The sequence below is a fragment of the Ranitomeya imitator genome, chromosome 5 (assembly GCF_032444005.1).
Source record: "Ranitomeya imitator isolate aRanImi1 chromosome 5, aRanImi1.pri, whole genome shotgun sequence".
Lineage (NCBI taxonomy): Eukaryota > Metazoa > Chordata > Amphibia > Anura > Dendrobatidae > Ranitomeya > Ranitomeya imitator.
The window spans coordinates 76,384,731-76,528,909 of NC_091286.1; the positions used below are offsets into that span (position 1 = coordinate 76,384,731).

The 144,179-nt window shown below is 45.0% G+C and overlaps 1 protein-coding gene and 1 long non-coding RNA gene across 2 annotated transcripts in view; both read left to right on the forward strand.

Annotated features, from left to right (window-relative positions):
- LOC138681365 (uncharacterized) overlaps window positions 1-3,886 on the forward strand; it is a 7,254-nt gene extending 3,368 nt beyond the window's left edge. The window contains exon 2 of the long non-coding RNA XR_011321912.1: window positions 2,718-3,886. This is a non-coding gene — a long non-coding RNA (uncharacterized lncRNA). The remainder of the gene's footprint in view (window positions 1-2,717) is intronic.
- An 8,406-nt stretch (window positions 3,887-12,292) lies between these two features.
- Window positions 12,293-102,370, forward strand: TMX4 (thioredoxin related transmembrane protein 4). The gene is made up of 8 exons (XM_069768816.1): window positions 12,293-12,632; window positions 32,712-32,827; window positions 38,947-38,992; window positions 44,214-44,342; window positions 48,440-48,485; window positions 87,013-87,114; window positions 96,426-96,489; window positions 100,960-102,370. The coding sequence occupies exons 1-8, from the start codon at window positions 12,445-12,447 to the stop codon at window positions 101,289-101,291; spliced, it is 1,023 nt and encodes a 340-aa protein (XP_069624917.1). The 5' UTR covers window positions 12,293-12,444; the 3' UTR covers window positions 101,292-102,370.
- The last annotated feature ends 41,809 nt before the right edge of the window (window positions 102,371-144,179 follow it).

Sequence of the window (144,179 nt, forward strand, 5' to 3'; positions counted from 1 at the left end):
GGGCTTTGTGGGGGGGGGCACCGCTGCTGCTGTGGGGGACCCCTGTGGTGGGGGGGGCACCGCTGCTGCTGTGGGGGACCCCTGTGGTGGGCTTTGTGGGGGGGGGGGGACCGCTGCTGCTGTGGGGGACCCCCGTGGTGGGCTTTGTGGGGGGGGGGGGGACCGCTGCTGCTGTGGGGGACCCCTGTGGTGGGGGGGGCACCGCTGCTGCTGTGGGGGACCCCCGTGGTGGGCTTTGTGGGGGGGCACCGCTACTGCTGTGGGGGACCCCCGTGGTGGGCTTTGTGGGGGGGGGCACCGCTGCTGCTGTGGGGGACCCCTGTGGTGGGGGGGGCACCGCTGCTGCTGTGGGGGACCCCTGTGGTGGGGGGGCACCGCTGCTGCTGTGGGGGACCCCTGTGGTGGGGGGGCACCGCTGCTGCTGTGGGGGACCCCTGTGGTGGGGGGGCACCGCTGCTGCTGTGGGGGACCCCTGTGGTGGGGGGGCACCGCTGCTGCTGTGGGGGACCCCTGTGGTGGGGGGGCACCGCTGCTGCTGTGGGGGACCCCCGTGGTGGGCTTTGTGGGGGGGGGCACCGCTGCTGCTGTGGGGGACCCCCGTGGTGGGCTTTGTGGGGGGGGCACCGCTGCTGCTGTGGGGGACCCCTGTGGTGGGGGGGGCACCGCTGCTGCTGTGGGGGACCCCCGTGGTGGGCTTTGTGGGGGGGCACCGCTGCTGCTGTGGGGGACCCCTGTGGTGGGGGGGCACCGCTGCTGCTGTGGGGGACCCCCGTGGTGGGCTTTGTGGGGGGGGGGGGCCCCGCTGTTGCTGTGGGGGACCCCCGTGGTGGGCTTTGTGGGGGGCACCGCTGCTGCTGTGGGGGACCCCCGTGGTGGGCTTTGTGGGGGGGCACCGCTGCTGCTGTGGGGGACCCCTGTGGTGGGCTTTGTGGGGGGGGGGGCACCGCTGCTGCTGTGGGGGACCCCTGTGGTGGGGGGGGCACCGCTGCTGCTGTGGGGGACCCATGTGGTGGGCTTTGTGGGGGGGCACCGCTGCTGCTGTGGGGGACCCCTGTGTTGGGCTTTGTGGGGGGGGGCACCGCTGCTGCTGTGGGGGACCCCTGTGGTGGGCTTTGTGGGGGGCACCGCTGCTGCTGTGGGGGACCCCTGTGGTGAGATTTTGGGGGGGACCTGCTGCTGGCTATTGTGGGGGACCCCTGTGGTGAGATTTGGGGGGGGGGGGGGCACCTACTGCTGCTGGCTGTTGTGGGGGACCCCCTGTGGTGGGCTGTTGTGGGGGGCACCTGCTGCTGCTGGCTATTGTGGTGGGACCCCTGTGGTGGGATTTTGGGGGGCTGCTGCTGACTATTGTGGGGGGACCCCTGTGGTTGAATTTTGGGGGGTGGCTGTTGGGGGGGACCCCTGTGGTGGGGTTTGGAGGTGACCTGCTTACGGGGTGGACCCCTTTTAGTGGGGGAGACCTGTGGTGGGGTTTGAGGGTGACATGCTTGTGGTTCGGTTTGGGGGGGTGTGACCTGTCTATTGGGGGGGGGACCCCTGTTGTGGGATTTGAGGGCTATCTGCTTGTGGGATGTGGGGGGAGACCTGCTGCAGGCTATTGGGGGACCCCTGTGGTGGGATGTGGTGGTGACCTGCTCGTGGTGGGACGTGGGGAGGCGACCTGCCTGTGGTGGGACGTGGGGAGGCGACCTGCCTGTGGTGGGACGTGGGGCGGCGACCTGCCTGTGGTGGGACGTGGGGCGGCGACCTGCCTGTGGTGGGACGTGGGGCGGCGACCTGCCTGTGGTGGGACGTGGGGCGGCGACCTGCCTGTGGTGGGACGTGGGGAGGCGACCTGCCTGTGGTGGGACGTGGGGAGGCGACCTGCCTGTGGTGGGACGTGGGGAGGCGACCTGCCTGTGGTGGGACGTGGGGAGGCGACCTGCCTGTGGTGGGACGTGGGGAGGCGACCTGCCGCTTACGGAGGGATCCCCTTTATTGGGGGGCGACCTGCTTATGGGTTGGGTTTGGGGGCTGATGAGGGCTTAGGCTGGGTGGAGTGGACGTCCGATAAGAGTTTAGGCTGGGTCGGGGGTGGACGTCCGATGGGGGGTTTGTGCTGGGTGGGGTGTCCGCGTCTGATGGGGGTGTGTGCTGGATGGGGGGGTCCACGTCCTGTGGGGGTTTGGCCGTCCGGTGGGGGTTTATTATTGGGTGGGCGTGGTGTACGATGGGAGTAATGCTTGGAGGAGGGGTGGACGTCCGATGGGGGTTTATGCTGGGGGGTTAAGCTGGGGTGGCATCCGACTGGGGGGGTGTCTGATGGGATTTATGGTTGGAGGCAGGGGGCGTCATATGGGGATTTACGCTTGTGGGAGGGAATGTCTGGTGGGCTTTGGGTTTATCCTGTGGGGTCCGCTGGTTAATGTGAGGTGGAGGTTTCTGACTGGGGGAGCGAGGTTATGCTGTGTGGCCTTCTGGTTGATGTGGGGGAGCTAATGCTTCATTGGGGTACACAAAAAAAAAATGGGTGCATGCTGCTTATACTATGCAAAAAAAAAATTTAGGTATTTCCTGTAGAGGAGGGTACACCACCAACTAGCACGAAGCTAATCTGTTTTAGCTTAATGTCAGTAGGAGGAAGACATGGGTCTGGACCGCCCTGCCCAGTTTAGGCCTTAGGTTTTGGGAGGTTTTTTTTATTAACGATTTTTCTTTAATTTTTTTTTTCTTCCCAGATATGGCTTTTGAGGGCGACAGTGGAATTGTCACTCTAATCTCCCACCTAGAATTGTCACTACCATATCATCTGTGGTCTACGAGGCAAGGCCCAAACACATCAAGAGTGTTTGGGGTTCCCCGGAGGACCGTTCATGCCACGAATCGCCCTACCCTCTCGCCTCTCTGCGTCCAGGTTATTCCATGCCCATCTTCATCATCGCTCTGCGAAAAAGGATGTGATCTTAAGGACTGGTATATCCTACGAGGCAGTAAGGGGGCTACTTTAAAAAAAAAAAAAACACAGGACAAATATGTCCTAGTTTTCCCCTGAGCAATGTGGACGTCTCCTAGGGAAACCTTCCTATTCATGCAGCCTCACGTTTTCCAGAGGCTCCTGTGACCTTGCTCTTAAAATATCCAGGCTTTGGTCTAGGCCTTCTCTGGTGGCCGGTCCACACCGCCAGCGCCCTGAACAATCATGCATGCCAACTTTCTAGTGCGTCCTACTCTGCGCCTATCAGTTTAAGAGTACTTCGCTTCTGCAACAGAGGACTAAAGTCTGCCTCCCAAGAGATCTGTTCAAATTTGGTTGTTTTGGAAATGTTCTGTCCAAAAAAAAAAACGACGGGACAACTCTCTGACCTGCCAGGAAAAGACGAGACCTTCCCTTAGGCCAGCTCCCTCCTGGCATCCATGAACCCACCAGCACTGGTCTGCTTGGCCTGGATCTAGCAGACTCTCTTCGACATGATGGGGCATGCCCACCTTGGATGTTTCTCAGGATCGGCTGCCGTGTCCTTCACAATTCAAGGCCGGTATTATGATCTCTGGTCCGGGACACCGAAACCTCAGACACCGGAGGCAGGCCTGAGGGGGGGGGGGGGGCTTCAGAGCTGCATACCCTACCGACAGTCCTGCCCGCATGCACCAACAGCATATTACATTTTTACAATACTTTAGAAATGCATAAAATGAAACAAGCAAAGGCACAAAATGAAACAAAGAAAGGCATAAAGTTTTTCTATGCAAAAAAAGGCAGTTTTATAAAATTAGAAATATTTCTATATCTAATGTTAAAATGATATTTATCCAGTATTTCTATATGTAAAAGTCTGAGATTTCTGTGAGAAATGGTAATTGTTTACCTCTTAAACCAGTTCTGAATGTAAATAAAACATCGCTCTGATTAAGTCTCCACATTGTATTTCTTTCATTTCATGCGTAGGGCAGGACAAGCCCAGGATGTATCTGTGTAAAGCTAGGTTCACATTGCGTTAATGGGTTAACGCTAACGGACTGCGTTGCACGGCGAAAATGTTGAAATTAACGCCGTGCAACGGGTCCGTTAGCGCACCCATTGACAGCAATGTTACTTTTAGCTGAAGCGCATCACTAGCGCATGCCATTTTCGGCACGCGCTAGCGATGTGCCGTTCTTTTGTGACGGACCTCGGACGCTGCTTGCAGCGTCCGAGGCCCGTTCCTCGCTACCGCAGATCGGGGATCTGCGCTAGCGGGGAGGGTGAACGCCGACCCTCTAGAAACATTGCGTTAGCGCAATCCGCTAGTGCTATGCGCTTAACGGATTGCACTAACGCAATGTGAACCTAGCGTAAGACGTAAGGTGCTATAATAACAGCCTTGGGCTGGTTTCACACCAGCATTCGGCAGGACTGCGGATGGCAGCCTTCTTCCTCCGTTAAGCCCCGCCCAATGCCGCACCTCTTCCTTCAGTTCCGCCTACGTCTGCATGCGTCCTGCATCTGCATGCGTCCTGCATACCCTATCTTTAACGTTGGGTACGCAGGCCAAGCGGATGCCTCTGCATGCGTTGTTTTGACGCTGCGCCGACCGCAACAAAATGCAACATGTTGCGTTCGACGCAGTTCAGCGCATCGTCAAAACGACACGTGCCTGTGTACCCAATATTAAAGATAGGGGATGCATGCAGACGTAGGCGGAGCTGAAAGAAGAGGTGTAGCAGTGGGTGGGGCTTAACGGAGGAAGAGGGCTGCCGAACGCTGGTGTGAAACCAGTCTTTAGACAGGTAAACCACTTTTGAAACAATGTTCGCTTGTACAAGCATTTAACCCCTTAGTGATGGGGCCAATTTTTTAAAATCTGACCAGTGTCACTTTATGTAGTAATAACTCTGGAATGCTTCAACATATTCCGTTGATTTTGAGGTTGTTTTTTTTCCTAACATATTAGACTTTATGATAATGGTAAACTTGGGCTAATGATAAACTTGGGTTAATATGTTTTGCTTTATTTTGTAAAAATATCAGAAATTTTAAAAAATAGAAATTTTCAAATTTTTAATGATTTTCCCTTTAAGGCCGGTGTCACACTAGAGAGGAATACGGACGAGTGCTATGCGAGAAAAAAAAATTGCATAGCACTCGGACCAATGTTAATCTGTTGGGCAGCTCACATCAAGTTTTTTTTTTTTCACGGCCGTATTATATGTGCGAGTGAAATTGCACTATGCTGCGATTTGCACCGTATATCAGCCGAGAATCCCCAATGAAAGTCTGTTTATGCAAGAAAAACTCATACCACACGGGCCATCAGTGTGACTTGCGAGAAATACGCAATGGTGTCCTTTGAAAGGCTTGCAATTCAGGTGCGGTGTACAGTAAAAAAGTAAGCTCTGTCAAGCTTACAATATTTACAAATAGTTAATTTGTCGGCTTCTGTCAAATCATTGCAGGATAGGAGACATGGTTTACATACAGTAAACCATTGCAGAACGGTTAATTTATATAGGTCAGTGACTAATACGGTTAGTAGTGTGTGTGTGTGTGTGTGTGTGTGTGTGTGTGTGTGTAAAATTTGGGACCTGTATGTATTTAATAAAAATGTTTTCACTGAAAAAACTGGCGTGGGCTCCCACACAATTTTCTGTGCCACAGAGGGAAAGTCAGTGACTGAGGACAGATATTATAGCCTAGATAGGGACCATGGTTATTGCCACCCCAGAAAAGGTGCATCTGTAAGATGCGCCAATTCTGGCACTCAGCCTCTGTTCTCACTGCCCTGTAGCGGTGGCATATGGGGTAATAAGGGGTTAATGTCACCTTTGTATTGTAAGGTGACAGTAGGCCAGCTTACTAATGGAGAGGTGTCTGATAGATGCCTCTCCATTACTAACCTGTGGGCTTGATGTTACTTGACAATAAAATGGTGACATCAACCCCACAAATCTGAGCCCCACTGCTACAGGGCAAGTGGGAAGAGCAAGGCTAAGTACCAGAATTGGCAGATCTATAAGATGCGCCATTTCTGGGATGGCTGAGAGCTGATGGTTTTTAGCCTCTGGGGCTGCCAATATCCATGGCCTCTTCACAGACTATTAATATCAGCCTACAGTTTTTATAGGGGGACCCCATGTCAATATTTTGTGTCCCACCGTAAAATAGCCAGTAAAGGCTAAGCAAACAGCTGTGAGCTGATAATAATAGCCTGGGAACCTTTATGGTTATTGGCTCCTTTCCAGAATATTAACATCAGCTGTCAGCTTGCCCTTTGCTGGTTATGAAAATTATGCCGTGCTAGATATAGACACTGACATTCACAGCAGCGCGTCCGCCCCGATGCTCTTTTCTGACTCCTTTCTCAGGCCCCCAAAAAAGTGTTAACTAAGTACCCTTTATTTTCTTGCACTGTAGCCGTTCACTTACTACAGGGTATTCAATCATTGTTTCTGTCCCCCCCCCCCACATAAAGCACGACCACTATCTATATGCCTTTATATACAGCATTCTAGAATGCTGTGTATATATAGTAGGCCCACTGCCTGTATACCCTTATATACAGCATTTTATAAAGCACAACCACTATCTGTATGCCCTTAAGACTTGCCTGGCCCCATACAATGGGCTTTGCTAGTCTTAATCCGGGGCCTTCTCCTCTTCTATCACCGTCCTTCTTTCTTTGAGTCGATGACGCGTCCTATGTCATCCACACGGTGTCTTCCATCGTGCTCCTGTGCATCGCACTTCTTTCTGCCCGTTGCAGTACTTTGCTTTGTGCTCGGCAGAGAAGTGTTCCTGCACAGAAGCGTGATGAGAGAGGTTGTGTGGATGATGTAGAACACATCATCCACGGGAAGGACTGTGCCGGATGAAGACCAGCGCCAAACAACACCGGACCGCCCCGTAGGTGAGTATAAGAAGTTATTTACATTATGCACATTGGCTTAGGGACATACCGTATATACTCGAGTAGAAGCTGACCCCCCCCCCCCCCCCCCTAATTTTGCCACAAAAAACTGGGAAAACTTAATGACTCGAGTATAAGCCTTAGGGTGGAAAATGCAGCAGCTACTGGTAAATGTCAAAAATAAAAATAGATACCAATAAAAGTAAAATGAATTGAGACATCAGTAGGTTAAGTGTTTTTGAATATCCATATTGAATGAGGAGCCCCATATAATGCTCCATAAAGCTTATGATGGCCCCATAAGATGCTCCATATTAAAATATGCCCCATATAATGCTGCACAAATGTTAATAATGGCCCCATAAGATGCTTCATAGAAACTTTTGCCCCATACAATGCTGCATAAAGGTTGATGGCCCCATAAGATACTCCATAGATTATGCCCCATGAGATGCTCCACACATTATGCCCCATGAGATGCTCCACACATTATGCCCCATTTGCTGTTGCTGCGAATAAAATTAAAAAAAACATACTCGCCTCTCTTCGCTCAGGCCCCCGGCACTTTCCACTGCTGCGTGCTGCTCTGTCTTCCATCCTCTGCACTGACTGTTCAGGCAGAGGGCGGCGCGCACACTAACTACGTCATCGTGCCCTCTGACCTAAACAGTCACAGCAAGAGGACAGAGCGGCCCGCAGCGGTGGAAAGGGGAGAGGTGAATATCGCGCAATGCTCACCTCCCCCGTTATACTCACCTGCTCCCGACGCGGTCCCTGGCAGCTTCTCACTGTCAGATGGTCTCCGGAAGTCGGCAGCGTCTTCCTATGTTCAGCTGTCACGAACAGCTCATTAAAGTAATGAATATGCATCCATATTCATTAATGAGCGGGTCCACGTGACCGTTGAACAAAGGAAGAGCTGCCCGGAGACCATCGGACATGCAGGGACCGCGCCGGGAGCAGGTGAATATGTGACAGCCGCCGCTCCCCCTCCCCCGCCGACAATGACTTGAGTATAAGCCGAGAGGGTCACTTTCAGCCCAAAAAAGTGGGCTGAAAATCTCGGCTTATACTCGAGTATATACGGTATGTACGGTACAGCACTGTAGAAGGGTGTGTATAAGGGCATATAGGTTCTGGTGGTACTATATATGGGGAAAACCTGGTGACAGGTTCCCTTTAAGAAACCTATGGAACTAGGTAAAAATAGCATTTTTTGGATGGTGAAAAGCTTGTAATTTAAATATTGATGAAGGCTGAGCTGCAGGTGGTCTGTGTCTCTTCATAAGTTTAAGGCCGGGGTCACACTAGCGTAGAATACGGACGAGCGCTATGTGAGAAAACATCTCATGGCACTCGGACCAGTGTTAATCTATGGGGCAGATCACATCTGTGATTATTTTTTCATGCCGAATCGGCATACGAGAACAATCGCAGCATATATACCTGACAGGGGCCCATACATTCTGATATCAATAATATATACCTGACAGGGGCCCATACATTCTGATATCATCAGTAATATATACCTGACAGGGGCCCATACATTCTGATATCATCACTAATATATACCTGACAGGAGCCCATACATTCTGATACCATCACTAATATATACCTGACAGGAGCCCATACATTCTGATATCATCACTAATATATACCTGACAGGAGCCCATACATTCTGATATCAATAATAATATATACCTGACAGGGGCCCATACATTCTGATATCAATAATAATATATACCTGACAGGAGCCCATACATTCTGATACCATCACTAATATATACCTGACAGGAGCCCATACATTCTGATATCAATAATAATATATACCTGACAGGAGCCCATACATTCTGATATCAATAATAATATATACCTGACAGGAGCCCATACATTCTGATATCAATAATAATATATACCTGACAGGGGCCCATACATTCTGATATCAATAATAATATATACCTGACAGGAGCCCATACATTCTGATATCAATAATATATACCTGACAGGAGCCCATACATTCTGATACCATCACTGATATATACCTGACAGGAGCCCGTACAGTCTGTATCTACAATAATATATACCTGACAGGGGCCCATACATTCTGATATCATCACTAATATATACCTGACAGGGGCCCATACATTCTGATATCATCACTAATATATACCTGACAGGAGCCCATACATTCTGATATCATCACTAATATATACCTGACAGGAGCCCATACATTCTGATATCATCACTAATATATATCTGACAGGGGCCCATACATTCTGATATCATCACTAATATATACCTGACAGGGGCCCATACATTCTGATATCATCACTAATATATACCTGACAGGGGCCCATACATTCTGATATCATCACTAATATATACCTGACAGGGGCCCATACATTCTGATATCATCACTAATATACACCTGACAGGAGCCCGTACAGTCTATATCTACAATAATATATACCTGACAGGAACCCATACAATCTGTATCTACAATACTATATACCTGACAGGAACCCATACAATCTGTATCTACAATACTATATACCTGACAGGAGCCCATACAGTCTGTATCTACAATACTATAGACCTGACAGGAGCCCGTACAGTCTATATCTACAATAATATATACCTGACAGGAGCCCGTACAGTCTATATCTACAATAATATATACCTGACAGGAGCCCATACAGTCTATATCTACAATAATATATACCTGACAGGAGCCCGTACAGTCTATATCTACAATAATATATACCTGACAGGAGCCTGTACAGTCTATATCTACCATACTATATACCTAACAGGAGCCCGTACAGTCTGTATCTACCATACTATATACCTGACAGGAGCCCGTACAGTCTGTATCTACCATAATATATACCTGACAGGAGCCCGTACAGTCTGTATCTACAATAATATATACCTGACAGGAGCCCGTACAGTCTATATCTACAATAATATATACCTGACAGGAGCCCATACAGTCTGTATCTACAATAATATATACCTGACAGGAGCCCGTACAGTCTGTATCTACAATAATATATACCTGACAGGAGCCCGTACAGTCTATATCTACCATACTATATACCTGACAGGAGTCCGTACAGTCTGTATCTACAATACTATATACCTGACAGGAGCCCGTACAGTCTATATCTATAATAATATATACCTGACAGGAGCCCGTACAGTCTGTATCTACAATAATATATACCTGACAGGAGCCCGTACAGTCTGTATCTACAATACTATATACCTGACAGGAGCCCGTACAGTCTGTATCTACCATACTATATACCTGACAGGAGCCCGTACAGTCTGTATCTACAATACTATATACCTGACAGGAGCCCGTACAGTCTGTATCTACAATAATATATACCTGACAGGAGCCCGTACAGTCTGTATCTACAATACTATATACCTGACAGGAGCCCGTACAGTCTGTATCTACAATACTATATACCTGACAGGAGCCCGTACAGTCTGTATCTACAATAATATATACCTGACAGGAGCCCGTACAGTCTGTATCTACAATATATACCTGACAGGAGCCCGTAGAGTCTGTATCTACAATACTATATACCTGACAGGAGCCCGTACAGTCTATATCTATAATAATATATACCTGACAGGAGCCCGTACAGTCTGTATCTACAATACTATATACCTGACAGGAGCCCGTACAGTCTGTATCTACAATACTATATACCTGACAGGAGCCCGTACAGTCTGTATCTACAATAATATATACCTGACAGGAGCCCGTACAGTCTGTATCTACCATACTATACAACTGACAGGAGCCCGTACAGTCTATATCTACAATAATATACACCTGACAGGAGCCCGTACAGTCTGTATCTACAATACTATATACCTGACAGGAGCCCGTACAGTCTGTATCTACAATAATATATACCTGACAGGAGCCCGTACAGTCTGTATCTACCATACTATACAACTGACAGGAGCCCGTACAGTCTATATCTACAATAATATACACCTGACAGGAGCCCGTACAGTCTGTATCTACAATAATATACACCTGACAGGAGCCCGTACAGTCTGTATCTACAATAATATATACCTGACAGGAGCCCGTACAGTCTGTATCTACCATACTATATACCTGACAGGAGCCCGTACAGTCTGTATCTACCATACTATATACCTGACAGGAGCCCGTACAGTCTGTATCTACCATACTATATACCTGACAGGAGCCCGTACAGTCTGTATCTACCATACTATATACCTGACAGGGGCCCGTACAGTCTATATCTACCATACTATATACCTGACAGGAGCCCGTACAGTCTGTATCTACCATACTATATACCTGACAGGAGCCCGTACAGTCTATATCTACCATACTATATACCTGACAGGAGCCCGTACAGTCTGTATCTACCATACTATATACCTGACAGGAGCCCGTACAGTCTATATCTACCATACTATATACCTGACAGGAGCCCGTACAGTCTGTATCTACCATACTATATACCTGACAGGAGCCCGTACAGTCTATATCTACCATACTATATACCTGACAGGAGCCCGTACAGTCTATATCTACCATACTATATACCTGACAGGAGCCCGTACAGTCTGTATCTACCATACTATATACCTGACAGGAGCCCGTACAGTCTGTATCTACCATACTATATACCTGACAGGAGCCCGTACAGTCTATATCTACCATACTATATACCTGACAGGAGCCCGTACAGTCTGTATCTACCATACTATATACCTGACAGGAGCCCGTACAGTCTATATCTACCATACTATATACCTGACAGGGGCCCGTACAGTCTGTATCTACCATACTATATACCTGACAGGAGCCCGTACAGTCTGTATCTACCATACTATATACCTGACAGGAGCCCGTACAGTCTAGTGTCTTCACCAGTGAGCTGACTAGACTGTATGGGCTGCAGTCAGGACCTGGCAGGAGCCCATATATTCTGCTGGTTTTAATAATTTATACCTTGAAGGAGCACATACATTCTAGTGTCATGTATTTACTGCAGTCAGGGCCAGGCAGCCGCCCATAAAGTCTGATATCTTCAAGAATATATACCTGACTGCAGCCCATACACTCTAGCATGTTCAGTAGTGAGCCGGCTACATTGTATGGGCTGCAGTCAGGACCTGGAAAGAGCCCATACACTCTAGCATCTTCAGTACTGAGCCGGCTAGAGTGTATGGGCTGCAGTCAGGAAACCAGGAAGGAGCCCATACACTCTAGCATCTTCACCAGTGAGCCGGCTAGAGTGTATCCGGCTAGAGTGTATGGGCTGCAGTCAGGACCTGGAAGGAGCCCATACACTCTAGGCTCAACCGAAGAGGCGCCGCCCCTTCTGATCACATGGGCATGACGTCAGCGGACGTCCTTAGCTGACTTGGGTTTAGCCTCTACCATATTGCAGCCTGTCTCAGGAGCAGAGCGCGCTCCTAACTGCCCCGCCTCCGATGCCCTGATGAACCAATCAGCGCTGCAGCTCACACACATTGACACTCCCACAACACACTTCCTGGTCGCTCACTGTGTATGATAATGGCGGGCTCCGGGACTTGGCCGCGCACAGGACGTGCAGGGGCGGCGGCATTGCTGGCCGTGGTGTCGGCGCTGTGCTGGGCGTCCGGGCGGTGTGAGGTGACGCAGGAGGAGGACGCAGTGAGGACGGTCACCTCCAGCAACTGGACGGCGGTGCTAGAGGGGCAGTGGATGGTGACGTTGTGAGTATCCTGCCGCCACTGACAGTCGGAGGGCGCGCACTGCTGTCACTCTGCTCGGTGCTGTTATATATAACGTCCCCATCCTGTCATGTGCTGCACCCATCCTGCGCCTCCATCCTGCTACGTGCTGCACCCATTCTGCGCCCCCATCCTGTCATGTGCTGCACCCATCCTGCGCCCCCATCCTGTCATGTGCTGCACCCATCCTGCGTCCCCATCCTGCTATGTGCTGCACCCATCCTGCGTCCCCATCCTGTCATGTGCTGTACCCATCCTGCGCCTCCATCCTGCTACGTGCTGCACCCATCCTGCGTCCCCATCCTGTCATGTGCTGCTCCATCCTGCGTCCCCATCCTGCGCCCCCATCCTGCTATGTGCTGCACCCATCCTGCGTCCCCATCCTGTCGTGTGCTGCCCCCATCCTGCGTCCCCATCCTGCGCCCCCATCCTGCTATGTGCTGCACCCATCCTGCGTCCCCATCCTGTCGTGTGCTGCCCCCATCCTGCGTCCCCATCCTGCGTCCCCATCCTGTCGTGTGCTGCCCCCATCCTGCGTCCCCATCCTGTCGTGTGCTGCCCCCATCCTGCGTCCCCATCCTGTCGTGTGCTGCCCCCATCCTGCGTCCCCATCCTGTCGTGTGCTGCACCCATCCTGCGTCCCCATCCTGTCGTGTGCTGCACCCATCCTGCGTCCCCATCCTGCCGTGTGCTGCACCCATCCTGCGTCCCCATCCTGCCGTGTGCTGCACCCATCCTGCGTCCCCATCCTGCCGTGTGCTGCACCCATCCTGCGTCCCCATCCTGCCGTGTGCTGCACCCATCCTGCGTCCCCATCCTGCCGTGTGCTGCACCCATCCTGCGTCCCCATCCTGCCGTGTGCTGCACCCATCCTGCGTCCCCATCCTGCCGTGTGCTGCACCCATCCTGCGTCCCCATCCTGCCGTGTGCTGCACCCATCCTGCGTCCCCATCCTGCCGTGTGCTGCACCCATCCTGCGTCCCCATCCTGCCGTGTGCTGCACCCATCCTGCGTCCCCATCCTGCCGTGTGCTGCACCCATCCTGCGTCCCCATCCTGCCGTGTGCTGCACCCATCCTGCGTCCCCATCCTGCCGTGTGCTGCACCCATCCTGCGTCCCCATCCTGCCGTGTGCTGCACCCATCCGGGGCCCTGAGCAGGCGGGGACACCGGCACGCTGTGGGGGTCAGGTGCAGGTATCGCCGCCAGCTCAGGCCCCCCAGCACTTACTATACTCACCTGTCTGTCCCGTTCCACCGCTGAGCGCCGCCATCTTCCCGGTCTCCTGGCTGTGACTGTTCAGTCAGAGGGCGGCGCCGGCGCGCATTAAGCGCGTCATCGTGCCCTCTGAACTGAAGGTCACAGGCCGAAGACCGGGAAGATGGCAGCGCTCAGCGGTGGAACGCAGGACAGGTGAATATGGCCGATACTCACCCTCCTGGCGGCCCCTGCTTCTCTGTTGGAGATCGCGGTGTGCGTTCAGTGTGAACGCATACCGCGATCTCCTTGCAGATTTTGGCACCTAGCCCTACATAACGGGCACAAGGGCCAGTCAGATGTCTGCATGAGGACAGGCCCCGCCCCTCGGACGTGTTAAAAAAGAAACCTGGAGGTGCTTCGATAATCACATGACTGTGTTGTAGGCTCTGATTGGCTGAGGGTTGTGTGTGGGGATATAGGAGGCCTTCTGGGGCTGTGTACCAGGTAGAGCTGGAGTTGTGCTCCCTGTGGGTAGAGGGTCCCCATAGTAATGTGCAGCATGTCCATGGGGTGTAGGAAGCGTCACATGTGCAGCGGTCTTACTGATCTGGGGCTGCATTGGGTTTGGCAGTGGCCTCTTTCTGGAGGGAAAGGTTTCAGTAATTTATTCCTAGAAATCCTTGGTGTTTGTATGTATGAGTCCAGTGGGCCGTGCTATTGAGTGACTGACAGCAGCGGTGAGCACACGAGCTCGGATACTATGTTCGAGTCCCCGCGGCTGCATGTCTCCGGGCTGTTTGACACATGGAGGGATTGCCTGTTTGTTAGATGAATAGCCGTGAGCCATGCAGCTGCGTCTTCCTGTATGACTGTGCACGCAGATCGCTGTCAGTCACTATTAGGACCGCCCCCTGGACTCCTGTACATCCGCACACCAGGGGTGTCAATGAATAAATTACAAGTGATACTGAATGTTTTCCACCGGACCCATATATCACTCTGCTCAGCTTCTCCCCTTACCCCGTGCCACCCGCAGATAAGACCTCACTACCACGGACACGGACTACTGCTCGTTGTCAGTGGCCGCCGGTGCCAAACCTTCCCAGCGCTTACAAGCTGTTTCTCATGGATCTTGTAAGCGCTGCTGTGAAGATCACTGTGAGGTGCTGGTCGCTCCTGATCCCGGCCGGCCGTAGTGCAGCTGCGTCCTCTGAGGCCTCAGATGCCAGGCCGCATTATTGGGAGCACATAGTTTGGGCCAGACTGTGAATGAAGCAGGAGCGCAGCAGGTGCAGGCGGAGGAGCGACGCGCTCCTGAATACAATAAGGTCGGACAATTCTTTCTCTTTATTCAACGTGTTTGTCCTGAGCTGTGGTGACTTGGTGAATGAGTGACCTGTAGGAAGATGGATCTTGTGCAGCCTGGAGAGGTCCACCAGGGTCTTCTCCACCGTTATCTTGATGGTATGAAGCCATCAGGTGCTGGTCTTCCTCTTCGCCTTGTTCCTTCTATTCATCCGACCACGATCTCCAGTGATTTCTCCCTTCCTGTGATGTGTCTGCAGTAGGCCAGTCGTAGCTTAGTGATCCTGGCTTGGAGTGACATGTCTGGTCTGATTTGTTCCAGAATCGATTTGTTTGTTGTTCTTGCCATCCATGATATTGATGGCCTCCTTCTCCAGCTCCACATTTCCATAGTGTCGCTTCTTCTGTCTTGTTCCTTTATCGTCCAGGTTTCGCATCCGTATGTTACCACTGAGAAGACCAAACTATGTGTGAGCCATGTCTTCGTCTCCAGTGAAATGTTCCTCGATCTGAAGACCTTGTCCGGTGACTTCATTGTTGATTTGCCCGTAGCTATTGTCCTATCGACTCCAGGTGTCATCGCTGCATCTTGAGTGATAATTAATCCGGGCAGATTTTCGCCTTCCAGTTCTTCGCCATCCATCTCAGATGTGTCCTGGTCATACCTGGCAATAGTGAATATCTTTGTGTTCAGTATCAGTCCCATGTTCGAGTTTTCCATCTTGTTGCTGTCAGTATTGTATCTGTGTGTTCCTAGGTGTGATTGCTGTAACCTGTGTAATACGAGGTAGACTGTGTATAACACCATTCATTGATGATTTAGCTTAGGACAATGAGGTGACACATTTCATCCCTGCCACTTACATATCTCCCTTGAGCCTTGTCTTCATGACGCCTGTAGTGCGATGATGCCTATGAAGTAGTGCGGCCCATCTTGGCTTTATCTTGTCTTACAAGCCAAGGCGTAGCGCCCTGTAGCCGCGACTGTACTCGCTGTGACAGGCGTTCAGCCTGATAAAGAGCGGTGGCCTTCCTGATAATCAGAATACAAAGCATGATCCAAGAAACATAGCAAAACCCTCAGATGTGTCTAAAAGCCCCGACCCCAACCTCCCTGCCGGCGCTGTACTACAGGGGCAATGATATATTTGCATTACAAGCCGAAATAATCTGTGAAAAAGGAAATAACATCAGGTTTTACTACGGAACAATAGCATGACATGACTAAGGCTACGTTCACATTGGCGTTCCGCCAATGTGCGTCGCTGTTGCGCCGGCGGCGCAGCGGCGACGCGCCCCTATGTTTAACATAGGGGACGCGTGCGTCGTTTTGGTGGCGTTTTTCGCCACGTGCGTCGTTTCCGACGCTAGCGTCGGACGCAAGAAAACGCTACATGTAGCATTTTCTGTGCGTCCGATTTTCGTCGGAAAACGACGCACGCGTTTGCGCGCGTTTGCGCGCGTTTTAGCGTGCGTCGCGCGTTGCGTCGCCGACGCACGGCGGCGCAACGCTAATGTGAACGTAGCCTAAGACCTGATGGTCGAAACGCGTCGGCGTTGACCACCTGGGACCCCCATCTCTTTTTTGCAAATGTTTGCATTTTAAAGTGTTTTCAATAAATTGACTTTTTAGAAGATCCATGCTGGAGATTATTTTTTCTTTTTTTTTTTTTTTTTTTACTTTGTATCATTAGAATATTTTAAGAGTGTGGCAAAGGTTAGTTGCTCTTTTTTTTTTTTTTTTTAAAGGGGGGTGTCATCTCGTGCAATCGTTGTGTATCTTGACAATAGACCATACATGTATAGTAGATGCCAGTTCATCAATGGCAGCTGCATCTTTCTTGCAGATGGGACATATGTTGTTTTCAGTGGAGAGATAGTGCTTGTTTTTTTTTTTTTTTTAACCTTATAGTCCAGGGAGCAAAAGACAGAAAATGATTGAGATAAAATGTGCAAATTTGTGCAATGAAAACAAGTTATTACCCAAATATCAAGTTTATCCCTTGTCTACAGGCTAGTAAATCATTTGTGTATTGCTGAAGGTCTGACTACTTGGAGCCCCTTGGAGATCTTAAAAGGAATCTGTCAGCAGGGTTTTGCTATATAATTTGGGAGCAACATGATGTAGGGCAGGGTCCCCAACCCGTAGCTCGCAAGCCACATGTGGCTCGCCGATGATCACAGTAAAAAAGTCCCTAGGGAGCCGCCCCGCTGCCTGTAATACCCACCCAGGGCGGGCGTTAACACCCGGGCAAGTTGCGGGGCCCTGAGTAGGCACGGGGCCCACTCGCCATTGGGGACACTGGTGCGCTATTGTGCCGGCCCCCGTGAGTGGACCCCCGCCTGCTCCGGGCCCCAGCACTTGCGATACTTACCTCTCTCGTTCCAGCGCTGCAGTGTCTTCCATCCTCTGACGTTCAGGTCAGAGGGCGCGATGATGTCACCAGTGTGCGCCCTCTGACCTGAGCAGTCACAGCGCAGAGCAGGAAGACGCTGAGGAGTCCAGAGCAGCGACAAGCAACAAAAGGTGAGTATTTCATTCTTTTTATATTTGGAGCAATATATGGGGACCATCAGTCGGTGCCCAAATATGGAGCGTCCTATGGGGCCAGTAATATAGGGAGCATCTTATGGGGCCAGTAATATAGGGAGCATCTTATGGGGCCAGTAATATAGGGAGCATCTTATGGGGCCAGTAATATAGGGAGCATCTTATGGGGCCAGTAATATAGGGAGCATCTTATGGGGCCAGTAATATAGGGAGCATCTTATGGGGCCAGTCATATAGGGAGCATCTTATGGGGCCAGTAATATAGGGAGCATCTTATGGGGCCAGTAATATAGGGAGCATCTTATGGGGCCAGTAATATAGGGAGCATCTTATGGGGCCAGTCATATAGGGAGCATCTTATGGGGCCAGTAATATAGGGAGCATCTTATGGGGCCAGTACTATAGGGAGCATCTTATGGGGCCAGTACTATAGGGAGCATCTTATGGGGCCAGTACTATAGGGAGCATCTTATGGGGCCAGTAATATAGGGAGCATCTTATGGGGGCATCCTATGGGGCCAGTAATATAGGGAGCATCTTATGGGGCCAGTACTATAGGGAGCATCTTATGGGGCCAGTAATATAGGGAGCATCTTATGGGGCCAGTAATATAGGGAGCATCTTATGGGGCCAGTACTATAGGGAGCATCTTATGGGGCCAGTACTATAGGGAGCATCTTATGGGGCCGGTAATATAGGGAGCATCTTATGGGGCCGGTAATATAGGGAGCATCTTATGGGGCCGGTAATATAGGGAGCATCTTATGGGGCCGGTAATATAGGGAGCATCTTATGGGGCCGGTAATATAGGGAGCATCTTATGGGGCCGGTAATATAGGGAGCATCTTATGGGGCCAATTATAAATGGAGCAGTACAGGTCCTTCTCAAAAAATTAGCATATAGTGTTAAATTTCATTATTTACCATAATGTAATGATTACAATTAAACTTTCATATATTATAGATTCATTATCCACCAACTGAAATTTGTCAGGTCTTTTATTGTTTTAATACTGATGATTTTGGCATACAACTCCTGATAACCCAAAAAACCTGTCTCAATAAATTAGCATATCAAGAAAAGGTTCTCTAAACGACCTATTACCCTAATCTTCTGAATCAACTAATTAACTCTAAACACATGCAAAAGATACCTGAGGCTTTTATAAACTCCCTGCCTGGTTCATTACTCAAAACCCCCATCATGGGTAAGACTAGCGACCTGACAGATGTCAAGAAGGCCATCATTGACACCCTCAAGCAAGAGGGTAAGACCCAGAAAGAAATTTCTCAACAAATAGGCTGTTCCCAGAGTGCTGTATCAAGGCACCTCAATGGTAAGTCTGTTGGAAGGAAACAATGTGGCAGAAAACGCTGTACAACGAGAAGAGGAGACCGGACCCTGAGGAAGATTGTGGAGAAGGACCGATTCCAGACCTTGGGGAACCTGAGGAAGCAGTGGACTGAGTCTGGTGTGGAAACATCCAGAGCCACCGTGCACAGGCGTGTGCAGGAAATGGGCTACAGGTGCCGCATTCCCCAGGTAAAGCCACTTTTGAACCATAAACAGCGGCAGAGGCGCCTGACCTGGGCTACACAGAAGCAGCACTGGACTGTTGCTAAGTGGTCCCAAGTACTTTTTTCTGATGAAAGCAAATTTTGCATGTCATTCGGAAATCAAGGTGCCAGAGTCTGGAGGAAGACTGGGGAGAAGGAAATGCCAAAATGCCTGAAGTCCAGTGTCAAGTACCCACAGTCAGTGATGGTGTGGGGTGCCATGTCAGCTGCTGGTGTTGGTCCACTGTGTTTCATCAAGGGCAGGGTCAATGCAGCTAGCTATCAGGAGATTTTGGAGCACTTCATGCTTCCATCGGCTGAAATGCTTTATGGAGATGAAGATTTCATTTTTCAGCACGACCTGGCACCTGCTCACAGTGCCAAAACCACTGGTAAATGGTTTACTGACCATGGTATTACTGTGCTCAATTGGCCTGCCAACTCTCCTGACCTGAACCCCATAGAGAATCTGTGGGATATTGTGAAGAGAAAGTTGAGAGACGCAAGACCCAACACTCTGGATGAGCTTAAGGCCGCTATTGAAGCATCCTGGGCCTCCATAACATCTCAGCAGTGTCACAGGCTGATTGCCTCCATGCCACGCCGCATTGAAGCAGTCATTTCTGCCAAAGGATTCCCGACCAAGTATTGAGTGCATAACTGAACATTATTATTTGTTGGTTTTTTGTTTGTTATTAAAAAACACTTTTATTTGATTGGATGGGTGAAATATGCTAATTTATTGAGACAGGTTTTTTGGGTTATCAGGAGTTGTATGCCAAAATCATCAGTATTAAAACAATAAAAGACCTGACAAATTTCAGTTGGTGGATAATGAATCTATAATATATGAAAGTTTAATTGTAATCATTACATTATGGTAAATAATGAAATTTAACACTATATGCTAATTTTTTGAGAAGGACCTGTATATGGGGCCAATTATAAATGGAGCAGTATATGGGGCCAATTATAAATGGAGCAGTATATGGGGCAAATTACATATGGAGCAGTATATGGGGCAAATTACATATGGAGCATCTTATGGGACTGTTAAAGGATATTGACTTTTAAGATTGCTACTTCCAATAGGTGGCACTAGAGTTAAATTTGCATAAAATACATAAGTATAGAGTGAAAGTGAAAATCTGCATGTTATTATTTGTGCCTTCTCTAGGTTTTTCTATGACTATCTGCATTGTGGCTCTCGACCAACTTTCATAGCGGAATGTGGCTCTCAAAGTAAGAAAGGTTGGGGACCCCTGATGTAGGGGCTGAGGCCCTGATTCCAGCAATGTATCACTTACTGGACTGTTTTTTTTGTAGTTTCAATAAAATCACAGTTTTATCAGTGGAAGATTATTAATAGAGGACTAGTCGCATGCGACGTAGTCCTCCTGCTCTGTGAATTCATTTTATTAAACTCCACCATCAGACCAGTAAGTGACACATTGCTGCAATCAGCGTCTCTGTCTCTACGCTATGCTGTTCTTGAGTTAAATGGCAAAAAACTGTTGAAAGATTACCTTTGAGGCCGGGGTCACACTAGCTATGAATACGGACGAGTGCTGTGTGAGAAAACATTCCACAGTTCTCGGACCTGGATATTCCTCTATGGGGCCGCTCGCATCACCGTTTTCTTTTTCCTTGGCCGTATTGTATGCTGCGATTGTCACCGACACTTGACCGAGTCTCGGCTCACTCGCACCCATATAAGCCTATAGGTGTGAGTGAGACAATGCACATCACTCGGATATCATCATATACGCTGACCCCGGCAATGGAGAAGATGGAGAGAGGCTCGGAGCACAGACGCATAACACTCAGCTCGCAGCAGAGCAGGAGCCGAGGGTCATTAGCATATTGCATCCGATGCCATGCGCTCATCTGACCCCGGCCTAGGAATGTGGCTCTGCAGCTCGACCTCCATTCATTGTCTGTGGAACTGCCGGAGATAATTGAGTACAGCACTCCTTTTTATTTTGACAGTCCCATAGAGCATGAATGGAATGGAGGCAAAATTTATCTTCCAATATAGGCAATGGCCCTTTATAGCTCAGAAAGGAAAGAAGGATTTCAGTAAAGGTTGGGGATTACCCTCTGGGAGGGATGTGCTGGACAAGGGAGCATGTGCCATCGGAGTCGGCCCTAAACAGTAGATATTTAGGACCAGAATTGGATTATAATATGGCATACACTGCATACCACCTAAAAGCGGCCTGAGGCCACCGTAACCAGGCTGGGAGCGATTAATGTATGCTGTAAATATTTGCATGTGTCCATGTGTGGGGAGTGTATGGGCGTGCGTCCGTATGTGTGGCAAGTGAAAGGGCGTGCGTCCGTATATTCAGGGAGTGTATGGGCGTGCGTCTACATGTGCGGGGAGTGTATGGGCATGCATCCGTATGTGAGGGGAGTGTATGAGTGTGCGTCCGTACGTGTGGCGAGTGTATGGGCGTGCGTCCGTATGTGCGGGGAGTGTATGGGCGTGCGTCCGTATGTGCGGGGAGTGTATGGGCGTGCGTCCGTATGTGCGGGGAGTGTATGGGCGTGCGTCCGTATGTGCGGGGAGTGTATGGGCGTGCGTCCGTATGGGCGGGGAGTGTATGGGCGTGCGTCCGTATGGGCGTGCGTCCGTACGGGCGGGGAGTGTATGGGCGTGCGTCCGTGTGTGCGGGGAGTGTATGGGCGTGCGTCCGTGTGTGTGGAGACTCGAACATATTATTGGAGCACGCTGAAGTCCCTCTGTTAGCACCGAGCATGGTCGGACCGCGCGTTATCTGAGCACCTTCGCTCCTCACTAGTGGCCGGCTCTCCTGCCTCCTGTATTCCCAGCACCTTCTGTAAACATCTTGCTCATTCTGTCTGGGGTATAAAGCAGAATGATCCGTCCTGTCATTTCAGAACATTTGTTCAGCAGTCGTTTATTTGTGTGCTGTTTGTGAAGCAATAAAACCGCCGCTCGGACCATCTCCGTCCCCTCTCCACCTCATTACAGCTATGGCAGCTGTTTCCTGCAGCAGAAATCCGTTATTGTTGTTGGTTTTGGTTCATTTGATGAAGATTTTGCAGCGTTGGACTAACTTTAAAGGGAAACAGACCTCAATTGCCCTTATACATCATTTCTATATTGTATTTTTATTTTTACTGTATTGTTATAGTAGTAAGAATGTAAGTAATTCTAACTAATACCCTCCAGCACTGCTCGGATTTACAGGCTGGACATGTCGCTGTGTGACGGTCAGTGCAGTGTGCTGCTTACAATTAAGGGGTGCGTCATTTTCACCTATCACCTAATCACATATGCATGAGAGTCGTATGGAGAAGTGGCCAAGCATTTGTGGTCGGACCCTCCTCAATCTAACATTGATCACCTATACTGTGGCTATAGGATCGATATTGCCCCCTAACAACTGGCATATAGGGTTTGTTGTGGCCACTGATATGGGGTGCTCACCTTCTGTGTTCAGGAGCGCACTGCTCCTCTGCCTCACGGCCTCCTTCTTGCCGGGGGAGCAATGTGCTCCTGGAGATTGTCAATTCAGATGAGTTGCAACGTTGCACCACTGGTTTGAACTTTGGGCTCTCCCATGCTGCAAGCCGAGGAGACTGTCGGGGGTGGGGTGGGGGTGCGAGGACACTGGGACTGGTCAGATCCAATGACCCAGAAGGTTTCAGATCAGACCTTGAAAATGTTAAAGCGAAGAGCATGCAAGCGTTGCGCTTCTTGCCAGAGACTCCTTCCACCACTGATAGGCTGCAGAGGTGACCGGTAACCTAGGCAACAAGCTATTCACAATAAAATTAACAATTACGTTTTTGATAATGAAGATGGTTTTTAATAGATAGACGGCCGGAGGTGGCTGGTAATCTAGGCAACAAGCGGTGACAAGAATTGAAAATCCATCTGTCCTTGCGGACTTTTAATAACAGGGAAATTGCCTTTTAGAATTGTATCAATTTTAATTGAGATTAACCCTTTACTGTCCATTCTAGTCAACATATGGTGGCTTTATAATTTCAGCATTTGCTTGTTTTCCCTCAACAGCGGTTTTTTTTTCCCTGGCAAAATGGCCACAGCTGCTGGATGTTCAACCTTCGTCTCAAGCTGGTTTGACCCAATAAGATTTTGGCCAAAACAGGAGTCGATTGACAACCTAAGGATATGTGTCCACGTTCAGGATTGCATCAGGATTTGGTCAGGATATTATGCAGGTAATATCCTGACCAAATCTGCACCTGAGGTCACTGGCAGGTCACCTGCGTTGTCCTTGTGTTGTTTCAGCAATGTGAGGACATGCTGCGTTCTTAAAAGACGCGCCGCATGTCCGTTTCCACGGGTCTGCCGCATGCGTCTTTTAATGCATAGTGGAGACAGGATTTCATGAAATCCCCTCCACTATGCTGTAACATCTGGACGCTGCGTTTTTGACGCTGCGGCTCAACGCAGCGTTTCCTGAACGTGGAAACATACCCTAACAACTGGTTTGGCGCCCGTTAAGTCCTTTTCCACGAGCTGGTGATATTAATACGATCTTTCAGTCCCCCACCGTTTACAGTGTCTGCAGCACATGCCTGGTGTACACAGGTAGATTTGCTTCTGACTGATAATCTTAGGCCACATTCAGGATAGCCATTGACCAGGCGTTTTGCTTGTTTATCCTCTGATCTCTGCCCTTTTTTTTACATAGAACAACAAATGGGGACAAGCCTTCTTTAGAACACCCAGTTGGCTGAGTATAACCCTGGATAATGGCGCCTACAAACGTCAGTCGTAGTTTTTCCATCCCCCATTGTCGCAGTATTCATGAAACTTTCCTTTCCAGTAGTCAATATAAGCCCTACTGTCCTCTTCACTTCCCCTTCCCAGTACCCTGCACAAGGCCACTACTTCCTCAGGTGACACAGCAGTTCCTTTGCCACTTCCCCAATAATCAGATCAGACTTTCCTATCTCCCTAGTAGTCAAAGCAGGGTCTATGCTGCCTCTCCCAGTAATCACAGCTGCCCCTGCCTTATGTCTCCAGTAGTCCTAGGAGGACCCGCTTTCCAGTAATCACAGAAGCTCTTTCTACTTTTCCCATTCTTCAGAGTATCTCCATACTAGACCTGGTAGTTCCCCTCCCCCCCCCCCCCCCCCAAATTATAAGTCACAGCAGCACCCCTTAGTAATCGCAATTATCGATGCCTCATGCATCAGCGTATTCTGGGAGAGATGACGCTTGATGCTTTCAGTGACACCTTTGTAACTCTATGTATTTGGCTCCATGTATGTGACCCTGGACTTCCAAAATCTTGTCATGTGAGATGTGAAGACCAAACATTGTGAAATTAATTTCATCCTGGATTTTGCAAGGATTAATATTTAACAATTGACTTAGTCCCGTAATCCAAGCGCTACAGCTGTAAAGTAATCTTGCAACAAAATTTGTAATGAAAAGAACAAAAAAGGTCAAACGACTACATAAACCTGAAATCCCCCAAATCTGTACATAAGTGCTTTAGGTTTTGTACGTTGGATGTAATTCCTTTGTGGAAACTAAACTTACAGTAAAGACTTCATAGGTGTCCACATTATATTTTGAGATCTATGTTGATCCTTATAACAATTGGGCAATACAGTACATAATTTACAATCTAGCAATGACAGTCCTTTAGGTAATCCAGCATGTGACCTTGGGTCTCTTTTATTGGCGTTTTGGTATCCTGGGCTCAACATGACAGTGCGATTGCCTCTGGCAGAATACAGGATGCAGCATGTGCCAGCTGTGCGCTCCTACAGGTGTCTACAGAGGAGCAGAAGGGAATTACATGAAGGAGTGGACCAGTTGTTCTGGCCACAAAGCAAATTGCTCTAAGAGTGATATGTTTTCCTATATGAAGATCTCTAGCCTCTGAACTAATTTAAGTTCATCACCTAAGATCGCATCAATTTTCTGTAGTCTTCAATTATCATCACAGGCAGGATTACTGAAAAGTAACACCTCTGTATGAATAGCACACCATCTACCGTTCTCAATAGGTGATGGTGACAACTCTCCTCCTCCCTCCCTGCGCAGTCACCTCCGCCCAGGTCTCGGACCATGCCCACAGCTTTCTTCCATGCAAGTGAAAAAGTCATCTGATTGAGAATTGCTAAGTCTATAAGGCTTCTGTAGAGCAAATCTCTGAATTATTGTACACAATCAGAGCAGCAGCTCAGGGAAGATGGCTGTCTCAATGAAAAATCAACACAGATTAACCCTGCTGTTGTCTTCGGTCAAAAACGACCGACCTTGAACTTCAATATTCTTTAAAATATTCAAGATGCGGCTCTGAAACCTGTGGCCGACCGACCCATCCTCATTTAAGTCAATCAACCACAAGTTTCAGAACCGCATCTTGAACACCCCAAAAAATACCAAAGTTCAAATTCGGTCTCCCCAGACCGAAGACAACAGCAGGGTTCCATAAAGGGCCATGTACAACCAGCTGAAAGGGAATCTGTCACCAGGTTTACACTGCAAAAGAGGGGAGAAGCCAGCGCAGCCTAATGTTAAGACGCCATACATAAAGTGCAAATGCACATATTAATTTCTAACTGTATTTTCAAAATGAGACATTTAGCAAACAATTGATCAATTCTTTGAGCCACCCCGCCTCTTCACGGCAATCTCATATTGGGGCAGTCCTACACTACGTTTTTTATATTCGCTGTGCCATAAAGGCCTCCTAAATGAACTAAAAGCAAGACCACATTAAAAGCATGCTGTACCTGGAGCATTACTGAGTCACCCCCATGGCGCCAGAGTAGGCAAGCGAGGATAAAGGTTGACCAGGTCCAGACAGACATTTCAGATCCAACCTCCACACTGCCCATCCAGAACCACAGATGAAGAGTGAGACAGGCTGAGGCACAGGTGCATAATACCGTGAAGGGGCGGGGTAGCTCAAAGAATTGATCAATTGTTTGCTAAATGTCTCATATTTGAAATACAGTTAGAATTTATGTGCAATTGCACTTCAGTTATTGCGTTCTGACCATAAGCAGTGCTGGCTTCTTCCCTTTTTTTTTTGCTTTGCACCAGGTTTACACTACCTAGGGGCCGATACTCCGATTCCAGCGATGTATCACTTCCTGGGCTGCTTGCTGCAGTTTTGATAACATTCCTGCTTTTTTGGCTGCAGATCTACCAGTTCTCTGAATACTGAGCCCTGTATAACCCCGCCAACACCACTGACTGGCGGTGCTCTGTGTACACTGTGCATAGGCAGAAAGCCATATCAGTGGTGGGGCAGGGTTATACAGAGCTCAAGGATATGGAGGACTACATGGCAGCAGGTTTACTAGTCTCCTGGTGATAAAATCACTGTTTTATCAGCAGGAGATTATCAAAACCATAGCAAGCAGCCCAGTAAGTGACACATCACTGGAACCAGGGTCTCTGCCCCTACATCATGCAGATCTTGGATTAAGTGGTAAATACCTGGAGACCAGTACCTTTAAAATGTTATCCTTCAGAATAGAACAAAGTCTTCACAGAATTTCTCAGTAGTTATCAATTTCCTACACCAATGTCCTTCTGGCATTAGGTGGTGATGTGCCCAGGACTACACTAATGCCACTAAGGTCAGGCGCCAACCGCTCCCTCGCTTGTCTCCTGATGCAGAACCACTGCCACCAGTCTCCCCACCATTGATCTCATCCATTTCCCATGAGAGAAGTCACAAACTGCTGGGGGCGTGAGAGTGCATGGACCATGTAATTGCACAAGTTGCCATGTTTTGGTTTGAGGCCATCTTAACCTCAGGCCATGTGAATCCCATATAAATGGTAATGTGACAAATATATTAGTTGGGATCGCAAATTAAAATTATTCTATCTGTGCACGAATGAAAGAGTAAAAATAGTTCTCTAATTTTGGAAAGTCATTCCTTCTCTTGAATTGATCCCGAGTTATAGAAGGTGTTAAGGGTGGTCCGAAACCAACTAAATCTCTATTTAATGGAATAATCTAGTCTTTTTTTCTAATATCCTTACATTAAAAACTCCCTATCTGCTTTATTTTTTTTTTTTTTTATCTCCTTACTGTTTGGGTTTGAGATACCCCAGTGCATGCTGGGATACTCAAATGAGAAGGGGCAGAGGCTGCGGTCACTGCTGAAGCCTCTGCCTCCACCCTGAAACAAAGCGTCATCGGTGACATCCATTTCAGAGGCTTTGCTTGTCCCTTCTCTACTGAGCGTGCGTCGGTTGTCAATTCCAACATACGCTCGTTGCGATCTTGTTATTGTGCAATATTCTTCTTAATGCACAGTGACAGTGCGCTCCCTTCGCCGGCTCTGATGAGCTCTGCTCTACAACATACTGCATGCAGAAAAAGAACTGCCCACTTGACTCCTGAGCAGAGAATGAGAAGTACCATAAATGAGATGCAAGCAATAATCCTTGTTACCTAGAATATTGCATTTCCTCCAGCTCTATAAGATACTGCTTTAATTTCAGAGCCCATGTTCAGTGTGATTGGAGGTTATGGTTACTCTGCAAAAAAAGGAATCGGCTGCCTCTAAACAGCAAATTGAGTCTCACTACATTCTATACGCAGGCTCCCTTATAGAGCCGTTACAACATTTAGCCCAGTTGCTGTTTGTAGCCGCTCCTTCCTGCTGTTCCATCATACACAGGAATCCGTCTTCCATTGCTCCATATATACATCCAGCATGATGTAAGGCAGCAGTTAGGCCGGGGTCATACAGCCGCGTATTCTCTCATTCCAGAGAACTGGGACGATTATGTCGCTGTCACTCCGAGTGTCACCTTAGAGTGATCTGATTCTCTCTTATGAGCGAGATTCGCTAAATCATCTGGGTACTTTTGCAATGCATCACTGGGAACGGAAGCTGCCGGCCGCATCGCGAAGAGCAGGACAGCTTCGGTGGACGCTGGAAGGTGAGAATAGAACTATTTTTTTTTTTTTTTTTTTTTTTTTTTTTTTAACATTATATCTTTTTACTATTGATGCTGCATAGCCAGCATCAATAGTAAAAAGTTGGTACGGGATGGGGAGACACACTGGCACTGACTGGAGGGGAGTAGGGAAGGGCGAATTCGGGGCCGGCCTGTGCCCGTCGCTGATTGGTCGCGGCCGGCCGCGACCAGTCAGCGTCGTGGGATTTCCGTGACAGACAAACAGATGGAATTACCCCTTAGACAATTATATAGATAGATTGTTCTTGTAATAAATGTCTTGCTCGGAGCTACTTATGGGAGTATGATTAAGATTCAGCCGTGGAAATTGAAGTACATTGTTTTCTTTTCTGCCTTTTCTCCTCTCCCCTAAAGTCGCACAAATTGTTTTATCTCGGAGATGTACGTTCATAATCCAAAGGACAGATTGCAGAGATGTTAGAGCCTTGGGAGACATTTAATTATGTTGTGCTCATCGGCCCTTACAGCATCACAGAAAAAGAAATCTCACTTCCAAAGCTTGTTGATTATATTTTGCAAACAGATTTGATTTGTGTCACTTAACAATTTATAGTGGTAGCGGAAATCTGCAGGTTACTGCCATCAGTCACTGCTGACCCGTTACTAGTCGGAGAAGGGCTGAAGACCGGGCAGCATTCTGCTACTTCTGGTTGTTGGAAGTTGTAAATTTACAGCATCTTCATGAGTTTGGTAACACAAATGTGATAGAAGTGTTATGTGCGGTCTTTACAGTTTGTCCGCTACACAGTTATGAAATACTAGATGGTGGCCCGATTCTAACGCATCGGGTATTCTAGAATATGTATGTATATAGCAGCCACATAGTATATAGCACAGGCCACGTAGTATATAGGAGCCATGTAGTATATAGCAGACAAATGCTACGTGGCCTGTGCTATATACTGTAGTATGTGGCTGCTATATACATACATATTGTAGAATACCTGATACGTTAATACAGGCCACACAGTATACAACACAGGCCACACAGTACATAACACAGCCCACGCAGCATATAACACACAGCCCACATAGTATCTAACACTGGCCACGTAATATATAGCACAGCCCGCATTGCGAAATTACCCAGATGACTTAGCGGTCTCGCGAGACTGCTAAGTCTTCTGGGTAATTTAGCAATGCATCTCTGGGAACGGAAGCTGGCGGCAGGCGCAAGCGCATCGTCGGACGACGGAAGGTGAGAATAGCAGGTTTTTTGTTTTTTTATTATTTTTAACATGAGATCTTTTTACTAATGATGCTGCATAGGCAGCATCAATAGTAAAAAGTTGTATCACACAGGGTTAATAGCGGTGTTAACGGAGTGCGTTATCCGCGGCATAACGCGGTCTGTTAACGCTGGCATTAACCCTGTGTGACCGGTGACTGGACGGGAGTATGGAGCGGGCACTGACGGCAGGAGAGTATGGAGCGGGCGCCGGGCACTGACTGGACTGAAGTAGGGAGGGACTCATTCTCGGCCTGACTGTGCCTGTCGCTGATTGGTCGCGGCAGCCAGGACGGGCAGCTGGCGAGACCAATCAGCGACGCGGGATTTCCGAGACAGACAGACGGAAGTACCCCATAGACAATTATACGAGTATATAGATTAATGCTGGATACGCTGTAAATATCTTCTACTCCAACTACACTTTCCTAAACCATGAGTGGCATTAGCCCAACAGACCTAGACAAGAGCTGTGTTGCCTACAGTTGTATTTAAATTGGCTACTAAGATCATCCTGGGACTATTTGCTGTGGGAGGGGAGGAGAGGGCTGCCTGACTCACAGTCCAGTCACAAGGGTCTCATAAAGACCACACGTGTTAAAACACTAGGAAGCATTGAAGGAAGGACTGCTGAATCTCTGCTTTGGGCTGAGATTACCGTAAAGGGGTGGTCCAGTCAAAACCAATAAGTCTGCAGTTTCGCTGTGTGACTGTAGACTTTCATGAATCATCCCAGCGCACGCCAGTTTCAGACCGGGGGAACTCGTACATATTCTCGGCAATTGGGTACGGTCTCGCTCCCCATACAGTTGTTGGGAGCAAGGTTTCGCCCACTCGTCGACCACGCCCTCTGTCCGTCCGCGTCAGTGGTCGGGGAACGGCTTCGGCTTTATGCAGTCGTAACCATGGATATCTACGCTACTCCAAGTCCCTGCTCAAGGAGTATGCAAAATAGCGAATCAGTAGAACTATACTACATTTCTAATTGGAGGTATTTGCTAATATTGTTATTATTAGTACTCCCACTACATATTTTGATAGGATCTTTTTGATGGGAATACCTCTTTAACTCTTCTCCTGGAATGTAACACTCAGCCAATCAGGAGAGTCCGGGCTCCATGTAAATGCGCTGTACACTATAAAAGATCAGATCTCTCATTGCTGGACAATGCCAGCAGATAGAAAAAGCAAGTCAATTACAAACTTGCTTATTTCCATGCTGCCAAACTAAAACCATTTACGAACTTGAGACTACTCCTTTTATTTTGGGTGCAGTGGACATGTTTCTTCGTGTTACATAAAGAACATTAATTTAGGCATGGCTTGGCACAATGTCCTGCAGATGGCATGCCTTGGGTTACTGCTGTTCATTTACTTTTAAAGAACTAAAATAAACATTAAAAGGCCAGTAGCAAAAAATAAAAGTAGAAAATGAATGGTTTCTGTTGGCATGGCTTGTCTCATTGTGATTGCATTAGTTTTCCAGATGAATAACCACTATAGGTTTCTGGCAGTAAAGCTGTTAGGCTAGTTCCAGAAGTGCTCAGTCTTTACTATAAAATCTACTACTACCCCAAATCTGTCCAGACGGGATTTAGAATGCGGCACTGGGGACAGATCGGTGTTTATTTTGGTGACGTTGACCAGGAAAGTCACATTTTACACTTATCAGCTTTTATGTCTCTGAACATTAATGATAATACAGATGACTTATATACTCATGTCAGTCATCTGTGTTATATGGTAGTCCTGTTTAATGGAAAAGAACAATAGTTAAAAAAAAAAAAGATACTAATAAAATAGGTGATTGTGATGGTGTGATATGCTATGTGTGTATCATTTTTGCGTATATTTCTATTTTACTTATTTTCATGGTGTTCTCTTGTAGAAGTATTTATTTGCTAATTGATGAATGGCTGTTGCTGCCATCTGATATCTGCCCCCACAGCACTGTATTGTTTGCTAATATGCTAATGACATGTTGACCTAGCTTGTTGAAACAATGAGCCCCTGAGACCTTCTCCCTCCTGACCTGTGAATGAGGAGGGAGACTTAAAATATCAGGGAGGTGAGACACAGATCAGTCCTGTTTGGAATGATGATGTGTACACAGCTGAGATGCTGAGAGAAAGAGGCGTATATGGACTATGCTATCTCCTGTCTGCTGGATTGTTGGACTTTTATCCTGTTACTGAACTGCATTTGTGCTCTGGACTATTTTTTTATCCTTTGTGTGGTTTGTAGTATATGGACCTTTCGTATTTTTGCCTAAATAAAGGTCTTGGAGTTGCTCACTATTCTCTTGCTCTGTTGATTGTGTGATACCGGAGTAGGACCCCCGTGACAGTGATAAAATATATATTTACATATTAATGGGAAATTGTCGCTTGAAAATGTGCTGTTAACCTGCAGATATGGGGTTATTTTGCAGGCTAATAGGGTTATTAAAATGCCTGGTGATGGCACTTAGACCCCTGATGCATCTCGGTAGTGTTCAGGTTTCGGTCCTGGGGGCGGCCTCAACACGTGCTCAGTCATCGCTCTGTATAGAGAGCGGCGGCTGTAACTGTGTCCCCAGCTCTGACTGAAAGCTCATTCTGCATTAGGGCCGGCTGTCAGTCAGTGCCGAGGGCGCAGTTACAGGAGGAGTCAGATGCGAATGACTCATGTGCTGGAGACTGGAGGAAGATTTCTGGCTTGAGGAATGCCACGAGTCCACCCATTTTGAAAACGTTAAAAGGCACAAAATTTTTTGACTTTTCAAAGCAATTTTCACCGGAAATTGCGTTGCTGAATTGGCGATGTGTAAATCAATGTGATAAATGTATGATCAAAGAGTCTAAACCACTGTGATCCTAGCTGACTTTTAGAAGGAGTGTCTTGTGTATCAGTAGTGCGCATGCTTAACCACCACTGCCTTCCCTGTGTACGGAAGCGGTGGTCACGCATGCGCACCACCCCTCCATTGCTGGGGCCGGTAGTTGTCTCATCAGTCCGACCCTCACAGTCTATACAATTATCGCCTATTCTGTGTGTAGGAAACCCCTACATTGAGTTTGTGCGTTTCCCTTTGCTTGTGTAGGTTTTCTCATCACTCAGGATTCTTTTATACTGATAGGTTATTTGGTTTTTCATGCTGTTAACCCAAGAGGGAAATTAGGCTGCATGTGAATGTGCTGCAGAATGCGGTGGCACTTTATAGACTAACAAAACAATGTATTATTGCATTAACAATGCTTTGTGTCTCATTTCAGCTTTGCTCCGTGGTGCCCGGCATGTCAGCAGATGAAACCGGAGTGGGAAGATTTTGCAAGGAGAAGTCCTGTCCTTGATATAAATGTGGCAAAGGTGGATGTGACTGAAGAGCCAGGTGCATGCGCTCGTACAGTAATGCGTGTTTTACAGTGCCAGCAACGTCTATGAGATTTCAGGAATCTCATGCACACGGCTTTTTTTTTTGTCATCAGGGTTTTGTGCTTTGCATGTTTTTTGCACAATGGAGAATGTCACTTTTTTCAGCGTATATCAGCATTTTTGACCCATTGAAATGAATGGGTAGTGACAAAAACGCACTAAAAATGCCCCAAGAACTCAGTTATCAAGTTTTGCTGCTTTTTTTGGTCCCAAAACCTGATTCTATAGAAAATGACTTTTTTTTCCAACACTACACTTTATCAGCATGTACAAGAGACAAATCTAGCATGCCAAAACCGCCGCAAAAATGCAAGAGAAACCAAGGGAAACATGCTTCTTTCTTGCCAAGAGATCAGGTTTTTCTGCAGAAAAAAAATGCTAAAGAAAAGCCTAGTGTGAACGTACCATTATAGTTGCTTGCAAAGCTACGATGCCAAGGATATTACATCTGCCCCATGTAATGCCTAGCGCTGGCTACTTTATTCTTGTAATGTGCCATGGTGGCCCAACAGCCCCCTCTCTGGATTAATGCAGATCTGTTAGCAGATTTCTCACTACAAACTACATATATTATTTAAATAGATTTTCTTTTACACCTGATGAGGCTGGTGTACTTACTTTGAAAATCCATGTTAGACTGGCTGTATAATCCATTGTGAAATGTTAATCTTAGTCTCCGCCCACTCAGCCTGATTGACAGCTCCTTACTGTCCCTCCTCCCTGCAGCTGCGGAGATTTCACAATGCTCAGTACAAGCTGCAACTATCAGTGAGGCTGGATGGACAGAGACTGAATACACTTGGACTCACAAGCTCTCTCACTCAGTACCTGGACTATATGGATTATACAGCTATTCTGACTTTGTATTTTCAAAGTAAGCACACCAGCCTCTTCAGGTGTAAGAGGTCGATTTCATAATTTTTGTATTGCGAATTCTGGTGACAGATCAGCTTTAAGCTGTTCTTAGGATAGACTATTATCAGCACATTAGTAGTTTCAACACTGAAGTTAGCAGAACGATGGAGGCACATACAGCACTCCTCATTGTGTATCAAGCACATCACCGTATGTCTTGTAGTTAGAGATTGGCAGATACCTGGATGTTTGGGTCCTGCGAGTTCGGCCGAACAGTTTCCAAAAGTTCGGGTACCAAAACAGCACCCGAACCCGGACCCCATTAACTTGAATGAGTGCTCGAACATCCAATGTTTGCCACGCTGTAATGTGCATGACAGCGCGGCAAACACTGCTTCTGATTGGCGGTAAAATCATCCCCGCCGGTCAGACAGCCGCGGTTCCCATGCTGTCAAAAGACAGCGTGAACGCGCAGCTGTGATCGGAGGTATAAAGTTTACCTTCGGTCACTGGTGTCGGCTGATGGGACTACTGCTCCCATCAGCCGACAACTGCTGCCGCTAATAACAGTGAGAGCATGAGTGGCTGATGAGTATTCATCAGTCGGCTCCTGTTCTGTAAATATATACTGTATTTTCTGGCGTATAAGACTACTTTTTAACCCCTGAAAATCTTCTCAAAAGTCGGGTATCGTCTTATACGCCAGGTGTCGTCTTATAGGGCAGGTGCGGAGTAATCTGCAGTCGCCGCGTATTGTGGGGGGAGCGACCCCAATGACGAGGTGAGGGGGCACCTCACCGGGAAGGTGCAAGTGAAGCAGAGGCAGAGAAGGAGATAATAGGATACAAGGGTGAGCCAGATTAGTGAAAGAGGAGTGTTTTTCTAGGCTCAGCATCGCTCTCGCTCTCTTTTTTGCATACCCCTGGCATCCCAGACGCTGACAGTTTGCTTCACTTACACCTTCCTGGTGAGGCGCTCCCTCACCTCGTCATCAGGACCACTCCCCCCCCACTATATACGTCGACCGCAGATTGCTCCGCACCCACCCTATAAGACGACACCTGGCATATAAGACAACCCCCCGACTTTTGAGAAGATTTTATATTTTAACTGGAAAAGTTGGGGGTCGTCTTATACGCCCAGTCGTCTTATACGCCGGAAAATACGGTAATTTGAAAAAAAAAAGGCGTGGGTTTTTCTGTGTTTTTGCTAACCAGCCTGGCAAAACACACAGCTGGGGGCTGCAACCCTCAGCTGTTTTCTTCAGCAAGGCTGGAAATGAAGAGGGGTCCTCATACCACATTTTTTAATTATTTAAGTAAATAATTCAAAAAACGTCATTGGGGTCCCTCCCATTTTTGACAACCAACCAAGCTAAAGCAGACCGCTTTTGGGCTGGTATTCTCAGAATGGTAAGTGGCCATGAATATTGCCCCCCAGCAGCCCACAGTCGCCCAGAAAAGGCGCATCTATGTATTGTCTGGTGACATTAATCTATAAGACATCTATTCATTACTAATCCTTAGGTTGTATTATAAATAAAGACACAGCCAGAATAAAGTCTTTTATTTGAAATAAAACAAAACACACTTTTAGTTTTTTATTTAAAAATAACAGTTATACTCACCTATCGCCTAATTCCACTGAATCCCTTGTCTGCTGTAATAATCCCCCCCCCCCCCCCCCCAAAAAAAAACCCCTATATCTCACCTCTGTTGTTCTATCCCACGCCGTAATCCATGTCTGGAGGATAAACCGTTTTCAACCTGGATGGTGCCAAGATGCGGCCGTCAAGGCTTAGAACCACTGGTGAATGAGCTGCTGCTAGCACAGCATCATTGACCAGCGGTGACATCATCGTGGTTACTTCTGGTCACTGAGGCACTGTTCCCAGAAGGGCCGAACTGTGGTGACCTCGGTGAGATCCCCACTAGCACAGCGAGAAAGTCTCACGGTGCAGAGGCGAGTTCGCCATAGTTCACCGGGAGAATTTCATTTAGGTGAATATGAACTGTAGTGAACTCGCCTCTGCACCGTGAGACTTTCTCATAGTGCTAGCGTGAATCTCACCGAGGTCACCGCAGTTCATTTGCCAGCTGGGGACGCAGCCTCAGTGACCGGCAGTAACCTTGATGATGTCACCGCCAGTCACTGACGCAGCGCTCGCAGCAGCTCATTCATCAGTGGTTCTCAGTCTGGACAGTCGCATCTTGGCACCGTCCAGGATGAAAACTGTTTTCCCCAGATATGGATTACGGTGTCGGACAAAACGACGGACAGGTGAGAAATATTGTTGTTTTTTAATTTTTGTTTTATTACAGGAGACGAGAGATTCAGTGGAATTAGGCTTTAGGTGACTGTGCACAATCCTGCTGACAGGTTCCCTTTAAAACCCCACGCAGCAATGACTCCATATTAGCTATTATTTTTTGTACAGCGCTTCCATTGCTATGTTGTTCTTGCAAGAATTTCTCTTTCACAGTCCTGTGACCTATAAACTGTACAATCAATGGTCATGTTCTATACATCTGGACACTTCTTGTCCCTCCCCCGGCGGTCAGCCGTCTTTCCACAGGGTAGCTGCATTCAGCTATTTATCTCTGGCAAAGACCGGTGCGTGGATGGACATATTTATGAGGCTGGTGTGCTAACTTTGAAATTCTTTCTTAGGGCTCATACTTACCTGCGAGAAACTCGGATGAGTCTCTCACATCAATACCTGGCACAGCACCTGACACTCAGGAGCGGAGCATGAGGCTGCATGCATTGCTATGCGGCCGCACACTCCGCTCCTGAGTATCGGGTGCAGTGCTGTGCATTGTCGTGTAAGACTCATCCGAATTTCTCGCAGGTGAGTATGAGCCCTTAGACTGGCTGTAAAATCCTGATAGTTAAAAATGTTTATTTAAGTCCATTTTAATAACGGATTATTCAGCCATTCTGATATGGATTTTCAAGTAAGTACAATGGCCTCATCAGGTCTGAGATCAAATTAGTAAAGTATATACTTTGTATTTTGAAATCTGGAGATAAATCCGCTTTAAATCACTAAATATACTTTTGGCAGTGTGGTGTGGACCAGTGCAAGGTCCTGCTGGAGAATCAAATTTCCATCTCCATAAAGCTTGTCGGCAGAGGGAAGCATGAAGTGCTCTAAAACTTCCTGGTAGACGGCTGCACTGACTTTGGTATTGATAAAACACAGTAGATATACACCAGCAGATGACATGGCTCCCAAACCATCACTGATTGTGGAAACTTCACACTGGACCTCAAGCAGCTTGTACTGTGTGTCTCTCCACTTCTCCACCAGACTCTGAGACCTTTATTTTCAAGGTCTAGTGTGACGTTTCCACAATCCGTGATGGTTTGGGGAGCCATGTCATCTGCTGGTGTTGTTGAGGGAGGATCTGAACTGACCCCTCACGGTTGACTCAGTGATTTTCAAATTGATCCACAGAGCGTTGCCGGCAACTGAAAATGACCAGACGGAGACGTGTGTCTCTGGGGGGGATCGAGCAGATCTCTAAGCCCGGTTTATTGTGTCGCACTTTTCATAATCTTAACAAGTTACACTTCAACCAATCAACATAAGAACATTCTCACAGTTCTTAACCTATAAGAATGCAGGAACAGCCTGTATTTCAAGGTCTTCGTAGAACAATACACCTTCAGTCTCATGCTCTTGAACATCACTAGAACAATCAAGGTCTCATTACAACTATGAACTTTTACCTAATAACAAAATTTATCTCAAAACAGCAACATGGAGTCGAATGCACAAAATGAAGCCTGCTTTAATTTTTCTTGGTTTAACCCTTCACCGTGTAGGTCCACTGTGTTTTATCAAGACCAAATTCAGTGCAGCCGTCTACCAGGAAATTTTAGAGCACTTCATGCTTCCCTCTGCCGACAAGATTTTTGGAGTTGGAAATTTCATTCTCCAGCAGGACTTGGCACCTGTCCACACTGCCAAAAGTACCAATACCTGGTTTACAAACAACAATATCACTGTGCTTGATTGGCCAGCAAACTCGCCTGAGCTTAACCCCATAGAGAATCTATGGGGTATTGTCAAGAGGAAGATGAGACACCAGACCCAACAATGCAGACGAGCTGAAGGCTGCCATCAAAGCAACCTGGGCTTCCATAACAGCTCAGCAGTGACACAGGCTGATCGCCTCCATGCCACACCACATTGATGCAGTAATTGATGCAAAAGAAGCCCCGACCAAGTACTGAGTGCATTTACTGAACATACATTTCTGTAGGCCAACATTTCGGATTTTTTCAAGCTGGTGTTCTAAAGTATTCTAATTTACTGAGATAATGACTTTTGGGCTTTCATTGGCTGTAAGCCATAATCATCAACATTAAGAGAAATAAACACTTGTAATAGATCACTCTGTTTGTAATGACTCAATATAATGAGTTTCACTTTTTGTATTAAAGAACTGAAATAAATTAACTTTTGATGATATTCTAATTTTGTGAGACACACATGTATCTGTCTTGTTTTATCCTAATGGACTCAACATACTGTGAAATTTTTTGGTAATATTATTGTTCCACAGCAGCTCCTAACCTGCCCTAATAGTAATTTTGCATCAGCGGGAGAGCCAAAGGCTGCTGGTCCCTGAATTATGGTCTTCAGAGAGATTTGTGAAAAATAATGTACATTGTGAAGCCACTCCATAAAATGTCCTCCACACCATGGTTCAACTATTTTGAATAATGCGGAACAGTGGAAGAGCAATAGACTGTGAATGCATGTTCTAGTAATTAGTAGGGTTCCCCACTATCAAACATCTTTTATCTTCTTCAGAGATATTTGTGAACAATAATGTATTTTGTGACATCACTCCATAAAATGGTCTACTTGCCGTGGTTCTACTGGATGGAGGAGCGAGGGGCTGTGGAGGAGCGAGGGGCTGTGGAGGAGCGAGGGGCTGTGGAGGAGCGAGGGGCTGTGGAGGAGCGAGGGGCTGTGGAGGAGCGAGGGGCTGTGGAGGAGCAGGGGGTGGTGGAGGAGAAATCAATAGATTTCTGGAGGAGCGAGGGACCCGTTCTATTAATCAGTAGGGCTCCCCACTATAATACATCTATCGATTGTCCCTTGGAAAGGTGATACATGTCTTTTCTGAGTGACATCCCGGTTAAAGATTGATGTTGGTCAGATTGTAACCGATTATAATACGTGATGTTTCTGCTTTTTCGTAGGACTGAGTGGGCGTTTTTTTGTCACGACTCTTCCAACAATATACCAGTAAGTATTGCCTTACTTTATAGATTGACGATTAATTGGAGTCAGGAAGGCATTTTTTTTCCTAATATCAGAAATTGTGACTGGGATCTTTTTCACTTCTGGATCATTGCAGAGGGAAGCTACATTCGCTGTTTTTCTCTGCAGCGCTATGTTGAATGCCACCTACATCACTATTAAATGACGCATCCACTGTAGCGTAGGTCGCATGCCCCGTAACGCTGCGCAAACTGGCATTACATAAGATAATACCTCAAGGCAATCAGGCTGCCACCTTGTGACAGACTTTAGAACTCAATTCTAGTTCTGATGAAGGTCCAACATTAGGACTGAAACGTTAAACTATTGGGATTGCCACTAAAAAGAATGTCTCGTTCACTGCAATTTGAGTGCCGAGTTCCTTACTTGCTAACCGGTTGGAACCTTACCAGCGCTCCTAATCTCCTAATGGGGGGGGGGGGGGGTGCCGTATATCTCCACAAATATACTTGTACTAAACGTATACATGTTATAATGATTCTCCCTAAAATCAAGGCACACTGGGCATCCTCTGCCACATAAAATGGCAGAAGTAACATTAACGTCCTGTGTTCTTTTACTTTACATTAGGATCCAAAGATTTAAGAAAGTTCCCAGGTATATTACTGGTTTAAGGAAATTCCCGAGCATATTGCTGATTTTGGGATGCGTCATCAATATCAGATCGGTGGGAATCTGACCTCCGTCTGCACCCCTACCGATCAGCTGTTACTAGCTCCGGCAGTAGCAGATGGTGTAATGTGTAGTGACCGTTGCAGAGTACTGCGGATCAGTTGCTATAAAAGCGGATAGGAGCTGATCTGCAGTAACCATCAGCGGCCTCTACACATTGTAAAGAACTACGCAGAGCCGCTCCATTCACTGTTTATACCCGGCTGCCCCCAGAGCTGATAACAGCTGATCGGTGTGGGTACCGGACAGCCACAGATCCGATATTGATTACCTATACCTGGTTCTATGCCATGATGACCTCTGTAATGTTACTGTACCGGACCAACCTATTTGGCACAATTTTTTTCTGGTTGGATTTTTTTTATTTTTTTTGCACTCAAATTTCAGCGCATCTATTCCTCAATTTCTGACATCGGACGTACTATCCCGTCCATGTGGGGTGGGCCCCCATGACCATAGACGGGATAGTACGTCCAGCGCGATCGGCGGCGCTCACGGGGGGAGCGCCGCCGATCGCGGCCGGGTGTCAGCTGCCTATCGCAGCTGACATCCGGCACTATGTGCCAGGAGCGGTCACGGACCGCCCCCGGCACATTAACCCCTGGCACACCGCGATCAAAGATGATCGCGATGTGCCGGCGGTGCAGGGAAGCACCGCGCAGGGAGGGGGCTCCCTGCGGGCTTCCCTGAGCCCCCCGCAGCAACGCGATGTGATCGCGTTGCTGCGGGGGTCTTGCCGCCCTCCCTCCCTGCTCCAGGTCCCGGATCCAAGATGGCCGCGGATCCGGGTCCTGCAGGGAGGGAGGTGGCTTCACAGAGCCTGCTCAGAGCAGGCACTGTGAAGTCTGAGCTGCTGCATGTCAGATCAGTGATCTGACAGAGTGCTGTGCAAACTGTCAGATCACTGATCTGTGATGTCCCCCCCTGGGACAAAGTAAAAAAGTTAAAAAAATTTTTTCCAAATGTGTAAAAAAAAAAAAAAAAAAAAAAAAAAAAAAATATTCCTAAATAATGAAAAAAAAAAAAAAATATTATTCCCATAAATACATTTCTTTATCTAAATAAATAAAAAATAACAATAAAAGTACACATATTTAGTATCGCCGCGTCCGTAACGACCCGACCTATGAAACTGGCCCACTAGTTAACCTCTTCAGTAAACACCGTAAGAAAAAAAAAAAGAGGCAAAAAACGACGCTTTATTATCATACCGCCGAACAAAAAGTGGAATAACACACGATCAAAAGGACAGATATAAATAACCATGGTACCGCTGAAAGCGTTATCTTGTCCCGCAAAAAACGAGCCACCATTCAGCATCATCAGCAAAAAAAAAAAAGTTATAGTCCTGAGAATAAAGCGATGCCAAAATAATTATTTTTTCTATAAAATAGTTTTTATCGTATAAAAGCGCCAAAACATAAAAAAATGATATAAATGAGGTGTCGTTGTAATCGTACTGACCCGAAGAATAAAACTGCTTTATCAATTTTACCAAACGTGGAACGGTATAAACGCCTCCCCCAAAAGAAATTCATGAATAGCTGGTTTTTGGTAATTCTGTCTCACAAAAATCGGAATAAAAAGTGATCAAAAAATGTCACGTGCCCGAAAACGTTACCAATAAAAACGTCAACTCGTCCCGCAAAAAACAAGACCTCACATGACTCTGTGGACCAAAATATGGAAAAATTATAGCTCTCAAAATGTGGTAACGCAAAAAATATTTTTTGCAATAAAAAGCGTCTTTCAGTGTGTGACGGCTGCCAATCATAAAAATCCGCTAAAAAACCCGCTATAAAAGTAAATCAAACCCCCCTTCATCACCCCCTTAGTTAGGGAAAAATTAAAAAAATGTATTTATTTCCATTTTCCCATTAGGGTTAGGGCTAGGGTTAGGGCTAGGGTTAGGGCTACAGTTTGGGTTGGGGCTAAAGTTACAGTTAGGGTTTAATTACATTTACAGTTGGGAATAGGGTTGGGATTAGGGTTAGGGGTGTGTCAGGGTTAGAGGTGTGGTTAGGGTTACCGTTGGAATTAGGGTTAGGGGAGTGTTTGGATTAGGGTTTCAGTTATAATTGGGGGGGTTTCCACTGTTTAGGTACATCAGGGGCTCTCCAAAAGCGACATGGCGTCCGATCTCAATTCCAGCCAATTCTGCGTTGAAAAAGTAAAACAGTGCTTCTTCCCTTCCGAGCTCACCCGTGCGCCTAAACAGGAGTTTACCCCAACATATGGGGTATCAGCGTACTCAGGACAAATAGGACAACAACTGTTGGGGTCCAATTTCTCCTGTTACCCTTGGGAAAATACAAAACTGGGGGCTAAAAAATAATTTTTGTGGGAAAAAAAATATTTTTTATTTTTACGGCTCTGCGTTATAAACTATAGTGAAACACTTGGGGGTTCAAAGTTCTCACAACACATCTAGATAAGTTCCCTGGGGGGTCTAGTTTCCAATATGGTGTCACTTGTGGGGGGTTTCTACTGTTTAGGTACATTAGGGGTTCTGCAAACGCAATGTGACGCCTGCAGACCATTCCATCTAAGTCTGCATTCCAAATGGCGCTCCTTCCCTTCCGAGCCCTCCCATGCGCCCAAACGGTCGTTCCCCCCAACATATGGGGTATCAGCGTACTCAGGACAAATTGGACAACAACTTTTGGGGTCGAATTTCTCCTCTTACCCTCGGGAAAATACAAAACTGGGGGCTAAAAAATAATTTTGGGGGGAAAAAAGTTTTGTTTTATTTTTACGGCTCTCCATTATAAACTTCTGTGAAGCCCTTGGTGGGTCAAAGTGCTCACCACACCTCTAGATAAGTTCCTTAGGGGGTCTACTTTCCAAAATAGTGTCACTTGTGGGGGGTTTCAATGTTTAGGCACATCAGTGGCTCTCCAAACGCAACATGGCATCCCATCTCAATTCCTGTCAATTTTGCATTGAAAAGTCAAACGGCGCTCCTTCCCTTCCGAGCTCTCCCATCCGCCCAAACAGTGGTTTACCCTCACATATGGGGTATCAGCTTACTCAGGACAAATTGTACAACAACTTTTGGGGTCCAATTTCTTCTTACCCTTGGAAAAATAAAAAATTGGGGGCGAAAAGATAATTTTTGTGAAAAAATATGATTTTTTATTTTTACGGTTCTACATTATAAACTTCTGTGAAGCACTTGGTGGGTCAAAGAGCTCACCACACCTCTAGATAAGTTCCTTAGGGGGTCTACTTTCCAAAATGGTGTCACTTGTGGGGGGTTTTAATGTTTAGGCACATCAGCGGCTCTCCAAACGCAACATCTCAATTCCAGTCAATTTTGCATTGAAAAGTCAAATGGCGCTCCTTCGCTTCCAAGCTGTGCCATGCGCCCAAACAGTGGTTTACCCCCACATGTGGGGTATTGGCGTACTCAGGACAAATTGTACAACAATGTTTGCGGTATATTTTCTCCTGTTACACTTTGGTAAAATAAAACAAATTGGAGCTGAATTAAATTTTTTGTGAAAAAAAAGTTAAATGTTCATTTTTATTTAAACATTCAAAAAATTCCTGTGAAGCACCAGAAGGGTTAATAAACTTCTTGAATGTGGTTTTGAGCACCTTGAGGGGTGCAGTTTTTAGAATGGTGTCACACTTGGGTATTTTCTATCATATAGACCCCTCAAAATGACTTCAAATGAGATGTGGTCCCTAAAAAAAAAAAATGGTGTTGTAGAAATGAGAAATTGCTGGTCAACTTTTCACTTTTATAACTCCCTAACAAAAAAAAATGTTGGTTCCAAAATTGTGCTGATGTAAATTAGACATGTGGGAAATGTTACTTATTAAGTATTTTGTGTGACATATCTCTGTGATTTAATTGCATAAAAATTCAAAGTTGGAAAATTGCGAAATTTTCATAATTTTCTCCAAATTTCCGTTTTTTTCACAAATAAACGCAGGTACTATCAAATAATTTTTACCATTGTCATGAAGTACAATATGTCACGAGAAAACAATGTCAGATTCACTGGGATCCATTGAAGCGTTCCAGAGTTATAACCTCATAAAGGGACAGTGGTCAGAATTGTAAAAATTGACCCGGTCATTAACGTGCAAACCACCTTTGGGGGTAAAGGGGTTAAAGTAACTTGAAAATCCTCCACAAAACACCTCTTGTTTGTGATTGAAAATCCATTTTGACTTTCTCACAGTGACTGGTTTTTACGCCACTGACATGGAAACTACCTCAAGTAGCGACGTGGGGCTAATTCTCGTGAGGACCATCTGTGCAAAGTGCTCATCCGCAGCAGAAATCAGAGGCTCAGCCTCATATTTCTGCTTCAGATTTCACTGCACATAGCGGATATTTCAGACCTCTGTCCTTAAAGATGATAACATAAGATGTAGTTGTTACTTTTCAGTTCAGTGTTCAGAAATTGTTTTCTTTGATAGAATAAATATAAAAGATGGAGATGAACTTGATCCGTGAGCATTCTGCAGCTGTGGCTTATATGTAACCTTTGCCTCCTAGTGTGATGGATGGAGCGTTCCGACGTTATCATGGCTCAAGGATGGCCGAAGACCTTCACACATTCATTGCAGAGCAGAAATGGAAAGTGATAGAGCCGGTGGCAGGATGGCAATCGCCTTCATCTGTCTTGTAAGACAAAAATAAATTAAAAGCCTCCCATAAAGTAACAGTTCGCATTAACACCATATCTTTGTAGGTCCAAAATTTTGCTCTGATTTCTTGTTGTACATTTTTCTGATACAGACCTCCAGATTCAGTGCATAAGTAAGATGACCGAGCTCATAGATACACGGTGGTCTGTACTCTGACCCCAAAAATGGATGTGTGAATCCAGGTTTAATAATTACTAGCATTCCCTAGGAAGATTGATGCATTTTGCCATTCCTCTGTTATTAATAATCATGGAAATGTATGAATAAATTAATAGCGAAGCAATACATTTCCCTTGGGTAGGGGTTTTTCCTGCTTTATATGTTGGAAAGTAATAAAAGTAGTAATAATACTCGCCAAACTGATCCCCTTTCCTCCTGCTTCACTGCTTTCTGGTTCACTTGCTGGACATTTACTGGCCACAGTAGTGAATAACACATCACCGTTACATCCAGTGATTGGCTGCAGTGGTCTCGTGTCCTTTCAGACGCTGTGGGGAAAATGACTTGCTGGCCCAGACTTTTCCCTACAAAGTCATCTGTCACATTTAGAAAGGACTTGTCTTCTGGCCTGTACTTAGGCAGAGAGAAGAAAGCGTGAGGATAAACCATAGTCTCCATACACATTTATGTGGCTATTATCTAAGGCTTGGTTCCCATTGCGTTAATGGGAACGCGCTAACGGACAGCGTTGCACGGCGAAATTAACGCCGTGCAACGCGTCCGTTAGCGCGCCCATTCATGGCAATGGGAACGCGCAGCACTAGCGTGTGCCATGTTCGGCACGCAGTAGCGACGCGCCGGTGTTTCCTGGCGCGCCGCGGACGCTGCTTGCAGCGTCCGAGGCGCGCCCGCGGTCCGTTCCCCGCTCTCGCAGATCGGGGATCTGCGAGAGCGGGGACGTTACCGCGACCCCAGGACGCGGCCACATTAAAAACATTGCGTTAGTGCAACCCGTTTAGCGCTAGCAGGTTGCGCTAACGCAATGTGACCCTAGCCTAAGACAGGTCATGTAATAATATCTTACACTAATAACAGCCTGTAGTAACTTCATGCGTCTCGCTCATAGTTGGCCCGGACCGCTCTCAGGCATTTCCTACAATTATGATCAGCAGGACTTTATTTTATTTTAAAAACTGATTGTAATCTTCAGACAAAAGACAAACGGCAGAAAGAATGGGATCCCGAGTTATATTTAGGAAGCGGACAAAGTTGGGATGAATACAAGATTTTTGTGATGCAAGTGAACTGCACCTCCAATAATCCTCTACTAATCTAATCTAACCAAGGAGGAAAAATGCTCAAAAATCCACTGGTGGGCAATATAAAGGGCTTGTCCGGGTCTTGGGTCATCAATGTTAAATTGGAACCTGCAGACAGGTGGTCACCGGGTTGTCGGACCCCAATGGATCTGATATTGACAATTTTTTTCTGTATCTGAGTCCTGGACAAAATAATGTTAGATGTCACAATGAGGGATCACTCCCACTAGCGCAGAACAGCGGAGTGCAATGTGATGTTTTATCGGATAGCACTAAGCCCACAGTCCCATACAAGTCTATGGGTGCGTGTTAAACATCGGACTGCACTCAGATGTCATCCCACTGCATTCTGATTAACACGGACACAGAAAGTGGAAATCTTAGGTTCTCCTTCTACTCTTCTCCTGTGCTGCGATTTGATCATGGGAGAAAATCAGATCACTCTAAGGTGACACTCAGATCAAATTCTGGCAGCATAGTTATCCCGATCCTCTCACGCGAGAAAACATACACTAGTGTGAGCGAGCCCTAAAAGTGAGGAAACAACAATGTGAAGAATTAAAAAATATATATATAAATCAAGCTTCATAAGTGTGTAAGGATTCATATTGTAAAGAAGTAAGAAAGAACTCCATGTGTGATGCAGCGGTGGGGCTGATGGTGAACATCACACAGCTCAGAGTCCCCGGCTGAAGTCATTCTGGCACTTGAAGACCCTCCTGGCGCTCATTTTGTCAGTCACTTGCAGCAAGCAGTTTATGAGAGATCTAAACCTATATAGTTTGATTATAGAGTATTCAGTGCATTGTAAAACATGGTCCAGGCCAAGTGGCAGATACACAACTAATTTATCAAAGATTTCCAAAACTGTTATGACTGGTAAAGTGACAAAACGATGCCACATCTGTCATATATGGTGCGGTAACATCAGCTCATCACTTATAAGGGAAAGGACTCCATCGATGATTAGAAACCCCTGTGACACGGTCTAGATATTTTTGTCATTCAGTATTGGATACGGCACGGAGCCATATTCAGAACAATTACATTTTGCTCAGAACCTCGTGCCAGAATTACAGAAGAGGAAGTTATGTTGTCGGGGTCCGTGGTCAGGCGTGATGTGTTACCAGATGATCATTTTGCCTGGATGTTCTCCTTAAAGGACATCTATCATCGGGAGATTACTTATTTAAATTAGGGTTTTATGTTTTTTTTTCTTATAAAAAAAAAAAAAAGAAAAATCTTGCAATATTTCCACTGACACTAGGTCTAATATTAGAGTCCTACTTGTTTTTTTTTTTTAATGTGGGCATTAGAAGCAATAGGGTGACTGAGACCCTGTTAGTTTGTTTAGAGCATGCTCAGATAATGCAGTTAATCTAGGCAGAGGTCATGATACAAGCAGGGGGTGTAGGTGATCTGTCACATCCCCTACTGTGAATAGTGGATCCTGTTTTATCCGCCTTATATAGAGATGTTACCTTTCATTGTAATCCTGTCTGTGATGATATTAAGACTCCTGAAAAGTCTTCTTTACAGAACAGGAAGTATGAGTCTAGTATTAGGCCTAGTGCCTACTGATGTGCCGGACCTGGTTCATTAGCCACGTCACTAATCTGGACTGGACCCCGAGAGCCTCCGTCTAGCTGACCACATCTGCGGCTGTTTTTTTGGTAGCCTGCCTGGCGCTCTGTGCGACATAAGTGGTTTGCAGTGTTCACATCCAGTGGCCTCTGGTAACTGTGGTGGCCGATGAGACATGTCCAGCAAATCGATTCGCATGAAGTCTACTGGTGACAGATGTTAAAAATTGAAAAGAGACATTTTTAAAGAGTTTTCCATTACATTTTGTCTACATGTCATTGAGCGAAGGGGTGTAATGAAATAATAAGACCTGTACTCCTCTCCCTGAAGATCGCTGTTCTTCTGCTCTGTCGCAAGCATGTCCCCTGTTGATCTGCTGGCATCAACATCCAATACAGGTCAGTACGAGGCGGCTGCAGACAATCAGCGCCTGCTGCCTTATGATTCTATCTGAGCCAAGATTGACAGAATGAAAAGGCTGCAACCACTCAAGTGACCGCTGATTGTCTGCAGCCATCATGTGACCCTAACCTTTAAGAGCGAAGCAGCGGTGATGATCAGGGAGGTCAGTGCAGGCCTTTTTCTTTGAAAACGTCCTTTTGGGCCAAGCAAGCTTTAGATAAAATGTTAAGGAAAATCTTTGTAACCAGGTACGGGCTGGGGCTGAATTTCAGTCCTGGCATTTGAAATCACACAGGCCCATGCTGTCCCTTTCCCCGAGCACCAGATGGGATATATTACCCTGGATGGAGGAAAGCAAGCTTTCCTACAAGACCAGTATTTCTAATGATATCCATGGCCTGCTGGGGTAAGTGACTGAGTCAGCGACTTTGTGCTCCGTCACAACTCTTAACAGTATGGGTATCTTGAGAACACCGATTCTGCTAACAACGTAGCAGACAATGCGGCCCACAACCAGACCGGCCCTTCTGGCATTTGCCAGTATTGCCAGATGGCCAGTCCAGCCCTGCTTGTAACATACCGGTAAATGCCAGAGATTAAACATTAGGTTATTTCTTGATGGAACTTCCCTTTATGTCTAGTCCTGTGAATTAACAAAGATGCCGGTACTGTGTGTTTCCAAGACGGCAGCTGTGGGAGTTGTTGTTATCCATGTCTGCCGAGCCCAGGACGTCACATTAGCCCCTGTCTCTGGCCACATCCAGACTAGCTGTAAATTGTGACTATTGATTGTGTGTCACGTCTGTAATGTGGACTCTGTCCTTTGCAGGATGTCTGGGATGGCCGGCCTGTTTCACTTATCAGGATGGATCCGGGTAAGATTTCTGTTACAAAGTTGGATATACTTTACATTAATGAGTGACATCCAGGATTCTACAATCGCTCTTCTTGCCCATTACATCTGTGTGTCTCTCCTGACCACCCATGGTCTTTATTATGGAGTCCTGAGAAGGATGTCATCACCTCTGTTCTCTGAGGATCATTGCTGAATGGATGCCACAATTCTCTCTAAATTTCATCGTCTGCATCGGAGCACTAGGTTCCTTCAGTAGAAATAGAGTTCTGACCCAAACCATTAAAGGGGCTGTCTTGAGAGTACAGGAAATGGGAAAAAATGATAAAGTGCATGAACCGTAACTAATCTGTTCACTTCCCAAGATCCAGCGCTGAAGTTCTGGTGGTTCTCATTCTCTATATTTTTCCTACAGAAATATCAGATGCTTCCACGTGACGTCACAGCCGATCACTGGTCCTAGTGCCTCATAGCGTCCATGTGAGGACCACCGCTGATATCAGATTTTTGGCTGCAGAAGTCACGTGGATGCGTGGCACGTCTCTGCTGCAGTAAATAAGAATACCGGTGGGAACCACTAGAGCGTCGGTGCTAGATTTGAGAAGCGAGTAATAGTTGATATGTTACTTTGTCACTTCCTGCAGGTACGTTAATTAATTTATTGGACAAGTCCTTTAAAGTTTGTTATTCACAGAATAAGACTCTGTATCTGTTCCTAAAGTTATCAGTTAATGCGAGCGTCCACCTGAAGAGACCATGCGTTAGTCATGCACCCTACCTGGTACCTGTCGTTTTCTTCTGCTGTCTTCTCTGCTGACACCATTTCCAGGTCTCAAACATCTCCACAACCCAGAAAAGACTGGGTACATGGTTCAGACTTAGATCTGTGCAGCCCATGTCACCATAGTGGCCATTTTGGTGCCGGAGAAATGAAACACTCATCTTGTGGAGGAGGCAATCGGAGCGCATCGGACAGCATGACTGTATGTGCCAAATATATAGTTACTCTTCAGCATTCGGAATAATTGTCCATAGTACGAGAGGGCTTAACCCTTCACTCCAGATTTCAGTGATGTGTATGATGACAATAGGCTTGTTTGCTGAAATCAATGGCAGGGAATGTAAGATTTTTTTTTTTTTTTTAAATTATCTAAAGCCAGTAGCTGAATGATTTTTTTTTTTTTTTTTATAAACCTTTTTATTTTCTTAGCGATCTGTTTCTTTATCATACACTCAGTGGGGCAGATTTCTTATAACTGACTTTTACATTATAGAAACTCGGACTAGACATTGCTAAAATGCACCTGATTTATTAGGGTAGCTCATGTTTTTGATGCATGGTCTAGTTTTAGTTCACACCACCTATTGGCTTACTTTGGTCAACTAAGCTTCACCAAATTGTATCCCTCGTTGGCTCAAATAGTTGTGCACGGGATTGTAGTTTTAGGCTGCGCCCTTTCTTCAGCCAATGACTAAATGGACAACACCCCTTTGTTGGGCATTATAATAAGAAAAAAGTGTCTTAAACACATAGTAAATGTGGTGCAAGGTATGAGAAACCCTTTTTTTTTTTCTTTTTCTTTTTTACATAAGTTAATGGATTTGTCCAGGATTAATAAAGATCATCAATATGTGATTGGTTGGAATCCAATAACTGGCATCCCCACCAATCAGCTTTTTTATTCATTTGTTTTTCTGGACAGTTCCTTTAAGGCCATGGTCACAGGTTCAGTATTTGGTCAGTATTTTACCTCAGTATTTGCCAAAATCAGTAGAGGAACAATCAGAGGAAAAGTATAATAGCAGCGTGTCAGCACTGCTGTATTTTTCACCCACTCCTGGTTTTTGCTTACAAATCCTGAGGTAAAAAAACTCACCAAATACTGAACGTGGCCTTAGGCCTCATTCAGATGGCCGTGATTTTTCACGTACACAAAAGAAACATTCCGAGTATTATTAGTGTTTTGGATCTGATCTTCAGCACTGCTTTGGCCAGTTTTTACCATCCGTACATAGCTTCTCCTGTACATTACAGTGTTAATCATGGACAGCACACGGATCGTACACTGATGGCATCCGAGCTCAGGGATTTTCACCGACCCATAGACTTGTATTAGTGATTTTCATCCATGACGTCGCTAAAAAATGGACACGTCTCCAGGGTTTTTTGTGCGCAGTCTGCAGAAATACCCAGACATGTGAACAGCCCCATAGATTATGGTACGTGTGCTGTCTGTGACAACTACGGAGGGAACACGTATGAGACACAGACGGGTGAATGAGGCCTCAGCCAGATTTCTGTTAAATCAGCCCCAATATCTGTTGAAGTGAAGTTTCCAGGAGCCTCCTGAGACTGAGGTGTTCACAGCACTAGGATGAGGCTGTGTCATTGTCCCAGACTGTACCTGCTGCTGCCGCACTATGGCCACTATGGACGCTATTGATCTATGATGATACTAGTCTTATGTAATGGGTTTGGATTTATGTTTTGCCAAAAAAATTAGTATTCAATAATGCATCACATAAAATGAAGCCAAATGCATGTTTTCCTAAACAACCTAACCTGCACATCCCTTCTGCTCACCCCAGCTAATTATTGTGGAGTGCGGCCCCTTCACTCCTCTCCTGGCTGCGGCCCCTCTTAAGGCTGCAGTGTCCCCAGCCCCCCACTGTCCACTGCTCCCAGACATAAATCTAACCTTCTGCACTGCTGATTGGCGCCATCTACTGTTCGTATCTGAAAATGACACGGCTGTAGAAAAGAAATAAGCAGGGTTTTTTCATTTTTTTTTTTTTTTAAATGTCTCTTAACCCTTTATTGACCTCTGCAGTTTTGGTCTCCTAACCCTGGATGTTATATCGTAATTCCCTGTGAATGTCCTTTGGCCGCAGGCAGTTGTTGTAACATACCTGACAACACTGACAATACTGAGATACAGCCCCAGGGCCTTTCTGTGTAAGGTTATAACGACTTCTTTACAAATAGTGGTTGTCAGTGCGCTGTACGTGAAAACATTACCAATAATAGGTGCTGTTCTTTTAAAACTCATCATTTTTCATTGCATAGTATTTTAATATAAAAAACAAACTAATGACTGCGAGCGGAGGGGGTTCATGTAATGTTATGACTTCAAGGCCATTTTCCCACAAAATGCAGAATAGCTATTTGCCCTGTGTCTTGTTTGTTGCTTTTTTTGTGCAGTTTCCCCTTTTATGATCCTTTTTTGGTTTGATTTGACGCAGCGTTATATTTCAATGCATTTCTTTTAGTACAGAAAATGCTGCAATTCTGCACTTAAAAGCACAGTTATTTAGCATGTGTTTTCAGGCTCCCTATGGAATTCTATAGAGGCAAATAAACCCCCACAGTTCCACAGCGTCTTGATCCTTCATGAAATCTCATCTACTAAGGGTACCGTCACACTATACGATTTACCTACGATCACGACCAGCGATATGACCTGGCCGTGATCGTAGGTAAATCGTAGTGTGGGAGCTGTCACACAGACAGCTCTCCAGCGACCAACGATGCCGAGGTCCCTGGGTAACCAGGGTAAACATCGGGTAACTAAGCGCAGGACCGCGCTTAGTAACCCGATGTTTACCCTGGTTACCAGCGTAAAAAAAAACAAACAGCAAATACTTACATTCCGGTGTCCGTCAGGTCCCTTGCCGTCTGCTTCCCGCACTCAGTGACTGCCGGCCGTAAAGTGAAAGCACGTCACCGCTGTGCTCTGCTTTCACTTTACGGCCGGCAGTCACAGTGCGGGAAGCAGACTGCAAGGGACCTGACGGACACCAGAATGTAAGTATGTGCTGTTTGTTTTATTTTAGTTTTACGCTTGTAACCAGGGTAAACATCGGGTTACTAAGCGCGGCCCTGCGCTTAGTTACCCGATGTTTACCCTGGTTACAAGCGAACGCATCGCTGGATCGCATCGCTAGATCGCTAGATCGGTGTCACACACACCGATCCAGCGATGACAGCGGGAGATCCAGCGATGAAAGAAAGTTCCATACGATCTGCTACGACGTATGATTCTCAGCAGGATCCCTGATCGCTGCTGCGTGTCAGACACAGCGATATCGTAACGATATCGCTGGAACGTCACGAATCGTACCGTCGTAGCGATCTAAATGGTATAGTGTGACGGTACCCTTACTTGAACTGTTAAGCCAAGTTCACACTAGCAGAAATCCTGCATTTTTTTCTGTATGTTTTCCACAGGTGTCTGCACTGAAACACACAGTCTGCTCAGTTTAGTGCATTTTTTTGCCATTTTTTTGCCAGAGATTTAGGTTTCGTTCCCACAATGAGCTTTTGGCGAGTTTTTGCTGCTGTGTATTTTTGCTGCTTGCTGTGCTTCTTTTTAGCACTGTGTAAACTGACCTGCGGTGCGTGTTTCACGTACACAACATGTCAGTTTCTTTTCCTGTACGCTGGGTTTTCTGTGCAGATTTTCATTGTAGACTTGCATTAGATGCAGAAAATCAGAAGTTCTGAAATTCGCATGCGTTTAAAGTGCGTTTCCACTGCGGAAACACATAAAACCCCATATAATCCGCACATACGTATACTAATAAAGTGTTGTCATAGCCAAATACCAGGAAGTATCAAAGCAAAGCAGCTTTATTTAAAACACAACATATCACCTAGAGACAAAAAACGCAGCGTCAAACACTCGATAAAAAAACACAAGTATCGAAACATCAAAAGTTCATTAGGAACATAGCCTAAGAGTTTTCATGAAATCTCAGACACTTTGCTTAACCCCTTAAGCCCCGAGGGTGGTTTGCACGTTAATGACCGGGCCAATTTTTACAATTCTGACCACTGTCCCTTTATGAGGTTATAACTCTGGAACGCTTCAACGGATCTTGGCGATTCTGACATTGTTTTCTCGTGACATATTGTACTTCATTTTAGTAGTAACATTTATTCGATATAACTTGCGTTTATTTGTGAAAAAAACGGAAATTTGGCGAAAATTTTGAAAATTTTGCAATTTTCCAACTTTAAATTTTTATGCCCTTAAATCACAGAGCTATGTCACGCAAAATACTTAATAAGTAACATTTCCCACATGTCTCCTTTACATCAGCACAATTTTGGAACCAAAATTTTTTTTTGTTAGGGAGTTATAAGGGTTCAAAGTTGACCAGCAATTTCTCATTTTTACAACACCATTTTTTTTTTTAGGGACCACATCTCATTTGATGTCATTTTGAGGGGTCTATATGATAGAAAATACCCAAGTGTGACACCATTCTAAAAACTGCACCCCTCAAGGTGCTCAAAACCACATTCAAGAAGTTTATTAACCCTTCAGGGGTTTCACAGGAATTTTTGGAATGTTTAAATAAAAATGAATATTTAACTTTTTTTCACACAAAATTTATTTCAGCTCCAATTTGTTTTATTTTACCAAGGGTAACAGGATAAAATGGATGCCAAACATTGTTGTACAATCTGCACTGAGTACGCTGATACCCCATATGTGGGGGTAAACCACTGTTTGGGCGCATGGCAGAGCTCGGAAGGGAAGGAGCGCCATTTGACTTTTAAATGCAAAATTGACAGGAATTGAGATGGGACACCATGTTGCGTTTGGAGAGCCACTGATGTGCCTAAACATTGAAACCCCCCACAAGTGACACCATTTTGGAAAGTAGACACCCTAAGGAACTTATCTAGATGTGTGGTGACCACTTTGACCCACCAATTGCTTCACAGAAGTTTATAATGCAGAGCCGTAAAAATAAAAAATCATATTTTTTCACAAAAATGATCTTTTCGCCCCCAATTTTTTATTTTCCCAAGAGTAAGAGAAGAAATTGAACGTCAAAAATTGTTGGCCAATTTGTCCTGAGTACGCTGATACCCCGTATATGGGTGTAAACCATTGTTTGGGCGTATGGCAGAGCTCGGAAGGGAAGGAGCGCCATTTTACTTTTCAATGCAAAATTGACTGGAATTGAGATGGGATGCCATGTTGCGTTTGGAGAGCCCCTGATGTGCCTAAACATTGAAATCCCCACAAGTGACACCATTTTGGAAAGTAGACCCCTTAAGGAACTTATCTAGAGGTGTGGTGAGCACTTTGACCCAACAAGTGCTTCACAGAAGTTTATAATGCAGAGCCGTAAAAATAAAAAATCATATTTTTTCACAAAAATAATCTTTTCGCCACCAATTTTTTATTTTCCCAAGGGTAAGAGAAGAAATTAGACCACAAAAGTTGTTGTGCAATTTGTCCTGAGTGCGACGATACCCCATATGTGGGGGTAAACCACTGTTTGGGCGCATGGCAGAGCTCGGAAGGAAAGGAGCGCCATTTGACTTTTCAATGCAAAATTGACTGGAATTGAGATGGGACGCCATGTTGCATTTGGAGAGCCCCTGATGTGCCTAAACATTGGAACCCCTCACAAGTGACACCATTTTGAAAAGTAGACCCCTTAAGGAACTTATCTAGATGTGTGGTGAGCACTTTGACCCAACAAGTGCTTCACAGAAGTTTATAATGCAGAGCCGTAAAAATAAAAAATCTTATTTTTTCACAAAAATGATCTTTTCGCCCCCAATTTTTTATTTTCCCAAGGGTAAGAGAAGAAATTAGACCACAAAAGTTGTTGTGCAATTTGTCCTGAGTGCGACGATACCCCATATGTGGGGGTAAACCACTTTTTGGGTGCATAGCAGAGCTCGGAAGGGAAGGAGCGCCATTTGACTTTTCAATGCAAAATTGACTGGAATTAAGATGGGACGCCATGTTGGTTTGGAGAGCCCCTGATGTGCCTAAACATTAAAAACCCCCACAAGTGACACCATTTTGGAAACTAGACCCTCTAAGGAACTTATCTAGATGTGTTTTGAGAGCTTTGAACCCCCAAGTGTTTCACTACAGTTTATAACGCAGAGCCGTTAAAATAAATTTATTTTTTTTTCGCAAAATTTTTTTAGCCCCCAGTTTTGTATTTTTACAAGGGTAACAGAATAAATTGGACCCCAAAAGTTGTTGTTCAATTTGTCCTGAGTACGCTGATACCCCATATGTGGGGGGGAACCACTGTTTGGGCTCATGGCAGAGCTCGGAAGGGAAGGAGCGCCATTTGGAATGCAGACTTAGATGGATTGGTCTGCAGGCGTCACGTTGCATTTGCAGAGCCCCTGATGTACCCAAACAGTAGAAACCACCCACAAGTGACCCCATATTGGAAACTAGACCTCCCATGGAACTTATCTAGATGTGTTGTGAAAACTTTGAACCCCCAAGTGTTTCACTACAGTTTACAACGCAGAGCCGTGAAAATAAAAATCCTTTTTTTTCCCACAAAAATGATTTTTAGCCCCCCAAATTTTTATTTTCCCAAGGATAACAAGAGAACTTGGACCCAAAAAGTTGTTGTCCAATTTGTCTCGAGTACGCTGATACCCCATATGTTGGGGTAAACCCCTGTTTGGGCGCACGGGAGAGCTCGGAAGTGAAGGAGCACTGTTTTACTTTTTCAATGCAGAATTGGCTGGAATTGAGATCGGACGCCATGTCGCGTTTGGAGAGCCCCTGATGTGTCTAAACAGTGGAAACCCCCCAATTATAAATGAAACCCTAATCCAAACGCACCACTAACCCTAATCCCAACTGTAACCCTAACCACACACCTAACCCAGACACACCCCTAATTCTAATCCCAACCCTAATCCCAACCGTAAATGTAATCCAAACCCTAACCCTAGCCCCAACCCTAGCCCTAACCCTAACCCTAACCGGAAAATGGAAATAAATACATTTTTTTTAATTTTATTATTTTTCCCTAAGGCTAGGTTCACATTGCGTTAGGGAAATCCGTTTAGCACTAGCGGATTGCGCTAACACAATGTCTTTTTAGGTGTCGTGTTTAGTGGTCGCGTTAACGTCCCCGCTCTGGAAGATCGGGGATCGGACCTCGGGCGCGCCGCGGACGCTGCAAGCAGCGTCTGAGGCGCGCCACAAAAGAATGGCACCTTGCTAGCGCGAGCCGAAAATGGCACGCTCTAGCGATGCGCTACACCTGAAAATCACATTGCTGTCAATGGTTGTGCTAACGGACCCGTTGCACGGCGTTAATTGTGACATTTTCGCCGTGCAACGCTGTCCGTTAGCGTTAACCCATTAACGCAATGTGAACCTAGCCTAACTAAGGGGGGTTTGATTTACTTTTATAGCGAGTTTTTTTAGCGGATTTTTATGATTGGCAGCCGTCACACACTAAAAGACGCTTTTTATAGCAAAAAAGTTTTTGCGTCTCCACATTTTGAGACCTATAATTTTTCCATATTTTGGTCCACAGAGTCATGTGAGGTCTTGTTTTTTGCGGGACGAGTTGACGTTTTTATCGGTTACATTTTCGGACACGTGACAGTTTTTGATCGCTTTTTATTCCGATTTTTTTTGTGAGGCAGAATGACCAAAAACCAGCTATTCATGAATTTCTTTTGGGGGAGGCGTTTATACCGTTCCGCGTTTGGTAAAATTGATGAAGCAGTTTTATTCTTCGGGTCAGTACGATTACAGCGACACCTCATTTATATCATTTTTTTTATGTTTTGGCGCTTTTATGCGATAAAAGCTATTTTATAGAAAAAATAATTATTTTGGCATCGCTTTATTCAGAGGACTATAACTTTTTTATTTTTTTGGTTATGATGCTATATGGCGGCTCGTTTTTTGCGGGACAAGATGACGTTTTCAGAGGTACCATGGTTATTTATATCCGTCTTTTTGATCGCGTGTTATTCCACTCTTTGTTCAGCGTTATGATAATAAAGCGTTGTTTTTTGGCTCGTTTTTTTTTTTTTTTTCTTACGGTGTTCACTGAAGGGGTTAACTAGTGGGCCAGTTTTATAGGTCGGGTCGTTACGGACGCGGCGATACTAAATATGTGTACTTTTATTGTTTTTTTGTTTTTTTTTTATGTAAAGAAATGTATTTATGGGAATAATATTTTTTTTTTTTCTGCTTTATTTAGGAATTTTTTTTTTATTTTTTTTTTTTTTACAAGTGTGGAAAATTTTTTTTTTACTTTTTCACTTTGTCCCAGGGGGGGACATCACAGATCACCGATCTGACAGTGTGCACAGCACTCTGTTAGATCGGTGATCTGACATACAGCCGGGCAGGATTAGAGCTGCAGCTGCAGCCTGATCCTGACCCAGAAGTGCTCCCTGCAGGACCCGGATGCAGCCCGGCGGCCATTTTGGATCCGGGGACTGCAGGGAGAAGACGCTCGGTACACGGTGAGCACATCACCGTGTACCGATCGTCTCAGGGAAGCACGCAGGGAGCCCCCTCCCTGCGCGATGCTTCCCTGCACCGCCGGCACACCGCGATCATCTTTGATCGCGGTGTGCCGGGGGTTAATGTGCCGGGAGCGGTCCGTGACCGCTCCTGGCACATAGTGCCGGATGTCAGCTGCGATAGGCAGCTGACACCCGGCCGCGATCGGCCGCGCTCCCCCCGTGAGCGCGGCCGATCGCATATGACGTACTATCCCGTCCATGGGAATTAAGTCCCAGGTCACCTGGACGGGATAGTACGTCATATGGGATTAAGGGGTTAAGCTCTGGGTTTTCCACCCAAAAACTACATTGTTGTAGAGAAGGCAGCGTTTATGCCACATAGACCATAGCCTAAAAGTTATTTTTGCAAGACCGTGGGTTTTTAGACCCATTCACGCTCTGCACAAATTTTACCTCGGAGATCTAACCTGTGGTTTGGATTTTGGAGAGCACAGCATGCATTGTAAATTTGTTGTGACTGGTCCCCATTGAGGTCAATAGGAAAGTCAAAGTCCGCAACGAAACCCGACCTCTGGTTGGTTCAGCAAAAGCTCCTCCAATATTGCAGGTGCCGACTAATGTAAATTTTGCCTTTTTAAAAAGACCTTCCGCTGCTTGGGTGGTGTCTCCAGTCTCTTTATCCTGGCCTGCAGTGGTGACACATCATGGGCCGCCGTAGTCATGGCTGTCACACGGTGGTGACAAGTGCAGCCGGCCTGGCATGCTACAGGGGCAGCACTGGGCAGTTTACCCCTGAGATTAAAGCCCCGGGGACCATGTGCTGCTCCCTGCAGTGTTCTCTCAGTAAAATTAAAATTGTTTTCCAATTGGGAACCGTGTGCCAGGCTAATGGAGCAGCACGCCATGACCGTCAAGATGGTTTTTTTTTTTCACATCTGCGAAATAAATAACTACGCATTACTTACCCTGTGAATCTTTTCTCACTCTAGTGGTCCCCTCTGCTACAGGAAGTGTTATGTCCCATCATCAGTCACTTGGCAGCTGCCGCCCATCACTGACCCCAACGATCATTTGATCATAGACAACAACAAAAAATTGGAGTTCCATACAAAATTATTATGATACCAATATATTTTATTACACAAAATTATTTTACAATAACTTAACAATCAATACAAAATGTAAAGAAGCAAGGAGACCCTAGTAAAAAAAATCCTAATCCCAGGCACGGGAATGTATAATCATAATCTCACCATGGGTAAGGTAATTTGCACCTTGTATGCACTTTAACTGTTTCAGTCTCCTTCCCGTGTGGGTGACACTTGTTCATATGGAAACTATTCATCCTATATGTTAATGCAAGCCAGTTATATATGGGCGCACACCATACCTTTTTGTACTAGTATTGGTGCTTTTTATTAATACCATGGTGAGATTATGATTATACATTCCCGTGCCTGGGATTAGGATGTTTTTTTACTAGGGTCTCCTTGCTTCTTTACATTTTGTATTGATTGTTAAGTTATTGTAAAATAATTTTGTGTAATAAAATATATTGGTATCATAATAATTTTGTATGGAACTCCAATTTTTTGTTGTTGTCTAGATTATCGGGAGTGTACTTTACTGTCCTAATACCTACATGGGTAGAACTAGATATTCATTTGAATCTACATACGCTGCGGTTGCATTACTGATACCTTCCTTATATTAGGAGATTGATATTTTCGCCATCTATGAACGTTCCGTAAAGCGCCCCCAGTGCGGAGCTCCACACTATAATGAAGCGGCTCTTTCGCTTTGGGTTGACGGCATGATTTGCCATGTCACGCCGTAATGTGGTTCCAGTATTATTGAGCTGTTTATCACTTTCCTCCAACACGTGGTGACCCGGAGGGAAAACCGAATGAGTGATTATCTACCCGCGTCTACGTCAGGCTGGAGATAGGCGCAGACTAGCAAGCAGGAACACCAGTGATTGTCTTACCGCTGTCTCTAACATCATGTCCTCCCTCTATCTGAAACTAAACCTGTCAAAAACTGAACTCCTCGTGCTCTCTCCCTCTACTAACCTACCTTTGCCTGACATTGCTATCTCCGTGTGCGGTTCCACCATTACTCCAAAGCAACATGCCCGCTGCCTTGGGGTCATCCTTGATTCTGACCTTTCATTCACCCCCCACATCCGATCACTGGCTCGCTCTTCTTATCTACATCTCAAAAACATTTCTAGAATTCGCCCTTTTCTTACTTTCGACTCTGCAAAAACTCTTACTGTCTCACTTATTCATTCTCGTCTGGACTATTGTAACTCTCTACTAATCGGCCTCCCTCTTACCAAACTTTTCCCACTCCAATCTGTCCTGAATGCTGCTGCCAGGATTATATTCCTCACCAACCGTTACACCGATGCCTCTACCTTGTGCCAGTCATTACACTGGCTACCCATCCACTCCAGAATCCAGTACAAAACTACTACCCTCATCCACAAAGCACTCCATGGCTTAGCACCACCCTACATCTCCTCTCTGGTCTCAGTCTACCACCCTACCCGTGCCCTCCGCTCCACTAATGACCTCAGGTTAGCATCCTCAATAATCAGAACCTCCCACTCCCGTCTCCAAGACTTTACATGTGCTGCGCCGATTCTTTGGAATGCACTACCTAGGTTAATACGATTAATCCCCAATCCCCTAAGGTTTTCAGCATTGTCTAGATGAGATTTCTTAGCCGGTACTATCTTAGGGTTTGTGCACATGGCCGTATTTTATGTCAGAGTGCGATCCGCTGAAACTTCGGATCACACTCAGACCAGAATTATTTTATGGGGCCATGCACATGTCCGACTTATTCCTCAGACCAGTTCGGTCCAAGGAAAAAATTGCAGCTTGTCCACGTTGAATCCGATTAGGGATCGCATTCAGCCATACAAGTCAATGAGGTTGTAGAAAACCTTGGACTGTTCTCGATGACATCTAAGTGCAGTCCGATTTCAACGCACTGACAGAGAAGATGGAGACATTTTTTTTCCCTCCATTTTCTCAAACTATGATCACACTCAGATGAGAGGATATATGCTCGTGTTACCCTAGCCTTATGCTGTAGGTTTTCTGTACCCAGATCCTCACCAAGTAAGCAGCGTTTACAATGTGTTGGCAAGCCCTGAACTAACAATTACCTGATATGAATAATTAACTGCACTCTGAATTCTGCCAGGAATCCCCCGCGCTCTGCATAATGGCAGCTCTGTGTCTGGCAGCCGGTATCATGTCTGTTATCGGGCCAGGTCTGCTGCGGTTGCATTACTGATACCTTCCTTATATTAGGAGATTGATATTTTCGCCATCTATGAACGTTCCGTAAAGCGCCCCCAGTGCGGAGCTCCACACTATAATAAAGTGGCTCTTTCGCTTTGGGTTGACGGCATGATTTGCCATGTCACGCCGTAATGTGGTTCCAGTATTATTGAGCTGTTTATCACTTTCCTCCAACACATGGTGACCCGGAGGGAAAACCGAATGAGTGATTATCTACCCTCGTCTACATCAGGCTGGAGATAGGCGCAGACTAGCAAGCAGGAATAGTGGACATCAGCGCCCTCCACTCCAGAGTATCCCCCAGAAATAAAGCGCCTGGTTTTCAAGTGTGACATCTATTTTTTTTTTCTGGTGATAACCATGCAGACAACCTGAATATAATAATAAAGAGGATGTCCATAGTCTTACACATTGGACGGTACCAGGGGCTACAGACGGGGCTGCCTTAGGTCATTCGCCAGGTATCTGCAGATATGGTGCACACGTGCTATTCCGAAAAAGAAGACAGTTGCATGACACCTGCCAGCGATGCACGATACCTGATACTGGAGGCCTCGTCTACAGCACCTCTGACAACCCGATGTGGACATGACAGGCCCTGGATGACCTCTTGAAAAATGTCCTCCAATGTGCAGGCATCGTCTTATAGGGCAGGGGGAGCGGAGCAGATTGCTACATAGTTTTGTGAGGCAAGACTCAGTAACCTCTGTTTTACTCATTTAAACTTCTGTTTTGTGAATTTTTGGTCCAGTGAGCGGTTCCACCCTGCTGGAACTGTAAGAATCAGCGTTTTGATAGGAAGGAAGCTGCCATGCTCTGTGTGTCCTGACTTGTTTCTACCATGGTTGCCATGCTCTGTGTGTTCCAACTATTTTCTACCAAAGCTGCCATGCTTTTTGTTTTCTGACCCCTTTCTACCATAGCTGGTAAGCTCTGTGTGTTCTAGCCCCTTTCTATCATGGCTGCCATGCTCTGTATGTTCTGACTCCTTCCTACTATAGCTGCAATGCTCTGTGTGCTCTGTCTTCTGACGTTTTTCTACCATATCTCCCATGCTCTGTGTGTTCTGACTCATTCCTACTGTGACGCCCAGGAGACCGGGATACCCAGCACCGGACCAATGGGGTCTGTCTCTTGAGGGGGATGTCACGGGTGGCTTGACCCGGTGCTGTGGCCTCAGGCAATGCACAGTGTAAGGGGTATCGTGAGGGGACAGGCACTTACTTGATCAGCAGCAGGTTCTCTCAGCGGTGACGATCCCGATCCTGGATAGATGGCTATTATCCAAATGAAAGTCTGAGGCACTGAAACGTTTAACCAGTTTACTTCAACATAGAGGGATTTACAACCAGTCCTGTCACCGGAGTCTGTATGGGAACTCTGGGTTACTTTGACCCTGCCGGGCTCTTCGCCTCTTATTGTACGCAGTTTCTGTGTGGCCCTGCTGCTGTATGTGAACTGGCTGCCGGCCCAATCTGTCCCCTCCGGGTCCTGGTTCGACGGGCAACCCGAGTCCTTTTATCGGCTTACCCCCTCCGGGAGTACCGCTGAACTCTGTGTCTGTTGCTGCGTCCGGCCCTAGTGAAGCTGATATCACCTCACGTTTTTCCGGTTGCTGTATTATATATAATGAATACAGCCACGGATCCGGTATCCGTCTTTGCGCCTGTTCTGGGTAGTGATTAATGCTACCCGGTTCTCACAATGTCCCTTTTCTCTGTCCCTCTTCTCCTCAGGCCGGTGATTTGGGCCTGGAAACCGTCATAGGGCTGTTAGAGATTCAGCTGTATGACCTCTCACTTTCAGCTCCTTAGCCCAACTGCCAGTTTTTCTCTCAGACCAGAATGGATTAAGGGAAGTCTCTGGAGCTCCTCCTTCTGGCCGGAGGTGGTAGTGCAGTTTTGCCATCTTAATATTTGTATTTAATGTCAGTAACTATTTTTGTGGCAAATACCCCTAGGGGTGCCACATTACCATGGTTGCCATGCTATGTGTGTTCCAACTCAACTCTACCATAGCTGCCATGCTCTGTTTATTCTAACCCCTTTCTATCATGGCTACCATGCTCTGTGTGTTCTGACCCATTTCTACTATAGCTGACTTAATCTGTGTGTTCTGACTTTTTTTCTTCAATAGCTGCCATGCTCTGCATGTTCTGATTCCTTCCTAGCATAGCTGCCATGCTCTGTGTATTCTAAGGCCGGTTTCACATTTGCGTTTGTGTCCGCAGCGTTTCCTCCGCAAATATCTGCATGCGTTGTGTATTCCGATCTTTAACATTAGGGACGCATGCGTTTGCGATCGTTCGCGTTTTGCCGCGTTTGACGACGCATGCGTCGTTTCGTCGTCTGCGGCTTGTTGCGGAAATGCAACATGTAGTAATTTTTAGAGGCGTCAATTTGCCGCCTGGAAACGTATGCGGTAGATTGCGCAAGGAATGCGCCAAAAAACGCATTGCTGTCTATAGGAACGCATGCGTTCACAAGCACATGCGTTTGCTTGCGTTCGTGAACACATGTGTATGCGTTCCACAAGAGAAAAACATGTCTAGACACTGATAAGCCACCCCCCACATACAAGGAGATAAAGGGAGGGAGTGGACAGTTGCAGGTCACTCCACAGCAGACACAGAAGCAGACGAGACGCAGGCTACATCCTTGGAGGAAAACAGGACACTGAACAATGTGAGTATATCCTATGCAATGCCTTTATTTTCTATTTTCTGTCTCTACATGTCCTAATTTCTTGCATTTCTTTCTTTCTACATGCATCAGAATGTTTTCTTCTTCTGATGAGGAGCAACGTCCTGGGCCTTCTGAAGTCGAGCATGTGAGTGAGGTGAGTACTTGCCTCCTCAGATTGGTAAGTATTCACTGTCACATCTACACATATGACAATTTTTGTTTTTCATTTTTTTAGAGCTCTTCTACTGCGGCAGAGACTGGGCTGGAGCAGCGGAGTCAAGGTCGGGTGGCAAGCCGGCAGCGTGTACGTATACAAGGCTGACTGTTTACTGTATCCTCAGTGTAGTATTCTTGAATCTTCCTTTCTTTACATTCCTATATCTTTGCATTTTTCTTCTGGAATCCTTTTGTATCTTGACTTTCCTTATTCATGCCATTTCTCAGCCTCTGTTTTCTTTCTTTTCTTTATGTTATTTGACCAAACATTAATGTCTTTATTTAATTTTTAGGTTCCAGAATGGGATGAGGACCTCATTGACAACGATATCCTCATCTCCCTGGTCCAGGAGCGAGTCCGTTGTGGGACACCCGAGATCCACTGCACTCAAACAACATCACGATCCGGCGCCTATGGAGTGAGGTGGCCAAAGTGATGTGGGATGGCTGGGACAACACCCCGACTCTGGTCCGAAGTGCATTTGGTAAGTATTGCACTGCAGTGTGAAGCAGCAGAGACCTTGGCCGTGCTCACTCAACTGTGTGTGATGAAGGAAACTCTCAGGAGTTCACCTCATCACACACAGTTGTGTGAGCACAGCCAAAAGTCCATTTTATGACCATAATGTTTTTTTTTTTTTTTTAAACAGTGGCCAAAGTCAAAACAAGTTGGCATTCAATAAAGGACTGCTTCAACAAGGACCTGCGTCAAGAGAGCAGTGTTCCCAGTGGTTCAGGAGCAAGGATCAGAAAATACAAATACCATCGCGTTCTGGCATTTTTAAGACCGGTCCTTGGCCAGAGAACGTAAGTATTTATCCCTTGCATTGGGTTGGATTGTATTGCCATAATCTGTATATTTCTATTCCACAGGATTTTGCGTCTGGTTAATTTTTGGTATTAATTTTCTTTTTACTTTTTTCACAGCACATGGAGCACTACTGTCGGCCCAGGTTCTGGAGCGGTCCTTCCTCCGACAACCGCGGACCCGTCCTAGCCATCCAGCAGCACTGCAGCAAGTGGGCCTGCCACACTAATTGGAGACCAGGAAGCTGGTCCATCAGGTGTTCCCCTTTCCCAGTCCTCTGCCACTGCCCCTCTTTTTTTTTTTTTTGGGGCTCCTCCCGGCAGCGGCAGAGGGTATCGGACAGGCCCCTCATGCTCGAGTTTTTGCACTTGAGCTCGGTTTTTCACGAAGGACTCAAGGCTTTGGGTGACCGAATGGATATTTCACTTAGCCTCACGAATACACGTATCCAGGAGGTCACCAAAAGCCTTGACCAACTAAAAGCCGACCTCCAGAGGCCAGCACATCATTTTTTCAACCAAATTGAGCAGGGCATGTCGGAACACCTTACTCCTGATCTCCAGCTGAGTGTCCATGCAGGCCTGCAATGCTGCTTACGTGCAGGCTATGTAGCAGAGTCGGTATTTTCAGCAGACAGTGGCGGCATATCCAACTGTGCCTTCACTGTCACGATTAACCTCAATGCTGACCTCTGCTGCATACCACTGCACGGCCACCTCTATTCCTAGCACTGCCGGACACCAGTACAGCACCACCACCATGCCGAGTGCAGTTGGACAGCCCACCGCCACCACCATGACAACCGCTGCTCCTGCTTGGACCTCCTCCACTGACACCACGATGCAGCAGGACCCTGGCATGGCCTTCCGTACCGCCACCACCACAATGCAGCAGGACCCTGGCATGGCCTTCCGTACCGCCACGATGCAGCAGGACCCTGGCATGGCCTTCCGCTCTACGAGCACTATGGACTCTGGCATGGCTGCACGTTCTACGAGCACTATGGACTCTGGCATGGCTGTACACTCTACGAGCACTATGGAGTCTAACACAGTGCGGCCGGACCCTGACAGGTCACCCACCACAACCATGCAAAGACATATGAGCCCACCAAGGCTTCCCAGAACCCGGCAATCACAAGAAAAAAAAAAAAAACGGCGGACTCTTAGCATTCCTCCCCCTTCACCTCCCAGTGTGTCTGTAATGTCAGGTTTGTCTCACCCTTCCAGTGCGTCTCAGGCCTCTCATGTGTCAAGCCCCATCCCCGAACTACCAGACCCCACTAGTTTCATTGCCCCTTCTCCTGCCACCTCTGCATCGTCCATGGTTAGCCAGGCCTCAGTGCTTCACACCCCTGTTTACATCACTCTACCCCAAGCCGGTGCAGTTAAATAAATATTTTTGTTGTTAAAAATAAATACAATTTTATTTGCCCCAATTATGTTTGGTTTATTGCGTCTTTCACTGCCGGCAACACACACCGTGTGCCAAATAAGAAACTTCGCCACACACTTTATTTTTGGCCACATCATAGCTCCAGTAGTTAGCAAATAAAAGACGGCAGCTTTGTGTGTCTTTAGTATAAAGATATGAGGTGGGCCAAAAGATTAATTCATGTATTATCTCCATAATCTCTTCCATCTGCTTAGTCTGTGACTAGTGTTGCAGTCTGAATTTAAAATGGCGGAAATACAATGCAGAACTATACTCAACAGGTCAGGTGTCCAAAAACTCATTAGTTAGGACACCTGACCTGGTGCATAGAGAACTGCCTTGTATAACCTCCATTTTCTCTTCTGTGTACATAATCCATTACACACAAATAGAAGGGACGACGGTGGTCACACACGACATATCTATGCTCACCTGCACAGGTGTCAGAAATAGTGAATTCATGAGGCTGTTATTATGTGCATCATGAATTCATTATTTCTGACACCTGACTTGATGAGTATAGATCTCTTTAGTGTGACAGTCATTGTCTCTTCAGTCTGTGTCCAATGGATACTGCTGAACAGAATCAGGACGCAATGACGTCACCAAGCTTACCACTAAAGCAACATGGCTGCCATAACACTAGCAGTATGTGGTCAGTGTTTTATATCAGTATTTGTAAGCCAAAACAAGGATTGGAACAATTAGAGGTAAATTATGATATTAACATAATAACTAGCACCTCTGCCTTTATCACCCACTCCTGGTTTTGCATTACAAATACTGATATTAAATACAGACCAAATACTGCTAGTTTTAGGACAGCCTTGGTTTGTAGAGGAAATACATAGGAGACGCGGTCAACACAACCATAACTAAAGTTTATTAATGAGAAATATTATCATTTTAAGAAAATTTCTTGTACAGCTAAAATTACAACAGGACATTTACACAACATTGTCCTGCCATGACACACGTCCAGTATCAGAATAAAAAAAGCAGCAAATTAGTCCCGCATGTGACCAACTGCTGCAGTTGACCGCAGTGGGTGATGCTGGAAATCGGGCAGTGGGTGTGCAACTGGTTCATCCAGTTCAATGTTGGGTTGCTCCTTTGCCATTATATAATTGTGGAGAACCACACAGGCTTTGACCACCTCGTCGACTGTCTCCACTTTTAGATTAATGGCTGATGCAAGAATGCGCCATTTAGAGACTAGAATGCCAAAGGTACACTCTACTGTTCTTCGGGCCCTGGTCAGTCTGTAGTTAAAGATCCTTCTAGTGTGGTTCAAGTCCCGACTGGAATATGGCTTCAGTAGGTTTTCACACATCTGAAAGGCCTCATCCCCAACAATAACAAATGGCATCGGTGGACCTTGAGTGTTGGGGAACGGTTGTGGCCGTGGAAAATTAAAATTTTTGCCATACACACACCGGACCATATCCGAGTTTTTGAAAGTCTGGGAATCGTTGCCATGGCCAAAAGCTCTAATGTCCACGGCGATGAAGCGACAGTTCGCATCGGCTATTGCCATGAGCACAACAGAAAAATATTTTTTGTAATTGAAGTACTCCGATCCTGTTCTGGCAGGTTTGATAATGTGAATGTGCTTTCCATCAACCGCTCCCAAACAGTTTGGGAAATCACACACACTCCAGAATTTTTCCGCAATTTCAAGCCACATGTCCGCGGTGGGTAGGGGTATAAACTCATCCCGGAGTACATTCCACAAAGCCCGGCAGGTGTCCGCAACTATTCCGGACAGGGTGGATATTCCAAGCCGGTATTGGAAGCTGAGGGATGATAAACTCTCTCCGGTTGCCAGAAATCTGTAAGAAAAACAACCCCCAATAAATTACAATCTATTCTATTTATGGTGTGTATACGCTAAAGAAAGATACATGTCAGAAAACACAAAATTTGGACTGTCATTGGGTTTAGATTTGTAACGTACCTTAATGTAACCAGCAGACGTTCCTCCGGTGGAATCGCTCTACGGAGCTGGGTGTCCTGTCTCCGTATGGCTCCTTGGACACGAGCAAGCAAATCCCGGAACGAGTCTTGCGACATCCTTGTATATTCCTGGAATTTCTCCGGATTGGCATTAAGCTTGCCATACAGCGTGTGATAGGCTCCACGGCTCTCACGATAATGGGGTGTCTCCAAAAACGCCTACGATGTCTCCTCCATCTTTCACGATTTCTGTCTTGCTCGCAAGCAAACGCAAAGGCAAGAAACAGCTTGATGCTTAAATCCAGGTTGAAATAAAAGCTCTCCATGCGAAGATCCATTCTGACACGGCATACAGGAGCAAAATCTGAAGATTTCAGCTGTTCAAGGGTCTATATATAGAGATCCCATAATACACGCCCTCTGTAGTCCCATTGGCGGTTTCTGGTTTTCTAGATTTTTCTCCTGTAAAATTTGTCACCATGCGTACCAAAACAGCAAACGCAGGAAAAAAACGCATAGAAAAGCATGTTTATATACGTTTTTTCCTGCACTTGCGGATGCGGATTAAACGCTGCGGATTCGAATGCGAATGTCAAACTAGCCTAACCCCTTCCTACCAAAGCTGCCATGCTCTGTGTATGCTAACTTTTTTCTACCATAGCTGCCTTACTCTGTGTTCTGACTGCTTCCTACCATAGCTGCCATAAAACTCACTAAAAGCTCATCGTGGGCACCACTTTCTGTGTAAACAGGTGCTGTGCTGGCCTTGATACGATTGCTCTGTTCTCATAGAATATAATGTTCATAATTGTTCGGCGCTCGTAGAATACCGTCGTCCATTCTAAACGTGCCACGCAATGATGTGTCCATCCTCTATTAATTATCGCACAGTTGATAACTTTTCGCCTTTCCACTTCCCCACGTCTCTTCTACAGCTCTCTGCCCCATGTGAACTAAGAACATCAGTATTATCCGTGCTGGGTGACATGTTGAGATAGTTCTGCAAAAGAACAAAAAAAGTTAAAGGGAACCTGTCACCCCCAAAATCGAAGGTGAGCTAAGCCCACCGTCATCAGGGGCTTATCTACATCATTCTGTAATGCTGTAGATAAGCTCCCGATGTTACCTAAAAGAGGAGAAAAAGAGGTTAGATTATACTCACCCAGGGGCGGTCCCGCTGCGATCTGGTCCGATGGGCGTCGCGGTCCGGTCCGCTGAGCGTCACAGTCCGGTCCGGGGCTTCCCATCTTCTTACAATGACGTCCTCTTCTTGTCTTCATGCTGCGGCTCCGGCGCAGGCGTACTTTGTCTGCCCTGTTGAGGGCAGAGCAAAGTACTGCAGTCCGCAGGTGCCGAGCCTCTCTGACCTTTCCCGCAACGTGAAAACAAGAAGAGGACGTCGTCTGAGGAAGATAAGAGGCCCCGGACCGCGACGCCCATCGGATTGGACTGCTCGCCCAGGTGAGTATAATCTAACCTCTTTTTCTCATGTTTCAGGATACATCGGGGGCTTGTCTACAGCATTCCAGAATGGGGGTGACAGGTTCCCTTTAAAGAATATTAAAGAAAATCTTAGTTGAGAAATGCTGCAATTTTTGGGGCAGTGAAAAGGCCAGAGTATGTCAGTGGGAGCAGGAAAATAAATTAAACTGCGGAAAATGACAATAAAACATTAGAGAGAGTCCGCAGGTAGAATAGCAAAAGGGCGGTGTACGCTGTCACATCGGTCAAGAGCCACCAGATTTCTGAAGGCAGAAATATTGATTTCCTAATTGTATGCGCTGGGCCCAGGAGCTGTGCCGTTTTCTTCCCCCGGTAGTCTCGGTGTCACAAACCAAGAAAAAGATAACAAAACAAAAAATAAATAAAATTGCCATCACAACCTTTTGTCCTCAGGGTATCCGAAGAATCAATAGTTGATCTGAGCGTGAGTGACCTTCCTAGACATTGCAATCCTCTGTACTATACAACGATACCGCCAACGGAGAGCTTGAAAATCGCTCGGCTTTCCTCAATGTTTTCAAAATTGTCTTTTCACACAGAGTTTCTTGAGTGCACGCTGATATTCTTCACGCTAGGTTTTCCCGGTGTCTTTTATTGGTTCTGATTGAGACAGCGAAGATGTGAAATCTTGTCCACTGCAGAAACAATTACCACAAAGCCTGAGCTCAGGGAAATAATGATCAGGAGGTTCTAGTACTACTATTCTCATCATAGTGACTGGTATTAGTGTCAAAGTCATTTCTAGTTTGTTTCATTCGAAGGTCTAAATTGATTTTGGGATTCAGTGTGTGATCACAGTTTACATAGTTATGAGGCGATTGATGCTCCTCAAAATTTGGGCTAGGTTCACACATTACTTCTAATTCCACCGTTACAATATTTTTTTTCTTTTCTGGTGCACAGTATGCGTATAAAATAAATAAAATATATATATATGTGTGTGTATGTATATGTGTGTATGTATATGTGTGTATGTATATCTACCGTATAATTGGCTAAGGGTCACTTCCGTCTGTCGGTCTGTCCTTCTTTCTGTCACGGATATTCAGTCGCTGATTGGTCTCGCCAGCTGCCTGTCATGGCTGCCGCGACCAATCAGCGACGGCCACAGTCCGATTAGTCCCTCCCTACTCCCCTGCACTCACTGCCCGGCGCCCGCTCCATACTCCCCGCAGTCACCGCTCACACAGGGTTAATGCCAGCGCTATTAACCCTGTGTGACCAAGTTTTTACTATTGATGCTGCCTGTGCAGCGTCAATAGTAAAAACATCTAATGTTAAAAATAATTTAAAAAATTAAAAATCATTATATACTCACCTTTCGCAACGCTGCGGTGGATGCTCCATGCAAGCGGCAGGTTCCGCTGCCAAGGATGGTATGGGAGAAGGACCTGCCATGACGTCACGGTCATGTGACCGCGACGTCATCACAGGCCCTGCGCGAGAACGACTTGCCATGACGTCACGGTCATGTGACCGAACTACAAGGGGCCCTCGGAAGGCGAGTATAGGTTTATTTTTTAACCTGTGACATACGTAGCTGGGCAATATACTACGTGACTGGCCAATATACTACGTGGCTGGGCAATAAACTACGCATCACTGTGCTGTATACTACATCGCTGGGCAATATACTACGTAACTGGGCAATATACTACGTGGCTAGGAAATATACTACCTGACTGGGCAATATACTACGTGGCTGGGCAATATACTACGTGGCTGGGCAATATACTACGTGGGCATGCATATTGTAGAATATCCGATGCGTTAGAATCGGGCCACCATCTAGTATGTGTATTTTATATATATATATATATATATATATATATATGTGTGTGTGTGTGTGTGTGTGTGTGTGTGTGTGTGTGTGTGTGTGTGTGTGTGTGTGTGTGTGTACGTATGTGTATATGTATGTGTGTGTGTGTACGTATGTGTATATGTATGTGTGTGTGTGTACGTATGTGTATATGTATGTGTGTGTATGTATATATATATCTCTATCTATCTCTATATATCTCTATCTATTATATAAAGCTGAATGTGTGTATGTCCGGGATTGGCATCTGAACCGTCGCATCTACAGCCACAAAATTTTGCACAGTCACACGTCTGGACCCCGAGAGCGTCATAGGCTATGTTGTGAGGTGAAATTTTAACCCCGCGCTTTCCAATTCACCAAACAATTTTTGCCCCTATCTACATAATGGGGAAAAAGTGAAAGGAAAAGTGTTGGAGGCAAATTGACAGCTGCCAGATGTGAACAAGGGGGACTTAAAGAATGAGAGCGATGGCGCCAAAGAGTATATACCGTACAGTTGCTAAGGTGGGGCCCCGACATGGGATACTCACCACACACGGGGATATGAACACACACAAAAAATGCGCCACACACTACCACGTGCTTGAACACATATACCACCCTCAGCACACATTTCCCCACACATACACCAACCTCGCCACATAAAAGTCAAAACACAAAAGTCGCCGCTCAAAACTCGCCACATGCAAAACTAGGCTCACGCAAAACTCGCCACACGTGCAAAACTCACCTCATGGGAAAACTCGCCAAACGCAAAACTTGCACCCGCGGAAAAATTGCCACATGCACAAAAGTTGCAACACATGCAAAAGTTGCATCACACAAAACTTGCACATACTCAAAAGGCACCACACACAAAACTCGCCACGCGCAAAACTTGCGATGCGCACAACTTACTACACTAACCTGTCACATGCAACTCAACACACAGAAAGTTGCTACACGCATGTCGCCACACGCAACTCAACACACACAACTTGACACACGAAACTCGCCCTAGAGCACACACAAGTCTGGTATTATCCTTCAAAAATAAAAATCTGATTAATGAGCAGACAAACTACAAGAGCAACAAATGTACCATATAGGAAATACGGCAGCTGTCAGTCACATGACCTGTCTATTATGTGTATATGTGAGCTAATATATACTGCCAAGGGGAGGGCTTCCTGTTGGCTGGGGATTTATCAGGCTGCCAATTTAGCTTACAAATACTGAGGTAAAAATACTGACCAAATAACGTGTGAACGAGGTCTAATACAGGAGGAGATGACATACAGATATATACTATGTACAGGGGAGAGAACACACAGGTATATACTATATAGAGGAGGAGATGACATACAGGTACATACTATATACAGGAGGAGATGACATACAAGTATATACTATATACAGGAGGAGATGATACACAGGTATATACTATATACAGGAGCAGATGACCTACAGGTATATACTATATACAGGAGGAGATGACTTTCAGGTATATATTATATACAGGGGAGATGACACACAGGTATATACTATATACAGGATGAGATGACATACAGGTATATACTATATATAGGAGGAGATGACATACAGGTGTATACTATATATAAGGGAGATGACAAACCTGTAAATACTGAAGTGAAAATGAGAGGTGTGAGGTGAAAATGAAAAGGTGTGAGTGCAAAATGAGAGGAGTGAGGGAAAATAGTGGAGTGATCGGAAAATGACAGATGTGAGGTCGAAATGACAAGTGTTAGGGGGGAATGAGAGGAGTGAGGGGGAAAATGAGAGGTGTGAGGGAGAAAATGAGAGATCTGAGGGAGAAAATGAGAGATGTGAGAGGGAAAATGAAAGATGTGATGGGGAAAATGAGAGGCGTGATGGGAAAATAAGAGAAGTGAGGTGCTATAACTAACCACAGATATTTACTATGCCCAGGCAGTGCCGGGCTCTTCAGCTAGTGTGTATATATATTATATAAATTCGTGTTAGACAATTACACATACAGCGATGGCAAATTTTTTTTTTGCTTTTTGTGTTCTGACCCTTTTTTTTACCATAGCTGTCTATGTTCTGAATCCCTTCTACCATGGTTGCCATGCTATGTCTTTTCTGACTCTCTTCTACCATAGCTTCCATGCTCTCTGTGTTCCAACTCCTTTCTACTAGGGCTGCCATGCTCTGTGTGTTCTTACTCCTTCCTACACTCCCTGACAGAAGTTTTGTCACTTATCCATGTTATGTAACTAAAAGCTTATTACCTGATGTTAAATTCATCCATTGGTTGTATAAATTATTCTTTTGAAAGCTGAAACCCTCCAAAATGTGGTTTAGGTTAAGAAAATAAATTGGCATCAATGCAGAAATATTGATCAATTAATGGACACAGAATGGTCAGATTTTGGCAAGACAAAAGTTTTGTCGCCCACATAAGGTAATGTGATACTCAAACAAATAATTAACTTAAAATACAAATATATGTTGCTTAACATTGGTGAATGAAGTTGTAGTGCTATTAGAGTCATATTTAATATTTTGTGTGACTTCCATGAGCTTGAAGGACTGCATCCATGCGGTTCAACAATGCTTCATACAATTTATTAATGAAGTCATCAGGAATAGCAAATATTGCAGTCTTACATGCCTCCCAGAGTTCATCTAGATTCTTTGCTTTTGTCGTCCAAGCTTCCTCTTTCATCCTACCCCAAACATGCTCAATGATGTTCATGTCTGGTGACTTGGCTTGCCAGTCCTTGAGCACCTTGATCTTTTTTGCCTGGAGGAACTTTGTTGTAGAGATGGATGGATGAGATGGAGCACCATCCTGCTGCAGAATTTGACCCCTTTTATGATTTGGAATATAAGAGGTAGCTAATACTTTTTGATTATTTTAGGCTATTGATATTGCCTTTCACCTTGAATTTAACGTCAGGTTATAAGCTTTTATTTACATAACATGGATAAGCGACACAATTTCTGTCAGGGAGTGTATCATAGCTGCCATCCTCTGTATTCTGACTCCTTCCTATCATAGCTGCCATCCTCTGTGTGTTCTGACTCCATTGTATCATAGCCAGAATTACTTTTTAAGCAATTTTAGCAAAAGTAGCTTATCTGTGGATTTGCTAGCTATGGCGCATCAACCAGGTGCCCTTGACATGTCACTGGTTCACCAGCTGTCATTGGTAGAGATGGGCGAACCCAAACAATAAAGTTCGGGGTCCATACCGTACACCTACTGTCCGGGCACGGACTTCTCCAGGAAGTCCATGTTACTGTTCAGGTTCGGCATCCCGAACATCAGTTATTTCCCACCCTGTCATCTGCATGACAGCGGGAGAAACATCGGCATCTCTGATCGGCAGTAAGATTATTACTACTGTTCAGTGTGCTGCTGCTCTCGCGCTGTCAGATGACTCGTTGAGCCAGCAGCTGTGGCCAGTGGTAATAAGTTACTGCCAGTCACAGGCATCTGCTGATGGGAGAGTACTACTCCCACCAGCCTACACCTGCTGTCGCTGATAACAGCGAGAGCAGGCGCCAGCTGATGATAGTATTCATCAGCTGGTGCCTGCACTTTGAATGAATAAATAAATACTGCATTGGTTCCCCTCTATTTTTGATAACCAGCATGGCAAAACTGACCGCTGTGGGCTGCAACCCTCGGTTGTCGGATTTATCATGGCTGGTTATCAAGAAGCGAGAAATTTCTTACAGCAGATGAGTAGTAGTCCCATCAGCCAAAGCCTGTGACCGGAGGTAACATTTTTATCTCTGGTCACAACTGCTACCTCATGCTGTCATCTGACAGCATGGAAGCTGCAGTGCTCTGACCATCAGTAATGAGCTTACTGCCGATCAGAGCTAGTGTTTGCCTCACTGTCATGCAGATGACAGCGTGGCAAACAATGGATGTTCGGGTACTGTTCTGGTATCTGAACCAAACTTTTTTTTTTTAACTGTTCAGCCAGACCCGAACATCCACAGGTTCGTCCATCACTAGTCATTGGACCACTTTTGATCGGTACTAACCACTGAGAATACGTTACAAAACCCGCTGTTTTAGAAAACCTTTGCCTAGTCATCACAATTTGGCCACTGCCAAAGCTGCTTCCAACCTTACTGTTGCCCATTTTCTTGCATGCTGCAAATTATCAGCTAAATGACCACTTTCTGCCCTCCCAGCCCTTAACAGGTGCCATTTTAACAAAATAATATTTACTTTACCTTTGAGTATTTTTTGAGTACGGCATAGATAGTGCGGTAGGGGTGAAGCTCTGCCCAGCCACTTCAGGCCAACGACTAAATGATTGTGAAACAATGTGGTCTCAAAGTGCTTCCTAAATATTATGGGTGGTCAATGGAACAAAAACATGGTGCAATGGTTGTAGCAATACATGAAGAGCATCGGAGATGGCCTAAGGCTGCTTTCCGGTGTGCCGTGTGGCAAGAAGTGTGTTTTGGGCTTTAATATACACTAGAGGCTAAAATGCTCCCTCTGTATGAAGGCACCTAACTTTGCATTGGAAACCCTCATATTTGACCTGCTGTACTGTGGCGGCAGCAGTGGCATTAGTTTAATCCTTAATACAAGTCTCCTGAATGACCAGCGCAGTATCTGTGATCGCTGGGTACATACCGTCAGTATAAGCTTTCCCTGGGCATGTGCGTCGTCTGCGCTTCCTGGCAGTAGCGGTAACTAGAGACTTTTGATCACAAGTGTCACATGGCCGCTGTGTGCTTTGCTTAATAGTGACCTTGTCAGACTGATGACTTTGCAGCGTGTAACATGTGGCTTCTCAGTGCTGGAAAACTAGAATGTCAGATTGTCACCCTAATGACTGTGAACATGAGCTGACCTCCCTGCAGCCATTAGGCGGCATTGCTGGAGGACAAGGATTGTTATTTCTTTGCTTGTCACTTGTCAGTGGATTGCACTTATATACTGACTCGAATGCTCAGTATACTGGTCTGGCTGGTTGCATTGACTCTGCAGGCGCTTATTAGAGGAACTTACAATTTCACTTTTTTATTTCTTGACTTTCTTTCAGCTGTCATCCTTGTCTATAAACAAGCCAGACTCTGACATTTCCATCTTCATTATAGAGATTGAAATTGGATTTTTGTTTTCTGCATTGTGGGGAGTACAGAAATTAGTTATGTTCTTACCCGCTGTATGGTGCCGGATGAACGATCACTGGTTGGCTTCCCCTCTCTGCAATCTTGTAGGATTAGTCTGCAGAAAATTAAAGGGAGGGTTCACATTGCCTAATGTTTTGCACTAAATAATCAGTCAGGCTTCTATTTGAACAGTTGAAAAACAGCAGTCAGACATGCATTTGTAGTGTTCAAATAGAAGCTGCAAATATACTGCTCAGCGGAAAGCAGAAGGTGATGTGAGCCCTCCCGAGCCTAAGTGCACAGCAAGTCGGTAGTGGCCATCATAGCAATTATATTAGGAACCAGATGGTGGCCCGATTCTAACACATCTGGTATTCTAGTACATGTAGTATATGTATGTAGTTTATTTATGAAGTTTTCAGAATAATGCAATTTATACACAGGATTCGTCCGGCCGGGCGTGACCAATTAGCGAAGCGTGGTTCAAATTCCGCGCCAATTCGCGGCCGGACTGCGCCTGTCGCTGATTGGTCACACCCGGCCGGCCGCGAACAAATCAGTGAAGCCAGGGCCGGCTCCAGGTTTTTGAGGGCCCCGGGCGAACGAGTCTCTGTGGGCCCCCTTCTTTGACACATACCATGATTCATGATGCACAGATACAGCAGAGAAATATAGCGCAGCCCACGCAGTGTATAGCGCAGCCCTCGCAGTGTATAGCACAGCCCACGCAGTGTATAGCAATGTGGGCACCATATCCCTGTTAAAATAAATTAAAAAATAGTTATATACTCACCTTCCGGCGGCTCCCGGATCCAGGCGAGGCGTTTATCGATGCTCCTCGCGATGCTCCGGTCCCAAGAATGCTTTGCGGTCTCGCGAGATGATGACGTAGCGGTCTTGCTAGAACGCTACGTCATCATCTCGCGAGACCGCAATGCATGGCCTGGAGCGTAGGCAGCATCAATAGTAAAAAAGTTGGTCACACAGGGTTAATAGGAGCGTTAACGGACTGCGTTACACCGCGGCATAACACGGTGCAATGCAGCCATTAACCCTGTGTGAGCGCTGACTGGAGGGGAGTATGGAGGGGGCACTGACGGAGCGTAGGAAGGGGCGAATTTGCGTTTCGGGATTTCCGAGACAGACAGACGGACGGAAGTACCTCTTAGGCTACTTTCACACTGGTGTTTTTTTAAATCCGTCACAATGCGTCGTTTTGCAGAAAAAACGCATCCTGCAAAAGTGCTTGCAGGATGCGTTTTTTCCCCATAGACTTCTATTGGCGACGCATTTGCGATGGATTTGCACACTTCGCATCCGTCTTGTGACGAATGCGTCGTGCTTTGGCGGACCGTCGGGAGAAAAAAACCCTACATGTAACGTTTTTTTCTCCCGACGGACCGCTTTTTCCGACCGCGCATGCGCGGCCGGAACTCCGCCCCCACCTTCCCGCACCTTACAATGGAGCAGCGGATGCGCCGGAAAAATGCATCCGCTGCATCCATTGTACAATGCAGCAAACGCTAGCGTCGGAATCTCTCCCCGACGCATTGCGACGGGGAGATTCCGACGCTAGTGTGAAAGAAGCCTTAGACGATTATATAGATAGATACGCCCAAAGTCTGAAGCATATTCTCATTAGCAATACTGTCTCATTCCTTCATACACATGCACTCTCGACTCAACTGAGCATGCAAGTGCTTAACCAAGGAGAAGCGACCAAACACTTCTGGCACTGGGTTATTTTGTTTGGGATGCTCTACATGCCCGATCCTAACCTACTGGAGGACAGTCTTGTTGAGGCCTATACGGAACTTAACGAAACAAACAGAAAAAACAGGCGCAACAGCTTATATGGAATAAAAGAAATCCATGAATAAATGCTACACAAATTAGTGACATGTGTGACCTAAAGGAGTGAATGGCAGATCATTCAGGGTGGGAGGAACCAAAGAAACCTCTAAGTATGGACCAAAAAGAGTAGTAACGGGACAAAAAAAAACACCTTTATTAAGCAATAGGTGGCAAAAGTTGGCACAATGTGCAAGAGAGTGCCCACAAAAATACACTAAGCAAATTAAAAAGCTACAAAAAGACAAGATACATGAAATTAAATTGATTGAAAAGAGGGAGAAGGGGAACCACAGGGAAAATAATAAGGTAGATAATTAATTGGAGTGCATTATAAAGTGCAAAGTGATAGTTATCATCCCTTTAAGGATAAGCCTATAAGTAAAAAAATAAGCCAATACCACATTCATTAATCCAATAAATACTTCACAGTATATTAGATCATCCCAAAATACATATAAGGTGAGCCAAGAATATATATAAAATAAGGGGTGCACCCCCGTATCAATAATGAAACAGGGTGCAAAACCTGATCTGTGAAATGAGCTAAACAAAATGCAAAAGAAAAAAGACTAGACCAATGATGGTATGCACACCCATAGATAGTACAAAAGAATCAAAAAATCTTTAATTACACCTCAAAAAAGCAAACAGAATAAAACCATTTAAAAAGGGCCTAAATATAGGACCAAATAACCATCACCCCTATATAAATAATGCATAATATAGCATAACCAGAGTATACATTACAAATCCCAATCAATGTACATAATGTGCTTGGTAATGCAAATACAAATACATAATGTCTCTTGTACATGGATCTAATACATCATATAGCCAAAAAAGATGATCAAGCCAACATAATAATACAGATGATCCATCAAAAAAGTAGCGCACAGTAGACTATGAATAAATGAACATAGTGATGTCCCCATGTGTTGAGCATGCTAAGTTGCGGTATTATATGGGCATGCTCAACATCTAGATAAAGATAATGCCGACATATCACAACATAAGTTGAGGCTATGTATATAGAGACTGGTCAAACTGAATAGTAATGGCGCCCACAGTAATAAAGTCTAACAAAGAGCAAAATACACTTGTCAATTCAAAATAGAAAAAGGTGAGCTCACAAGTTTGAACAGGATGGAACAAAAGTGCCGAAGGAAAAGAATATATACAGCACCAGTGCTAAAGGGTACCGCAGGTGAAGGTACCCTGAAGGATCAAGAGACAGAGTAAGGGGTGAGGCAAAAGCCCCACGCGTATCGCTGCGGCTGCAGCTTCGTTGGGGGGGAAGTCTTCCTCTGACGAAGCTGCAGCCACAGCGATACGCGTGGGGCTTTTGCCTCACCCCTTACTCTGTCTCTTGATCCTTCAGGGTACCTTCACCTGCGGTACCCTTTAGCACTGGTGCTGTATATATTCTTTTCCTTCGGCACTTTTGTTCCATCCTGTTCAAACTTGTGAGCTCACCTTTTTCTATTTTGAATTGACAAGTGTATTTTTCTCTGTTAGACTTTATTACTGTGGGCGCCATTACTATTCAGTTTGACCAGGCTCTATATACATAGCCTCAACTTATTTTGTGATATGTCGGCATTATCATCTAGATGTTGAGCATGCCCATATAATACTGCAACTTAGCATGCTCAACACATGGGGACATCACTATGTTCATTTATGATCATAGTCTACTGTGCGCTACTTTTTTGATGGATCATCTGTATTATGCTGTTTTGATCATCTTTTTTGGCTATATGATGTATTAGATCCATGTACAAGAGACATTATGTATTTGTATTACCAAGCACATTATGTACATTGATTGAGATTTGTAATGTATACTCTGGTTATGCTATATCATGCATTATTTATATAGGGGTGATGGTTATTTGGTCCTATATTTAGGCCCTTTTTAAATGGTTTTATTCTGTTTGTCTTTTTTGAGGTGTAATTAAAGATTTTTTGATTCTTTTGTACTATCTATGGGTGTGCATACCATCATTGGTCTAGTCTTTTTTCTTTTGCATTTTGTTTTTTTCAATCATATAGGAGCCATCATAAGGAATGTATGTGAAGCATATAAGCTGCACAGTATATGAAAGGGTAAAGGGGACGTGGAACTCGGCAATAGGCATTACCTAGTGGTAGTGAAATGGTGGTCCCTGGTCCAAGTGTGGTGCACACCCCGACGCGCGTTTCGGAGCTTTGTCCTTCGTCAGATAAAAAGGAAAGGAATGTCTCTGTCTAGTGGCTGAAAAAACGGTAATTAATCTTACCGATAATTGTATTTCCAGGAATCCATCCTGACAGCACCATGGAGGACGTCCTTCTTATACACAGTGGGACAGGAAACACGAGAGTTTAAAAGGACCCTCCCCCTTCCACCCTTCAGTGGTTTTCCAAAGTAACACATCTGGATGGATGCAAACAGAAAATTTTATTTTGAACATAACAAGATCAACATCAATGTTACTTCACATAAGTATGATACATGTTTACATTAGGGAGGGAACTAACCGTGCTGTCAGGATGGATTCCTGGAAATACAATTATCGGTAAGATTACCGTTTTCCAGGTCACCACCTGACAGCACCATGGAGAAGTACCAAAGGAAACTTCCTAGACCTAGGGTGGGACTACTGCCTGAAGCACCTTCCTGCCAAAGGCCAACTGAGAAGAAACTACATCTAATTTGTAGTGCTTTGAAAAAGTGCTAATGTTAGACCAAGATGCTGCATTACAAATCTGATCTACTGAGGCCCCCCCTTTTTCGGCCCAAGATGTGGCCATAGCTCTAGACGAATGGGCTTTAAGGCTATCTGGAGGATCTTTACCCTGTATCTGATAGGCCGTAGAAATAGTGGATCTAATCCACCTGGCAATAGTGGATTTCGATGCCTTTTTTCCCCTATTAGGACCCCCATGCAGGACAAAGAGGTTACTATCCTGTCTCCAGGCCCTAGTCATGTCCAAGTATTTCAGTATCGTCTCCCTGACATCTAAATTATGGAAGAAGGCTTCCTTCTGGTTTCTAGGAGATTGGCAAAAGGACGGAAGAACGACCTCTTGGTTAATGTTTGATACAGAGGCTACCTTAGGAAGAAACCCTGGGTCAAGTCTCAACACCAATCTATCCTCAAAAATCTGTAAATAAGGGTTTTTGATAGAAAGGGCCTGTAGTTCCCCCAATCTTTTGGCTGATGTAATGGCCACTAAAAACACAGCTTTTAGGGAAAGATTAGCGATCTTTATATCTTTGTTTATATCAAAGGGCTCTTTGCATAAAACATTAAGGACTAAGTTTAGGTCCCATGGGGGCACAGACTCCCTGATTGGAGGCTTCAGCCTCGAGACTGCTCTTGAGAACCGAGCAATCCAAGGGTGGGCGGCAAGGGAAAAGTCATAAAATACACTGAGGGCTGCAATTTGAACCCTCAAGGTACTTGGTTTGAGCCCGATCCTAAACCCCTGATGTAGGAAATCTAGAATCTTGGGTATGTTAGGATGATCAACATCGATTGTTGTGTCTCCACAAAAACTGCAGAACTTTCTCCATGTTCTGAGATATATTGCTGAAGTCACCGGTTTCCTACTTGCTTGCAGAATCGATATTACTCCTTCTGAAAGGCCTTTCGCCTTTAGGATCTGCCGCTCAGGATCCAAGCTGTTAACCGCAACTTCTCTGGGTTCTGATGGAGGATCGGACCCTGGGAAAGCAAGTCCCCCCTGACTGGAAGATGGTAAGGACTGTCCACTGCCAACTTCTTCAGAAGAGGAAACCAGCTCCTTCCGGCCCAGAAGGGGACCACCAGGATCGCAAATCTTCGCAAATCTTTCTGAGTACTCTTGGTACTAAAGCGAGAGGTGGAAAGGCATACAGCAGACCCGAGTTCCACGACTGAGACAGGGCATCCACTGCTGCTGGATTTTCCTGGGGATTTAGGGAGAAGAAGGTTTTTACTTTCGAATTTCTTCTGGTCGCAAAGAGATCCACGGACGGGGTTCCCCAGCGCTGACACAGGGTCTCGAATACTCCGCTGTTCAATTCCCACTCTATGGGAGATAGTTTTTCTCTGCTTAAAAAATCCGCAACCTGGTTCTTTGAACCTTCTAGGTGGACTGCTGATATCGAAAGCACCGAACCTTCTGCCCATTTGAAGATCTGATCCGCCAGATGTTGTAACTTCGGATGTCTCGGGCCCCCTTGATGGCGAAGAAAGGCTACCGCCGTCGTGTTGTCCGATAAAATCTTCAGATGTTTGTTTCTTAACAGGGACCGGGCTGCACACAGAACCTTCCAAACCGCCTGTAGCTCTCTGTGGTTTGAGGAATTGTTGCTTTCTTCCGAATTCCATTGTCCCTGGTAAAATCTTCCGAGTACCTGGCTGCCCCAACCTTGTTGACTTGCGTCCGTGGTTACTGTGACTGCTGGGGTCTGGATCCACGGGACCCCCACTCTTAGGTTCTCTGACACCATCCACCATCTCAGGGATTCCCTGACCCGATAGGATAGGACAAACTGTCTGTCCAACGACGACTGTCTTCTGTCCCATGCTGTTAGAACCGCTCTCTGCAATTGGCGAGAATGGAATTGGCTCCAGCTGACACATGGGATGCAGGCTGTCATCAGGCCTAGGATTTTCATTGCCTCTCGAATTGTCACCCGAATTCTTGCAAATTGTTGAATCTTCTTCACCAAATCTGACCGCCTTCCGTCCGGAAGAAAAGACTTCCTGATGTTTGAGTCTAGAATTATCCCCAGAAATTGACGTCTTGATCTTGGGGTTAAGTGTGATTTCTCCCAGTTTATCACCCAACCTAGTTTCTGCAGTGTGGAGATCACTAACTGAGAATCGATGTTGAGTTGGGGTACTGAGTCTGCTACCAACAGGAAATCGTCTAGATAAGGTATTATTATGATATCCTGTTTCCTTAGAAAAGATACAATCTCTATTATGAGCTTTGTAAAAACTCTTGGAGCTGACGCAAGACCAAACGGAAGGCAACGGAACTGATAGTGCAAGATTGAACCGTCTTTCTCTATTGCAAACCTTAGGAATTTTTGATGTTGCAAAGAGATTGGAACGTGATAGTACGCACTTTTTAAATCCAAAGTGCACATTACCACGTCCTTCCCTAATAGGGGAATTGTGGAGCGAATGGACTCCATCTTGAATCTTTTGTACGATATCCATTTGTTTAGTGGTCTGAGGTTTATGATAGTTCGGGATTCTCCTGATGGTTTTTTTTATAGAGAAAAGACCCGAGTAGTGACCCGTTCCCCTTTGGAGAGGTGGCACGGGAGTTATTGCCTCCATCCGGAGGAGATCCTGAATGTCTGACCACATTGGCGAGACCGAAGAGAGACGGGCGTTGGAGATGAAAAACCTGTCTGGGGGACGAGATACGAACTCTATCCTGTAGCCCCGAGATATAACCTGAAGGACCCACGGATTTGAGGTAATTTTCCCCCATTCCCCCAGGTAATTCAACAACCGACCCCCTATTCTGGTGGCGTCACTTCCTCCGGAACTCTGCTCTAGGATTTGAGGGACCTGAATCTCTATTTCGGTTCCTATTATCCCCTCCTTTCTGGTAACTCCATCTCCCTTGTTTGCCTTTACCCCTATAGTCTGACCTCTGACCGTAATAGGGTCTACGAAAGGGCTGGAATTTTTTCTTTTTCTCTTCTGGAAACCCCTTCTTTTCATCAGAAGCCTTTTCCAGAATGTCATCCAATACCGGGCCAAAAACACGGCCCCCTGAAAAGGGAATGGAACATAGCTTGTTTTTAGAGGGAACATCCCCCGACCAGCTCTTTAACCAAATGGCCCTACGGGCTGCATTTGACAGGGATTGTCCTCTGGCAGAGAACCTTACAGATTCTGCCGTGGCATCCGCCAAAAAACCTGTGGCTAGTTTAAGGGAATAGCACTAATGATAGACTCCCTCGAAGTTTTGGCTGACAACTGATCCTTCAAATCATCAACCCACAGATGCATAGCTCTCGCCACGGAAGTCGCCGCAATATTTGTGCGGATCACCGCGGCCGAGCTCTCCCAAGCTTTTTTAAGGAGGCCATCCGCCTTCCTGTCCATGGGCTCCTTTAAGTTTGAGGAGTCCTCAAATGGAATGGCAGTTCTCTTAGACACTTTCGCTAATGGAATGTCAATCTTTGGTATATCTTCCCAGTCCTTGACCTCCTCATGGTCAAAGGGCAGACGAAGCCTAAAGTCTCTCGGTATTGAAATCCTCTTCTCTGCCTCCTCCCACTCTTCCAGAATCATTGAGCTGCGGGAAGAGGTGAAGGAGGGGTCAAAAAATTTTGCAAATTCTGAGCAAAGCCGAGACTGAACTCGGACTTACCGAATGTGCGCATTAACTGGAAATACTTTTGAAGTCTGAGACCGAAGACCCCCGAACATCTCGTCCTGCACAGAAAGAGAGGTCGAAGGTTCCTCAACCTGCATGGTCTGTCTGACCGTTCCCAGTAGTTCATCAATATCATTGGAAGAAAAAAGATACTTCTTCCCCTTCTGAGGGGAATCTCTACACACTTCTTCCTCCTCCTCTATGTCAGAATCTGATTGACAGTCGTCAGAAGATGAATCTGACTCTCTCTGTCTCTTCCTCCTGGGAAGATCCTGGGGCTCAGGCTGGAACTGCTGGGTGGTAGATAGGTTAGAAATAGAAGCCTGCACTTCTTCTCTAACCATTGCCCTCATGCTTGTTATTAGAGAGGCCTGTTCCTCTCCTACAATGCGGGCGGTACAGGGCTCACACAGAGGCTTCTGATATAAGGCATTCAGTTTTGAGGCACATATAGGGCATCTCCTGGTTTTACTAGTCTTCTTATCACCAGATGAAGGACGCCCCTGGAATACATAAAGGGATCACCACTAGCACCTTTAATAGGACTTATACAGAGTGCCCTCTCTAAATGAGAACTCACATGTGCAAGGGAATCCTGCTTCCCTGCAGCCTCTATGCTGACCGCTGGTATGGAGCCTTCCATTTTAGCTGCGGTGCCTAGCGCTACTCTCACTTACCTTATATCCTTATGCTTGTGTCCCGGCGCTCCTTCGGGAGCGATGAGGAAAGCCGCCCCCCACGCTGCCGCCGCAACCCGGAAGTGACGCGGCAGCGGTAACCCGGAAGTGACGCGGCCGCGGTGACCGGAAGTCCAACGCGCGCTTACCGCCGACTCCTCCGGTCCACATGGTGTTCGGAGCCCTGCGCCGTACCTGCCCTCCTCCGGACTGTCTGCTAAGGGGATCGCCCTGCAGAGATCCACGCAGGTATGCTGGGGAAGCCATCCAAGGTCGAGAGCCCCCCCCAGGGGGAAGCGACCTTCTAGCCGGGAGCAGCGCTACACCGGCATCGCTGAGGGACCCAATAAATCGGGTGTCGGCGATACAGAGCTGGGCCGTGGGAAGGAAGAGGCTGAGCCCCCCCGATCCGCACGCTCTGTAGGGACCACGCTCTCGTCGTTCCTATCCACAGTGGGACAGGAAAAACACTGAAGGGTGGAAGGGGGAGGGTCCTTTTAAACTCTCGTGTTTCCTGTCCCACTGTGTATAAGAAGGACGTCCTCCATGGTGCTGTCAGGTGGTGACCTGGAAAAAGTATTCTGAAAATTGTCATTTAAGTCTTTAGCCATACCAGCCATGTTTTTCTGGTGCATCGAGTGCCATCCTTTTCAAGATGTCTGCATGCAGTCAGTAAATATTTGTTGCATGGATTCGGAGACTGAAACTCCATTGTCATTGTGATAGAGTGCTGCGATGCTCTTCAGATTTGCACTTGTGCCATTTTAGCCATCTATTACAAGGCTATCTTGCTGCAGTACAATTAGACACAAGTTAGGCTACTTTCACATTTACGTTTTTTTAAATCTGTCGCAGTGCGTCGTTTTGGGAAAAAACGCATCCTGCAAATTTGCCCGCAGGATGCGTTTTTTTCCCATAGACTTGCATTACAGACGGATCGCAACGTATGGCCACACGTTGCGTCCGTCGTAAACTGGATGTGTCGGGTTTTGGCGGACCGTCGTCTCAGAAAAACGTTCAAGGGAACGTTTTTGTGTACGTCGCATCCAGTTTTCCCATCTGTGCATGCCCGGCATGAAATGTCTCTCTGACTCTTTCCTGCCCGGCAACGCAGACGGAAATATGAAAGCAAACACTTCCGTCAGTACGTCGCGCCAACTCTTCGTAACGGCCCTGTACGGTAGTGTGAAAGAAGCCTTACAAAGAAAACCATGACTCATTTTATGAAACCTTATTCACATGATGCTGATGAAGCTGTGTTTTCATTGCATGTTCTTTCTGAAGTTTTAGAACATTGACTTTAAATAGGTCACATCCGATGACATTTATTAGTCTGCTTTACATGGACTGGAGAATCTAAAACAGGTTGACCTCAAAACAGAAATAAATTACTTGTAGGCAGCATTTGTGCTACACCGGGTCTAGGAAAAAGTCACGTAATGCAGTGTACACGTAGGACCACACATTTTTTTGATAATCATCACTTTAATTTGCTCTGTTTTCTATTTCAGCAAATCCACAATTACTTCACAGGACCTCTTGGAATTCCAGCCTGGGGCTCCTACATCATCTTTATTGTGGCCACCCTGATGATTGGACTTATACTGGGTTTGGTAAGCCTTGTCTGATTTACATCTTACATGTCTGAATAAAAACACCTCCATGTATCTGTGTAGTCTGCGCCAAGTGCTTAGTTATAGCTGGATGAAATGAAACGTGTGTGTATAAATATACATGTAACAAAGGCAAAATCTAAATCAAATCAATCTTTGTTGCCTCCACCCTTTGCCTTCAAAACCGCATCAAACCATCAATTCTTCTAGGTACATTTGCACACAGGTTTTGAAGAAACTTGTCAGGGAGGTTGTTCCAAACATATCGGAGAACTAACCACAGATCTTCTGTGGATTTAGTCTGGTGCAAATCATTTTTTTCTGTTCATGTAATCTGAGACTCAAAGATTCCGAGATCAGGGCTCTGTGGGGGCCATATCATCACTTCCCAACCCCCTGTCCTGATTTATGCTTAAGATGGTTCTTAATGGCATTGGCTGTAAGTTTGGGGTCATTGTCCTGTTGCAGATTAAATTTGGAGCCAATCAGAATCCTCCCTGATGGTATTACATGATGGGTACGGATCTGTCTGTATTCAGCAGCATTGAGGAAATCATTAGATAAAATAAAATTTTCAACTCCATCTGCTTTAACGCACCTCCAAACTTGCAGTGGACCTCCACCATGCTTCACTCTTCCTGCAGACACTCATTATTGTACCACTGTCCAGCCAATCAAACTGCCTTATGTTACATCCATATTTCACATTTTGACCACTCAGTCAAGGGCACCTGCAGCCATTTCTCTACACGCTAGTTCCTATATTTTCCTATCTTAGTTGAGTCCCTAGGTCTTGTTTCCATATCGAAGGTACGGTTCTTGACCTCATTTCTAACATGAAGACCATTTCTGACTAGACTTCTCCAAACAGTAGATGACTGTAGCTGGTTCCCTCAGGTTGCTGTCAGCTCTGAGCTGCTGGTAATCTTTTGATTTCAAAAGGAATAAAGCATGGTGAGTCTTTCATCTGCTGCTTTGGTGACCACTACGTCTATGGTTCTTAACGTTGTATAATTATTGGTGCTCTTCAAGAAAGCTAGAGCACCACATCATGAAACCCCAATCTGCTTTGAAATCTTTGCTGATGCAGCGTAACAACCTTGTGTCTTGTCACTTGGCTCAGTTTTGCCATGATGTACAGTGCCTTGCGAAAGTATTCTGCCCCCTGGAACTTTTTAACCTTTTCCCACATATCATGCTTCAAACATAAAGATACCAAATGTAAAATTTTGGTGAAGAATCAACAACAAGTGGAACACAATTGTGAAGTTGAACGAAATGTATTGGTTATTTAAAATTTTTGTGGAAATTCAAAAACTAAAAAGTGGGGCGTGCAATATTATTCGGCCCCTTAACTTAATACTTTGTTGCGCCACCTTTTTCTGCGATTACAGCTGCAAGTCACTTGGGGTATGTCTCTATCAGTTTCTTACATCGAGAGACTGAAATTCTTGCCCATTCTTCCTTGGCAAACAGCTCGAGCTCAGTGAGGTTTGATGGAGATCGTTTGTGAACAGCAGTTTTCACCTCTATCCACAGATTCTCGATTGAATTGAGGTCTGGACTTTTTTGGCCATTCGGATACGTTTATTTGTGAACCATTCCATTGTAGATTTTGCTTTATGTTTGGGATCATTGTCTTGTTGGAAGACAAATCTCCGTCCCAGTCTCAAGTCTTTTGCAGACTCCAATAGGTTTTCTTCAAGAATGGTCCTGTATTTGGCTCCATCCATCTTCCCATCAATTTTAACCATCTTCCCTGTCCCTGCTGAAGAAAAGCAGGTCCAAACCATGATGCTGTCACCATCATGTTTGACAGTGGGGATGGTGTGTTCAGGGTGATGAGTTGTGTTGCCTTTACGCCAAACATTTCGTTTGGCATTGTTGCCAAAAGTTCGATTTTGGTTTCATCTGACCAGAGCACCTTCTTCCACATGTTTGTTGTGTCTCCCATGTGGCTTGTTGCAAACTTTAAACAACACTTTTTATGGATATCTTTGATAAATGGATTTCTTCTTGCCACTCTTCCATAAAGGCCAGGTTTGTGCAGTGTACAACTGATTGTTGTCCTATGGACAGACTGTCCCACCTCAGCTGTAGATCTCTGCAGTTCATCCAGAGAGATCATGGGCCTCTTGGCTGCAAAGTTTAGAGGGACGGCCGGGTCTTGGTAGATTTGCAGTGGTGTGATACTCCTTCCATTTCAATATGATCGCTTGCACAGTGCTCCTTGGGATGTTTAAACTTTTGGAAATCATTTTGTATCCAAATCCAGCTTTAAACTTCTCCACAACAGTATCACGGACCTGCCTGCTGTGTTCCTTGGTCTTCATGATGCTCTCTGTGCTTCAAACAGAACCCTGAGACTATCACAGAGCAGGAGCATTTATACGGAGACTTGATTACACACAGCTGGATTATATTTATCATTAGGCATTTAGGACAACACTAGATGGTGGCCCGATTCTAACGCATCGGGTATTCTACAATATGCATGTATATAGCAGCCACATAGTATATAGCAGAGGCCACATAGTATATAGCAAATACTACGTGGCCTGTGCTATATACTATGTGTCTGCTATATACATACATACATATTGTAGAATACCCGATGCGTTAATACAGGCCACGCAGTATATAACACAACCCACACAGTATATAACAGCCACGCACTATATAACACAGCCCACGCACTATATAGCACAGCCCACGCACTATATAGCACAGCCCACGCACTATATAGCACAGCCCACGCACTATATAGCACAGCCCACGCACTATATAGCACAGCCCACGTACTATATAGCACAGCCCACGTACTATATAGCACAGCCCACGTACTATATAGCACAGCCCACGTACTATATAGCACAGCCCACGTACTATATAGCACAGCCCACGTACTATATAGCACAGCCCACGTACTATATAGCACAGCCCACGTACTATATAGCACAGCCCACGTACTATATAGCACAGCCCACGTACTATATAGCACAGCCCACGTACTATATAGCACAGCCCACGTACTATATAGCACAGCCCACGTACTATATAGCACAGCCCACGTACTATATAGCACAGCCCACGTACTATATAGCACAGCCCACGTACTATATAGCACAGCCCACGTACTATATAGCACAGCCCACGTACTATATAGCACAGCCCACGTACTATATAGCACAGCCCACGTACTATATAGCACAGCCCACGTACTATATAGCACAGCCCACGTACTATATAGCACAGCCCACGTACTATATAGCACAGCCCACGTACTATATAGCACAGCCCACGTACTATATAGCACAGCCCACGTACTATATAGCAGCCACGCGGTATATAACACAGCCCACGCAGTATTTAGCAGTGTGGGCACCATATTCCTGTTTAAAAAAATAAAAATAAAAATTAAATAAAAAATAGTTTATACTATTCGCAGTGCATCTCTGGGAACGGAAGATGGCGGCCGGCGCGAGCGGACAACGGAAGGTGAGAATAGCAGGTTTTTTAAATTATTTTTAACATGACATCTTTTTACTATTGATGCTGCATAGGCAGCATCAATAGTAAAAAAGTTGGGGACACACAGGGTTAAAAGCAGCAGTAACGAAGTGCGGTACCCGCGGCCTGTTACCGCTGGCCTTAACCCTGTGTAAGCGGTGACTGGAGGGGAGTACGGAGCGAGTGCCACGCACTGACTGCAGGGAATAGGGGAGGGACTAATCGGACTGCCCGTCGCTGATTGGTCGCGGCAGCCATGACAGGCAGCTGGCGAGACCAATCAGCGACGCGGGATTTCCGTTACGGAAGTTGCCGACAGAAAGAGGGAAGTACACCTTAGACAATTATATATATACTAGCTATTGAACCCGTTCTACGCCCGGGTGGCGAGCATTTATATTGGTATATGGTCTCCATCCTGGTATGTGCTGCTCCATCCTGCGTCCCCATCCTGTCATGTGCTGCTCCATCCTGTCATGTGCTGCTCCCATCCTGCGCCTCCGTTCTGTCATGTGCTGCTCCCATCCTGCGCCTCCATTCTGTCATTTGCTGCTCCCATCTTGTCATTTGCTGCTCCCATCCTGCGCCCGTTCTGTCATTTGCTGCTCCCATCCTGCGCCCCCGTTCTGTCATTTGCTGCTCCCATCCTGCGCCCGTTCTGTCATGTGCTGCTCCCATCCTGCGCCCGTTCTGTCATGTGCTGCTCCCATCCTGCGCCCGTTCTGTCATGTGCTGCTGCCATCCTGCGCCCGTTCTGTCATGTGCTGCTGCCATCCTGCGCCCGTTCTGTCATGTGCTGCTGCCATCCTGCGCCCGTTCTGTCATGTGCTGCTCCCATCCTGCGCCCGTTCTGTCATGTGCTGCTCCCATCCTGCGCCCGTTCTGTCATGTGCTGCTCCCATCCTGCGCCCGTTCTGTCATGTGCTGCTGCCATCCTGCGCCCGTTCTGTCATGTGCTGCTGCCATCCTGCGCCCGTTCTGTCATGTGCTGCTGCCATCCTGCGCCCGTTTTGTCATGTGCTGCTGCCATCCTGCGCTCGTTCTGTCATGTGCTGCTGCCATCCTGCGCCCGTTCTGTCATGTGCTGCTGCCATCCTGCGCCCGTTCTGTCATGTGCTGTGGCCATCCTGCGCCCGTTCTGTCATGTGCTGCTGCCATCCTGCGCCCGTTCTGTCATGTGCTGCTCCCATCCTGCGCCACCATTGTATTATATGCCCCCCGCTCCAGTGTGTATGCCCCCGAATGCTGCTGCCATATAAAAAATACCATACTCCCCTATCGTCCGGCTCCACTGCAGGTATGTCTTCAAGAAAATGCCGCAGGAAAGCGGGGACTGCGCAGGCGCCGATTCCGGCAGCAGGAATCGGCGCCTGCGCAGTCCGCGCCCTCCGGAGCCGGGAGACGGAGCCGCAAGCAGCGCTGGAACCGGGAAAGGTGAGTATACTTACCCTCCCTCCTGGCGGTCCCTGACTCTCCGGTGGAGATTGCGGTATGCGTTCAGTGCTTACGCATACCGCGATCTCCCGGGAGCGTCGCTTGCGCAGTCTATAGAGGCTTCGGACAGAGTGACGCTCCCAGCGTTATATTATAGATATAGGTTGGATCATTCAGAGATCCACAATGAACTTCTGGAGTGAGTTTGCTGCACTGAAAGTAAAGGGGACGAATAATATTGCACGCCCCACTTTTCAGTTTATTTTCCACAAAAATTAAAAATAACCAATAAATTTCGTTGAACTTTACAATTGTGTTCCACTTGTTGTTGATTCTTCACCAAAAATTTACATTTGGTATCTTTATGTTTGAAGCATGATATGTGGGAAAAGATTGAAAAGTTCCAGGGAGCCGAATACTTTCACAAGACACCGTATATATGACATAAAGCGGTCATCCTCAACGTCAACCTCACCCTTATAGCATAGCTTGACTGTTGCTTATCCAGTTTTAAGCCCCTTGCACAGCTGTTTCTGTCTCATGAATGTGCTTCAATCTATATATCATATGAAAACGATTATTATCACATGTTAATTGGTTATTTATACACCTGACTATAATCCTAGATATATAAATTATTATTATTATTATTAGATGTGCTGCTGTTTTAAAGGCAGAGGGGGATCACACCAAATATAGATTTAATTTAGGGCTTTGTGTTAGGGCTAGCGGAACGCACCTAAGAATAATATGAAAGGTATCAGGTGTGTTCGCAACTCCGGGTCCACCGTGCAGAAAAACTCCTGCTGCTCGGTAATGGCGGACACTATATGGCGGTATAATGTGATCACACACGGGTTAGCTTCACCCGGTATGAAAAAGGAGACTAACCCTGTTGCTTCACAGGGTCACTGAACCGCAAAGTGAGCACTAGTACGAGATCACAGAACTCTGGCCCAAGGAGTGGGGGAAGAGTCCCTCTAGACCAGGGGTCCCCAACTCCAGTCCTCAAGGCCCACCAACAGGTCATGTTTTCAGGATTTCCTTAGTCTTGCCCAGGTAATAATTGCATCACCTGTGCAATGCAAAGGAAATCCTGAAAACATGACCTGTTGGTGGGCCTTGAGGACTGGAGTTGGGGACCCCTGCTCTAGACCACTAGTGCTCGGCGCCACTACTGCGGTGCCAGGGGAAAACTAAATCCATTTACCGCACGAGATGCATACAGCGCCGCTCTGACGGACACCACTAACCACCCTGAGTAGGGCCAGGAAAGCGCACTATTTGCGCATGGTGCCGCGCTGGCGGGCGCTGCTGGTCTAACGCAGTAAGAATCGTGCTCTTGTTCTTGGATAGACGGTCAGGTGCTAGGCAGCTCCAACATTCGCGAGCATTCAACAACACTAAAAATGGGAATGATTAAGGAGCAATCACCAGAACAGGCATACATCCACACACACACGATAACAGGTTTATACTAGCGCATGGCCATGCAAACCTTTTATAGCTGTAGCTCTCCGGGACCTTCCTATTGGTCCAATAGGAGCTGCCACAGGACCTGAGCATGTGACCCCCGACCTCCAATAAGAGGTCTTCCCTTGGGCATGCTCAGAAGAAGAAAAGCATAACTTAGTCCCAGGAGCGCCTGCTTGCCGCTGATCAGTGGTGGTTATAATGGCTGAACCTGGAAGGGCAGCAGTAACCAAGTGCACAGTATCTGCCTGAGCCAGGTGCTGGGACCGACGTCTCCGCTGAGCCGGCTCCACTGCGGCTGGAGGAGAATAGGAGACCGCAGCGGATGTGGTTCAAGATTCCCCCTGTTCAGTGGCGGGAACTCGACATCTAAAACTTTGTAGTTAGTTCCATTTTTTTTAACAATTAACATTACTATATTTTTAAAGCATTTTTACTTTGCAGCATTTTTTTCCACACCGGTCTACAACTTTTGCACAGTGCTGTATATATACTGTTTACAGTGAAGGCTGTCGCTTAATGTGCGATCATTGTAAACTGAACATTGATTGTAAGCAACAGATCCTTCTACCACTCCGATGACTAGAAGCGAGCGGCTGCAGGGAGAATATATCTACATTTTTCTCCCTGTAGCTGCGCTTCCAGTAAAGCAGCCAGGTTTAGTTTAAACACTATTTACCTGCAGATTAACCTTCTATCTCTGCAGGTAAATAGCTTTTTTCTAGAAGTGACAAAGTTGGGTTTAAGAAAAATGAGAAATAGACTGAAATCTCAGTTTTCTTTTTACCAAAGTCTAATGGCTCATATTCTTTCCCATGCTATGATAATCAGATGAAGTCCTGGCACTTCTAATCAGTAAACTCGTCCCATAAAGTAATGTTGGAACATAATTTCTTTGAACTCCATTTTTTGCTGTTCCTCTAGTATTCCTCCTGGAAAGGTATCGCAAAGGCACTGTTCACACTTTTGTTTTTATAGTATGTTAGATGTAAGTACCAGAGTGTATTCTAACATGATGGCTGACATGACTTTGCAGAGGTATACAGTAGAATATGTTGCTCCTAGACTCGTTTTATTAAAAAAAAAAAAAATCATGTCATATAAAAACAAGGTAATATTAATATTAAAAAGCACATGGCACACTTTATTTATCTGCACTTCTTAATAGAAAAGTGTTAAAAAATGCTTTACTATGTAATGCAGGGGTGTCAAACTGCATTCCTCGAGGGCCGCAAACCATGCGTGTTTTCAAGATTTCCTTAGCTTTGCACAAGGTGCTGTAATCATGATGTGTGTAGGTGATTAAATTATCACCTGTGCAGTACAAGGAAATCCTGAAAACATGACCTGTTTTCAGCCCTTGAGGATTGCAGTTTGACACCTCTGATGTAATGCATACTGGCCCAGCATATGCTACATAATTTATGGGACCTATGTGGACTTCCAGGTATACATCCAGGTATGTCTCCTACTGTATATGAGTCGCCCACCAGGGCCGTGGGGTAGTCAGTACCGGGTCAGCTACTCAGAGGGGGATGTCACGGATGCAGCGACCCAGTCCGTGGACCTGGGTGCCCATGTTAAAGGGTATGTCCTAAAAGGGGTTTTGAATAAAGTTTGTGTTCATGACGCCACATGTGGTATTCGGTCAGTGGGAGCCGACACTGCTTAAAAGGGTCCTCTGGGGTGATGTTAAGGCAGCTGAGATGATCACTTCACCTGTGGGAAGTTATGTCCCCAGGGTTCCCTGAGGATGGTGAGTGGTAAAGAACGGAGGACCCAGGTTTACAGTTTCTTTACCTGGTTTACTGAAGACTTCAGGCAGCCACAGTCCAGGGCACCAGATCACAGGTACAGGCAGGGTCTGGCCGGCTTGGAAGTGAATTCAGAGTCCCCCTTACCAGGTGGAGTTAAAAGCCTTCCTCATAGCATGGTTGTGTTGTAGTCCCTTACTGCTTATGGCTTCTGGCAAGGTCCTCACAGTTCTCTCTGTCCTCCATGAAAGTTAGGATACAAACCCGTATGACAAGTGGCTCGAGCCTTTTTACAGGGTCTCTATCACGACCCAGGCTCTATGTGTCACTGTGTCTCCTGGGTATTAGGGCAGACAGGTGATGTGTAATCCAGCTGTCCTGCCGGTTTCTGCTGTAAGTCTGTGTCCCTCACAACCTTGGTCTTCCGGCTACCAGTAATCTGCGCTTCACAGGGAGATAGCTCAATCGCCGCTGTCCTCCCCAAATGTCACTCTCCTGTGCTTCACTCTCCTTCACGCTCACTATACAATATTCTTCCTTTCATATTCTCTCTCTTTCTCCAGGAGCTATAGTAACTCTGGCTACATGACCCCTTCAATCCTTCCGACACTCAATGTCTGAGTGCTCTCTCCCCTGTCCTCTGACAGACTGCCTGATTTCCTTTCCCTCCAGACCAGCATATAGGGAAGTTCCCCTTAATTTGGGTTCACAGCTCCCCCTTCTGGCCTGAAGTGTGGACATGTTGTGTGCATTATGTTTACCTGATAGAAGAGATCCTTCATCGCTTCCAAGCATGACATCACTCTCTCCGTGAGGAAAGCAATGCCACTGTGACAACCAGGGCCCTGCAATTTTACCCTCAAAAATGGCAAATGAATAGGAGTGGATCTGCAGTACCCCTCATTGATTAATATTTCACATCTTGAAATGCTCTACTCATGTCTTACAGGATTATTTCTTAAGAGAAAAGGACATGGTTGTCTTTTGACTCTTTAGCTTTTTTTCCAGCAAATTCCTGTATTCATGTTGAATGTACTCCTCTTTGGGAGAGGGATGTAAGTGATGGCAGCTAGTATATTATCATGGTTGACTTTTCCAGTTGTAGAATTGACTCCTGCTCTTTGTTCTGTTCCTATGCAGATATTGGTCCTTCTAGCAGATTGCTTTTGTCCAGCGAAACCTAAGTCTAAAGTGGAAAGACCTGGTAAGTATGGAAGGCACCGTCTAAATTATTGTGAATAGAGATTATCTATGAACTAGGATTTTCCTCTTCTAAAAGATAATGACAACCACACCAAATGGAGAACATTGTGGCTGTACGTTGCTTAGACCCTGTTCAGATTGCATTTCTGCAGTGAGCGCCGAGATTCCGCCTGAATCTGCCTACAAACGGGATTGAGATGAACATTCAGTAAGAATATCAAAGATCAGTACAAGGACCTCTCCCGTGATCTATTTGTACACCAGACTGTAACTATAACATAGGGACTTCTAGAAGATACAAGGATTCTTCACCAAGTATAAGTGGATTCTTTACTGTAAGAGCACTGATGCTATGGATCTCTTTATCTGAAATGGTTATTATGGTGAAATCCCTAAAACAATTATAAAAATAAAGACCCTGGATGTCATTCCTGAGGGTATTATCACTATAAGTTTGGGTAGTGATGGGCGAACCTATGGATGTCCGGGTCTGGTGGAACATCTAAAAACAAGTTTAATTTGGGTACCTGAATGGTCCTGGACCCCATTCACATGAATGAGGGGGCCCGAACATCCGTTGTTTGCCATGCTGTCATCTGCGTGACAGCGCACTAAACACCGGGCTCTGATTGGTGGTAAGATGAATATAAGTAAAAAGGTTACCGCCAGTCACAGGCGTCCGATGATGAGAGTGAGTACTACTTTAATCGGCGTACACCTGCTGTAACAGCGAGAGCAGGCGCCACTCATGGGAGTATTCAGCAGCTGGCGCCTGTGCTATAAATAGATATGAGAAAACTGACATGGGTCTCTTCTGTTTTTGATAATCAGCGCAGGCAAAACCAACATGCGAACTGCAACCCTCAGCTGTCAGCTTGATCATGGCTGGTTATCAAGAATAGAGGGGTCCCACGCTGTTTTGTTTTTTTGTAAATTATATAAATAAATTTAAAAAAACCAGCGTGGAGTCCCCCTGCTTTTTGACAATTAGCCAAGCTAAGGCAGAGAACTGGGGGCTGGTAGTCTCAGACCGGTAAGGGGCCATGGATATTGTCAGACCACCCCCCCAGCCTAAAAATAGCGGCCCCAAAAATGGCGCATCTGTTAGATGCTCCAATTCTGGGTTTTTGCCTGGCCCTTACCACTTACCATGGTGTGGTAGCAACTGGGGTAATAGGTTTGGGGTTCATGTCAGCTGTTTTTTTGGCTGCTGTCATCAAGCCCAGAGGTAAGTAATGGAGAGGTGTCTATATAAAACCCATAGTTAGATTGTAAAAAAAAAGACTGCAAGAATAAAATTCTTTTTGAATTAATAAAGCACAGTTATGCTCATTTTATGCGTAATTCACGGAAGCCCATGTCACCTGTAATAGACAGAAAATAATAAAGAACTATAATACTCACCTTTATGCCTAACCCTCCGATGCCCATGCTCCCTGCACAAGAAGAAAAATAATAAACACATCACTCGCCTGTGCGATGTGAAGATAATCTATATCTGTCCCACGAAGATCCGTATGATTTGGATAGCGGTCACATCAGTGATGCGACCGCTATCCATGACAGCCGGCTCACTCTGAAACAGGAGTGTAATCACTAGTGATCAGCGAATGTACTATTTACTCGAGATTTCTCGAGCACGCTCGGGGGTCCTCCGAGTATTTTTTAGTGCTCGGAAATTTCGTTTTTCTCACCTCAGCTGAATGATTTACATCTGTTAGCCAGCGTAAGTACATGTGGGGGTTGCCAGGTTGCTAGGGAATCCCCACATGTAATCAAGCCGGCTAATAGCTGTAAATCATTCAGCTGCAGTGAGGAAAACTAAATCTCCGAGCACTAAAAAATACTCGGAGGACCCCCGAGCGTGCTCAGGAAATCTCGAGTAACGAGTATATTCGCTCGTCATCACTAGTAATCACCCTCCTGCAGTGTGTAGCGCTGAGCTGCCTTGAGAAAAGTCACTGAAGTTCATAGCTGATGAAAGCCTAACTTACTGCCAATCAGAGCCGCCGGTGTTTCTCCTGCTGTCCCACGGATGACCGTGTGGGAAACAGATAATGATCAGGGAGCCAAACCTGAACGGTAACATCGACTTCCCGGAAAAGTCTGTGTTTAGGATCCATGCACGGACACTAGGTGTTGATTTGGACCCCATGCTTTACTGTTCGGGTTCGCTCATCACTAGTTGTCAGTACTAGATTGCTGGAGAGTGATTGCTGATCCAGGGATTCATTCTCATTGTGATGTGCAGAGTCAGGAAGCATTATGTTCCCAAAATGAGGAAAATTATTATTTTTCTCCCACGAAGTGGGGTATATCTTCCTCTAGATCAACATTACAGGGAAATAGGCTGAACTAGATGGACACATTGTCCTTTTTATCCTTAGAAACTACAACTTGGGTAACTATGTTAGATCTGGCTACAAAATAGCTAAACAAACAAGTTAAGATTGTCAGAAAACACATTTATGGGAATTACTGATGGCCTGTTTCCTATAGCTAGAAACCGACTTTCCGTAAATAGGAAATGTTATAAGCTGCAGATTAATGAGCTATTAGCTAAATGGGTTTCTTAAACTAGACAATTTACCTTTAATAGCCTGCATTGTATTACAGTAAAAATTAGATTAATTTTATCCAAACCGATCAAAGCTTGCTCTTATTATAACGTTTTTATGCTCCTTTTTCTACCATATGTCCGTCCTTTAAGACAGACCTCTGTCTTAGATAAATAAATAACTTTACATTACTATCTTGACTTTCAAAGGGGTACATGTGTCTTCCTTCCTGCCAAACACGTGGTGCCTTGAAAGCTTGCAATTACTTAATTTACCCAGCTATGCCCCCTTTAAATCTTTTTAGTTTGTGTTTTCTTTTCTTTTTCCCATTTTTAACCTTCCCACTTGCTTTGTACATTTACTATCTCTGAGCTCTTTTTTTTAGAAAAAGATGGTCTCCCTGGTCAAATTGGTTTCTTTCTGTAAACGATAAAGCCGCATTTGTTTGGTGAGGCTTCCATAATGCTCGTCTGATCATTATCTTGTTCGGCTCTGTATATAAGATCTCCTTTTAGAGTCCTTACGAAAAAAAAATAGTCTAACTTTTACAGCCAAGTGCTGTTCATCATCCCGAGACAGCTGGAGGAGAACATTGATCCTTATCCGTATGTTTTTTAGATAATGAATGACAATTCAGCTTACATTGTATGTTCTTCATAAGTCTTCTATTTGAGGTAGAATAATGACCTGTTTCTATGCCTTCTCTACAGATACCATATGTTGATATAAACATCAAAGGCCTCCTTTAAACTGTCTGGGGATTCACATGCACATTACTGTAGAGGTGATTGCGCTTGTGGATGAAAACGCACGTGTGCACCAGCTTTCTTCAGACTCGCTGAGATATGAGCCTGCTGTGCATGCATATCACTAAAGGTTGCCCATCCATGATGATATAAAGTTCTCATACCCATTAGGTGAATGTCAGTCGAATCCTCCGTGTTCAAAGGAAATGGCAGAGCATCTAATCTGTATATAATTGTCCCAATTTTACCCCCCCGATGGCTTAATCCTTTACTATAGAGGCCCCCATCCACATTAGATCTTGGGCCAACACCTATCTTTCCCAACTCCCCCATACCAAGGAACAAGTGCTTTCGTGTTCTCTATGATCGAGCCGCTTCCAGAACATGCTGGCGTTGACTTGTCAATCAACAAAAGAATCAGCTGATGGATCCTTCTTCAGGAGCCACCATAAACTTCAGATAATTGTCTGAAGTCGTTGGGTTCTAGCCGACTTTTGGCTAATATATATGAGCCTTTAGGGGAATAAACTGCTGTCATTGACGATTGTCCAATCACTAAAGTGTTCGAGTCAGTTTTCTGGTGTCCATACAACTTCACTCATTTTTCTGGCATCGACTTCTCCCGATTTCCCAGACTTTGGTTCAGCCATGTGTCTTGTATTGGAGGAGGAGTTAGCTGCTGCAAGACTCCTCTACCGATGACCATAGAATAAGATCAGGCAATGAAATTCAACTTGCCTGATCCTTCCTTTTGCATTATTAGAGGTGGTGCGAATGGATTTGCAAGTGCTGATACAGTGGCCACGACCGTAATCTGTAACCGCTAGACTGGAGCCTTAAGAACCACCTCTTACCGGATGGCATCCATGGCTCTTCTATTGATTAACCTGCCTGGCGTCAGGCCAGCTAATCAAGAGGCGCTGGAGATGCCGTCAGGTAGGAGCCTGTTTTTAAGGCTCTTGTTTAGTGGACACAGATTAATGACGTTGCCGGTGGACCTGACCCTGCGATTTAGATGTAATAGAGCTTTAATTATGGCAGTGATGGGTATGGACGTCTGCTTTTTCATCTCCTTTGTATGTAACCACTGAATTAATAAGTGAAGTGCCTATACTACCAGTCAACTATTTAATGGTCCACTAAATCATTTATTCTAATTTACTTTAGATACAAACAAGGAAGACGTGGACGTTTCAGATAAAGATCAGATTGATTCTTCTGATGAACTGAAGGATGCGGCTGAAAATGAAGAAGTAACTGAAGCAGATAACGACAGTGGTAAGGAAGAAGACGAGCAAGCAGAGGACAGTGCAGAGGACAGTGAGGATGACGCTAATTCTAACAGTGGTGATAAGGATTCAGAGGAGGACTCGGCGGTGGAGAAATCTGACCCAGAAGATGAAGACGACCAGGACAGTCATCCACAACCCACAAGCACGCCGGACACTGAGAGTGCCTTGAGGCATCGCAGAACTGAAGCCGTGGACAGTGGGCAGTAGACCAACATATTTCCATATGGGTGTATTGTTTATGGACCAAAGATGCGTCTCCATTATTATTGCTGCAGTTTTTATGGTGTGATTTGTATTCTGCATGGAAACTTCCTTTATTACAGCCACTTTGCAGGAAAGTTTTAGAAGTCGTCTCCCAGTGTTTAGGTCCATAGCACAAGACTTTCACAAGTTGTTCTTTTGGGGTTTCGGGCATTGCCCGTTTACGTCGTGAGATCCCCCCCTTCTGATTCACATCAGTTTACACCAGATTCTTTTTTTAATGAGATAAGGAATTAGTCATGCAATTTTTATAGCCACAAATTTTTAACTGTTAACTTTTTTTTTTTTTTTTATAGATTTTGTTCTTTGTTTCAGGCACAGTGTGTATGGTTTATTGTGAAATACAGATGTTTTACTTGTTTAGTTAAAGAAATCTTTTTCTAAGGCACATCTTTACTAATTAAAGGGATCACATCTAGGAATTCGAAAAAAAAGAACTTAAAAGCAAAAAAATGTTCGAAAATAAAAATGCACCCCCTGTTTAACTGCCTGTTAAATCCTTCTGTGGTCCCCACCGGTCTCAGATTTTTATGATTTCCTGCTACAAAGACGCCATATACATCCACATGACCACCACAGCTAATCGGCATTCTTGAGCTGTACATGCTAACGTCACTGCTGAGACCATTTGATTGGTTACAGTGGCCAAGTGGATGGACGTGATGTCATTGCTGTAGGGTAATAAAGATAGACTAGCGGGAATGAAAACAGTGGCGGCACTCCCAGCCTGTAATGTTAATTTGTTTTTATTTTGTTTTTTACTTATTGATACATATTTTGATGGTAGCTTGTTGAAGTCCTGAAGAACCCCTTTAAATACCTCCTCCTCCTCCTTTTCTTGTGATCAAACTGACAGGCAGATTACAGCAATATCATCTGGACTGGGACTTGTGTTAGTACGTCTGTAAGTTTTAGCATAGGCTCCTTAGTTGTTATGCGGTAGGTGATTATTATTTTATTTAATTATCATTGTTGGCTTTTGTAGCTATGTCTGTTTTGAAATATTAAAATATTTGTACATTTAACCCCTTTCTGACCTCGGACGGGATAGTACGTCCGAGGTCAGATCCCCTGCTTTGATGCCGGGCTCCGCGGTGAGCCCGCACCAAAGTCGGGACATGTCAGCTGTTTTGAACAGCTGACATGTGCCCGCAATAGGTGCGGGCAGAATCGCGATCTGCCCGCACCTATTAACTAGTTAAATGCCGCTGTCAATCGCAGACAGCGGCATTTAACTACCGCATCCGGCCGGGCGGCCGGAAATGACGGCATCGCCGACCCCCGTCACATGATCGGGGGTCGGCGATGCGTCTCCATTGTAACCATAGAGGTCCTTGAGACCTCTATGGTTACTGATGAGCGGTGGCTGTGAGCGCCACCCTGTGGTCGGCACTCACATCACACCTCCATTTCTGCTACATAGCAGCGATCAGCAGATCGCTGCTATGTAGCAGAGGCGATCGAGTTGTGCCTGCTTCTAGCCTCCTATGGAGGCTATTGAAGCATGGCAAAAGTAAAAAAAAAAAAAGTAAAAAAAAATGTGAAAAAAAATAAAAAAAATATAAAAGTTTAAATCACCCCCCTTTCGCCCCAATCAAAATAAATCAATAAAAAAAAAATCAAATCTACGCATATTTGGTATCGCCGCGCTCAGAATCGCCCGATCTATCAACTAAAAAAAAGCAATAACCTGATCGCTAAACGGCGTAGCGAGAAAAAAAATTCGAAACGCCAGAATTACGTTTTTTAGGTCGCCGCGACATTGCATTAAAATGCAATAACGGGCGATCAAAAGAACGTATCTGCACCAAAATGCTATCATTAAAAACGTCATCTTGGCACGCAAAAAATAAGCCCTCAACCAACCCCAGATCACGAAAAATGGAGACGCTACGAGTATCGGAAAATGGCGCAATTTTTTTTTTTTTTTTTTTTTTTAGCAAAGTTTGGAATTTTTTTTCACCACCTAGATAAAAAATAACCTAGTCATGTTTGGTGTCTATGAACTCGTACTGACCTGGAGAATCATAATGGCAGGTCAGTTTTAGCATTTAGTGAACCTAGCAAAAAAGCCAAACAAAAAACAAGTGTGGGATTGCACTTTTTTTGCAATTTCACCGCACTTGGAATTTTTTTCCCGTTTTCTAGTACACGACATGCTAAAACCAATGATGTCGTTCAAAAGTACAACTCGTCCCGCAAAAAATAAGCCCTCACATGGCCAAATTGACGGAAAAATAAAAAAGTTATGGCTCTGGGAAGGAGGGGAGTGAAAAACGAACACGGAAAAATGAAAAATCCCATGGTCATGAAGGGGTTAAAGTAGCAGAGGGGAATCTGGAAATGAAAAACCTTTGAATGACAATCTGCTAACTGTACATACAGGAGTGATATGCAACATCTCTCATTATCACCCACATCCATGGCCTTACTCACCCCCTGTTAGTACGTGGAAACATCTCCCTGAGGCCGAGAGGTCTGTCCCCTTATCAGACCACTATCTGACCATTTTGTCACCGTTAACTGATTCATCCTGCAAGATATAGATATATATATTTATTATACCTGTTTAAAATGACCACCCAAATTGACAGAGAGAAATGGTTGGTTCTCCCAAAAAGAAAGGCCACTATACACACATATAGCCCTTTATAGGGTTTGTCCCGACTATATCCTCTGGTAGGCTATATGGACGCTCTAGTGACTGGTCCCGCAGTAAAGACTGAGAAAATTACAGTATTAAAAATTAGCATGTGTGTGGGAAGGTAGAATAAATACACAGCCCACTAATAAATGCTCATTAGAAGTTTTCCCCGGTGAAATATCACTCTAAAGCCGTGACTCTTGTTAATAAAGTTTGCAATATAAGGTGCAGGAATAGATACGACATTCGCCCATTATGATCTCCAAGTCTTTATTCCAGTAAAATATAAAATTCATGAGCATTAGGGCAGCCAGACTTACGTAAGCTCCCTCCTCACCAGACCAGCTGTTTCGCATCTCACTTGACGCTTTCTCAGGGGCACCGAGTGAGACACAAGAGGGCTGTTGAGCTGGACCTGTGAGGGCTGAGCTTGCATAATTTACCCGCCCTAACGGTCATGAACCTTGTATTTTACTGGAAATAACACTCAAGTGTTAGCTGAAACTCCTAAACCCTTCGTCCAATTTTAATGTGCATACCCGCAAATGAAAGCTGAAAGTCCGAACTTCAACTGCATCTGAATTGTTTTGTTTAAAATGCATTGTGGTAATATCTATAACCAAAATTAGAAAAATGTTGCCTCTGTCCAAATATATATGGACCTAACTGTATTTCTATATACAGATGCATAGTGAGCACCCCCTGTTATGCTGGGGCCGTCATGGTAACATTTGTGTGTACAAGGGTGTGGGGCTGATCGGAGTCTTTAGATGCGACCGCTGTTAGCAAAGTCTTTGCCTTCTGACAGAACACTGGTCTCATCCCGAAAATGGCTGAGGGTCATGTGATGCAATCGGTCCAGCAGCAACATCGCTTGAAACATCCTGCGCATGGGCTAGATATCTAGGGCATGAGCAAAGTAAGGTATTTAAAGAGCTCTTAATATTTTAAAATTTTGCTTTTTTTTTTAAAATGGTGGGTATTAACGACGATGTGCCGCAAATAGGAGGGATATGGATGAGGGCCCTGAGCCCCCCACCAATCACTCAAGAAGCCGGTCCGCGGACTGTGTGCACGCTCACACAGAAGCTCAGCATTGCTGCAAAAGCAGCTTTTTGAGCCACTGGTGGGAGTTTCACTACCCGGCCCCCCATGATTTACTGCACATCTTAGGTACTAACTATCAGTTAAAATACCCAAGCTTTCCCTTGCTTTGGTCCTGGACATCCAGCACATAAACACCTACGCAGCGTGCAAGACGACTTTACTAACCGTGTAAGGTGACTTCACAGTCCGCGATAAAATGGAGCAACTCCTCTCCTGAGTCAGTATTAGTAAGTGTTCAGTATTCCCCTAACGCTCACATTTGTAAAGATTATGGATAAAGCCTCCAGCCTCCTCAGGCTCGGGTCTCTGACTGCAGCAAACATTGGCTCCTTGTGCTTCTTACTCAGCTGCCCATAAATCTTGTTGATAGGTATGGGATATGTATATATAACTTAGACTAAAGAAATGCTCAAGGAAGTGTATAAAAACTCTCAAATCTTGGGAAATAAATGTCCTCCTAATGCACTGATTGAGACTCGAGTGATCTAGCCTGCTGAGCTAATAAAGGACTGTCTTCAATCCGCATCCCCTGTTTTAAGGTGGCAATACACTTTTGTTGTGCTGCGGGCCAAATACTCTCTCGGCTGAAAGCTACTCTTGACCTCCCCCTATAAATATGCAAGATCAGCCATGAGAGAACAAAGGATTGGGCATGTTGATTTCAGCATGCCCCATCCCCCTTTACACTAATATCTGTCATGAGAGGAGAGTCCACACACATCCTGTCCCCCTGAAAAGGAATCGGATGACTTTCCTGTTATGTATATGGCCAACCCTAGCTAAAGAGACAGCAGTCCCCCAACAAACGAAGAAGAGGCGTATTAAAGCAGATCTGTCTTAATAACCGGCCTTATTAAAGGGATTTGAGAAAAATAGCATTTTATAGTCTCGAGTCCTCTGTATTTGAGGGGTGGACTCCCCTGCCCCCTCCTGTGAGAAAATCTCAAGGAGGTGATTCAGAAAGTATAAGGACAAATCTATACCTTTCTGTTACACAAAAGTAACCTTTATTTGTTGAGCGTGGCCTTATGCTCCTCCATCACATGCCCTATTGTACTAGCAGTGAGTAATGAAGGTTTCCATTGAATGTCCGTGAATTCATTTAATTAAAAACCTGAGGAATTGATATAGAAAGTATATTGGGAATTGTATCTTTTATTTTAGGATCAATACCTTTATTTCCTGAAATCAGAATACCTGGCTGGGGGAAAGTCATTAAATGAAGACTTTTTCAGCACACAATCACTGATCTAACCAAGCACAGACACCCGCTGCACCCTTGGTGTGGCCAAACAGTTGAGCGCACCTTCCCACCTACATTTTTTTTTTTTTTTTTATCTACGCCGTCGTCTTCGTTGACTGGCAACTCTGGCCTTCCAGGAGCCGGAATAGGATGGAGACGGGTTTAACACGAGTAAGTGGGAAGGTGTTCGGACGCGCGTCGGAGCCTGGGCTTTGTTTGAACAGTCAGTTTGTGTTGACATTCCATTAAGGGCAGAAAACAAACGCACTGATCAAAAATGTCAGAACTTTTGCCATTTTACACCAGTCTATTCACTTTTTCTTATATAAAGTGGCGGGATTAAGTGGGAGCAGCGTGACTAATCAGAGATGACAGCGGAGTAAATTGCACCAGAAATGTGCGGCAGCTCGGTGTCAGAGTCCGTTTCTGATCCCCCAAGATCCACCCTAAAAATTTGGCGCACCTTTGTTCAAAAAAACTTTTGAAAGTCTTGATAACTTTTCCCCATTGTTTTTGGGGATCACTGCAGTGTTTTTCATTCGCTATCTTTTATAGATGTCACTTCAGATACAGATGTTACTTTCAGGTTTATTCGCTTTGGCGTTTTTAAAAGTATTTTAATAAGGAAAATAAAAATGAAGAAATAAAAAAATACTTATGTGAAGCAATAGAAGCTCAGCAGAGTTTTTACATTACCTATGTCAGCGTAGATCGGTGTAGACCTTCACTCCTCGCTTGTCCTGTTATTATTGATACTTTTCGTTTTTTTGTGTCGTTTCTTTTGTAATGAAGGGTAAACTGGGTATATGAAGAGATAAAGTTTTACTTTTTGTAACTTTTTTTTCCTGTGTTTTTTTTTGTTTTTGTGTTTTTTTTCATATCTATGGATCTTTCTTCACCAAAATTATTATTTTATAAATCTTTTAATGGCTTTGGAAGCTTTGATGTTTTGCTAGCGCTGCTTGCACAGAAAGTAAGATTATTAGTTACAGCCTGAGCTTTTAGTATTGAAGACTTTTACATTGGCTTTAGGGCTGTGTTTGGATCCTTCAAGTAATTGTGCAGATTTTTAATCCATTTTGGTGTTGGCACAATATCCTAATCTCGCACAAACTGTACCGAATACATGTAGTCACTGTTTACTTTCATATGACTTTGAATTTCACATATTTTCTTGGAGAATATTAGTTCAACCTATTCTTTAATGTTTAAGAAAAATGTAAAAGTGAATTACAAGCCGACAATGCATAGATTTTCTGATTTGATCATTAGCATACTAATAATGAGCTCAGTTTCCAGCTTTTTCCTCTATGCAATAAATACAATGTTGCTTGTGGGACTTTTGCACTGCACCATCTAGTGGTAGTGAGTGAGAATTACAATGGATGTTGAACTGCAATAAAGTTGTAAAAGCAACACTTCTATCTTGTTAGTTTTTTTTTTGTATTTTTGTTATCAGTAGCATAGCACAAGGTAATCGCATATCTTAACAATCATTTAGTCTTTTTCCTGAAAGTTCCTGGAATTAAAGGAACATGACACTTAATCAATATTTACCTATATGCGTGTTACATAATTGTTATTGAACGGGTTGGTTTGGAGAAGGAAAGGGCAAAATTGTGGGATTATGTTCCATCTAGTGTTTTTCAGACTTGTATTGATGACCTATATTTTCAGGTACTGTAGTTCAGCTACTCAAGATGTACATAGGAGCTGAGCTGCAGTACCCAGAAGTGACCACTAATCGGCGCCATTATTTGGTGCAGATAATGCTGCTCGAAGGTGACAAGTACTGGTACCCATAGTGGGACCCCTACTTATCTGATCTACGCTAGTATATTAAGACTGCAAATAGGACTGGTAATGTGCTGCATGAATAGTCAAATTTTACTTTTTGGGATCTTGTAATGAATTACTCAGCAGGTTTTATCTGTGTAATCTGACAGTAGCATGGTGTAAGGCCCGAGACCCTGATTCCAGCGATGTATGACTTAGATTACTGGATACAGCAGTTGCAATACAATCACTTTTCTCTGCTGCAGACCTATCGGAGCTCTGAATGCTGTGCCCTATATAATGCCGCCCACATCACTGATTAGCAGCTTTCTGTGTACACTGTGCTTAGGCAGATGCTGCTAATCAGTGCTGGGCACATAGTTGGACAAGGAGACACGAGACACCTAGTCATCTAGTGATAATCTCCTGCTGATAAAACACTGATTTTATTGAAACAGCCAAACAGCCCAGTAAGTGACACATCACTGTAATCAGGGTCTCAGCCCCTACATCATGCTGTGTTCAGATTACATAGCAAAAACCTGCTGACATTCCCTTTAGGACATCTAGAAATATGAAACGGTTATTAGATGTCACTTTTAGTTTTTGGGGACAGTGAGCTAGACACACAGTGAGTGTATCAGACGCTTATATTGGGGCCAAATAAGCCAATCTTCTCCAGGTGTCATCCCTCGACTTATCACCTCCCCCAAGTATCACCGATCCTTCAGACATCACTTCCCCCCTCCACAGGGATGGACCGGGGTTAAAAAAACAGCCTTGGCATACAGGAGAGCCCCCCTAGCAGCTCAAAACAATGTCAGGGCTACCAGTATATCATATCCCAGTAAAAATAGTGGGGTGCAAAGCACCCGCAGCAGGTTTTGCCTCATTTGGAAATGCTCCTCATTACTTCTTTAAGAATCTAGGAAAAACAGTCAACACAAGAAGAAAAATAAAAGTAAAGCTTAGCATTGTCTGTTACTTCCATCAGGTTAGAACAATCTTGCCTAAACAACCATTCCCCATTGGCTGTAGCCCTTTCCCGAAGACCAAACCTCAGAGAATGGTGGGAGCACATGATAATGGAGGTGGAAGGGATAGACTTGGACTATTGCTACTATTCATTTGTAGGCTCCAGACTCTAAAATCCCTGTGACCGTCATGTGAGCACAGGTCCTGCCATTGTCAGTGCAGTTTCTGCTTTGCATGGCCGTGGCGCATTGCCCGTGTATCGCTCTCGCCTCCACTTCTAGATATTGCCTCACGTTTTATCTCGGACATCATCCATCTCGCCTCACTGTACAGGAGCAGCTTTGGTGGCGCCTATACTGGTTTCCTCTCGCATCATCTTACAAGCCACAGGTGCCACAAATCCATCATAATGGACCTTTTAACGATGGCTGATAAGCGACTGAATGGGAATCGTACTGATCATTGGCTTGTGAAAACGGTAGCCATCGGCCGATGGACGATCAAATGGTTTGACGGCTGATCATATTTTTGCACAGTTCTATGTTCCTTTGTAAAAAGGATATACGAACGATTCTGGTGCCGTTTTCTGGATGTTATGTTACAACACAAGAGAGATTGGTTAAAAGCGTGTTATTTCAGTTTAGCAAGAAGACTTTACTGTCAGTGGTGTTGAAGAGATTGAGCTAGGATAACCTTTCTGGTCTCCACAATGGTTAAAAACAAAGCCGTGAATTACAGATTTATTCCAGGTCATCTTAGGCTGCGATTCGGCAGAGCAGGGCTGTTTTGGGTCTACAGACTCTATAAACACGTGTATCTCAATGGCTACAAATAGTGATGAGAGCAAGTTCTCGATGCTTGGGCATGCAGAGTATCTCAGCTGCTCGCTCGGGTGACATGTTCGAGTCCCCGTGGCCGCATGTTTCACATCTATTAGACAACCACAAAACATGCAGGGATTTCCCATGTTTGTCAGGCAATCCCCACATGTTTTGGCTGCCGTCACACTAGCCGTATTTGGTCAGTATTTTACCTCAGTATTTGGAAGCCAAAACCAGGAGTGGAACAAATGAGGAAAAGTATAATAGAAACATATGCACCACTTCTGTATTTATCACCCACTCCTGGTTTTGGCTTCCAAATACTGAGGTAAAATACTGACCAAATACTGATAGCCACAAAGGCTGCCGTCACACTATCTTAATAGCCGTGAAACATACAGCCGTGGGAACTCGAACATGTCACCCGAGCTCCTGAGGTACTCGGTGCATACCCAAGCACTCTCGGCAGTAGCGTAGCTACCGGGGGGGCAGAGGGGGCCATCGCCCCGGGCCCCGCGCTCTGAGGGGGCCCACCCGGAGCTACGCTACTGTAACTGCAGCGGCGCGCGCGCAGCGCGCCGATGCAGTTACATTCTGCGACAGGGCAGGGAGAATCGATCTCCCTGCTCTGCCGCTATAGGGCCCCTGAGCAGGCGGGGGGGGCCCAGTGCCAGCAGTGGGCCCCCCGCCCACTATCGCAATGTGAGCTGTATCGGCATCTAGCCGATACAGCTCACCGCAGTGATGAGGGAAGGAGCGCTGCGCTGCGCTCCTCCCATCATCCCCCACACTGACAGCGGGCGCGATGACGTCACTGTCCGGCGCCCGCAGTCAGTGTAGATGTGAGCGGGAGCAGGGAGCGCCGCTGGAAGAACAAGGAGGAAGAGAGGTGAGTATTTATTAATAGGATCTGTCTATTGGGGGGGGTGCTGCCTTATTAATAGGATCTGTCTATTGGGGGGGGTGCTGCCTTATTAATAGCATCTGTCTATTGGGGGAAGGGGTGCTGCCTTATTATACAGGATCTGCCTAGAGGGGGGAGTGCTGCCTTATTATACAGGATCTGCCTAGAGGGGGGAGTGCTGCCTTATTCTGCAGGATCTGCCTATGGGGGGGGTGCTGCCTTATTCTAAAGGATCTGCCTATGGGGGGTGCTGCCTTATTCTAAAGGATCTGCCTATGGGGGGTGCTGCCTTATACTACAGGGTCTGCCTATAGGGGTGCTGCCTTGTGCTATATTGAGGACTATCTGGCACATTATACTATATGGCGTTTATCTATGGGGCCATCATACAGTATGGGGATTACAGTGTTGGAGCCATCAAACAGTTTGAAGGCTACTAAGGCGTCAGTATACTGTGTGGGTGGTGCTATACAGTTAGGGGGCATTGTACTGTGTATAAGAGAGCTGTACGGGGGGAGACTCAGGACATTATTAAATGTAAAGTGGGCACTTATTGAAATAGGGGAACTCAGGTTACTGTGACTATCAAAGGGGCACACAGAGGGCATTATTACTTTCTAGGGGCAAAATGTGGGCTCTTTTCTAGGGCACTTGCACCCAGCATTACTATATTATAGAGGGGTGCTTTAGAATTTAGAGGGTACAGAGAACCACAGAGTAGGTGCAGTAATAGGCAGCGGCTCAGTATTGGGGTATCAGGTGCAGTAATAGGGACACATAGGGCAGCAGCGGCTCAGTATTGGGGTATCAGGTGTAGTAATAGGGAAATATATGGCAGCAGGGGCTCAGTATTGGGGTATCGGGCAGTAATAGGGACACATAGGGCAGCAGCGGCTCAGTATTGGGGTATCAGGTGTAGTAATAGGGAAATATATGGCAGCAGGGGCTCAGTATTGGGGTATCAGCAGGATTAGGGGTTTGTGCAGGTTGAGAATAGATGGTGATGGCTGGAATGTGAGAAGTGAAACGTGTCTTTGTTGTTTTCTCTGCAGACAAGTTGTAGCTGGAAGAAGCTGTCATGTCGGTCTGGGCTAGATGGAAAAGACGGGAAAAGTGACGATTCCATCATAAAGAACGTCAATGGTAAGACATTATCTATAACTGTGCTGCGATCTCTTATATGCTCTGTAGGGCTGGTATTTACCACTGACCATATGGCGGTAATATCCATGTTGCTCGCTATATAGAGATTATCTTCAGTAACAGCGCGGTCATCTGCTGAGGTTCTCCACTATTAGGGGGCGTCATCGAGTTGTAATCAAGGTTATCTGGTTAGGGGCCCACTCAGAAGCTTCGCCCCCCCTGGACCAAAACCCTAGCTACGCCTCTGACTCTCTGCAAACTCGAGTAGCTAGCACTTGGGCTCATCACTAGTTACAAGCTACCATTATCCTATGTGTGTCTCATTCTGCCGCCATATTTCCCTCTGCGGCTAGATCCTCTGAGGAAGCGCCTTCACAAGTTTCATCATTTTTACCCAAAGAATAAAATCAGGTTGTTATACTGGTCTGTCACCGTAATTCTCATAGAGAATGATAGACCAGTGTCGCCGATGACTGGCCACCACACCATTACGCCAGGTCATTGCAGAGCTAGTTGGACCCCATGAACCTGCAAGTTGTCGGCTATAACTAGGATGAAACTTTACCGGAAATAACCCTTTAACGCCTACTGGTTGCTGTATCGTTAGCCCTGCATAGTGTTGGCTGCAGGCCTTGTTAGTCTAAGGATGTTTGAAAACCAACAGGAATTTGGAGCTTCAGCCTGGAAAAAAATGGTTTCTGACCCCTATAAGGATATGAACATCAGTGCAAAATTTTGGAAATAATCACAGTCAGGGTAGGTTCACACGATCGTTTCCTCTCTGTCCGAGAAAAATGGTCGGATTATTCTAGTCAGAGTTTGATCAGAGTGGCTTCAGTGGAGGAAACATTTTTTTTTAAAAACTTCTCCATTCTGTCAGTCCTTGAAAATCGTACTGTGCTCAGATATCATCCGAGTTTGTTACGATGTTATTCACGGAAACATAGGCTTGCATTGGCAATTTTGAGCAAATTGTTTTTGTTCTGAGGCAAAAATTGGACATGTGCACAGCCCCATAAAATATAATGGTTGTGAGTGCCATGTCCAAAAACAATGGAGAGCGCCCGTCCAACATAATCAGTCTGTGCACAAGCCTTAACATGTATTCTACTCACTCAATAAGAAGCTATGGGCACCATACATTTCTCCCCTCTATTTAGGTCAGACGAAGGGACCACTAGTGTTTTGTTTTTCCCGGATTCTTCTAGTTCTAGTCCTTATTAAAGGAAATCTGACATCACGAGCTTCAGAGTAATGACACTGAGTCAGAATATATAGCAGGCGGTATAAATAATTGTGGAATAATTGTGAAGCCACAAGCCCTAAAAGCATAAAGTGAGACCTAGAAGAGTCAGACAGTCAGGATCTGAGGCCACGGTGCCTGCCGAAACCCCACGGATGTTCGGCACAATACGACTCTTGTACATGACCTCTACCTGGTTTATTTAAAATTCTGCACGGAAATGTGAAGTGAGGGATTAAAGTTCTTTAGATTAAGGTTTTAGACGTTGCAGACAGAAAATATATTCAAATCAAAACTATTTTTCTTAAAAAAAAAAAAAAAAAAAAGTCAAGCGAGCAGGATAAGTGAGCGGTTTCAGAGGTTATATTATTACTGTTTAATACGAGCCTCATCTGGCATGCATTACCGCAGAGCACAAACTGGCATGGGAAAACAGTTGACTCTGACCACAGCTGTTGGGATAGGAAGTTAATAGTTAGGGAGTTAAAAAAGAGCTGGGGAAAAACTAAATGTGCCCTCTGTTTACAGGCCCAGATGCACGCTGACATTAACCAGTGGCACAAACAATAAGCTCTTGCAAACTAGAAACACTCCTTGCCCGGCATGAAATATGTCTCGCAGGGCTTTAAAGATCCAGCATGGATTTTTTTTTTTGCAATAAACAAAACATTTTGTAAGCCACATTAGCATGTATAAAAGAGTCACACTACAGGACAAGGGAGGTTTATGGCGTGTTATATTAGAAGATGTGACCTGGCTAATACAGAACAGCCGTCCCGCATCCCCTGCTACGATTTAGTTCATGTAGTGAAGCCCACAGGAACACTGGGGTTTTGTGAGTCTGTGGGACAAAGTACAAAAATAGTGTGTTGGCATCCGAATGAAACAATCATGTTCTCAGTTTGTTCTCGGTTTATCTTGGGGCCACGTATTGTTCTCTGTAAAAATAGCCCCCCAAAAAGTTGTACTTGATCCTATCCCAATAGTCATAATAATAATATCAGCAAATGCCTCCTATGAGAAATGTAGTATAGTTTTTCTGATTCACTATGTCTCTTTCCTCATGAGGACCTTAGGTATCCATGGTTATGACCACTAGCAACTAGATATGTCATTATATCAGTGGTCGTAGCCATGGATACCTAAGGTCCTGCAATGCCTGCGCATGAGGGAAGAGACATAGAAATGTAGTATAGTTTTTCTGATTCCCTAACTGGCGCTATTTGCTAATATTATTATTACATCTACTATATATTGGAGATGGGGGATACCACTTTACGTATTTTCTTATGCAGCAGAGGGAAACGTCATAGTATGATTAATGGGAACTTATAAATATTCAGATATGTAATGTGTCAGCAAATGGAATGGAAATTGACATAGGTTCACAGCCTTTTTTTTTTTTTTTTTTTTTTTTTGCAATGCAAATTATGCATTGATGCATGTGAACCACTGCCCTGATCTGGGGTATGTGTGATGCGTAGAACTTTTTTTTATATATTATGTTAATCTTCCTGTTTTTTTAAATCACAACATATACATTGTCACCGCAGATAGTACATTTTCATAAAGAGTCATGTATATCACACTTCTGCACATCCAATTTGTACAAAACTGTAATACAGCACTCCTAAAAGTGTAGAAATATTTCTGGTACCTCTGTACAACCAGTTTTAGATGGAGGTAGAAGTTTTTTTTTTTTATTATTATGTGTATTATTATGTGTGCCTAGTTCACATTGAGGAGATAATCTTCTCCTGGAATCAGCACTGATTATGTATTGAGCACTATAGTGCCCATGTCTCCATAGTCATAGACCATTCATCAAAGCAATTTTGCCAAAATTATGGCATAAATCGCTTAGAAAATTCAGCTAATTTTTGTGTAACTCAGAGTTGCGCAAAAATGTTGTGACTTGTGGTGTTTTCACTATAACTTCTCCCGACGCCACTATAATAGGCAGAGCTGGGGTGGGCCAGATGTGCAGGAGGGCGTAATGCCACAGCTCATCTAATTCATGCTGAGCTGCGGTGTTCCCTACACCAGAAATCACACTCCAGTCTCTTACTGGAGTAAGCTTGTGGTGAGGAGCGCAGATGTGCAAGCCACTTGTCAGATGCTCCTGATTCATTAAGAAGCATGTGCCTCTTAATGAATAAGGAGTGTATGACTCCAATAATTAATCTCCCTCATCAAGACCAGCTAAAAACTGCCAGTCTTGATGAATCAGGGCCATAGATTGTGGAACCACTGTCATTCCGTGAACCACCATACAGTCCAAGCTACAAGATTGCCGACTAGTAGGTTATATTATACAATTTTCAACTTTCCAAACAGGCTGTCTGGGAGAATGTATGGCATGTATGAAGCTGATGAGTTCAGGTCAAGAGATCTCTCCAACTACCGTCACCCATGTTTAATTACAAAAATCAAAGTGTGACAACATCAAACACGCCGGACCCTTAACTCTCGCAACAATCAATTTTCCGGAGTTCCCATACATATTAGACCAGAGGTTTGAAACACATAGGCTGCGGGCCACATGTGGCCCCTTGGGCTACTTCATGCGGCCTGCAGGCACTGTAGACCCCTTGGTGATCCCTGCCTGGTCCAGGGGGCTGCTGGCCATAGCATTCTATTTCAGCTGAACTGCCACCCCCCCATACTGGGAGTCGGTAAATCACTGTGCCAGCTGTCAAGCTGGCAGCCGACACAGAGAGGACCTAGCGGTGATCTCTGATGCTGATTAACACACCCTTGCTGGATGTTTAAATACCTTTAGTTGCTTGAGCAGTGCGAAATTGATAGTTCCATTTCCCTCTGTCGGTTGGAAGTACTAGTAGTCGACTAGTTCCTTCTTGGAGGATAGCTGGTGTGATCTCTGCTTTTTCAAGATAAGTGTATTCCCTCATATGAATACCTTATTTGTTTTTAGTTGTAGTGGGGGCTGACTTGTTTTTACCCCGTCCCCTACCTATCCAGACCCTATTACTAGGGGCAGTAAGGGATTAGGCTCCTAGTCGGTGATAGGTGCAGAACCTATTTAGAGATGCTAGGGAAGACAGGGTGTTGTCAGATCTACCTAGGGGTCTCCACTCCCCCCTTTCCTTGTGTTTGGGCTTCCCCACCCCCTTCTCATTGTTGTGCAGCTAGCTTCTCAGTCACCCAGCATGACAGTATTTCTGTGTGTGTTGGGAGTATTTACTGGGGGTTATTGCTCTGTGATGAGTATTTATGGTGTGGGGGTGTATTTACTGTGTGCATGAGGTTATTTACTGCTGTGGTGGGGAGTTATTTTTGCTGTGTGTGGGGGACACTTGCTGTAACAGGCCTGGGGCAGATTTACTCTGATGGGGGTCTTTAGTGTCAGGGGCCTAGGGCAGATTTAGTGTAATGGGAGGTATTAAGTGTAACGGGCCTGGGGAGATTTTCTGTGATGGGGTATTTACTGTAAGGGACCAAATATTTATTCAAGGGCTCAGTGTAGGGCAAATATTTTCATTCAGGAGCATTCTAACGACACTGCTATCTTTAAGGGTGTTGTGTGAGGATGTGCTGCAAGAGATTGGAGAAGATGGAAGTCTGCAGAGAAGGCTGTGGATGAGAAAACTAATCATGATGTGTGGACCATATGAATGAGAAAAGAAAGAGAACGACTCCAGGGACAACGTCATCTATAAGGTATCTTGATGTAAATGTTTTTGAGATACTGACTAATTCTCATATTTTTATTTGCATTAAAGGGGTTATCCAAGTTTGTGATAAGTCTGCAGTCATTCTATGTGACTGCAGACTTCTGAATTCTCACAGTGCGCACTGCACACTGTCAGGATTCTCTCGTGCTGACATACAGTCATGTGCTGGCTAGACACGTATGACCTCAACAAAAATGTCCGAGGCCGGACATGTCTAGATGGAATGTGGCCAGAAGTATACAAAGCACATACTTGTGCAGTAGAGAATTCTAAAAGTGAATAGTGCATGCACTGTGAGAATTGAGAAGCTGCAGTCACCTATAGTGAATCCAGACTTTCATCTCCAACCAGGACAAGCCCTTTAATGATCAAATAAAGCCCTGTAGCCAATCCTAACAATACCCTCACTGTCAGGATTCAGCTCTGTAGGTTCCAATAGTCATCACATGGCAGTGTCACTCATGCGATTTTCACACTTACGTTCTCGTGACAACGAGCTTCTCTTCCCGCTTTTCTGTGTTTCACTGAGCATTGAATTGGCAAGAGCAGTGTATAAGACGAACATCCTAAACCTTGAGGTTTATTTAGTCTAACAAATATTATTTTTATTTCCACTTAGTTACACAACACCAATCAGACCAACTCTAGAAGAAAGTGGCAGATTGATTCATCTCTCGATGTACCACCTACGAATATCTTTACTGATGTAAGTGCAAATTATTTGATCATTTCCGAACAGACTCATCCATCTTCTTCTACTTTATTTCTTTTGCTCATAGATTTTACTTTATGATCACAAAGTGACCTTATTAAAGGGAAATTCCATATTAGTGAGGAACTTCAATGAAGGAAACTTCTTAAAGACACAGGAGAAGCAATGTTCTGGAGAGGAAATAAAACAGGAACTGTACATTGAGTCTTTTTTTCCACTGTGGGAAGCCAAAGGAAGACTTTTTTCCCCTAGTAAAATGTAGAATTAATTCACCAAGATGATGTCACCTCCTAATAGTAATGACCACACAATACCGTCACTATATTTTGGTGCACCTCGCTTGATCCCTCAAGTTTCTTACTGTATATTTAAAGGAAAAGTTAAGTGTTTGCTGTCTTATTGAATAGACATCTGTGCATTTTGATGGTAATTGGAAATATATTACAAAAAGGTGACTCGGGAAGTTTTCAGTTACACATTGTTACTTACCTGGAGCAGCCAGTGCCAGGCAGCAGCTGCCAAGGCAAACAGGATCATGGGGTGCATTAAAAGAGGTCTGGATACACATGATGAGAGCATTATACTGCCTCTGTACAAATCCCTAGTTAGACCGCACATGGAGTGCTGTGTCCAGTTTTGGGCACCGGTGCTCAGGAAGGATATAATGGAACTAGAGAGAGTACAAAGGAGGGCAACAAAATTAATAAAGGGGATGGGAGAACTACAATACCCAGATAGATTAGCGAAATTAGGATTATTTAGTCTAGAAAAAAGACGACTGAGGGGCGATCTAATAACCATGTATAAGTATATAAGGGGACAATACAAATATCTCGCTGAGGATCTGTTTATACCAAGGAAGGTGACGGGCACAAGGGGGCATTCTTTGCGTCTGGAGGAGAGAAGGTTTTTCCACCAACATAGAAGAGGATTCTTTACTGTTAGGGCAGTGAGAATCTGGAATTGCTTGCCTGAGGAGGTGGTGATGGCGAACTCAGTCGAGGGGTTCAAGAGAGGCCTGGATGTCTTCCTGGAGCAGAACAATATTGTATCATACAATTATTAGGTTCTGTAGAAGGACGTAGATCTGGGGATTTATTATGATGGAATATAGGCTGAACTGGATGGACAAATGTCTTTTTTCGGCCTTACAAACTATGTTACTATGTTGCATCTCTTCCTGAGGCAAATAGAGGTACATTGCAAATCAGGTTTGTCGTATTAACCCGTATTGTAGGCTAGGAGGCCCCAAGAGTTGTCTCTGTGTGCCACATTATTTTCATATAGGTACATATGTGAGCAATGATGTCATGCACTTCAGTGTGATGATTTCAATTTACAATTCTTTTATAATAAAAGATTAAAGTAGCACTCCATTAATACTGGCTCAGTTGCATCCATACCTTTAGATCCTTTTATTATGAGCAGTTGTGTCACGTGAAGTCCATTCTGACTTGGGGCTCATATCCATCACCGTAAAAAAAAAAACGGTCCGATATCTGTCCAGAAATTGTGATGAGTATCATGCAAGTGTCATGCGATTTTTTTTTTTTTTTGCGAGCATAATGCGATTTTTAGCACCTAACATCCGAATGATATCTAATTTACGTGAGAATGTGATCAGATTGCAATGAGATTTTAACAAGAGCTTTTAAAGGGAATCTGTCACCCCAAAATTGGCCCATAAGCTAAGGCCACCGGCATCAGGGGCTTATCTACAGCATTCTGTAATGCTGTAGATAAGCCCCCGATGTAACCTGAAAGATAAGAAAAACAAATTAGATGATACTCACCCAGGGGCGGTCCCAGTGCAGTCCGGTCCGATGGGCGTCGCGGTCCGGCGCCTCCCATCTTCATACAATGATGTCCTCTTCTTTGCTTCTTGCCGCGGCTCCTGCACAGACGTGCTTTATCTACACTGTTGAGGGCAAAGCAAAGCACTGCAGTGCGCAGACGCTGGGCCTCGCTGACCTTTCCTTTTTTTCATTTTTCAAGTCACATTGGACCTATTCCGCCTATACCATCTGCGGCTGGACCGGACTAAATGTTACAGACTTCTTATGACCACCAATCGACCGTATGGGATGTACCACCAAGCATCATTATCTTATGTATCTATGTTATGCTTTCTTATGAAATGCATGTATTGTATACATTTGTTATTTTCCATAATAATGACACTTATTATGTTGATTACTCGCTTATTTATAACATTGGTGGTCGCTATATTTTAGTGACATTTTTGTGACATATTAGCGGTAGTGCGCATGTGGCGTGTATGTTCTCCTTGTTCCGCGTTGGGGCGGCATCAAATCGGCCTCCCACACATGACTGGGATCTCCCCTCCCCGCTCGTGTGCGGTGCTGCATGACACTGTTTCCCAATGTAGGACCTGGAGCTCTATATGCGCATGCGCCAAGTGTACCGCTTCTATTGGCCCAGATAAAGCACATGACTCGTCACATGCATATCGTCCAATCATGTTTTAAGATACTTTTTGACTATGCTTTTCACTTCCCCTTGAGAAAGCAAACTACAAGAAGCGAAACGCGCGTCGGGGGTCTCTTTCTGCATCCAACCCGGTGTTCTGTTGCCCTTCCTCTTTTTACTGGTAAGCGCTGCTCTTGTACTTAAAGGGAACCTGTCACCTGAATTTGGCGGGACAGGTTTGCGGTCATATGGGCGGGGTTTTCGGGTGTTTGATTCACCCTTTCCTTACCCGCTGGCTGCATGCTGGCCTCAATATTGGGTTGAAGTTCATGCTGTGTCCTCCGTAGTACACGCCTGAGCAAGGCAATAATAAAAATATATATATATATATATATATATATATATATATATATATATATATATATATAAAAATAAATATAAATATAAAAATAAATATACCGTATATATATATATAACGCAAATTGAAAATACAGATGCAAAAAATGGATCATGATGTAGATGATAAGCATGCCCAGAAAGAGCCATCTTGGTGTAATATATTCCTCAGGATACTAAAATTCCAATGAATAGAGTCGTTAATTCCCGGGGATACATACAAATACAGATCCAAATAAATAGTTCCATTAATGGAGCATAGCACATCCCTGCTTGATATCCAAGTCCAATAAGTCCTCTTGAATAATTTGAGGATTGGTGAGATAAATAATACAACCCCCATTGTCCTTAGATGCAAAGGGATCCATGAGAGCTGTCCAAGAGATCCTGCAAGCTGTCCGAGGGAATAGGAAAGCAGATGCCATAGATATGGAGGCAGGTAAGAATAAATTTGACAAAAGGATGTTAACCTAAACAGCCGGTGTAAAGGAGCTCCTCATTTAAACCAAAAGGCGAAATTGACTTCAAGCGAAAGATCCAGCGAGCCTCATGTTGCAGCAGCCATTTGTGCTGATCGCCACCTCTTTCGTTGTAAAGAATCCTCTGTAGGACCTGCAGGACCTGTGATGACGTCGCGGTCACATGACCGTGACGTCATGGCAGGTCCTTTTCGCACAGGCGCACAGGACCTGTGGTCATATGACTGTGATGTCATGGCAGGTCCTTCTCCCATAGCATCCTTAGCACCGGAACCTGCCGGTGGACAGGACACGATGTCAGAGGGTGAGAATAACGTTTTTATTTTATTATTATTATTTGTAACATTAGATCGTTTTACTATTGATGCTGCGTATGCAGCATCAATAGTAAAAACTTGGTCACACAGGGTTAATAGCTGCGTAACCAGAGTGCGTTACACCGCGCTCCGGTAACGCTAGCATTAACCCTGTGTGAGGGCTGACTGGATGACTGGAGGGGAGTACGGAGCGGGCACTGACTGCGGGGAGGAAAGAGCGTATATATTGCCGCCTGACTGTGCCCGTCGCTGATTGGTTGTGGCAATGGTCGTGGGCGTTTTGCCACGACCAATCAGCGACTTGGATTCCATGACAGACAGAGGCCGTGACCAATGAATATCTGTGACAGAAAGACAGACGGAAGTGACCCTTAGACAATTATATAGTAGGATGGGGGGCACAGTGCTACTTATCACTTCATATTTTAATGGTTTGTTGCTAATAGTATACTGACAGTGGTGTACATATCTGTATTCAGGGGGAGACACATGTATGTATACAATGTACCGGTATGTGACCTTATTATTTTCAGGGCTGCGAAGATCATCATGACAAGAAGAGTCGTGACTGTAAGATGTCGACATGAACATCTGACCAGATGGAGAAGAAACAGGAGAAAGTGTCTCAGATGAGACGTCAGCGGTAAATGCTGCATTGTGTGATTTTCTATTCTACATTCTCACATTTGTGTAAAATGTCCGTGTGCTTCCAGTTTTTTTTATCAGATGGCACAAGGACCCATAGAGTTTTCTAGGTCCATTCACACATACATGAAAATCATGGATCTGAGAATGAGATCCGTGAGGGTCAGAGAATGTTCTGTTCTCATCCAATTTTGAGGATCAGAATAGGACATGCTCTTTGTGTTTGTAAAAGCAGGCAGCACGCCGACACTGCACACGGACACATGAATGTAACCTTATTATGTATAGCACAGTAACTTGGTATGTAGTGTGCTCACTTATTATGTATCGCACAGTGCCTTAGTATATAGTATTCTCACTTATTATGTATCGCACTGTCCCTTAGTATAGAGTGTACTCACTTATTATATACAGCACAGTCCCTTAGTATATCATGTACTCACTTATTACGTATAGCACAGTCCCATAGTATATAGTATACACACTTATTACGTATAGCACATTCCCTTAGTATATAGTGTACTCACTTATTATGTATAGCACCGTCCCTTAGTATATAATGTACTCATTTATTTTGTATACCACCGTCCTAAGTTACATATTTTCCTCTTTTATTATGTAAAACATTGTACCTTATTACCTACCATCCTTTCTAGTTATACAACCCCTTGCAAAAATTATGGAATCACTGGTCTTAGAGGATGTTCATTCAGTTGTTTAATTTTATAGGAAAAAAAGCAGATCACAGACATGGCACAAAACTAACGTCATTTCAAATGGCAACTTTCTGGCTTAATAATAATAATAATCTTTATTTTTATATAGCGCTAACATATTCCGCAGCGCTTTACAGTTTGCACACATTATCATCACTGTCCCCGATGGGGCTCACAATCTTAGATGCCTAGCAGTATGTCTTTGGAGTGTGGGAGGAAACCGGAGAACCCGGAGTAAAGCCACGCAAACACGGAGAGAACATACAAACTCCTTGCAGATGTTGTCCTTGGTGGCATTTAAGAAACAATAAAAGAAATCAAGAACAAAAAATGTGGTAGTCAGTAATGGATACTACAGTGGTGTTCAAAAGTCCTGCATGGGCGTGAAGAAAACTATATGTTTCATACTTCTGCATCTCTACAGTGAAACTGGTGGAACATATATGTTTTTGTAATCCCTCATTGTATGCCATACTCATTTTTGAATGTCCCAAGTGTATAAATTGTTATGGTATGTGCATTTTTGATAATTTTTTACAGCATAACCATACCTACACTAGAACAGTGTGTAGAATGGTAAACAGGTTTCTAAGTTCACTAACTTCCAATGCAAGTTCACACAGACTTAAATTTTACTTTTTAAGATTTATTATTTTTTATTTAATTCAGAGTGTTGAGCAGAAGGCAGCATTTTCTTATTAAGGATGTCTATGTATTTTTTTGCATTAACCATACCCTCCACAATATGGAGCCTTCCAACACCATTGGCTGCCATACAGCCCCAGACCATTAGTTTCATAGGATGTTTCAAAGAGGAGCTCAAACACTCTGGCTTGTACTCTTCATGTGGGAACCTTCTCACATAAGACTTGCCATCATTTCCTACAATGCAAAAAGTGCTTTCATCACTAAATAGCACTTTTTCCCACTCCTCCTTCCTCCATTTTAACTATTTCAATGCCCACAGTTTTCGCCTTTGTCTTTGTATGGCTGTCATCAATGGCTTCTTTCGGGCCTTGCACCCTCTCAATCCTGCTTCCAAACATCTCTTCCTAACAGCTGATGTTGCTACCTCAATATTGCACTTTTCTTGCCATTCTCGCAGAAGCTGGAGAGAGGTGAGCTTTCGATTGGCAAGGGATGTTCTTATCAGTACTCTATCCTCCCTTTTAGTTGACTTTCTGGGCCGACCAGATCTGGGCCTGTCCTGGGTGATTCCAAGCTGCTTATGTTTCTGCAAAATTCTTACGACTGTACTCTGATTACAGCCGACCTTCCTTGCGATCTGGGGGCCAGTATAACCCTCTTCATGTAGCACCACAACTCGCACACGATCCTCCGCTGGCAAAAATCTGAAGGCTCCCATCATAAAACTCTACAGTATGATTCACTAGATAGACCAACAGATAAAACAAACAAACAAAGCAGCAGATGTGATGCAATGTAATGCAATGTGATTGGCTGCCAGATCCCGGTTATGATGGTCACAAGAACCTCATCTGTGATTGGCTAATTTTGAATCTGAAGCTGTACAATGTTTAGTTCTGCTTTCAATTCCCATATTGTTGCAATAATTTCAGGCAAAACTGCTTCAAAAGCTAAAAATATTACAGGGAAAGAATGCAAAATTGTATTCTGAACAAAACGATATATAATATGTCATATTAGCATCGAAAATATTCGACAGAAAACGTTTAAACTTGAAAAATCAATCAATTTATCCTATGCAGGACTTTTGAACACCACTTGTATTTTTAACCAAGCATAGGGGGAAAATTATGGAATCACTCAATTCTGAGGAAAAAATTATGGAATCATGAAAAACAAACAGAAAAAACACTCCAAAATATCACTAGTATTTTGTTGCACCACCTCTGGCTTTTATTACAGCTTGCCGTCTCTGAGGCATGGACTTAATGAGTGCCAAACAGTACTCTTCATCAATCTGGCTCCAACTTTCTCCAACTTTCTCTGATTGCTGCTGCCAGATCAGCTTTGCAGGTTGGAGCCTTGTCATGGACCATTTTCTTCAACTTCCACGAAAGATTTTCAATTGGATTGAGATCCGGATTATTACTCATATTTTCTGCAACGGAGTATTTTTTGTTTTACTGTGCCTTTTTAGTGCTTCAGTTTCTTGGTGGTGTGAACAGTGTCCCTACAGGCTTGTTCACCGTGTGCATGGCTCATGTGTTTGTTTTAACTAATTGTTTTCTTTTTTCTACAAAACTAGGAAGGTTCCCACCCCTCCTTGTGAGCCGTGCACAAAAAAGCCTTCTATGCTACGTGTCCACATTGGACATTTCCTTTCAGAATCCTGTTCATACAGGTAATATACAGATGGCCAGGTTTTTAAATACATCAGATAGGCATTACATACATTAATTAGGACTGCTCTAATACAGGTATACCTTGACGTTTGGTAGAGCGGCTTAATATACATTTTTTGCAAAAAACATGTTAACCAAATACCCTGTGTTTTTCCATCTTTTTACTAGCACTTGCCGTTTACTGATATTTTCAGCAACAGAGTATTTTTTTGTTTTACTGTGCCTTTTTTGTGTTTCAGTTCCCTTGATACATTGGCCAGATTCATCTGACCTTACTCACACATATTTGGGGTTAAATTACCTGTGGCCCCTAGGATAGATAAATCTGGGTGCCTTAAAGGGAACCTGTCACCCCGAAAATCGCGGGTGAGGTAAGCCCACCGGCATCAGGGGCTTATCTACAGCATTCTGTAATGCTGTAGATAAGCCCCCAATGTTACCTAAAAGAGGAGAAAAAGACATTATATTATACTCACCCAGGGGCGGTCCCGCTGCTGGTCAGGTCAAACGGGCGTCTCCGGTCCGTTGCGGCGCCTCCCATCTTCATTACAAGACGTCCTCTTCTGATCTTCAGCCACGGCTCCGGCGCAGGCGTACTTTGCTCTGCCCTGTTGAGGGCAGACAAAGTACTGCAGTGCGCAGGCGCCGGAAAGGTCAGAGGCCCGGCGCCTGCGCACTGCAGTACTTTGTCTGCCCTCAACAGGGCAGAGCAAAGTACGCCTGCGCCGGAGCCATACGGGGTGACAGGTTCCCTTTAAGGGTATGTGCACATGTATTCTTGGCCACTGCGGATTTTTGCACAGTAGATTTGATAAATCTGCAAGGCAAAAACGCTGTGTTTTTGCTGCAGATTTATCGCGTATTTACTGCGTTTTTTCTGCGGTTTTCACTGCGGTTTTACAACTGCGGTTTTCCATAGGGGCAGCTGTAAAACCACTGCAGAAGGAAGTAACATGCTGCGGAATGTAAACCGCTGCGTTTCCGCGCGTTTTTTTCCGCAGCATGTGCACAGCGTTTTTGGTTTCCCATAGGTTTACATTGAACTGTAAACTCATAGGAAACTGCTGCGGATCCGCAGCTGTGGAAACGCTGCGGATCCTCAGCAAAATCCGCATCGTGTGCACATACCCTAACACTAAACACGGCATTTTTTATTGTGTTTTTTGAGTGCTGCGCCACTTTTGCCACTGTGTCATCACCATTCATCCATCATTATAACTGAACCTTTTTACTTGTTTTGTTTGTATATTTGTTCAATAAAATTTTGTACACTTTTTTTTATTAAATTCTAAAGTGTCTGATTTTGGGGCATTATACTCCACACTTCTTTATAGGATTTACCCTTTAACTACACTGTAGAAGTCTCTGAGGGGAGTCCAGGCCCACTCACTGGACCATTCGTAGGGATTTACATACTGAGCGGGACAGTAATAAAGGTTATTTTCTACAGGTTGGGATACCTGGGATGGTCACGGTGCTGAACAAAGCAAAAATGTTGAGTTCAACAAGAACACAATAATTGGGGTGTTTAAAACATGGAGACAGGTTCCTTTTGTAGGGGAAATTATCTTATTTAGGACTGTTCTTCATTACTCCCTAAGAGGGCTCCTATAGACTTCAATCAGGTTCGACGGCACCTCTGCATGTTCCATGATACGCAGCCATAGAGATTCCATACTCCATTATACATACACTTTGAGCATGGCTCTGCTGTGTGCACGAGATCATTCTGCAATAATTCCGAAACAAGAAAGAGAAGGAAAAGCAAGTCTTCTTTCTAGTGTCTGTCCCTCATTTCTTTGAGTAATGATAATTTTAAACATATGATTTAGTAAGAAATGATAAAATATGCAATGTGTTTTATTTCAGAATAACAGGACGTTCCACAGACAATAGGAGGTTATGTTCAGGTTTCAGCTGGTAATTCATGAATGGAAAGCATGGAAAGTTTCCATTAGGATCTATTTCTTAATTGACAGTCGGCTGTGAACTGCGATAACCTTACTGACATCACCGTTCATCACAGCACCGTGGTTCACACGCTACTCTTAGTGTTCTCGTGACCATGACGAGTGGCCACGTTACTGCTCATTACAGCCTCTGGATGTAGCAGAATCAAGGATCATCATGGGACCTCCTTATTATGAATTTATGGAGGACCAATTTTGATTATTTTTGATGGTAATAAGTAGGTAAAATAGGGTAATTGTGAGTGAGTGCTTTTTACAATTAAGACTTTTTGTGTTTGCGTTTTTCTTTCAACTACAGGGTTAATAATGGGGATGTCTGATAGACACTTCTTCATTACTAACCCCTGAGTCTGATATCAGATGACATTACACAGCTGACATCATCCCCAAAACTATTTCCACGATTGCTAATGCATCAGGGCAATCGGGAAGAGCTGAGGCTATTTGCCAGAATTAGCGCATCTAATGGATGCTCCATTTCTGGGGTGGTTGAGGGCTGGTATTATAAGTATGAGAAAGGGCCAATATCCATGGTCCATTCCCAGCCTATTAATATCAGTGCACAGCATTCTACCTAGCTTTTGCTGGTTATTAAAATAGGGTCATTTTGGGGGGGTCCCACGTTTTAATAACCAGTAAAGGCTACGCAGATAGCTGTGAGCAGTTAATAGGCTGAGAAGCTAAATGGAAATTGGCTCAGCCGCCCCTGAAATGGTGCATCTATAAGTTCAATTCAATGATGTCAGCTCAAGCACCAAACTCTGATGACCTTTCTGATGCCATCGTGAGGTTCTGGGTGTTACTTTTTTCATAATTTGACTACAGGTTTAGTAATGGGGGCGTCAAGATGCCTCTCCATTACTAACTCCTGGGATTGATGTCACCTGACAAAACAAAGGTGACATCAACCCCAATACTGTAATCTCACTTGCCACCGCACCAGGGCAAGTGCGAAGAGCGAGGCTAAATACCAGATTTGGCCCATCTTAAGGATGTGCCATTTCTAAGGCGGCTGAGAACTGATGTTTTTTCTATGGCCCTTTCTCAAGCAATTAGTTTCAGCCCACAGCTATCTGTTTACCTTTGCTGGTCACTACTTAAAGGGGGACCTTATATAATTTTTTGGTGGGTCCTAATTTTTAATAAGCAGTAAATGCTTAGTATACAACTGTGAGCTGATGTTAATAACCTTGAGAAGCTCCATGGGTATTACCCCTTTTTCCAGGCTGTAATCATCTGCCCCCAGATGTCCGCTTTCCCTCTGCTGGTTAATAAAATTTAGGGGAAACTCACGCCATTTGTTTCAGAAAATAATGTATTTATTAATAAAATACATGTACAGTAATTAAACAGGTAAAGCACTGATTATATATAAAAATCACAAATTAATATCTATCTGTATATCTATGTATAAAAAATATTTCCTTTTAAAACTATTTGTAAATGACATGGAGAATTACTCTGTTTAAAAGGAATCTGTCAGCCCAAAATTGGCCTATAAGCTAAGGCCATCGGCATCAGGGGCTTATCTACAGCATTCTGTAATGCTGTAGATAAGCCCCCGATGTAACCTGAAAGATAAGAAAAACAAGTTAGATTATATTCACCGAGGGGCGGTCTCGGTGCGGTCAGGTCCGATTGGCATTGCTGTCTGGGTCCAGCGCCTCCCATCTTCATACGACGACGTCCTTCTTTTCTTCCTGTCCTGTCGGAAACTAAAATAATAAACAAAAACAGTGTAAAAAATAATCAGAAATTAAAAACAAAAAATAAAAAGGATCCAAAAAGAAAGGAAAAAAGGGAAGCCCACACAGAGGGCAATAGATGGGTAAGAAGGGCAAGAGTAAGCAGGAAAAACATCATAAGTTCAAAAATCCCAGAGAGTCACAAAAATGAAGAAAAACTAAGGGACTCATTCAATCCCCTGGGTGTCATAGTATTGAGGCGCACAATCCAACTAGCCTCCCGTTGCGCTAGTACTTTTCATAATTGCCACCCCTCGCTCCTAGGTGTATACTTTCAATTCCCCTGACCCAAAAGAACCCCGCATTGCAGTTTTGAAATGTTTTAAAAGGGTGGGGAATCATCTTCAAGTCAGAGGAATCGACCACAGTCCTTGCTGCACGAATATCCCGGACACGACTCGGAGCTCCCTTGAAGTCAATCCTATCTATCTATATATATATATATATATCAGGGAGCATCCACACGTGACATAATAGATAACACTTGTCGTGCCACACAAAATATGCTGTCTAATGTCAAATACCTTAGATCCGTCAGATGACTCAAAAGTTGTGGTCCGTAAAACATTTGTGCAAGCAAGGCAGTGGCTGCATTGAAAACACCCCAAAAGAGGACTCCTAGTACCAAATGGATTTGTGGCAGGAGGAACATAATGGCTCAGAACAAGTAAATTACCCAAATTCTGAGACCTTCTGGTGGTCATGGATGGGAAGTCACCCAGGGCCAGACCCAGGGAGGGCTCTGTCATGAGAACTGACCAATGTTTGGTCAGGGTGTCTCACACTGGACCATTCATGGCTAAATGTAGCAATAAATCTAATCTTTTCACCTTCCAACCCTTTTTTTTACTCCTATTCTTTGTCATATATAAGAGATCCTTTTGCGGCATCCTCCTGGCCCTGTCAAATCCATGCTTGATACTCCTGCAGCTGTACCCAGGTGCCTCAAAGCGTGCTCTAAGATCGGCAGACTGGGCAAAGAATTTCTCCTCGGTAGAGCAGATCCGCCTCATTCTTAGGAACTGTCCGACCTGGATGGTCCTAACAGTGGATTATGGGCAGAGTCAGTGTGAAGCAAAGCATTGACTGTCGTTGGCTTTCTGAAGACATCAGTCTGGATCCGGCGAGTGCCGTCAACCTCCAGTCTGATGTCCAGAAAGTCAACACAGCAAAGGTCATACTGATATGTCAACCGGATGTTGAAAGGATTATTATTTAGCTGACTCATAAATACTTAGTTTCTGCGCCGTCCCTCCCCACATAAGGAAGATGTTGTCTATGTATCATTAACCAGCACAGCACATGGTCAACGGCCCACGCCCCCATGTCGCCAAAATTTAATCTCTCCCAGTACCCCAGAAAGAGATTAGCATACGAGGGCACGCAGGCCGCGCCCATGGCTGTGCTGCATCTCTGCAAATAGTATGCATCCTTGAATACAAAAAAGTTGTGCGTTAGGATAAAGCGCAGCAACTCGAGAATAAATTCACATAGGGGGCCGCCCAGATCGGAGGCCCCCTAGAAGAGGCGGACCACTTCCAAGCCGTGCTCATGATCTATACAAAGTCTGGACATCAGCAGTGACCAGGAGAACGCCCTGGTTCTCAAACACGCCGTCGACACATGAGAGGACGTTCGTCATGTCTTTAAAATAAGAAGTATCATACAAAGAAGTATAATCAAAACTGACGTGAATCCGCCAATCACTATAAACCTAAACACATGATAGACACTTCATTTCTTGAAAACAATGTATAGTTTATTATTTCATAAGATCATCACATAACTTTCATAAACATAACAAGGAATAGGTCACCAAGTGACAATGAAAGTGCTGGAATCAACACGAGGGTATGAATAATTAGATAAACAAAATTAAATACAATAAATCAATAATAAATAGCAAGTACAATTGGAACAGTCACTGTTAAATATTAGTATAAAAGAACATTTTAGAAATTACATATAGTACTGTCCAATAATCGAATGATTTAACACAAGAGGGTAAAGTTTCAACGATTGGTTTAAGATAAAAAATCAATAAACCTGCATATAGGGTCAGAAAGACAGTCAATGCCAGACACAATTGGACGCCCAGGGGGTCAACGGCGTCCTCGTGGACTTTTGGTAGAAGGTAAAAGGTTGGTGTTTTTAGGGACCTGACTGTTAATCCCTCCAAAACCTTCTTATCTAAAACATCATTTTCCACAGCCCTGATAAGGATCAATTGTAACTGAGATGAAAAAGAAGACACTGGATTATACGCCACCCTGGGGTATGTAGCAACCTCCCTAAGTTGGCGAAATGCCTCTTTTTCATATTTGTCACATGACCAGATCACGATATTTCCCCCCTTGTCAGCCGGTTTATATACAACATCCTTATAGGATTGCAATTCCTTAATAGCTTGTCGTTGTCTACATGTAAGGTTGTCATACCTACATCTTGTAGAGAGCTGTTTAAAGTTTTCACATACCAATTTTGTAAAGATGTCTATCGCCGGACATAAAGACAAGGGAGGAAACCTCGTTGATCTGGGCATGATGGTAGGTGGGAACCTACCTTGGGGTGTTGCAGATTGTTTGTCCCGGAGATCCTCCAGAATCTGCAGTGCCTCTCTTTCCGTCTCAGTTAAAGATTCTTGCGATTGATGACCCTTTTGGTGTAATTTTCTCAAGATTAATTTGCAAGAGAATAAATGAAGATCCTTCAGGGCTGTGAAGTAATCTAAAGAATTAGTTGGAGAGAAAGTTAGGCCCCTACTCAAAACTTCAATTTGGTCACTTGTGAGGGACCGTGTGGACAAATTAAGTACCTGTAGCCTGTCCTGGCTGCCCGTCCCCTGCCACCTTCCCGCCATGCCTTTATTCTTAGAGGCCTGTCAAGTAGTAATTTTGTTACTAGATGATGTAGTACCAGATTGGTCCCCAGGGGTCTGAGTATGTTGGATGTTATTTTCATCTCGTGAGATGTTCGATATGACTGATCTAGACCTTGATCTGGAATTGTAAAAATTCCTGTACCTGGGACGAGATCGGTCCCCTGGACCACGCCATCTGTAAACATTAGAAGCCTGCTTATCGTGCACATCACGCTTGAATTTTCTGGCTTTAGTGCCTTGTAGATCATTTGCCCATTGTAGCCAACGCACAGACCGGCAGCTGACATCAGAATGTGCGCCATTGTTATGTGCTGCTCACTGTGGCTGCACCTCCGACGTCAACTCACAGCCACTGCTCTGGCAGCATGTATCGCAGTGCAGGGACCCAACAGGTCTCTGCAACATGATCAGGGGCGTAACTACCACGGTCGCAGCAGTCGCCATTGCAACCGGGCCCGGGGTAGTCAGGGACCCCGGCTGGTCAGATGCATGCCGACACCAGCAAAAAGTTAAAAACTGTTGCCGTGCAGGTGATTCGTCCCGCACGGCAACAGACAAACCTGCCCTCCACCTAACCTGCCGGGCGCACACATCAGATCAGCAGCCGACGTCTGATCTGAAAGGAAGAGCTGAAGATCCTGTGGTGAGTCTGACGTCATCACTATCATAGGTCTTTCACCATTTATCAGCTCCGCCTCCTGATCACATGACAATGATGTCACCACAGGTCCTTCAGCTCTCAGCAGCTCAGTCCTGGTTGTGTGCAGCTCGTGTTCTCTGGTATCAACCAGCAGCAGATTTCCGGTTCCTGCTGTTCTGGTGAGATATGGAGACGGGCAGAATGTGGAGATGGATGGGGCAGAATGTGGAGATGGATGGGGCAGAATGTGGAGAGGGATGGGGCAGAATGTGGAGATGGATGGGGCAGAATGCGGAGACGGATGGGGCAGAATGCGAAGTCGGATGGGGCAGAATGCAAAGACGGATGGGGCAGAATGCGGAGACAGATGGGGCAGAATGCGGAGACGGATGGGGCAGAATGCGGAGTCGGATGGGGCAGAATGCGGAGTCGGATGGGGCAGAATGCGGAGTCGGATGGGGCAGAATGCGGAGTCGGATGGGGCAGAATGCGGAGTCGGATGGGGCAGAATGCGGAGTCGGATGGGGCAGAATGCGGAGACGGATGGGGCAGAATGCGGAGACGGATGGGGCAGGAGCATGGGCAGGATGTGGATTTGGGTGGAAAATGTTTTGGTGGGGGGCCATTTGAAAGTTCGCATCGGGGCCCATAACTTTGTAGTTACGCCACTGAACATGATGCATATCATTGTTAAGGAGAATAGCTAATTTGCAGTAAAATGGCTAATTTGCAGGTGTGCAATGATTGTTTACTAAACCAGAGTTATTGTTATTAGACCTCTTTAATAAACTGTTCCTGTTCAAGGCGATCACCAGGTGGCTAATTATTTGCAGGTGTGCAATGATTGTTTAATAAACTGAAGTTATTGTTGTTATTGGACCTCCTTAATAAACTGTTCTTAATAAACTTGTGGGTAATTCTCTGTGTGGGCAATTTTTGCCGACATTCTGTGCTGCAGAACATCTTACCTATAACTTTATACTATTCTCCTACCTGGCAGAGCATCTCACCTATAGGGTAGAGGCACACTAGGGTATGCGTTATCGGAGTGATTTAGATGCATGACAGTCGTGCGACTGCTTTCTGTATGGTCATGCCAGTGTGGTGAGTGTGATGAGATTTTGCATTTTTTTCTCAGCTAACATCAGTGTGACATCCGTGTGACGTCTGTGTGGTGTTTTTGTGCAATGTGTTTTTAACATGGTCTTTCTAGTTTTTCAAGTGCTAGTACAGGACAGAATTTTGAAAGTAGACACTTTGCAAATTGCAAAACTATAAAATATATTCATTATCGGTCCAAATTTTGGACAATTATCTTGTTAATACCTGCCAAATTTGTGACAGATGTCATTTTTTGTTCTGAAAAGTGCATTATGGACTAATTTATGTTCCAATGGGCCATAAATAAATATTTAGTATTGATCTGTTCATCGGGATGAGATCGTAGACTGTCAATTTCTGAAGACATATGACATGTATAAGTTTAGGTTATTTGTGTGCTTCTCTAATCTTTGTAATATTTTTCTTTACTGATATTAATCACCTAAAATCTAAGGTGGTTGCTGATATTGAAGTGATGTAGGCATTGAAATGAGGCTATAGCGCCCTTCTACCATACGTATATCTATTGCATGCTTCATCTGTCACCGCTGCCCTTCCTAACCATGTAGGTACATGTACCGGGATGTTCCATTTGGAAGTGAATATGTGACAGCGCTTGCGCACATGTGATCGCCCTGACGCGTGTGCGCACCATATCATAGAGCCTGGAGGGCTGGAGCCCCCATATTAGGGTGTGCATGCGCGACTGTAGTTGACCTGCGCAGTATCGCACGTTGTAACTGTGCAGGAGCATGAGATTCCTCTTGCGCTGTAGCGCATGCGCGAATGGAGCCTGCTGGCATCTTCCATACCGAGGGGCGCATGCGCGACTCTGGGCTGGTCGGCGCCTGCGCATTGTCGCCCTGATTTGTGGCGGCGTTGCGCGAATGGAGCCTGCTGGCATCTTGTGTACTGGGGGGCGCATGCGCGACTTTGGACTGATCGGCGCTTGTGCTTTGTCGCCCTTATGTGTGGCTGCGACGCGCCTTGTGATGACTCTAGTGCGTCTTGGATATACAGGTTACAGGGCCATTGATAGAGAAGCGCCGGAAATGGGGTAAGCGTCCCAAGTCTTCAGGTGCTATTAGTGTGGCGGTAATTGGAAGCCCATATAATGCACAGGATCTAGCACTTTCCTGCAGGCGCTACTAAGATAAGGGGACCGGCCCGGTGGTGCAGCTATTTACGATGCTGATATCTTATACAAGCTAAGTAACCCTTTATTATCTGGATGTACTCCTGATGAACCTCTTTTCATTAGAAGGGGAGAAACGCGTTGAGTAAAAAAAAAGGGCCATGTATAATAATCTTTGCATGAGATAGAATGTGGTTTAGTGATCTGGTCAGCACTGTGGTCGCAACAAATAATTATTTTGTCATAGGATGGGACAGTATGTGGCTATCTTGCATCTATTGTTGAATTAAGGCTGCAGCTTGATTCCTAGATGGTTGCATGGGATATGCTTGACATCACAGCAAATACATTTTCCCTATTGTCACAACAGTACCTGGTGACCGTAATACATGTATAGTTAGACCAAGATCATGTGTGTATTTTAGTCTCTTTGAAGCATCTCTAACTGCCGTTTATATTGTCTGGCTTAAAAATTTTATGTATAAGGAGCAAGGGACACAGACTACCAAGTCAGTTGAGACCCCTAGCTCTAGCTAGATATTTTACTGACACATCCATGTCCTCTCAAGCTATCCATATTTAAATATTGTATATGTGAGATTTTCTCTCCCGACCCTATTAGGGTACTATAGGGATAGCAGGGCTAGCCGACGAGGAGCGGGGGCGCCACGGCGTAGGAAAATAGGGTGCCAACCTCCGCAGGCAGGTAGGGTGCACTGAGAAAGCGTAGGGCTTGGCACTAACCCGGCCTCTCCTGTAGTACGCTTGCATCTATTGGTGATGGTTTTGTCAAGTGCACAGTTATGGTTTTAATATTTATAATAATAAAGGATAATTTTTATGATATTTTTGTAGGGATTTTTTTTTTTCTGTGAGTCTAGTCTAATTCACCCCAAATATACATTTTTTTTGACTGTGAGAGAGCATTTAAGCTATAATTGTATACTATTCTCTGTCCTGCAGAGCATCTCACCTATAATCTATATTATTCTTCTGCCCTGCAGAGCATCTCACATATACCTGCATACTATCCCCCTTTCCTGCAGAGCAGTTAACATATAGATCTATGCTATTCTCTGTCCTGCAGAGCATCTCACCTAAAACTCTCTACTGTATTCATGTCTGTGGGCATTTTTCACATACCATGTGAACATTCTCACCTTCACCTCAAATATCATAGATCTGAAACTTTGTAATGCTGCAACTGGCAATTTTCAGTGTGAGCAATTTTCCATTTGGGCATTTTTCCTGTGGGCAATTTTCCTGGTCGCCAGCACTAACATATTCCTCAGTGCTTTACAGTTTGCACACATTATCATCGCTGCCCCGATGGGGCTCACAATCTAAATTCCCTATCAGTATGTCTTTGGAATGTGGGAGGAAACCTGAGAACCTGTAGGAAACCCATGCAAACACAGGGAGAACATACAAACTCCTTGCAGATGTTGTCCTTGGTGGGATTTGAATCCAGGACTCCAGTGCTGCAAGGCTACAGTGCTAACCACTGAGCCATCATGCTCCTTCCCTGTCGCATCCCATCATTGTCCTCTCCCACACCTGCATTATTGCCCTCTCCATCACTGCGTTCTCTACCACCCCATAACTGAATTCTCCAGCACCCCATCATTGCCCTCTCCACCACCCCATCATTGCTCTCTCGAGCACCCCCCATCATTGCCTCTCCACCACCCCCCACCATTGCCCTCTCCATCACCCCCATCATTGCCTTCTCTCCCTCCTCAATCATTGCCCTCTTCACCACCCCAATGATTGTTCTCCCCCACCACCCCATTAGTGCCCTTTCCACCACCTCTATCATAGCTTACTACCCCACCACCCCATCATTGCCCTCTCCACCACCCCACATCATTGCCCTCTCCACCACCCCGCATCATTGCCCTCTCTACCACTCCCATCATTGCCTTCTTCCCCACCTCAATCATTGTCCTCTCCACCACCTCCATCATTGCCCTCTCCACCACCTCCATCATTGTTCTCCCCCACCACCCCATCATTGCCCTTTCCACCACCTCTATCATAGCTTACTATCCCACCACCCCCATCATTGCCCTTTCCACCAAATCCCTTTCTACCACTTCAATCATTGCCATCTCCACCCCCTCCATAATTGCCCTTTTCCGCTGAGTTTCATAGGACAGCAGATTTCATTACTTTTCATTCTTTATTCCTCATCTTTAGATTCCTGCTTCTATACATATAACCTGAAGTAAAAGACTGAGCGTAACATGCGCCCATTGTTTCCAGGATGGATATTCCAGAATTGAGAGGTCTGAAAAATTCTGTGACTCCACAGTTAAGTTTTACATCACAATGATTTAGCAAAAATGTGACATTTTGATAAATCACAGGTTGTTATGTCTGGATAGAAGTTACTGCAACTTTCAGAGCTTCGAAACAAGAGAAGCATGCATGTCTTTATATTCTTAACTGAACACAATTCTTTAAAGATCTTCAAAAATCCCTTTTTCAAAAAATGTTGGAGATCAGAGGAGGATAAACTACATATAAATAATAACTGCCAGGGGTGCAACTAGAAATTAATGGGTCGGTGAAAAACAAGAGTCAGCCTGGGTGTTGGAGAAACTTTAGGTCTTATACTGTAGTTGGTGCAATCGTCAAAGCTATGTGGCATTTGTCCATTAAGCCTTTCCTACAATATGGCCTAGCAGGTTGGCACTTTATATAAAGTATTTTTACTTTTTATAGTAATGCTATATTTTTTATCTTTAGTGCACAAAATGATCCTGCTCATGGCCTGCATGCTATTCTGAAGGCTATGTACATGGTGGACAACGTGACTTCTTCGAGCCGAGATTGCGACTAAAATTCCTGCTAATGGACAGTTGTTATCTACCAAAGTCCTCATAAAGCCCGTAAGAGCCTTGGGGCCAGATAAACAGGCCAGATTGCCCTCAGTGTTAGCCACCCTACAGGGGGCACCCTCCATCTCCGGGATCTGGTGCAGCTGCACCAGCTGCACACTCGGTATGTCCGCCCCTGTATAATTAACTTTAATGTATTATGCAGTATTAGATTGGTGGCTTTTTCAAAGTGGTATTATTGTGCCCTTTAGCTTTGTATGTAGTCTTGCATATGATTCTTTAATGTGAATGAGGTTTTTCCTTCCCGTCCCTCACACTAGAGGTTTTGTAGTTGTTGTATCATGTGTTTTAATTTTATTCTTACAAAGTGTACATATTTTGACCTATTTTGAGTTGTGTCCACTTTTACTATTTTTTGCATAATTTATGCAGTATAATAGTAATTTTTTTCATTTACTATTTCCTTCAGGGACACGGTATCTTTATGTATTACCCCCTTTTGATATAAACACTTTCATGGGTGCAGATACCCACGGCACATGCGTTGCAGTTAACAGGCGTTAGCTACACCCGATAGGGAATGTAAATATATGTAGATAAGTGTGGCGCCCCAGGATCCTGGTTGTCACAGTGGTATTGCTTTCCTCCCAGGGAGAGTGATGCTACGTTCAGAGGCAAGGAAGGATAACTGCATCCAGGTATCAGAAACCTGCAACACATTTCATACTCTAGGCCACCAGGGGGAGCTTCTGATCCTATTTATTAGGTGACTCCCCATATATAGAACTGGTAGTCTATAGGGAAAGGGAGTTAGTTCCAGACATCAGTCTGAGGAGGATAGCGTGTCCACGGAGCTGTGCATGCCCTCAGAGCTGCAGCTCCCAGAAAGAGATATTTTGAATGCAGAATAGTATTGCAGCAAGCATGAAGGAAGGCAAAGCAAAGGAGAGGATACCAGAAGGGGACCAGAACAGGCTGCCTCCTTCTGAGGCGCAGAACACCAGTAGCCAGAACACCGAGGTAGTAAGGACCTCTACGCCTTACTTCAGAGACCGGCAGGACAGCTAATTGCATGTTACATGTCCGCACCTACACCCAGAAGGCACGGTGACACCCCACAGAGGCGGGTTATCTAAGAGACCCTATAAACAGTCTCGAGTCACCAGTCATACGGGTTTTGTCCTATCCTATACGGGGGACAGAGAGAGAGAGACACTACATCTGTGAGGACCTTGTTTGAAGCTTATGCAGTAAGGGACTACACAAGGATGCAGTCAAACCTGCACCAACTCCAGATCACGTGCACATAACCTAACAATTACTATAAAGGGTCTTTTCTCTGGAAGTCAGTAATTCCAAATAGGAGTTCTTCCATGGCATGGGGCTGATAAGTAACATAAATAGCTCAGATAGTACATTGCCTCCTAAAAGTCAGATCTCAGAGGCCATTCATTGGACTTCTTTTTTTATATAAAAAAAATTGAGGTTTGTGACGTCAGACCTGTATCCTTCATATTTTTCCATCAATAGAGCTGTGTTAGCACTGCTTTTTTTCCATGGCAAGCTGTCGGTTTTTATACCAATATACGGAACATGCGATGCTGTGATACCTTTTTTTAATTTGTAAGGAGTTGTGGTGACCAAAAAAAAAATGTTGAGTTTTTCTCTCTTTACAGCCTTTCCGTGTGGATTAATTAATTTTAGATTTTGGATGACCTCACTTTATTTTTCAGTGGAAGAAAAGAGCGGTGATTCTAATTTTTATGTAACCTTTTTTTAATACTTAAAGGGGTTGTCCAGCCTTAGATTACAGGTCTGCAGTCCCTCTACATGATTGCAGACTTGTGAATCTTCACAGTGCATGCATTATGTGCTGTGAGGATTCTCCGGTGCCAGCAACGGCAGGTACGTGACTGCAAATAAATACGGATAGGGAATTTTGACTGTGAGCCCCAACGGGGACAGTGATGATAATGTATGCAAACTGTAAAGCGCTGCGGAATATGTTAGCAATATATATAAAAATAGAGATTATTATTATTAAATATATGATATGCACACATGAGGTCACATGCCGACTAGTTGTGCCCTGCCTTTCTCAATCCAAGTGTATTGAGCAAGGCCAGTCATGTCTAGTCGGAATGTGGCTGGAAGTATTGAAATCGCATACTTGCAGTCACATGACCGTCCTGCGCCGGAAATGTGAGGATTCACAAGTCTGCAGTTTCATACAGTAACAGCAGACTTGTAGCCTAAGACAGGACAATCCCTTTGACTTTCTTTTTTAATCCCCTTCAGAGACTTGAACTTGTGATCATCTGATCATTTATTCTACAGTATATGCTGCAATACCAATTGTGCAGTATATAGTCTATGAGCCACAAGTTGTACTTCATAGGAGTACCAAGGTAGCAGTGACAGGCCGTTGGCTGCCATGGTAACCCATTGGTGCCTCACATGTGCACACGACACTATTTAAATGCCACTGCCAGAGATTGTCATCTACATGATTGTCAACATTTATTGGAGCTCATCTTCACTCATTGCTATTATAGACATATGCTGCCAATGTTACATTTACCCTTTGTGGTGGGTGGTAAGCTCCTGAGTAGGGATGAACGAACCCAAACTGTAAAGTTTGGGATCGTACCGAACACATAGTGTTCAGTCACATGGTCCCGAACATGGGTTTCCATGGGAAACCTGTGTTACAGTTCGGGTCCAGTTCAGGCTGTAAACCCCCCTAGGAAATTAATAAAAAAAAATTAGAATTATACTTACCTGCCCAGTTGACGCGTCCTTCCGTCCGCTGTCTCCCGGCCGCATCTGCTTCCGGGGCCGCTCATTAACTGCCGGTAGTATTCACTGCACTCGGCAGTCTTCGGCTTTTTCCAGCAGTGTTCGTGCGGTGACGTCACTGCATGAACACTGCTGGAAAGAGCCGAAGACTGCAGAGTGCAGTGAATACTACCGGCAATTAATGAGCGGCCCCGGAAGCAGATGCGCCCAGGAGACAGCGGGATGGGAGGACGCGTCGCTGGACAGGTAAGTATAATTCTAATGTTTATTATTAATTTTCTCCTTTTTTTATAGCCCCCCTGCCCCATCCCATATATGTAAAGTCCGAATTCGGGGTGCGGACGCAAGTTCGTGTCATGTCTGGCCCCGAACTTTACAAAAAACTTGGGCGAACCCGCCGCTCCCGAACATCGGGGGAGGTCGCCCATCACTACTCCTGAGTCCCTCTCCACACATGTGGACCCCATCACTGATATAAAGGTATGTCAATTTGCATTAAAGGGATTCTGTCATGTAAGAAAAAAGCTATTAACCTGCCGAAATGGGGTTAATCTGCAGCTTATTAGCATTTTTTATATGACAGACTCCTTTAAGCTGTCAGAATTTTTCTGATATGTTTGATCCCTTTAAAATTCCCTGTAGATGTGTGGAATGCCAGTCCTGCTACCCTGTTCAATCACAGAAAAACAGTGTGCCGAATTGCTCAGCTCCTGCGTGAGCACACACACAGCAGTCTATGGGTTTAGTGGAAAGTCTGTGGGTCGATACACTGCTGTGTGCATGCTCATGCAGGAGCTGAGCACTTCTGTGTAGTGGTTTGAGCAATTGGCCGAAGTTTCAGGAGCTGGATCCCCTCCAGTCTAGAGGGAGTTTAACAGACTCCAAAATCTATTTAAAAAGTGATAGTTAGTTTAGTTACACTGTAAGTGGACTGGACCCATCAGTTGGTCAGTACTTTGAGGGTATTACTTATACCTATATAAATATGGTTGTTAATGTATGGTATATACTGTTGTTGTTCTTGAGCTCCTGTTTTGTGGGTTGTCATGCCCTGTAGCACTGACAAAACGGTCTGGTGGTTAACTGCGGGTTGGTTGTCAGTCATGGAAGAAGAGGTGAACAAGCCTAGAAGGCTTTTAGGCCAATAGAGTTATATGAAGGAGAAGACTGGATGTCGCTGTGTTTCTGCAGTGTGTACTGAGTATACCATAGGGCTCTCCGACAAGAAACCATGTCATAGGAACTGTTCATAATGGCTGGAACTGAAACATTACACATTTTTCCACCTCTCCATACTGTATCTTCACACATTTCTTCAATCCCCATACATATGCGGGCTGATATTATCAGGCTGGGAAGGTCCCTTGTATTGGCCCCTTCACAGTCTTAAAATACTAGCCCAGAGCCACCCCAGAATTGGTGCATCACATGAGGTATGCCAATTCTGGAACGTTGCCTGGCTCTTGCCGATTGTCCTGATGCGGTAGCAATCAGGGTAATCATAGTTGGGGTTGATGAGAGCTGTGATTTATCAAAAATCACAGCTTCCATCAATACCTGGGGTTAATAATAGAGAGGCGTCTATCAAACACACCCATTACTAACCCAGTATTCAAAAAGAAGAAATTCAAATAAAATATTTTTCTGTGTGTTTAGATTTTTTTTATTACCATTTACTAATGGGGGGTGTTTGATAAACACCTCTCCATTACTAACCCCAGGGGTTGCTGGCAGCTATGATGTTTGACAAGTCACAAAATCACAGCCACCATCAACCCCAACTACGATTTCCCCTATTGCGATTGATCATTCTAATGGATGTGCCAATTTTGGGGCAACTGTGGGCTGGTATTTTTGGTCTAGGAAGGGCCCAATAACCATGGACCTTCACAGGCTGATTATATGAGCCCGCAGTTGTCTGCCTTACCTTGGCTGGTTATGAAAAAAAGGGGGAACCCATGTATATCTTTCTATCTACACCATATCTACTGTATCACTATCTTTGCACATACATCTAAATATGTAATTTCTATTCTGCATTCTGTTCCGAGACATGTCACATGGACGGCACAGAAATGTCACACTGTATATAATCCGTGTGGGTCACACGGACACACGGTATGTGTGAACAAACGGATATTTGCGCAGCCCCATAGATTATAATAGGTTTCACGATCCAGATTCAGCAATATCACACACTTTAAAAAGGCTGCTAACACTTTTAGTAATAGAAAAGAGATGTCACCAATCCTCACAGTTGATTTATGAATCATTTTCTATTGCTTTTTTTGTTTGTTTTCTTTTTTTAAGCATCTGTGTAGTTTTTAACGTTTGCTTTATTGTAGATTGTGGAGAGCAATGCTGAAATTCTTTTTTTCTTTATAAATAATCTACATAATATATAAAATACTGTTTATACCTCTCCTTTATTTTCCAAGCACAGATAATAACTTGAAGGGAAAAAAATAATGTGAATTTGTCTGTCCCTTATTTAATCTTAAGAATTAGTTTACATAGTTTGCTTTTGCTTTAAATATCTGCAGTAAGTTTTGTGTCTTTAGTGTTTAGAGATGTTATATTTTTCTTTATTAATTGTACACTAGATTAACAGCCTGATACTGCAGATATATAGTGTATCCATCAGATGGCACTATAATACTAGGAAAAAATGTAAACATGCGCTCAGCTGCTGACTGCATTTCGTTTATCTTTAGTTAATATTGTAATGTTTAACTTACATATAATACTAACATGGAACACCGTGCCCCAGCGCACTTAAATCATTGCCGACTATAGAAAAATGCTGGATATATAGATATTTACTGGAAAGAATTCTGCTGCAACTAGTGTTGAGCGATACCGTCCGATACTTGAAAGTATCGGTATCGGATAGTATCGGCCGATACCCGAAAAGTATCGGATATCGCCGATACCGATATCCGATACCAATACAAGTCAATGGGACACCAAGTATCGGAAGGTATTCTGATGGTTCCCAGGGTCTGAAGGAGAGGAAACTCTCCTTCAGGCCCTGGGATCCATATTAATGTGTAAAATAAAGAATTAAAATAAAAAATATTGATATATTCACCTCTCCGGCGGCCCCTGGACATCACCGCGGGTAACCGGCAGGCTTCTTTGTTTAAAATGAGCGCGTTTAGGACCTGAGGAATGACGTCGCGGCTTCTGATTGGTCGTGTGCCGCCCATGTGACCGCGACGCGACCAATCAGAAGCCGCGACGTCATTCCTCAGGTCCTAAATTCCTAGAATGAGGAGTTTAGTGCCTGAGAATGACGTCGCGGCTTCTGATTGCGGCACGCGACCAATCAGAAGCCGCGACGTCATTCATCAGGTCCTAAAAGCGCTCAGTCTAGGAATTTAGGACCTGAGGAATGACGTCGCGGCTTCTGATTGGTCGCGTCGCGGTCACATGGGCGGCACGCGACCAATCAGAAGCCGCGACGTCATTCCTCAGGTCCTAAACTGTTGTGAATTCTGTGGCTGAATTCACTCCTGTGGTCACAAGTGGTACTGCAGCTTCTGAGCTTCCTCCCTCAGGTGTTCTGGTGAGCTCGTTAGCTGCTTCGTTACTTAACTCCACCTGATGCTGCTATCCTTGCTCCTGGTCAATGTTCCAGTGTTGGATCTGAGCTTCTCCTGATTGTTCCTGTGACCTGCTGCTCTGTATAGCTAAGTGCTTTTTTTGCTATTTTGTTGCTTTTTTTCTGTCCAGCTTGTCTTTTGTTTTGCTGGAAGCTCTGAGACGCAAAGGGTGTACCGCCGTGCCGTTAGTTCGGCACGGTGGGTCTTTTTTGCCCCCTTTGCGTGGTTTTTGCTTTAGGGTTTTTTGTAGACTGCAAAGTTCGCTTTACTGTCCTCGCTCTGTCTAAGATTATCGGGCCCCACTTTGCTGAATCTATTTCATCCCTACGTTTTGTCTTTTCATCTTACTCACAGTCATTATATGTGGGGGGCTGCCTTTTCCTTTAGGGTATTTCTCTGGGGGCAAGTCAGGCCTATTTTTCTATCTTCAGGCTAGCTAGTTTCTTAGGCTGTGCCGAGTTGCATAGGTAGTTGTTAGGCGCAATCCACAGCCGCTTTTAGTTGTGTTTAGGATAGGATCAGGTGTGCAGTCTACAGAG

Excerpts from the sequence above, each read along its gene's own strand:
- TMX4 (XM_069768816.1), top strand. The coding sequence starts at position 12,445 with ATGATAATGGCGGGCTCCGGGACTTGGCCGCGCACAGGACGTGCAGGG. Across the intron at positions 12,633-32,711 it reads GGGCAGTGGATGGTGACGTT|CTTTGCTCCGTGGTGCCCGG; the intron begins GTGAGTATCCTG and ends GTCTCATTTCAG. Across the intron at positions 32,828-38,946 it reads GGATGTGACTGAAGAGCCAG|GACTGAGTGGGCGTTTTTTT; the intron begins GTGCATGCGCTC and ends GCTTTTTCGTAG.